Raw genomic sequence first — 121,896 nt, 5'->3', positions numbered from 1 at the left:
AATGTAGTCTCTAGCTTTTGCTTCTGTAAAAGTAAGGTTCTATTAGTAAGGAAAAATAAACTGGAAATTGGGTAGGGCTGTAGAAGCTTTTGTCTGAGGAGGAAAGAAAGTGCAAGGATTTACAGATGTAGATACATTTTTTTGATGCAAGAAAAGGAAATTGAATTGGTTAATGCTGAATATATTGGGGATTTCTGTGAATGTCTGCAGCAAGGTCATCATCAGAGAAAGAGGGTATCCACAGAGACCCTGAGAAGAATGGTGGACAATTTATAGTAGTTTTAGAGGAAAATGAAGGGAACAGCAGCTGACCAGACTAGCATATAAAAGAATGTTGAACAGTGTTAAGGGCTTAGCAGGAGTTGGAGATCATTAATTTCTCCTGGCATAAAATTGAATAGCTGTGGGATTTTCTGTTGCAGTGTTCAGCAAATAGGATACAGGAGCATGGTGAAATTCATTTCATGTTGTATGGGTGCTGGGTATGGGGGTTGCATAAGCTAGAAAAACTTGAGGGAAGGGAAAATTATGTTGGCAGAAATGGACACAGAAGGGCTAGAGGAGGTGTGGGACTTTTATTAAGATCTCAAAATGCAGGCAGGAGTCTATTGGGAGGGAAAGGAATATTAAGCAGAAGAATGACACAGGAGATAGGAAGAGGTGGGAATGGACAAGACATGTTAGGAGACACAGTAAAGCAATGTGGTTGAGTGGGAGGGCTACAGGAAGGCCGTCATGGAAGGAGGGTATGGAAAGGGCACATCTGATAAAAATCAGGTAAAATACAAATTCTTTAGCCTCAAATTCCAAGTCATATCCTCCAGGTGGTGGAGATCTGATGAAGGTTATTGTGCAGGAGAGTAATTTAAGAAGATAATCATGGTAGCAGTTTGTTCCAAGGATGGGAGGGAGATTGGCTGAAGGAAAGAAAACTGGTCTAGGAGGCTAGCAAAGTAATCTGACATTCAGTAAACTATAAGAGAGGAAAGAGGGATAGAGTCAAAGGACAGAAAGTCACACTCTCCTCTGGGCTCCCAGCCCTTCTCACACTAAGGAATTTTTGCTCTAAGTTGTGAATACTTGCATAATGTTGCTCTCACCCCAGTGGGACTCCAATGGGGTATCTCTTTTTTCTTTTCTTTCTTCTTTCCTCCCACCCTCCCTTCTTTTCTTCCTTCCTTTTGTTTTCTTCTTTCTTTCCCTCCCTTCTTCCTTCCCTTTCCCCTTCTGTTTCTTTGTCCTTCCTCTTCTTCTTTCTTTCTTCTTCTTTCTTTCTTTCTTTCTTTCTTCTTTCTTCTTTCTTTCTTTCTTTTTTTCTTTCTCAAATACTTGCATAGTATTTACTGTTTACATACTGGATGCTGTACAAGGCACTGAAGATTCAGAGAAGGAAACATGATTCTCATGGGGAAAAGCACAGAAGTAAGAGAACCAAGTGGAATTCAACAGTTCAACCAAGTAGAAGTGTGTGTCAGGTTTTGGGGGTACACAGAGTAGGAGACTCTATTCTATTGTGGGAGAGAGGTATCAATGGAATCCAGCCTGAGAAAATCACAAGGAAATCATGATGGGGGGAGGGAGTAGAGAAAGGGGGAAATAAAAGTGCAGGAAAGAGGGCTTCAGGAGCTAGCTGCTTGGGGAACCTGCATCACAGGGTTTGAGTGCAACAGTGAAGGGCCATGAAGTTGGAGAAGTAAACAAGAATTGTCCCGTTTGTGTGTGTCCTGCTAAAGAATTTAGGCTTTATTCCAAACACATTAGAGGGTCCAGAAGGATTTTACACAGAAGAATGACATTAGCTTCTTTTTGGAGTCATCAAAAGTGAGAAGTTACAATCTCAGGGTTTGGAAACAGATGGAGACCAGGATGTTATTAATGGTGCAGTCACTGGTGGCTATGGGAGCTTGGGAAAGTTACCTAATCTCCCTAAGCCTCAGTTTCTTCTTTGAAATTGAAAAACAACCATCACCACTACCACAGCAACAACAAACTACCTTTCTCATAGGTATTATTGTTTTATTTTCTGAGAATTAAATGAATACCATTTGTCACATTCTTAGCACAGTGCCTGGTACATAGAAAGCCCTCTAAACCTGATAGCTGCTTTTTACTAGCACACATATCACCTCTAGCATTATTACTATTGTAAAAATTGCTCTGGGAGTTGTATGCAGGTGAGTCAGAGGTAGGGGACAAGCTGGAGTAAGGGACACTGCTTAGGATACCTTTGGAATAATCTAAGGAAGAATATTCTATTTTTATTATTTGTTTTTGGTCCAGTACCCAGCTGTCATTCAGAAGGAATAAAAAAACGTTTATGGAATAAATGAAAAGGAAGACTGAGCAGAATTTAGTGATTGATTAGCTTAGAGAAACCAGGGGGACAGTAAAAGATGACTTCAAGGCTTCATGCTTGGGGGGCTGCAGAGTTCTGGTTCTGTTGACACAAGGAAAACACCCCTGGCTCTGCTTTCTCAGACCATTGCTCACCTGACATCTTTGGATGGTCAGCCGCTCTTCCAATTTCATTCATTAGCTCAGTGACTGTGTGTGCACATCTGCCACTTTGTCTTTTTCCAGAATGCCTTGTCATAACCATAATGGAGGCATATTCAAATTTAAAAACTTCAAATTTTTGAAGTCTCAAATGCCACTTACAAATTGGTTCTAAATACCTCTTTCTGGTTGTTTCCAAATCTCGTTTTATTTGTGGGTCATGCAGATGTCTCTGGAAAGACTATAGCATCCTATGCCTCTGTTTAGGGGCATTGATAGAATCCTTCACTTTTACGATTAATGTTGTGTTTGAAACCAAACATTCTTATGGCTTCTCAATATTATGTAATTGCCACTTTCTCTTCTTTTTATATACAGAATAATATTTTGGGTCTCATATCACAAACAGACAACCAAAACTGGCTCAGCTTTTGGCTTTTCTTTTCCTGCTAAAATGGTACTTCTACTTTAACTCTGAAGACAGAGAAACCTGGGAATGTGACCTGAGATCTTGTTCTTAACCAAGTGATCTGTCCACCATGAATGCCTGATTTTAGTACAAGCCTAGAGCAGATGGAGCTGAAACCATGGTTCCCTGTTGTTGTTTTCCTTTTTTCTTGAGTTTGATTATTCTGATTACTAAAAATGCCTTGCTGTTTGACAAAGAACAGGAATTTGGAGATTGCTCTGGGGCTAGGTTAGCCAGGTTCAAGGCTCTGCCAACATTTAGAGAGATTGTTTTTTAGAATGGAACTTTTTAAAAAATGTTTATTTATTTATTTTTGAGAGAGAGAGAGAGAGAGAGAGAGAGAGAGAACAAGCAGAGGAGGGGCAGAGAGAGAGAGGGAGACACAGAATCTGAAGCAGGCTCCAGGCTCTGAGCTGTCAGGTCAGAGCCTGATGCAGAACTCAAACCCACAAATTGTGAGATCATGACCTGAGCCCAAGTCGGACGCTTATCCCACTGAGCCACCCAGGCACCCCTAGAGTGTACCTTTTTAATAAGTGCCTTATATGAAAACAAGTGACACATCATAAATGAGTTGAGAGTGCTCTCTACTAGTGAAAATGGCGGAGGGTTGATCCATTCAAACTCTTTGCCCAGTTGTACTTGGGATCCAGGGCACATATCTGTGAGACGGCTCTCCCAGATAAGGGGAAGTAGAGCAAACCCCACTGCCTGTCAGGATGGCTGTCCTGATCTCAGCTTCACTAGCTCCTGAGGTCCTGCCAAAGAATTTAGTAAGAACTCATGTAGACCTGGAGGCCAAAGTTGAACAGAAAGAGCCCCTGCAGTAGCACACATGTGGCCCTTCTTCTCCTTCTCTCTCCTTGTCCCCTAGTCTGTGTGTATGTGTGTGTGTGTTTCAGAAATAGTACATAAGAGATGGGAAATTAAATGTCTCTGTGGGAAAAACCAGTGTTTCAGGTTCTCAGCATTTTAGTCAGCTGCTGTCATATTTTTCCAGACTGTAAATGTATTTTGAAGCTATTAAAATCTATTCATAGTGATGAAAAAAGGTAGGAACTCAATGGTTCTTTCCCAATTGCTATTTGTCCAATAACAAATACCTAAACACTTTAATTAGCCTTTTTATTTCCCCTATGGCGACAAAATAATCCTCCTCATCTATGTGGGGGAAACAAATCTGTGCTGGGAACATAGCAAGACAAAAACCTCCCTGGGCTAGTCCTGTTTGTCCAAGAGTATGGATTTTGGCAGCTGCTTTAAGAGTTGGGCTCCCTGATGAGGGCGCTGGTTTCCTTTTGGGTGTGGGAAAGGAGAGGTAGAGAGGCCGGGAATCTCTTTAAATCACAGACGAAAGGAAACCAGGAAGTAAGGAGAAATTATTTCAGTCTGCTCATAGCTCAGGATGTTAAAGGCAGTAACCTCAGCTGGTTGGTTAATCATTAGCAAAAAGGAAAGAGCAGCGGAGGTCAGGACTGGCCAAACCACAGAGACGGACTTGAAGCAGGGAGAGAGCTCCTGGAAGAGGCAAGATGTGATCTTACCTGGTGTTAACCTCTTTCTCGTATTAACTTTTCCTTGGGACGTAAAGCAAGATGACTCTTTTCTGTTCCCAGACATTTGTCTAAATAAAGCCCTCTTAATTTTGTTTTTGCTGTGGGATTCCTAAGCAGACCAGAAGAAAAGGCATCTTCCCTGAGCGGCTGCCCAGCTCCTGCTCAGTTTTGCTCTAGGGCAGCCGCTCTGGCCACAAAAAAGCAAGCAGGTGAGGTGTCCCCAACGCGGGCTCGCCGCAGGCAGATCTGCCCATTGTTGTGAAACAGGGCTTTGCACGCTCTCCGAAGCCAGGGGAATTGGTGCTGACTTCCAAGTTGCCCGGTGGAAGAAGAGAGTGGATCTGCAGAGACTGAAAGGAGAGGGAGAAGCCCCTCTCCTCTCCTCCCTCCCAGGGCACCATGGGCAACATTTGTGTGAGGTTCTTGACGTACTTGAAGCCCTGTCTCCCATGCCTGTTCCAGGAGGCCGACAAGCCGGTGGTGATTGAGAACCCAGTGGCCCGCTGCTCCCCTGATGCTTGCAGGTCACAGAGTCAGGAGCTCAGGAGAAGTCGTGGTCACTACTTTGTGGCTCTGTTTGATTACCAGGCTCGGACTGCAGAGGACCTGAGCTTCCTCGCGGGCGACAAGCTCCAAGTCCTGGACACTTCCCAGGAGGGCTGGTGGTTCGCCAGGCACTTGGAGAAAAGGGTAGATAGCTCTGGCCAGCTGCTGCAGGGCTATATTCCTTCTAACTATGTGGCTGAGGACAGGAGCCTGCAGGCAGAGCTGTGAGTAGTACAAACCCATACTTTATTTCTCAACTCTCTGAGGGCGGGTAATGAGTTTTCCTTCTTATCTGCAACCCCGTAATTTCCAAAGAGCTACCCAGAAAGTATGAGGAAGTACTGGCAAGAACCTTTTAATTGAAACACACCTCTACTGTTAAGAGTGAAACTGGCAGGTAATTGTTGTTGAAATGACTTCTATTACCATATGTATACCCGTGGGCCCTGGGTGTTCATCAACATTAACAAATGGTGCATCTAATACTCTACCTTTTTTTGGCTGTAAAATATGTCTCACTTTAAAAAGAGAACTGCATTTCATTTGCAGGTATATCATATATAAATCACACCTTCAAATCTAAAGTTCAGCTCTCTCTCTTTTAAAACTTTTGAAGCATCAACGCCCAACCCTAACTCTAATTTTAATCCCTTTTCATCCTGTTAGACACACACAGAGCCAATTAACATCAGGGTAGCATTTAGAAGATGCTAATTTTTCACTGCATTTTCCCAGTGAAATAATGACTAGACATTTTTCTTCGAATTCCAGATATGGACTTGGGCTACCCAAATTGTGATAGTTTGGGGTTTTATTATGATTAGAAACTGACCAGCTATAGATATTTAGTAAGTTTTAACAACAACCAAAAAAATATAATGGCTGTATTTCCCCAGAGGAGGAGATAATGACTAATCTGATATTTGGAAAAAAATTCTATGATTATGGTGGACCCACAGAGGAAAATTTTATATACACCCATCCATCCATCCATGCAAGTGCCAGGCACAGCAGAGGCATGGTAAGTGGAGGAGGGGTAGGTTATGCTAGTGGTGGTTGAACATAAAGTAGATAAAGCACAGTCTTGACAATGGATACTTGAGGTTTGGTGGGTTGAGAAGCAATTGGGGACTATTACTGGCCCTAGCTTTGTTACTGCCTGGTTCCAGTGAAACCCAAGACTGGGAATGTCTCCCAGGACTTATTTTATGGAATGTATCTTGGTAGAGGAACCACTGAGGATTCACTTATTTTCTCATATGTTTCTCTTTTTTATGAGAATTGCAGCATCCTTTACTGGCCTAAGGAATAAAATGGCAAGGAAGTGCCAATCAGGCAGTATTGCTGCATTCCAAACTCAAATACAAATACAAAAGGAAGGTTGGTAATTTTTGAGATTCTTTCCAACACTAGGAACCTATATGTGTTAAAAAAAAAAGGGGGGGGTCTTATTTTATGCCTAAATAGAAATGAATTGAAATCTAGACTTTTGATGAATGGAATTGATCAATTCTCAAATGAGAAAATCATCTGTTTGAACATGTATTTTCTGTGATAATCTATAGGAAATATCTTTATTCATTCACCAAATGCTTGCTTATGTGCATTTATGTTTTCACTACTATATGATTTATGGATATGGTATGATAATGTATGGTATTATGTATGTTTTAAATTCAGCAAAGCATATGCATACTAGACAAATAAATACTAGAATATTAATACTAGAGCCTTGAATTCATAATCTAATATTTTTATCATTCTATTTATTTATTTTTTTCATCATGATAAGCGGACTCTTTAATTCCCATCTCCTATTTCCCCCATCTCCCCATCCACCTCCCCTCTGGTAACAACCAGTTTGTTCTCTATAGTTAAGAGTCTGTTTCTTGGTTTGTCTCTCTCTTTTTTTCTGTGCTTTTCTCTTCTGTTTCATAAATTTCATATGAATGAGATCATATGGTACCTGTCTTCCTCTGACTGATTGCACTTACATTATACTCTCTAGCTCTATCCATGCCATGTTGCAATGGCAAGATTTCATTCTTTTCATGGCTGTGAATAATATTCCATTATATAAATGTATGAGATATATGTATATATATACATATGTACATGTAATACATGTATATGTATATATATGCTATACATGTATATGTATATATATGTATATATATACATATATCTCAGATACATATATCATATCTTTATCCATTCATTTATTGATGGATACTTGGGCTGCTTCCATAGTTTGGCTATATAAATAATGCTGCAATAAATAAAGGAGTGCATGTATCCCTTTGAATTAGTGTTTTTGTATTTTTGGGTAAGTACACAGTAGTATGATTACTACATTTTAGGATAGTTTTATTTTTAGTTATTTGAGGAAGCTCCATACTGTTTTCCACAGTGGCTTCACCAGTTTGCATTCCCACCAGCTCTGCAAGAGGGTTCCTTTTTCTCTACAACTAGGCCAACATTTGTTGTTTCTTGAGTTTTTTGGTTTTATCCATTCTGACAGGTATGAGGTAATATCTTATTGTAGTTTGATTTGCATTTTCCTGATGATGAGTGATGTTGAGCATCTTTTCATGTGTCTGTGGGCCATCTGTGTGTCTTTTTTGGAGAAATGTCGTTCATGTTTTCTACCCACTTTTAATTGAATGATTTTTTTGGGGGGGTACTGAGTTGTATCAATTCTTTGTATATTTTGGATACTAACCTTTTATCAGATATGTCATTTGCAAATATCTTCTCCCATTCACTAAGTTGCCTTTTAGTTTTGTCGATTTTTTCCTTTGCTGTGCAGAAACTTTTATTTGATGTAGTCCTAATAGGTTATTTTTGCTTTTATTTCCCTTGCTTCAGGACACATATCTAGAAAAATGTTGCTAGGGCCAGTGTCAGAGAGATAACTACCTGTGGTCTTTTCTAGGATTTTTATGGTTTCAGGTCTCACATTTTGGTCTTTAATCCATTTTGAATTTATTTTTGTGTATGGTGAAAGAAAGTGGTCCAGTTTCATTCTTTTGCATGTGGCTGTCTAGTTTTTCCAACAATATTTGTTGAAGAGACTGTCTTTTTCCCATTGTATCTTCATTTCTCCTTTGTCAAAGATTAATTGACCATATAAATGTGGGTTTATTTTTGGGTTTTCTATTTGATTCCAATGATTTATGTATCTGCTTTTTGCCAGTACCATATTGTTTTAATTTTTGTTTTTCTTTTTTAAGACTGCTTTGGCTATTCGAGGTCTTTTTGGTTCCATACAAATTTGAGGGTTGCTTGTTCTAGTTCTGTGAAAAATGCTGTTGGTATTTTGATAGGGGTTGCATTGAATGTGTAGACTGCTTTGGGTAGTAGAGATATTTTAACAACATTTGTTCTTCCAACCCATGAGCGTGGAATGCCTTTTCATTTCTTCATGTCATCTTGAATTTCTTTTATCAGTGTTTTATAGTTTTATGTTTGCAAATGACATGATACTATATATAGAAAGCTCTAAAGACTCCACCAAAAAAACCCACTAGAACTGATAAATGAATTCAGTAAAGTCGCAGGATACAAAATCAATGCACAGAAATCTGTTGCATTCCTATACACTAATAATGAAGCAGCAGAAAGTGAAATTAAGAAGACAATCCCATTTACAATTGCACCAAAAACAATATATATCTAGGAATAAACTTAACCAAAGAGGTGAGAGACCCGTTCTCTGAAAACCATAATGTACTAATTTTACATACATTCAATTCATATTACTGCTTAGGATCTCTCTTTGCTCTCTGTTAAGGTCCCCTGATTTCACACAGATCTCTGGATTCTCTGATTGTCTGGAAACATGAGCTTTTTTTTTTTTTGTTTTTTTGTGGAACATGAGCTCTTAATGTTCCATATGTAGTGGTTTAGCTACATACTTGACAGACAATGCTGAGGAAAGCAAGTAAACTGAAATAAAATAAGCAATTCAAAAGTGATAACTTTCTGGGTAACAGGCTCAAGCACAGTGTCCTTGCTTATTGGATTCTATTTGCTAACAAACACAAAATAAGACAACTAAAATTTGTGACTATTTTTTATTCTTATGGGCTATCTGTAACCAAGAATACTTTTCTTTGATGCACATAATTCCTGACCTCATTCCTCTTGGAATTTGTTCTCAGCAGTGTTCCAATGTGTCACTACCAACCTATATTCTTGGGATCTTCATCCACTGGAATAAAACTTGTTGCCCAGATGTTGCCACTGGGCCTCCTGGTTTAGTTCAGGCCATTTCTTTTCTTTCAAGTGTACACCATGGCCTTCATCTATGATCCTAGGTTGTTAATGAGGGTGCTTGCCACCAAAAGGCTAAATTCCTTCAATACTTTTAGTGCAGGGAGCTGTCACCTCTAGAATTCTAGTCCATTTCAGGTAGTGGTGATTTTAACTTAACAATTAAGCAGTTAACAGTCTTATGGTGAAAGTGTCCGAGTGGCCCACACAGTGCCTTAATACTTGGGGAGTTACACAAGATGTCTTTTAATGTCTTTTTTCATTGAGTTTTTCAAAGTATATACTCATTTTTACTTTCAAATACTGTGGAAGTTAATGTAGGTTTTTTTTTTTTTTTTTTTTTACGATGAGCTCAGAATATAGTATTAAGATTATTATTTACATTTACATATGTGAGATTAGAGGCAATGGGAAAACCAGTGAGAATTAAGTCATCTAATTTCTAATTAGATTAGTTAAACACAATGCCTATTAGTATTCATTTGTTTGTGTCTTATTCTTGAGTTGTCATAATAAGAAAACAATGCAAATACTTTTGGAGTTATTAGTGTCAGGGCAAACCAGTTGAAGTTTTAGCATTTGGCTTTTTTTTTTTTTTTAATACTAAGAAGTAGAGATGTTAAAAAAGAACTATAGTATGTTAAAAGATAAACCAATTTAATACTGGTTGTATTCAACTTTGAAGTGCTTTACCTTTTCTGAATATCTTACGTTAAGTGATATAATAAACCCGTTCTTAATGACTTATTTTGTCTCTAGGAAGAATCATTGTATTACCTCATCTTCAATTTGACTTCCTAGATTCTTTCATAGATGAGTGTTTTTTCTTCCAACATTTCAACATGGAATTTCTCAAAACCTTACTCTTAGTGTCTGATTACTCAGAACTCCCTTTATATTTTTTATTCGCAGTGTTTTTAGAGATATAAAGTTCATCCAGAAAATAATGGTATGGAAATACACATAAATCTTCAAGCCAAGAACAATGGCTTTAAGTTCTATGAGTTTATTGTAAAAAGTTTAACTAATGCAATATAGTGATGAAAAGCAAAATAATCAGCAATTGTGTAATTTACACGTAGCATCATTTATCTACAGGGGGTTTAAAAAGTTGTTTGCCTGATTGTTAAGTGTGTATAAAGTGTGGGAAAGCATTTAGTGAAAAGTTTCTTCTCCTTCTATTATTGCCATGTAAAGGCAGATTATTTCCAGTTCCTCTCCTATTCATCATGTATGAACTGCTTTGAAAAAAATATTTGTAATTTATAATTTTGTTGGTAGTTTATGCTATGAAATAAACGTGTTAGAATTTATGAAGTATAAAGGTAAGAGAACTTCTTTCTATCCATTTAGGACATATTTTCCTAATTGTGCTCCTTTTTAATGTGTCAACTAGAGTTATGTCAAAATTTCATCTAACTTACGGTCATTGCCATTGTTTGGCTTGCAGAAAATACTAAGAAATAAATGGTATGTTCTTAGGAAGAGAATTCTTTTACCCCCACCATTTAAAAATAGAATTGGAGCCTCATTATTTGGTTATTTGAATACTGCTAAATTTAATAACTATCCAATACAAGTTGTACATAGCGTTCCTAGTTATTTTCAAACTAGGTATCCGTCGACTTCTTTTCTCAGCTGAGAAATGAAGCCACCTTTTGATCTTGTTAGTTCAAGGTAGAGTAACAATGTGGTTTTAAAAATTAAAATTATTATAAATAAATAAATACATACATACATACGTACGTACATACATACAGGCATCAGAATATATAGATTTTGAGTATAATTTGGCATACAATGTAACATTAGTTGCAGGGTACAAGATAGTGATTGGACAAGTTATATATTACGTTCTGTTGACTACAAGTGTAGCTACCATCTGTCCCCATATGTCCCATTTTAATACCATTTACTATATTTTTATGCTGTGTCTTTTATCCCCGTTATTTATTCATTTCATAACCAGAAACCTGTATCTCCCACTCCCCCTGCACCCATTTTGCCCAACCCCTATCTTCCTCCCCTCTGGCAGCCATCAGTGTGTTTTCTGTACTTATAGGTCTGATTCTGTTTTTTTATTTTTTTCATTGTTTTTCATTTTGTTTAGATTTCATTTATGAGTGAAATCATGTGGTATTTGTCTGCTTAGTCTGACTTATTTCACTTAGCATAATACCTTCTAGGTCCATCCATGTTGTCTCAGATGGCAGGATCTCATCTTTTTATGAATGCATAATATTTCATTATATATATACACACACACACACACACACACACCCCATCATTCTTCTCTGTTCATCTATTGATGGACACTTAGATTGCTTCCATATCTGGTTATTATAAATAATACTGCAATCAACATAGGGATGCATATCTTTTCAAATTAGTGTTTTCATTTTCTTTGGGTAAATACCCATTAGTGGAATTTTTTGATAATACAATATTTATATTTTAATTTTTGAGGAACTTCCATACTATTTTCCACAGGGCTATACCAAAGCATCGTAATATTCACAAACCAATCTGACATATCTACTTTAAGTAGTTTAAATCACTAGAAAATCACCGACAGGCAATTCATCCTATAATTGTTCTTTATCCAGATCATTTATTTCTTTCCCTTTGTGATAGTTTTCAGGGAAAGACTAAATGGATATATGTGGAAAATGAAAATTATTCATTTTCAGTTTCTCCCCACTAAGACAAAATATATTTAAATACCATCCTTTTAGAAGCTAAGTGAAAAGAGGTTTCCTATAAAAGTAAAATGTATTATAAGAATACATATAGCTGTTTATCAAAGTAAATGTTTCAGATAAATCCAAAATAAGAATTTTAGGACAAATAATTTAAGTTAATTAGAAAAATGTATTACTAAGTGACTGTATTACCAATAGAATTATGATGTTTCTCTCCTAATCCTTTATTGTGAAATAACAATATGGTGCCAAAATAATTAATTTATAAAACATTACATCTCAGATATAATATGGTTTTTCATGTTAGTATAACTATTATGTTTATGTTTAACATAACTGTGTTTCTCATAATTTGTTATATAACGAATTTTTATGTACATTGTCACCGTTTTGGGACGAATGATAGGTAACTGCTAAATTAAAATAAATTTTATAAGAATAATGGCAAAGTTATTGAAGTGAGGAAAGAGGATCCAACTAAACTGCATTAAAATCACAAAATTTAAGTGTAATTAATAGTTTAAAGTAATTGATAGATAGTAATATTTGATTACAGTATTTCAAGTTATCTTTGAGAAGTAATCAAGTGACATGGTATGGAATCATTAAAGTTAATAGGAATAATTCTTAATCTTTTAGTTTCTTTTAATTTATTTTATTTATTATTATTATTATTTTTTTTTCAAGTAGGCTTTTGCCCAGCCTGGAGCCCAGTGTGGGGCTTAGACTCATGACCCTGAGATCAAGACCTGAAACTAAGATTGAGTTGGAGGCTTAACTAACTGAGCCACCTAGGCACCCAATTCTTAATCTTTTCTTTTATATGATATATATATTAAAATTTTTTTAATGTTTATTCATTTTTGAGAGACAGAGAGACAGAGTGCAAGCGGGGGGGAGGGGCAGAGAGAGAGGGAGACACAGAGTCCAAAGCAGGCTCCAGGCTCTGAGCTGTTAGCACAGAGCCCCATGTGAGGCTTGAACCCACGAACCATGAGATCTTTACCCGAACAGAAGTCGGACCCTTAACCTACTGAGCCACCCAGGCACTTCTTAATCTTTTCTAAGAAAATTGATAATACTTTGAAAGTTTCAACTGCAATATGCCATTCAAACTCTTTTCTAGTAACAGTATAGATTTTTCTTTTCAGGTTTTCAACAAGTTAATGATGGAAAAAATTTATGTGAGTGAAATAACGCATAAGCTGCTATGCTTCAATCCTAAAGATTAGAACCTAGATTTCAACTTAATCAAATTCATTTTTTGAAAGAAAAATATTCTGTTGGTTTTTCAAATTGGTTTTTGTTCAAGAGAATTTCTTCAAATGTATAATTTGTCTCTGTAGATACATCCTGATGTTGTTTTTATTTTATTTTATTTTTAATGTTTATTTACTTTTGAGAGAGGGAGAGAGAGAGAGATGAGAGATGAGAGGGAGAGAGAGGCAGAGAGAGAAGGAGACACAGAATCCAAAGCAGGCTCTGAGTTGTCATCACAGAGCCTGATGTGGGGCTCAAACCCACGAACCAGGAGATCATGACCTGAGCTGAAGTAGGGTGTTTAACCAACTGAGCCACTTAGGCGCCCTTCCTGGTATATTTTTTTGATAAATGAAGGTCAAGCTCTCACCAATTGACATTGTCAAGTAGATATAAACTTCTATATAGTAAAGTAGGGCTAACTTTTGTTAAGCTGCTATTATGTCTGTCCTCTAGGTCTTGGAGCTCCCAAGAGAAAACAAACAAACAAATAAACAAACAAGGTTTTACTTCAACTAACTGCCTGATTATCAGCTCAGAAAATTCCCTTTGGGTTTCCAACTCTCAGTACCACAATGAGATACCACTATGTCACAAATAAAAATCAGAGCAATCTTTGGACTTTTCTGCTGGATATTTTAACTAGGTCCAAATGTTAGTGGCACAGAGTTTCAACTGAAATATAATGTTAATTGCCCTTTTTATGTGCTTAAGAACACAGGCTGTGCAACCAGTTGATCTAGATTGGAGTTTGGCTCTGTCATGACTTGAGCAAATTATTTGACCCCTCTGCCTCAGATTTGTAAAATAGGAATGAAAATGACATCTATCTTGTAAGGTCATTATGTAACATAAAATGAGATTATTTATGCAAAAAGCATACACCACAGAGAACCTGACATATAATAAGGGCTTCATAAATGTTACCTATTATCGAATTGCATGGCTCCCCATTTACTTCTGTCTAAATAGATCATACTTTGTGCATCTCCACTCTAGCCTCAGCTCACAATATTCTTTCCCTAGAACAGGTTTCATACGCTGAACATCTTTTAGTCTTTTTTCCATACTTTCTATCACCTGTAGTCTTGGGCTTCATCCACATGGTCAGACTTGTCCTGCCTGCAAACCTCTCCCTCCTCTTGTCCTGAGCAACTTTCACGCATCTTCAGTCTCACTGTTTGTTCTCTCCCTGAAGCCTTTCTTGACGTGTTGAACTAGGTTTGGTGTTCCTGCTTAGAGCCTTTAACATTTATCATCATTGCTTATCCATTTTCTGTGAGACTATGCACTTTGGGTGTGGGAGGTGGAGAAAGGAGCCATTGCCCTGGGTCCCAGAGCTTAGTGTGGTACCTGTGCACAATAAGCACTCATGAACATTGGCTGGGTAAATGAATAATTAAATGAATGTTGCTTATCTATAAATCTCAGATCTTTAAAGAGCAGCTGACAAAGCCAACTTTTTTTCTTAACAGTTGCTCTCTGAGTTGTTTTTTTACCTACCAGAAATATCTAATGAGTTTCCTCACTCATGCATTTTGCATTCTTTTCTCAATGAATTGTTCAGGTCTCAATTTTTGGTTAGACTCGTAGTCATAAGAGTATAATTTCCAGGTCCCAGAAATTAATGACTCTAATCTACTTCTGGGGGAAAAATACTTAGGGGTCACAAATTGATTTGAATATTGTCCATAGTGTAGAATGACCATCAAACCAGAAACAGATTATGAATCTCATTGAAATGGTATTTCAAAATCACAGACATGCATATTAAACTATACTGTGGTTATATTTAGAGTAAAGGAATTATTGGCCTGAGCTCTTAAATGGATAGAAAACCAAAACCCAATTTACAAAATTAATGTTGTAGGGCCAGACTTATAATTTCAGTTTTTATGCTTAACATACTAATTTCAAATTATTATGTATATGAAATATTTTTCAGTTTGTGCATGCTGAAAGTTTGATGCTTTTACTGAATATTAATAGATTTTCTCTGTCACATTCTAAAACATTATCAAACGCAATAATTATATGTTCTTTTTACTGGTTTTCTTACTAATTAACTGCTGATTTCTCTGCAGCATTTTCTGATTCCTTTTTTAATGGGAGTCTTAACACTTGTTAGTACTGGAAAGATTGGACCAATTTTTCTGGGGGAAGATAGTTATGCAGATTGACAGTAGCTTGAATGCTATTTTAGACCTCCTTATGGAGCTATTTTCCTGAAGCCCATAACTTTAGTATTAGTTTATGTGGATTTTTTTTTTGAAGACCAACCTAACAAGAATTTTGCTAAACTTATAGATATAAATGTAGATCATGTGATCTGTATTATACCCCTTCTTGCTTTTTTGACTAATTTCAGATTCCATATGGACTGTCTCTTGTGTGTGATCTTGTTGTCATGATTTCATTTTTTTCTCCAAAGGTTCTCAATTAGATTTATTTGCTATTTAAAAATTGAATAATTTTAGTGTTAGATTATTTAGTGTTTTTAAAAATATTTATTTATTTTAAGACACAGAGAGAGTCAAGCGAGGGAGGGGCAGAGAGAAGGGGGGAGAGAAAATCCCAAGCAGGCTCCATGTTGTCAGCACAGAGCCCCTTGTGGGGCTTGATCTCACAAACCGTGAGATTATGACCTGAGCGGAAATCAAGAGTTTGACACTTAACTGACTGAGCCACCCAGATGCCCCAAATTCTTTAATGTTTTTACTTATGTCTCCTTTTTTATTTATACGGAATATTTTGTAGTACCTTTAAATTCAAACTAAATTTCTCAGTTGGAGATTTTTTTATGACTTATTTGCTTTTTGAAGGGTAAATGAGAATGCAATTCAAGAAGTGCTATAACTAAAAACTTTTGTAATTCAAGAAATGCTAATACTAAGAGCTTTTTAAACTTTATATTAGGTATCTATTTTGAAAGGCATTTAAAATCTTATATCAAAATAAATATTTCCATTAACACAAATGTTGCATACCACATTGGCAGCATGATTTGGGCGATTCAGAAGAATCCCATATGGTTCCTATGGAAAGCCAGTATTGTTGGTAGATTTAAGTGACTTAGGGGCGCCTGGGTGGCGCAGTCGGTTAAGCGTCCGACTTCAGCCAGGTCACGATCTCGCGGTCCGTGAGTTCGAGCCCCGCGTCGGGCTCTGGGCTGATGGCTCAGAGCCTGGAGCCTGTTTCCGATTCTGTGTCTCCCTCTCTCTCTGCCCCTCCCCCGTTCATGCTCTGTCTCTCTCTGTCCCAAAAATAAATAAACGTTGAAAAAAAAATTAAAAAAAAAAAATAAAGTGACTTTAATGCTCTTCCAATCTCACATATATCTTTTTTCTATTTATGAATATTAATCAATTACAACATACCAAGATTCTCATTGCAAGAGGGACATCATCTTGCAAGCTCCAGAATTGTCCTGCTTGCAAAGTCGCTTCCAGGAAGTCATCTCTGGGGGATGCCTGTCATTTCTGTGAAGTAGGACTCAGAACATTTTCTCCAAAATCTTCTCAGCATTTCTAGTGATTGAGAAAGATGGAGTCTATGGGAGTCATGTATCCATTCACAAAATATAAACATTTTGTGTATATTTATTTTATTAAAGGCATTCTTTTTATACAGTGGGAGATACCAAAATGGATAAGACAGTGCTCATTCTCCACAGAATTTTAACAGTCTCTGGAGGTAAGACAAATAAATCAAGAATGTATAGTGCCCGTCAGCCAAAGACCACCAGGAATACACCTGTACTGGTTTATTACTCATTGCAGGGAAGGAGAACACAGCATGGACACCAGTGGAGCATCTCAGTAAGAGCATGTTAGGAAGGATACATTATAGAGTTTGGGGTGTAATTTTGGAGAGAGTTTAAAGAAGCAGGGCTTTGCTCTGGATTGACTGCTGTCAGGAGGTAAGGATAACTATATGATTGGGTATTTTAATAAATTTTGTTGAGAAGGAGGGAGACTAGTTCAAGATTAAGGCTACAATTGGTAAAGAAACAATAGTCATTTGTATTAGCCAAGATAGGTAGATATTTGGTCATTTTTGTGGTTGGACAATGTCCATGCTTTTGTGGGTATTCAGATGTGATTAAGAGTGATCTGATCTTGTTTTTGACTTGATCCATCATGGTCACAGGGTGGCCTCGTCTGATGTTGATGTTCTGTGAGACTGTTTATGTTCAACAGAAGAACACCAAGGCCTAGTTATAAGTGCCAGGCCGGCTCTTGGATGTCAGGGGGGTTTTATTTCTCCTTCTCAGCTAGTATAAGACAGATGCTGATACATGCCATAAGGGCAGCACAGACTGTCATGTAGCTTGCACTTCAAAAAAATAATTATTTAATGGAATGAAGAAGCAAATACGTGGATCAGTACTGCTTTGGGAAAAAAAATCACACCATTCTTTTAGGGTTTAGCTGATAAGACCCTTTCCTAATTTTTCCTACCTTCATGGGAAGAATTCATAATTTGTTCTTCCTATAATTTTGTATTTCTTGTTAGTAGAATAATGGATGTAAAGATGGAATTTTGCAGGCATTATAAGAGGTGTTATAGATGTGACAGGAATAAGAATCGCAGAGTATTATAGACTTCACAAGGGTTATAAGAACCATACAGTGAGAATCTAACAGGAGAAGGGGCTGAAGATCAATTCTTTAGAAATGCTCATGGTTTTGGTAAGTTCAGTGAGTGTATAGATTACAGTAATGGTTCCATTTGTTCACACCCTCTTGCATCCACATTCTTGGGAAGTCTCCTCCCACACAAACTCTCAATTTGGCCAATTAACTTGTTTTGGTCAATAGAACAATAGGAAATGTGACAAAAACAGAGATTGAAAAGTGCTTGCATGTTGGGACTTGTTTTCTTATTGCCCTTGGAGTTCTGCAGCTACCTTGAGAAAATCCCAGGCAAAAACCCTGGAGGGTGAGAGACCAGGTGAAGAGAGGTCTTATTTGTCCCACCTGACTTTCTAACTGACTGGAGACTCATGGTCAAGCCTAGCTAAGATCAGCCGAGCCTGTTCCAAATCACTCCCAAATTAGATTTGTGAGTTAACTATATAGTTGTTTTGAAGCAAAACCTAACTAATCCAAGATAGAAGAGCCCCTGAAAGAAGCAGTCAAGAATTCATGAAAGTAGAAAAAAAACAAAGGGCATATTTTTCAAAACAGGGAGATAGAATGTCAAGAAAGAGATTTGCGGCCAAATGCTAAAGAAAGATCAGAGTAACAAGAAAGGGGTAAAAACTATTAGAATTGCTTGGAGATTACTGATAACACTAACACGAAGTTTTATAAAGTAATTATGGATGATGTCATGAGATAAAGAGAGTTTAATGAGGAACTTCATGTTCTGTCTAGGACTCTGCTCTGGGAGGGTTAGGCTGGGCTGAGCCATAGGAAAGAGTATTATATTATATGGCTCTACACACGTGACTTGGGTACATCCTGAAATTCAGCGAAGGGAAAGCAAAATGAAAAGAGGCAGTGGAACCCAGCTGCCTACATCTCTGAACAGAGCATGTATGGTCCTAAGGACTGTGTCTGTTTGGCTGGGACTTACCAAAGGTTTCACCCTCCATAGGGCATCAAAGTTAGTGGTAGCTTTTCAACATCCTCTGGTGGGTTTGGATATTTGGCATTTGGAGGGTGGGGTAGAGTGGGCATAGGCTGAGGGTTCATCTTTAGTGTGGTCGGTTTGGCCTTCTCAAAATTGTTGGAAAAATTAATGAGTTTTTCTCTTTGGTGCCACACACCTAAAATTTTGGGTCATGTGGGAAGATTGAACTAATTCTAGGTCTTAAAGTAGAGGCAGCAGGGCGCCTGGGTGGCTCAGTCGGTTAAGCGTCCGACTTCAGCTCAGGTCATGATCTCGCGGTCCGTGAGTTGGAGCCCCGCGTTGGGCTCTGGGCTGATGGCTCAGAGCCTGGAGCCTGCTTCCGATTCTGTGTCTCCCTCTCTCTCTGCCCCTCCCCCATTCATGCTCTGTCTCTCTCTGTCTCAAAAATAAATAAAACCTTACAAAAAAATTAAAAAAAAATAAAGTAGAGGCAGCAAATATATGTAACTTTTAAAGAAGTTTGTGAAGGAAAGGAGAGATACAGAATAGTGTGTTAAGGAGGCCTAATGAGAAGAACCTACTTGGAAATACTGAGTCAATTTAACAGCACCTTAAAAATGCTTCAATACTTAATTATATACCTTACATCTACATTTTTATTTTATTTTTGCATCTACATTTTTAATACTTTCTATGGCATAGTAGTAGTACTATTTTACAAAATAAAAAGAGTGCACTCAGATCCATTTATTCCAGTAATGTTTTATATACAAAAAGCAATACATGGTCCTCTTTGCATTTTTCTAGAAGACAGATGGGGATTGTGTTAGGTAAGCCCTGACTGTTTTCTATTGTATATTACAGTTGTAGGATAGTCCTCTGTTTAGCTTCAGGCTATTATAGTACAGTGAATACAGTGATGTTTCAGATAAAAGCAATACAAAAGTGACTCAATGTCTTTTATCTGTAGTATGCAATGGTTTATAGGAAAACCGGTAGATACTGGGTTTGCTGCTGAATCACTTTGAACTCTGTGCTCTCTCTCATCACAATCCTAACTTAAAGGGTGCCTGGGTGGTCAGTTGGTTGAGCGGCCGACTTGGGCTCAGATCATGATCTCATAGTCCGTGAGTTTGAGCCCCGCGTTGGGTTCTGTGCTGGCAGCTCAGAGCCTGGAGGCTGCTTTGGATTCTGTGTCTTCTTCTCTCTCTGACCCTCCCCCATTTGTGCTCTGTCTCTATTTTGAGAGAGACAGAGAGACAGAGCACAACTAGAGGGGCAAATAGAGAGGGAACACAGAATCCAAAGCAGGTTCCAGGCTCTGAGCTGTCAGCACAGAGCCTGATGCAGGGCTTGAACCCACCAACCTTGAGATCATGACCTGAGCTGAAGTTGGACGCTTTACCTACTGACTGAGCCACCAATGTGCTCCTAAATGCCTATTAATAAGAGGGGATAATTTGTGGTTTATTTATTCAGTAGAGTATTAGACAATAGTGAAAATAATGAATTAAGTGGCATGTAACAGCATGGATGAATTTTGGAAGCATAATGTTGAGTGAAAAGAAAATTTCAAGAGATTGCATATAATAAGATTCTATTTTATAAAGTCTACAAATAAGGAAAAACAAATAATACATTGTTTGGGTAGGCATGCAGGTTAGTAAAGCATAAAATAAAGTAAGGGAATGATAAACAGTAGCTATCGGATTTTCTCATCTGAGTATTATAAATTCCATACTTCTGCAAAACACTTAAATGCTTAGAAGTCACTTAGGTCATGAGACATAAAGGGTAGCAAATATGCTGGCCAAAAGGCCACATACAAATATTATGATTGAACATATATAGTTCATGATTTACCTTCCTCATAAAACTACTTTCACTGAATTATCCTTTAATATTACCCACCTAACATAAATAAGAAAGATATAAAAACATATAGCTTTTGCAATTTCTGTTGTCATTATACACTATGATTTTGAAGATACTCTTCCCTCAAATTTCAATGACAAGAATCCTTAACTTGTAGACCATAGACTCTTAGAGATAGGCTTAAGACAATCATGAATCCTCTGAAACGCTGTGTAATATTTGTGTGATGTAGGAGCACTTGGATGGCTCAGTTGGTTAAGCATCCAACTCTTGATTTCGGCTTAGGTCATGATCTCAGTGTCATGAGATCAATCCTTCATTGGGCTCCACATTGGTCATGGAGACTCCTTAAGATTCTTTCTCTCCCTCTCCCTTTGGCCCTCCCCCTGTTCACGATCTCTCTCTGTCTTAAAAAGAAAAGAAATTTATGTGACGTATATTTGTACATTTTTTAGGATAAGGGGTTATAGGTTTTATAATGTTCTAATGGGGACCATGTTAAAAAAGCATACAAATCTGTATTATAAAGTTAGCAAAGGCACAGTTTGTTTCTCTTGAAAAATTGATTTACTTCCTTATAGCAGATAAGAATTTTATTACATATCACATTTTTTTTTAATTAAGTACCATGAAGCTCAGAGTCCAGTTAAATGCTTGTTCACAATAACCGTATTTGACCTTAAGTCTGGTTTATTTTCTTCCTTCTTTTTCTCTCTCTCCTTTTTTTTTAGAATCCTTTTGGTTCTTAAACTATAGAACAAGTACTGAGTTTTGTAGGGGTCTGTTATTATAACCTACTTTATTACATAAATAATAATTATCATTCTAGACATGTTTTATATTTTAAAACCTTAACTTATAAAGAAAAAGTAATTTTGTATCTTTATATACTAATTAAGAATACATTTTTAAATGGTCTTTCTGAGTTTAGTTGAGAGACTAATTCTAAAGCAGCATGACAGGTTGTTGGGTAGATTACAATGAAAAACTATTGGCCGAAACTCTACCTAGCCACTCCTTTATCTTGCTCCCAATTTTTTCCCCCTCATTCTAACACTAGTTGGTGGTGTCTCTCCTGCCTCTTACCTTGTTTGTTTCCTTCTCTGTTTCAACCAGGCATACATCTTTGTTTGCTGGAGAATTTCACACAATTTCCCCGCCCTTTCTACTTGTTTCCAGAATTGTAGTCAATGTGTGTTTGTGCACGTGTAATTCAATCTGGTTATCTCTTGATCTGCAGAGTGAAGCAGGAAATTGCCCTCAGTAGGGGCTTCAAACCTGTGTGAGACCCACATGTATTTGAGGAGAAACACACAAGGAACAAAGAGAAGAATTGAAACAAAGGGAAGGAGGGGACTCAGTGGTTTAAAATGTGGGTAAAAAGAGCAGATGAATTTTTAATAAACATCGCAAAAGAAGATGTAAGGAACAAACAGAAGATCCCATGAGCAAAAATGAGCAAAGATAAACACCAGTATAAAGCTGGTGTTTAAGGAAATTAGGTGAAGTGAGACTGTGAGAAAGTAGGAGAAAGGAAATTGGTGAGCAGGTCGATAATAGCATGGCCTGGTTTGTAGTTGAGGGAAGACTAGATACAGATACCTTGCTGAGAATGGAAATAAGTTGGGCAAATGTGGGCACGTAGGAAAGTTCATGATTCTAGGCTTATGTTATTTTAACTGTGTTTAAAAAATTATCCCTGTGCTTTTACATTTGTGTTACATAAACATTTATACTGAGGAGACTATATAACAAGATGAGGTTTTTCAACTCAGGCTTTACTTTTGGGTCCACGGTGAGAAAAATAAAATGCCAATTACTGTCAACCAAAGTGACTTAAACCCTTTTCTTCATTCTACCCTCTTTTTGCCATCCAGTGATATAGTACACTTCAGTGTTGATTATCTTTCACAAGGCAAAAAGAAAACAACTGACAAAAATGCATACATTTATTGTACAAAAAATAAAACCAAGTACATGACTACTGGGACCTAAAAATGAATTGACCTCCTGTACTGTGGACAAATTGGGTTAAAGCAACTTCACAGTGATATAAGAAGGCTTTAACATTCAGTAATGGAAAATTGACTGTATAGGCAAGGTGGTGAAACAAGGCTTTTGTAGGGAATTAAAAGAAGTTAATAGACTTCCTTGGCCCCCAGTGATTTAGACGGTCTCACAAAGAAAAGTACTGACACATTTGGGTGTGTCTGACATTCCCCCTTAGGGAAACCTGAAGGCTTGCTTTGTTATTTGCTGATTTAGTAGTTTTTAAAAAATGCTGTGTTCATAATAATAAAAACAACTTTTTTTTTTTCTGATGACGTGTTCACAGGCAGAATATGAAATTGCTTTTGAGGAGCTAAAAAAAATAAATAGGTGAACACATACTGAGAAGGCTTACATAAACTCCTGCAGAGTTCCCGTGATGACTTTTCCTAGGACAGAGCTCACTTTATTTTGTTCACCTTATCTATACATTTACATTTACAGTTAAGTAGACTGGTATTTATCTAGTGAAACTATTTCATTTATTTAATGGACAAAGTACCGTTTAAAAAAATCTTTTTCAAAGGAATATTTTCAGTTTGTTTGATTTTTGAAAGTAATTTGACAAAAATTAATCTTCAAATGCAAAGAAGGAGTATCTCCCAGGAATCTTTGCTCAATGGTTCTGGGAATATAAAATATGTCAATAAGCATTTTGGTTTAACCTTTTAAACACATTGTCATACCTGACAGAGATCAGTCAGCACACTTCACGATTCAGTTTAGTGCAGTGGGTATTATGAGAAAAATGATCTCAACCTGTTTTTGAAACCTATGTTTTTATCCATTTGACATTAATTTTAGCAACTTTTGGTTGCTATAATTTTGTGCCATTGTAGAGAAGTACGAGTGTAAGTAATGAATGGTTTAGTTTGATCCAGCAGAAAGTAAGTATATTTGCAGAGGGCAACCCAAGGAATTGGCAAGGTTCACTGCATTCCTGGAGCTTACCTTATCTAATGGGATCTCAGCCACTGTTGAAAGAGGGAAGAAAACGATCCCTGTTCCTCAAGGATTTGTCATGGAAAGAGGCTTTGTCCCAGCAAAAAAGGAAACTTTGTTATTTCTTCTTAAATTGCTGATCTATTTTCAGAAACTCAGTATTTGTTCAGACAAACTTATTAAAAAAGAGCAGATAGATCTCCTGCATGTTCCTTTTCTATCCAGACACTTCCTAGAATGGAAAACTGAAATGTAATCATGTGTAATGAAACTTAGAGGTAATGATCCTTGAGAAAGAGAGCCAGAAAAAAGGAAAGAGAATAGTTCAATTGAGGACAAGATGGAGAAAACTAAGGATATGAATAAGGGAGGAGAAGACAATATTTAAATTTCTATTACAAAGCAAAGTAACAAGTGTCAAAGATCAATGTGAATGTTCTCTACTGTAAACAGAAACCATAGAAACAGATATTCACCTGCTCACTATTTATTCACTAGTTGTTGCAACACAAAAACTCAGTACCTGTTAGCTTAACCACCAATATTGGAAAAAAATAATCAGTAGAGTGGAGAATTAAGGAAAACACTTAACAATAATTCTATTTAAAGGTCGGTGAGTCAGAAAATTTGATTTTAAGGAGTAGCTACATGAATTATATGACAGTTTTCCTTGTTTCTTCCTTTTTTTGATTTAGACATTTGTTACATTTAATTCAAGTTTATTAACTATTATGCACAATAGTTTGCTAATAAAATGTTATCAGATTATAACTTTGAAGCAGAATTTTCAATCAATATTATTAGGTAGAAGTTTTTTGTAAGTTCTTTTGATGGGTGTGTAGGACTGAGTAATGACTGTGGTCATATTAGAAAAGAATGAAAAAACATTAGCAAGTGTAGAACATGCCTGATTCTTCTTTTTTGTTTTGTTTTTGTTTTTTATTTTTATTTATTTTTATTTCAAAAGACTCATTTTTTTAAAGTTTTAACTTTTTTTTGTTAATTTAATTTTTTAAAATTTACATCTAAATTAGCATATAATGCAACAATGATTTCAGGAGTAGATTCCTTAATGCCCCTTACCCATTTAGCCCATCCCCCCTCCCACACCCCCTCCAGTAGCCCTCTGTTTGTTTTCCATATTTATGAGTCTCTTATGCTTTGTCCCCCTCCCCCTTTTTATATTATTATTGTTTCCCTTCCCTTATGTTCATCTGTTTTGTCTCCTAAAGTCCTCATATGAGTGAAGTCATATGATTTTTGTCTTTCTCTGACTAATTTCACTTAGCAGAATACCCTCCAGTTCCATCCACGTAGTTGCAAATGGCAAGATTTCATTCCTTTTGATTGCCGAGGAATACCCCATTGTATATATATATATACCACATCCTCTTTATCCATTCATCCATCGGTGGACATTTGGGCTCTTCCCATACTTTGGCTATTGTCGATAGTGTTGCTATAAACGTGGGGGTGCATGTGTCCCTTCGAAACAGCACACCTGTATCCCTTGGATAAATACCTAGTAGTGCAATTGCTGGGTCATAGGGTAGTTCTATTTTTATTTTTTTGAGGACCCTCCATACTGTTTTCCAGAGTGGCTGCACCAGCTTGCATTCCCAAGAACGTGCCTGATTCTTTTTTTTTTTCCCTAGGTTTTTTTAAATTTTTTTATTTTTATTTTTTATTTTTTTTCAACATATGAAATTTATTGTCAAATTGGTTTCCATACAACACCCAGTGCTCATCCCAAAAGGTGCCCTCCTCAATACCCATCACCCACCCTCCCCTCCCTCCCACCCCCCATCAACCCTCAGTTTGTTCTCAGTTTTTAAGAGTCTCTTATGCTTTGGCCCTCTCCCACTCTAACCTCTTTTTTTTTTTTTCCTTCCCCTCCCCCATGGGTTTCTGTTAAGTTTCTCAGGATCCACATAAGAGTGAAAACATATGGTATCTGTCTTTCTCTGTATGGCTTATTTCACTTAGCATCACACTCTCCAGTTCCATCCACGTTGCTACAAAGGGCCATATTTCATTCTTTCTCATTGCCACGTAGTACTCCATTGTGTATATAAACCACAATTTCTTTATCCATACATCAGTTGATGGACATTTAGGCTCTTTCCATAATTTGGCTATTTTTGAGAGTGCTGCTATAAACATTGGGGTACAAGTGCCCCTGTGCATCAGTACTCCTGTATCCCTTGGGTAAATTCTAGCAGTGCTACTGCTGGGTCATAGTGTAGGTCTATTTTTAATTTTTTGAGGAACCTCCACACTGTTTCCAGAGTGGCTGCACCAGTTTTCATTCCCACCAACAGTGCAAGAGGGTTCCCGTTTCTCCACATCCTCTCCAGCATCTATAGTCTCCTGATTTGTTCATTTTGGCCACTCTGACTGGCGTGAGGTCATATCTGAGTGTGGTTTTGATTTGTATTTCCCTGATGAGTAGTGACGTTGAGCATCTTTTCATGTGCCTGTTGACCATCCAGATGTCTTCTTTAGAGAAGTGTCTATTCATGTTTTCTGCCCATTTCTTCACTGGGTTATTTGTTTTTTGGGTGTGGAGTTTGGTGAGCTCTTTATAGATTTTGGATACTAGCCCTTTGTCCAATATGTCATTTGCAAATATCTTTTCCCATTCCATTGGTTGCCTTTTAGTTTTGTTGGTTATTTCCTTTGCTGTGCAGAAGCTTTTTATCTTCATAAGGTCCCAGTAAGAACGTGCCTGATTCTTAAGCATGCTGTGGGTTCAACTGAAATTGAATAACGGGTATTGATTTCTTATAAAAATTATTGACCTCTTTTAAATTCACCAATATAACTTAAATTCTAGTTAGTAAAGAATTAAATGATTTCTTCTTGGAAAGCTATGTAGCAGCAAACAAAATTAACATTCTTAACTCCTGAAAACAACTTAAAAATTTTTTTTTAACTTTTTAAAAACTTTTTAATGTTATTTTTGAGAGAGAGAGAGAGAGGCAGAGAGAGAGGGAGACACAGAATCCAAAGCAGGCTCCAGGCTCTGAGCTGTTAGCACAGAGGCCTACGCAGGGCTTGAACCCACAAATTGCTAGATCATGACCTGAGCCAAAGTCAGACGCTTAACTGACTGAGCCATCCAGGTGCCCCAAAACAATGCTTAACTCCTCTTCCACTCTGGCTGTTGTACTTTAATCTCTTCTGTACAGCCGACCTTTGAAAAAAGTTGCCTGTACTTAGGTCTCTTTTTTTCTTTTCTCTATCTCCCATTTTTAATTTTTTTTTAATTAAAAAAATTTTTAGTGTTTATTCATTTTTGAGAGATGGAGGGAGACAGAGTGGTGGAGGGGCAGAGAGAGAGGGAGACACAGAATCAGAAGCAGGCTCCAGGCTCTGAGCTATCAACACAGAGCCCAAATCGGGGCTGGAACTCATGAACCATGAGATCATGACCTGAGCCAAAGTCGGACACCTAAGCAACTGAACCACCCAGGTGCCCCTTTAATGTTTTTACTATGAAAATTTTCAAACATTTACAGAAGTATAAAAAAACAGTATCCCCTTCCCCTCTTCCCACCCATGTCTCATCACTCAGCTTCAGCAATTACCAACACATGGCAGTTTTATCTCATCCTTATATTCCTTTTTCCTACCCCTACTCCCACCCCACCACTGGGTCGTTTTGAAGCAAATCCTAAACATCATATAGTTCTTTCTATAAATTCTTCTTGTAGATACCTGTAAATACCTGAAAAACTCTTAACAAATGAACCTAATTACAATATAATGATCACTCCTAAAAAAAAAAATCCTAATATCATCAAATATTCAGTCACTGTGAAATTTCCCTTACTCTTATAAACCTTTTTTGATCCTTTGTTTGACTCTAAATTTTTGTGGATTTATTTTATGGTTTGTTTATGAATCCAAACAACATCCATCCATTATAGTTGGTTAATTTGTCTTACTTAATCTCTTTTAACATGGATCCCTCCTCTGTGTTTATTTCCTTGAAATTTATTTCCTTTGCCTGTAGAGTTCCCCACAATCTGAATTTTGCTGACCATCTCTTGAACTGACTGCAATTAGACTTTTACTCTTTCCACTCTGGGAAGCTGCTCTTATCAAAGAGCTCAACTGAAACATTTCTGCTGGTTCCTTCTCTTCTCCCTGAACACTAAGAGTGCCAAGTCCTCTAACCTTTACTCCTCTTCCCTGTCTGTCCTGACTTTCTTGGTCATCTCATTCAATTTGAGAGACATGCATTCAATGGTCTAGTTGATATCACTATATCTAAATGTAACTCTCCAAATTCTAGCCATTTCTAACACCTCCAAGACTGAGCTCCTTCATTCCATTGATGAACCTGCCCCATAAAGCCTTCCCCTGCTCTGTCAGTTGCCTCCATTTGCTCAGGCCAAATATCTTGGATTTACCCTGACCCCCATTTTCCCTTCATACTTCACTTCTAGTCAATCTGCACATCATTTTGTCTCTACTTTTAATATATATCCATGAATCAACCATCTCTCACCAACTCTTGCCACCACGTAGTCCAACCCACCTTAATCTTTCAATCTGGGTTAGTGTGAGAGTCTTCTAACTGGCCTTTCTGATTTGACTATTGCTCTAAATATAGTCTGTGCTCAACCCAGCAGGCAAATGCTGCATTTTGTTTAAATGCCAAAATATTAAAATTACTTCTCTGCTCAAAATTCTCCAGCAGCTTCCTATCTCGTTGAGAGGGATCCCCTATTTCCATTATTACTTTAATGATTTCATTCCTCAATTGTCTCTCCTTGGCTTCTACTTCTGCCACAGAACTTTTTAAAAATATTTTCACTTAGAGTTTGGAATTGAAAAGTAGCCTTTTAATTAGCTTGTGTTGATGTTTCATCTGTGTTTGGCATTTCAAACGCATTGTCATTAGTAAGTGGTAGCCTGTGTTCCATTGCATGGTCTTGAGAACGTAGTCTTTCTTGCTCAAGGATGTTGAGTGCAAGAAGGGAAAATCTGCGAGTTGAACAAAATAGCCTCTGGTACTTCTAATAACATCAACAAAAGTCTGTATTATTAATAGACAGGTATCTAGATTTCAGTTCTAGACATTTCAAAATCCTTGACATTGCATTTATGTTTCTTTTATTTATATTTTTAAAGAATATTTTTCTTAATGAATTCAATGAAGTATATGCACATCTAAAAATAGCTCTAAACACACACACGCACAAATGAGTTAACTCTGTATTGTCATCGTGTAAAATTACCCTCTGCACCTCAAATGTTTCCCCCTCCCCTAAGAAATTAAACACAGGCGTGAAATATAAATGAATATGTGTTTGCTGTAATGCTACTTGACATTTTAGTTGTGATTAACAGGATTTCTAATATTAACCAACATTAATTAACAATGTAAAGTGCTTAAACATGGGATGTAATAACAATGCTGAGTAGGTTCTGCATATTCATCAATACACCTTATGCCTATTAAAGATTTCTTTTTGAATGCCGCATCATTAAACAAGTTTATTATGCCTACTGCCATGAATTTCGAGTTTTCTGCTGTACTTGTTCTGTAGATACTAGTTCTTCCTTAAAATGTGGTGGTATTGAGAATTGGCTCCATGGTCTGAGTCAGCAGGATTGAGACAGTACTACCCCAGGGAGAGAGGTTGATTGGAGATGTGGTTCTGGGAGAAGCAAAACTGCCTTCTGGTTTTTGGGATTTTGTTTTGTTTTGTTTTTGTTTGTTTTGTTTTTTGCCTTCTGTTTTTTGTTTGGTTATGTTAGTATTGTTTTTTTTTTTTTCAAAATGGACATAGGTTTACTTTTTTTCTGATTGTGGGATTTTTTTTCTCCTATGGGAACTAATAAATGCTCACTGCAAAATATTTCAGACAATAATGAAAAATGTGAAGAAAAATTTCCTCTCATCTAAACATCCAGAGATAGTAACTCTCCACATTTTTGATGTGGATCTTCTTTTAGAAATTTTTCCTTTGTTCCATATCAGTCTTTTAGGAATTCTCTCTCTTCTTTCTCTCTCTCTCTAGCTATATTCTATGTCTGTATATATCTATACAAATCCACTTGCTACATTACATCTCCTCTTAACCAGTACAGCTAGATGTGATTTTTCTCTTCTTGGAAATTCTCCTAAGGATTTTTGGCACTTAATCATATTTTGTCTTATGCTGGTAATCTTGAATATTATTAAAAACATTTGCCAAGTGATATACATATATAACAAATATCAAAATATCTTTTAAGTTTTCATATGCACAGGTCTTTTGTTTTTAAAAGTAATCAGTGTATATATTCTGCTTTTTTAGTACTATGCATTTTAAGGTACTATTTAGTCTTCATATTAATTTTTCAAATTTCTGTAATATTCTTGTCAATGAATGTACCATAATTTATTTAATTCTTCTCTTTTTAAAAAGATTTTTTTTAATGTTTATTTATTTTTTTAGAGAGAGGCAGAGTGTGAAGCGGGGGAGGGGCAGAGAGAGAGGGAGACACAGAATCTGAAGCAGGCTCTGAGCTCTGAGCTGTCAGCAGGGAGCCTGATGCAGGGCTCAAACTCACAAAACATGGGATCATGACCTGAGCCAAAGTCAGATGCCCAACTGACTGAGCCACCCAGGCACCCCAATTTAACTCTTCTCTTAATAGCACTTAGGTTTTGTTCCATTTTAAATTTTTATAGTGTTTTGAATAGCATAGCAATAAGTATTTTTCTATATAAAGGTTTTTCCAGATTTTGTGTCATTTCTTTTGGATAGATTCCCAGAATCAAATCATGGAGCCAAAGGTAATGAACAGTTTTAAGACTGTTCATGTTTACTACCAAATTTCTTTCAAAAGGATTCAAAGGATTCCACGGACACAACACAGAATGCTTATACTCTCTTAAAACCATAGTCACTACTTAGTGTCATCTTTTCTAGTAACCAGAAATCACAATTCAAAAAAATTTTTTTCTACAGTAACAAATTTTTATTTTATTTTTATGAATTATATTTTCCTCATGAATTTTCAGTCCTTTGACCATTTAAAAATTGGATCTCTTTTGTTTTCCTTGACATAGTGTACGGGCTCTGTCAGAAGAAAACGTTAATTCAGTGTATTCGCTTGCTAGGGCTGCTGTGACCAAGTACCTCCAAGTGGTTGGTTTAACCAGCAGAAATGTAGTATTGTCTCACAGTTCTCAAGACTGAGATGGATATCTTGGCAGGTTGGTTCCTTCTGACAGTTATCAGGGAGAGTATGTTTTATGCCCCTCTCCTAGCTTTTGGGGGCTTGCTGGTGATCTTTGGTTTGACTTGTAGAATCATCACCCCCATCTCTATCTTCATATTCATATGGTATTCTCCCTGTGTGTGTGTCTGAGTCTCCACATTTTCATTTTTTTTATAAAAACAATAGTCTTATCAGATTGGGGTTAACAGGATTTCTAATATTAACCAACATCATCCTGCTCCATATGACATTTTAATTATATCAGAAATGACCCTGTTTGCAAATAAAGTCACATTCTGAGGTACAGGCAATTAGGACTTCAACATATGAAAGTTAGGGGGATAGGATTCAACTCATAACATTCAGTAATTCACTTATCAATATATTTATTGATAGTATTTATTGATAATTTAGGCAAGTGTGTTTATGTAGTGATTCCTGCTATGTTAAGCCTTAGGCTAATCATTGCAAGTAGAGATGAAAGATATAGTTCCTGCCCTCATGGAACTGAAAGTTTAGATGTGGACCCTACTACTGTCTGTTTCACTGACTTTGCAATGGTCTCCTGCATGTTTTGGGGCACATTGGGCATGTTCCTTCCTTAGGGACTTTGCATTTTCTTTTTCCTCTGCCTGGAATATTCTTTGACTGGATGTCTGTTAAGCTTGCTCCTTCCCTTCCTTCAATTCTCTGCTCAAATGTCACCAGCTCTGTGGGGTCTTCTCTGACTATCCTATTTAAAGTGGTGACACCATGCATTTCACATGACTTATCGTCATGAGACTTATTGCCTCTCATCTTCTCTTTCTTTTTTTACTTTGCCAATATATGTTATTTTTGCTTGCTATTCAGATTATGTTCCTTGAGATTAGGAGGAGCTCAGTTACAACTAATAATTTGATTAATTTTAATTTCTTGTTTTTAAATGTTTATTTATTTATTAAAAAAATTTTTTTTAATGTTTATTTTTGAGAGAGAGAGAGAGGCAGAATGTGAGCAGGGGAGGGGCAGAGAGAGAGGGAGACACAGAATCCAAGGCAGGCTCCAGGCTCTGAGCTGTCAGCACAGAGCCTGACACAGGTCTCAAAGTCATGGACGTTGAGATCATGACCTGAGCTGAAGTCAGAAGCTCAACCGGCTGAGCCACACAGGTGTCCCTGATTACTTTTAAATAAGCCACAATTGACATTTTGGCATCTGGTGCCATACTAATTTGTAATCGCTACAACCATTAATGCTTGCAGCATAGATAAAATAAACCTAATTTCTTCTTTCTTCCTCTTTTATTTCTCAAACAAAAAAGCACATTGAAATATAATCAAGTGGGATAACTGATTTCCACTCTGAGTTTTAAGAGAGTGAGCAATTTGTAGACATTAGTGCCTTTTTTAAAATTAAACTTTTAATTATGAGATAATGGTAGATTCACATGCAGTTGATAGAAATAATACAGAAAGTTTTGGTATACCCTTTACCCTTTTGCCTTATGCTAACATATTTTAAAACTATCCTGCAATATCAGAACCAGTATGTTATTCTTTTTTTTTTTTAATTTTTTTTTAACGTTTATTTATTTTTGAGACAGAGAGAGACAGAGAATGAACAGGGGAGGGTCAGAGAGAGAGGAAGACACAGAATCCGAAGCAGGCTCCAGGCTCTGAGCTGTCAGCACAGAGCCCGACGCGGGGCTCGAACTTACGGACCGTGAGATCATGACCTGAGTCGAAGTTAGACGCTTAACCGACCGAGCCACCCAGGTGCCCCCAAGTATGTTATTCTTAATAGTAAAGATACTGTAGGCAGTCTATTACCACAAGGATCTCTCTTTTTACTTTTTTTCCCTTTTACTCTTTTATAGTTAACCACCACCCTGCTTCTCACCACCCCATTACCCCAACCCCTCCAGTCCTGGCCCTGACCCCTGACAATTACTAATTGCTACTTTAATTTTTTTTTTACAAGAACCTTATATAGAACGTTCTATACAGAAACGTTCTAAATAGAATCAGACATTTCGGGATTATTTTTTCCCCCCCACTCAGTATAATTAATTTCCCGGCAATTCATTAAAATTGTGCATGTATCAATATGTTCCTTTTTATTGTTATTGCTGTTTATTTATTTCATGGAGTAGTATTCCATGATATGGATTACACAATTTTTTGACCATTTTCCCCTTGAAGAGCCTCTGAGTCATTTCCATATTTTTGGCTATTACAAATAAAACTTCTGTGAACATTCTTATACAGGTTTTTGTGTCAATCTAAATTTTCATTTCTCTGAGATGAATGCCCAAGAGTGCAACTGCCGAGCATATGGTAGCTGCACGTTTAGTTTTATAAATCTGCCAAACTGTTCTCCAGAGTGGCTACACCATTTTATATTCCTACCAGCAATGTATGAGCAATCCAGCTTCTCTGCATCCTCACCAACATTTGGTTTTGACCTTCTTTTTTATTTTAGCCATTCTGATAAGTGGTAATAATATCTCATGATTTTCATTTGCATTTCCCTAAATGGCTCATGATGTTGAACATCTTTTCATGTGTTTCTTTATCCTTTGCATATCCTCTGCCCTGAAATTTCTTTATGTATTTTGCCCATTTTATATTTTTTTTAAGTTGATTTATTTTGAGAGAGAGCAGGAGCAGGAGAAGGGCTGAGAGAGAGGGAGAGAGAGAATCTCACGCAGTTTCCATGCTGTCAGCACAGAGCCCAATGCAGGGCTCGATCTCGCAATTCATGAGATCATGACCTGGGCAGAAATCAAGAATCAAAAGCTTAATCGGGTTCTTTGCTGCTAGCCTGGAGCCTGCTTTAGATTTTGTTTCTCCCTCTCTCTCTCCCCCTCCCCCACTCACACTTTGTCTCTCTCAAAAATAATTAAAACTATTAAAATAAAATAAAAAAAAAGAATCAGATGCTTAACCAACTGAGCCACCCAGGCACCCTTGCCCATTTCCTTAATGGATTTGTTTTTCTACTGTTGACTTTTGAAAATTCTTTATTTATTTAGACAACAGCCCTACATATGTGGTTTCCAGATACTTGAAGTATTTTTCTCTGTCTGTAGATTGCTTTTGTGTCCTCTTATTGTGTCCTCTTAATAGGATTTTTCACAGAGCACAAGTTTTGAATTTTGCTGATGTTCAGTTTATCATGTTTTCCTATTATGAATCATACTTTTGGTAAAAAGTTTAGATTTCTTTGCCTAGCTCTAGATCCTGAAGATTTTCTCCTTGTTTTTTTTTTTTTACAATAGTGCATTTTACTTAGGAATTGCTTGCTGCACACTTCTCAACTGAAATCAGTTGTCTTCATTCCAAAGTTAAAAACTATCTAAATGAATACATGGATGAATTAGCCATAGTCTCAATAGCTGGGATCTTTAAAAAGTATTTTTGATGGCTCTAGCATTATAGAAAAGCACAAAGTGCCTCTTCTGTAGGTACTTTCACGAAGGAAGGCAGAGCATGGAAAGATAGGACTCCTGTTCTCCATGCCTTGGAGAGTTATTGGTAGATTACTAGAATGAGGGACATCCAACAGAAATGTCAAGGAGGAAATGGAGGCCAGAGGTCTTGTGACATGTGAAACATACTCATGTACAGTGAATAATTGGCATACTTTGGAGTCAAGTATAAACAGAACTGTAGCTTATTCTCATAAGAGTGTTTACCATCCTGGATGGAACCAATGGTAGATGACTCATATTAACAAAGGATTATAACACATGAAAGGTTAGTAATAAGTGAGGACACTTTTGAGAAATAGACAATAATAAGGAAAGATGTAACCACATACCTTGGGTATTGGGGTCTTCTAATGAGTCTGGTCTTTTTAAAGGTCAAACTTATAAGTTAAAGTTAATTATAAGTTAAATTTACGTAATGTATTGCAGATTAGATGTTTACATTCTCTACTCCAGGCTTTGAGCTTTAGCTAGTCATCTGAAAATTATGTCAGTCTATATCTTTTTAAAAAAATGAAGCAGTGGCAGTCTGTGTGGTATCATTTGACAGATGTTCCGGGGCCTCACTAACTTCAATTTCTCCTGTAAAATTTTTGCTGTCCTTCGAGTGAAAGTCTTCTCTTCAGAAGATCTTTCTAAAGAGGTAAATATCTTACTGGGAAGCAAATATTCATATCCTCAGGTGACTCACATTTCCACACCCACTCCTTAAGTGAGAATAGGACCTAAAGGAAGCAGTTATATTCAAATGCAGTAGTCTAATAACGGGGGAAAGGATTGGAGGACATTTTCAGGTGCCCCCTGACAGCACAGACACAAACTTTATGAAAGGAAGATTTCTGAGGTTAGATCTTCCAATTGAATGTTTTTTGCAAATGCCAACCTAGTTATTTTCAAGTCTAACTAAGGAGATAGTGGGGCTATAAAAGCCACATAGTATAGTTTTTTAAAAATTAATTTTATGAAGTACAGTTTACATACTGTAAAATACACAGATCTTAAGCTTACATTTTGATGACATTTGATAAATATTTATGCCCATATATTGAACACAGCAATTAAGATGTAGAACGTTCCATCACCTCAGAAAGTTCCCTCATAGTCCCTTTCCAGACACTCCCCCTTTTCCTGCCCCTGGACTGTAGCTTTGCCTATCCTGACACTTAATATAAATGCAGTCTTACAACATTTACTTTTCTGTCTTGCTGCTTTTGCTCAATGTAATGGTTTTGAGATTTAGCTTTGTTGTTCAGTGTTATCATTAGTTTGCCCTTTAGCGCTGAGTACCAGTTTATTTTATGACCATACCAAAATTTGTTTTTGCATCTTCTTGATAGGCATTTGGGCTGTTTGATGTTTTTGCCCATTATGAGTAAAGCTGCTATCAACATTTTTGTGCGAGTCTATTTGTGGACATATGTTTTCATTTTTCTTAAGTAAATACCCGAGAGTGGAATTGTTTTGTCATAGGGTTAATGTGTGTTTAACTGTGTAAAATATTGCCACATAGTTCTCCAAAGGGTTTGTACTATCTTGCACTCTTACAACAACATACGAGAGAAGCTTTACAACTTGTCAATGCTTAATGTTCTCAGTCTTTTATTTTAGTTATTCTCTTAGGAATGATATATCTCACTGTAATTTTAATTTGTACTTCCTTAATGACTGATGATGTTCAGCCCCTTTTCCTGTGCATATTGGCCAATCCTAGGTCTCTTTTTGTGAAGTGTTTGCTCAAGTCTTCTGCCCATTTTAAAAATCCAACATCTGGGCCTATTTGGAGTTACTTTCTATTGACTGTATTTTTTCTTGGGTTTGGGTCATACCTCCCTGCTTCTTTGCAATACTGCTAATTTTTGGTTGTGTGCAGGGCATTGTTGTAGCTATCCTCAATTCTATTACATTCTTCTGAGAATTACTGGCTTTCTGTTTTTGTAGATAGTTTAGTAGATAGTAGCCTAGAGTCTAAAAGCAAACTTTGTCTCCTTTAGGATATATAACTGCTAGTTATCTTTGTTCTATTTTTATTTTGCCTCTGAGTGTGACTTTAGGTGAAGGTTTTTCATTGTTGCGCTTTTTCAGATTGAGGAAGTTTTTCTTCTACTGCAAACTTGCTAAGTGTTTTTGTTTTTAATAGCAAATAGATGTTGATTTTTTCAAGAGCATTTTTTGCATCTATTGATTTGATCATGTAGTTTTTATTTTTGATCTATTAACATGGTTAATTACATTCATTTTAAAATATAAATCAACTTTCTTCCTAGGATAAACATCATTTGGTTAGGATATATTTTTTATTTTATGGATCCTTAGATTTGATTTACAATACATTTTAAGGATTTTTGTATCAGTGTTCATGAGAGATATTCATCTGTAGTTTTCTTGAAATGTCTTTGCTTTTGATACCAGAGTAACTCTGGCCTAATATAAATTAGAACATATTCTTTTTCTTGAATTTTCTGGGAAAGCTTGGGTGTAAGATTGATATTTTTTTTTTCCTTAAAAGTTGGTAGAATTCATCTATGAAGCACAGAGATGTGAGGTTTTCTTTCTGGGAAGGTTTTAAATAGTGGATACAATTTCTTCAACAACCTTCTTTAAGGTTATTAAGATTTCCTATTTCTCCTTGTGTTAGTTTGTGTAAGACGTATTTATCAAGGGACATGTCTATTTCATCCAAGTTGTCAAAATTATTGGCATATAGTTTTTAACAACATTCCTTTATTGTTACTTTAATGTCTATGAGAATCTGTGATGGTCCCCTCTTTAATTGAAGATATTGATCACTTGTTTTTTTTTTTTCCTTAAATAATGTTGCTAGAGGCTTATACCTTTTATTAATCTTTTCAAAAAATCAATTTTTTGTCCTTGTGGAATTTTTCTATTTTTTGTTTTTTATTTGAGCGATTTCCACTGTTGTTTTTATTGTTTGTTTTCTTCATGTCTTTTAGGTTTAATTTGTTCTTTTTTTTTTCTATCCTCTTAAAGGGAATTGCTTTGGAAAGCAATAGGAAGATTTGCATTATTGTATACAGATTCTGCAATCTTAGTTTTATTATGAAGGGAGTTTTTTAAAAAAAAGTTAAATGACAATTGTTGTAAATTTAATCTCAATTAATTACATATAAGGGGCATGAAGATTGAGTCAGCATAGAGAAATCATGAGGCAGAAAATCCTTTAGCACTTTAATGTGGAGCATAGTTAAATATTTCAGGTAATTACACTGCATAGGCCTTTTTTTCATAGTTTCTGCCTTATCAGACATTATATGTGAAAGTTTGTCTGCACCATTGACATATTGATCATAATGTCAATTATAAAACATTTCCTCACGTTTCTTTTAAAATATGTTTCTTCAGTTGTCTGACATCAAAATGATGTATGGTAGGGATAGGTAGCTTATATTTTTTGACTTTTGGCTTTTTTTCTTTTTGTATTAGCCTATATGTGTGTTTTTCCAATTTTAATATAAACTTTAATCAAATAGTCTTTTTTTGTTATTATTCCTATGGCTTATTGTAGACTTCAATAAATGTTTATTTTAGTGTTTTCCCTTTTAGGTGTGATGTTTGTCAACATTTGAAACATTTTAAAATCCATCCTTTTAATTTCTAAAGAATGAGGATCTGAGGTTAAAAATTAATTGAACAAAAAAACTGAGCATAAAGTATTTTAAAAAACGAACATGAAACTAGTCGTTATTTTTTTTTTCACTCCACCTTTCCAACTAAATTTTGGAAATCATTTGAATTCTGACCAGTTAAATATATACTAAGAAATAAGATCAGAAAAATGTGGATAATTACTGAAGTTGAGTGTGTGTTGCACACAAGTTGGTCATTATGCTATTCTCTCCACTTTGGAATATGAATGGAAAGTTTCAACATGTCTATTGCGAGTGCACATATTGAAACTCAAGGAGATGGAAAAATTGTGTCTGATTGAGGTTTTCTAAGAAAATATTTCTAAACGTGGATGGATCTAGGTTTCATGAGTCTACAGCTAATATGGTTTGGAGGAGAAGGTTCTCTTTAAGAAAATAAGTACAAAACTATATGGACAGAATTGGTAAGAAAGGGGATACTTAGAACAGAAGAAGAAATCATTAACAATTATTTAAGCAAGGTGACAAAAAATAAACACAATTGTGAAATATTGAAGAACTAGCTTTTATAATTTGTCCCCTATATTTCTGACTCATTTTCTTTGATTGGCTCCCCATGTGACACTGATTTAGTAACACCATTGTCTGTAGAAAGAATAAATGATAATTTGATCTACTTTTGAAATGTCTGATCACATTTTTTTGTTGCAGTTTAGAAAAACTACTTTAAGCTTCATAATTCATTATTTGTAATATCATCTACAACTCTAGGATTGTTTTACTTATTTAAATATTTATTTGAATCTTATTTTGCTTTTAATTTTCAAATTTTGATCCTTATGCAACTAAGCCTATATCTAAATAACAAACAGTAACTAGTGTTTAACTTCATAAAAGTATATTTTGTTTTTCTATGGAACAGCTTTAGAAACAAATTAGGCTCTTACTATGTATTGAAAGCGATCCATCCTTTGTGTTTTACATAAAATCTTTTCAGACAAAATGCTAAAAAGAATAAAGGCAAATCTTCTGTGTGATTTTTTTTTCATGAAAATCAATGAAGTTGAAGAGAAATTTAAAAATAAGAAATGAAAATATATGACTTGTTACACTAGTGCAAACCAATGGTTTACTCTGTTTAGCATTCTCTCTGAGAGATATTATAAAAGAGAGCTTATCTACTCACAGTGAAAGGGGTATGCCCCCCAAATCCTATTTTTTTATTATGGTCACATTGTGGGGTGGTTTCTATGAAGTTAGGTGAAACTATTTTTGATACCTGTTTATAATGTTTTCACCCTGGTGTTCCTTTTTCTGCAATGGTTTCTTTATATTTCTGACCCACTCTGTGGAGTGGAATTACAATGTGAGGACAAGTCCATACTTCCCACTGCATATTCTGCACAATTTTAGAGATGTCACACGTAACTGCTTTACACATTTGCACACTGGCACTGCTTATTCTGTTCTCTCAGCTCTAGTTTCTAACTCCACAGAATGGAGATATTGAAGCACCTGCTCTGATTGCCTTAAGATTTGCCATGAGAATGAGTGCCGTAATGTAGATGATGACCCTGTGAATTATAAAGTGGAATCCAAATGTTATTCTCACTGTGATTGTTATTGTTACTTACCTTATAGGACTGTGATCGTTTGATTGGCTATGAGTATATTCATGACTGATAAAATCTGACTTATTCTTTTGCTCTGTTTCAAACCTTCAGATGATTCTCTTTACATTCTTGTCCTATTTTTTGAAGTTATTTGGTCAGCCTTAATGTTTAAGACTCCCATCCCCAAGCAATCATTTGTTCATTTATTCATGCATTCATTCAAGGGTATTTGTTGAGAGCATATTAATACCAGGTACCGTACTAGACTCTGAGAATTACGGTAATGAGCAAAAAGATAGGGTTTTGCTCTCTTGGGGCTTGCAAATATAGTGGGAAAGTAGGAATTAATCAAATAATACCAAAAATAGGAAACCAAGGAAAGAGATGTGAAGGAAACGAATGGGGTGTTCATCTCACCTGTTATGCAGACCAGGATTTCCTGGCACAAGACTTTTTGTTTAATGTTTATTTTTATTTTTGAGAGAAAGAGAGAGAGAGAGAGACAGACAGACAGACAGAAAGCTAGTGGGGGAGGGGCCGAGAGAGGGAGACACAGAATTGGAAGCAGCTCCAGGCCCTGCGCTGACAGCACAGAACCCAACGATGGGCTCGAACCCACAAACCGTGAGATCATGATGTGAGCTGAAGTCAGATACTCAAAAGACTGAGCCACCCAGGTGACTCTAGGGTGTTCCTGTCCTGGGCTCTCATTCCAAAAGCAGTCTTTTCAAATCTATAAGATTTAAAAAAATCTCTGAGTCACAACTTGACAGGTCAGAATTTACTATACTCTATGTATTTCATTGAGTTCTTTCTTCAGAAAATCCCAGGCTTTTGTGCTTTCGGAACTGGATAATTTTTTGTATCACCAAAATTATGGAACAAAACCTTACTTAATTGCAATTTGCTAATTAGTAAGGTGGCCATCTGGGCAGGACTTACTTCAGTTTCTTTGAACACAAATTTGCATACAAATAGTTTGTGTGCTATTTACAAATGATATTTACCTTGTATATCATTAGAGTTTATCCTCTTACGAAGACACTTTGAGAGAGCAAATATTTCAACCTAGTTCAAGAAATTCATAATTTTAATAAAACTGCATTCTTTTTTTAAAAAAATTTTAATGTTTTTTATTTATTTTTGAGAGAGAGAGAGAGAGAGAGAGAGAGAGACAGAGCATGAGCAGGGGAGGGGCAGAGAGAGAGGGGGACACAGAATCCGAAGCAGGCTCCAGGCTCTGAGCTGTCAGCACAGAGCCCGACGCGGGGCTCAAACTCACAGACCGTGAGATCATGACCTGAGCCGAAGTCGGACGCTTAACTGACTGAGCCACCCAGGTGCCCCAAAACTGCATTCTTTAAAACATAAATATAACTGAAAAAAAAAAAAAAAGAAAAAGCTCTGCCCCTTCACCCTTATCCTCAGATGTGTACTTGTTCTTGACAGCAAGAATATGTGTAATTTCTTTTGCTACCCTCTGCTGTGGGGAGTGGTTTGAGAGGTGCTCTGCCTAAGGATTTAATTTGCTAGAGAAAATTTTATTTTCAAAGCTCTGGTTGTTTGTGCTGTTGAGAATCAGGACTTGGAGTGGATGGGCCTTTATGGAGCAGAACAATTTAATGTCTGTTAGAGTATATGCACAGAAGGATGCTGAGAATGCTAGTTTGGAGTCTGAGTGGGATAAGGAACTCAATTGCTTTGCATATAAAACCAGGGATGTTTTGTTGTAAAAGCCTGGTCCAAAGGAGAGAGGAAGGGAAAGTAGACTTGGCAACAACCACAGGGAGCTCTGGACCTGAGGGTAAAGAAGGTTTGGGGAAATTCCCTCTTCAGGGTAAGTGATACTAAATTTCTAGGAAGAGAGATTTTTGATGTTTTTGAGCTTGTTTTCCACTCTAAACTGTACTGAAAGCTTTATACTTCACAAATTTTACACAAAGTTTGGACTGAATTTATAATATTTTGGTCAGGTTGAAAATAAGAGAGTGGGGTCCAGTGTGGGGCAGAAGGGACCAGAGAGAACAAAGGTTTTGGGTGGGAGACATGGCAGACATGAGAGAATGTCTTTCCTTTCAAAGAAGAGCTGTGCTTTTCAAACGCAGTACCAGGTTCCCAGAGAATTGTGAGGCACTTGAAAAGCTACAGCACCCAGAGCTCCACCTCAGACCTGAGAGCATTGCCTCATATGCACTCTTCCTGTGCTTTCTTAACAAAGTTTGAGAAACAGGCCCCAGAGGAGGTTGAGAAGTGATGGGATGTGTGTGACAGGGTGGGTGGGGAGGGACTGTTTCCTTTCTCTTGGGCAGCCTTTCCCCATTGTACTTCTGAGGAGTGGGGGATGTACTTGGGCAATTGCTTTCCTCTAATTTTAAGTAAAAACAAGTCGGAAACTAATTTTTAGGTTTCAGAAAAATCCACCAGTACTGGCAGAGCCTTCCGTTTGTTTCCTGACAAATAGCTTGTTGACACTGAAAACAAAAGGTGTATTTTTCTGGCACCATTTCTGGCTCTCCTTTTGTTAAGAACAAGCCGCTTTGTGGATATGTTCAGCTTCTACCATTTCTAAGTCCACTGGGTGGCATTTATGTGGCTTATAAACAACCTTCAGTTATTAATACCAGGGTTATTATTGGTAATTATTAATGATAGCAAAGTTTAGTTGGTAGCTGGGTGCACAGGATTAAATTATTAAAAAGAAAAGGAAAGAAAAAGAAAATGTGTGTGCCCATTCTGATCTTTGTGGACCCTGTCCCACCTCTTGTCTGTCTTGGGACACCTGCTTCATTTAAACCCCTAAAAAGTCAGTGGGACTAGTGCACATCTGTGATTGTAGCTGTGGACACACACACACACACACACACACACACACACACACACACACCCATACCCATACATCCTCATCCACATATATGTGTATGTCTCTGTGCTATGTATGGGTTAAGACAATAGAGACTTTGTTTTTCATTGTACGTTTGCCAAACGTGGAAGACAATTTCATTTAAGCATTTTGATTTTTGTATGGACTTAAGAGATATCTAGAAAGAAATCCTACCTCAACTATTCCTTTATAATCAGAAATATTATTTCTATTCTATGTATAGTTATTTTTTAGAAAAGAATGCTCTTCCCGTTAAACAGATTGCTCACTTTTCTTTGGCTAAAGAGCCATCACGCCCAAGGAGAGCCTTGGAGGATACTTGTAGCTTCTGGTGTTTTGCATTTCCATGAACATCAGTGATAATCAGTGAAATTGATGGATATTGTTTATTTCTTAACTAGAAAAAAATGCTAATAGATATTGGCCAAGCTGCAGTTGGGAAATCTGAATATTGTCTCAATCCTAGAGTGGATTACCATCCTCACTTGTCTACTCCTTTCAAAGATTCTATCCAATTTTTCTCCACAGCTGAATCTATTCTGGTAACTTTGACTTTAGGAACACACAGAAAAACCCTCTGGAATTCCCCCTGCCACATATTGCTGCTGACTAAGAGTGAGTTTTAAAATATAGTCTCTTTTCTTCTTACTTTGTTTCATTTTTTTTCTCTTTTGCACTTATCACCTTCAAACACACTGTATAATTATGCATGTTTTTAATTCGTTGTCTATGTTTCCCCATTAGTATCTGAGCTCCATAAAAACAGGACTTTTTGTTTGTTCCATTCACTGCTATATTTCTACTAACTGGAACCATGCCTGGCACATAGTAAGTGCTCAGTAAATAATTGTTGAATGAAAAATGAATGAGTGGAGGGATTTTACAGTGGTAGGCTGTGGTTATAGCTTTGTTACCAGCTCTTTCGTGAACCAGCAAAAAAACCACTTAGCCTTATTGAAGGAGATGGGTAGTTTCTGTCACAGGCGTCACTGAGAATTTAATGAAACACGACTCTTCCCAGAGAATGCACATGCTCAGTAAAACACATTTACAATAAGTTTCAGAGGCTTACCCAGGGACCCTCATAAAAATTTATTTCTAGCTCTAAAATTCTGATCACCTCTCTTGTGTTCCTCCCATAGAATAATTCTTTCTTGCTCTCCCTTCCTCACCTTCCACATTTTCACCTCTTAAATTTGTTCACTAAACAATTTTTTAAAGAAGAGGTCAGATTTTCCTGTCATTTTTGCAGGTGTGCCCAGAACTCAAAATTCTTTACTGTTAAATCTTCGATGGAATATCTTATCTTGCTGAAGATATAATTCCCACATAGAGTTGGTTGTTTCTACATGGAATTGCCTATAAACATTAAAGAACTGGTTTTGTTTCTTCTTCATTTAATTGACCCTCCTCCCCCTCATTGCCCTTCAAGCCAATCTACTCAGGAACACGTTGCTGGTTCTTCACCTGTGACATACCCTTGCCCTTCATTTCTTTGGATTTCTCATCTTTTCTGAATTCTTATTTTCTTTAAGATGTCTTCCATTATTGACACACTGTTGGTTGTTTATTTCTTGGATTGTAGTTCCCTTAGCTCTTAAATGCTTTTGTTTCTGTCACTTTCTTTTTTATTTATTACTCAGTTGAAATGATCTTTTATCCCTCCCTTGATACTCTAAAATTTTCAAAGGAAAAGAAATATACCCTTCTTTTGTTCTTATGATTCTTCATCTGTTCTCCATACAGTTAGTATGAAATGAATGTTAATGACATATTTTAGCATATGAAACATTTAGAAAACTATATTAATATCACTTTGTAGGGTAATAAGAAGGTTAAGATACCTTCAAGATGTTTACTATCTTATTTAGAGTAAAGGGTTAAATGGGAGTACATGATGATATAGAGTATATAATTTTTTTAATTTTAATTTTATTTTTTAATTTACATCTAAATTAGTTACCATATAGTGCAAAAATGATTTCAGGATCATTTATTCCTGAATGCCCCTTAATGTCCCTTACCCATTTAGCCTATCCCCCCTCCCACAACCCCTCCAGTAACCCTCTGTTCTCCATATTTAAGAGTCTCTTATGTTTTGTCCCCATCCATGTTTTTATATTATTTTTGCTTCTCTTCCCTTGTGTTCATCTCTTCTGTGTCTTAAAGTCCTATGAGTGAAGGGGCGCCTGGGTGGCTCAGTCGGTTAAGCGTCTGACTTCGGCTCAGGTCATGATCTCACAGTCTGTGAGTTCGAGCCCCGAGTCGGGCTCTGTGCTGACAGCTCAGAGCCTGGAGCCTGCTTCAGATTCTGTGTCTCCCTCTCTCTCTGACCCTCCCCTGTTCATGCTCTGTCTCTATCTCAAAAATAAATAAAACATTAAAAAAATTAAAATAAATAAATAAATAAATAAATAAATAAATAAATAAAGTCCTATGAGTGAAGTCATAAGATATTTGTCCTTCTCTGACTAATTTCACTTAGCATAATACCCTCTAGTTCCTAGGGTATATCATTATTAACCAATCATGAACAAAGTAGGCACATGAACTATTGGCTTACTAGACTCAACATTTGATCTTGTTTATTTTATGAAAAATCCCAAAGAGCAAGTTATTTTATAGATCTTTATTTTTTATTTTTTAAAATAAGCGCTATGCCCAACGTGGGCTTGAAAACACTACCCCAAGATCAAGAGTCACATACGGTACTGGCATGTGAACCAGCCAGGTGCCCCATATTTTGTAGACCTGTCAAGAATACTCAGTGGTTTAAATGAAGTGGGATGAGAGAATATCATTCATGACACTGGGAAATAAATTCTTTAAAATTAAGTGAATTAAAAAGTTCCTTTCATTTTTTTTTATCTTGGAAGTGAGAAAGGAAGTGTTTCATGAGAGGAGATAACTAGTGGGTTTTTTTCTGGTAGGAAACTAAGTGGAGCAGTCACCTCTGAAATTAGTCCGCCCTGTAACTATTCAAAAGTCATACTCCTACCCAAAAGCTTATTCAAATAAAGAATTGCAGTGAACATTTGTGGTGTTTTGTGAAGTAAGGCATTTTCCTAAGCATTATAAAATCAATTGCATTTACTTCCTTTGGATGTGACAAAGATGGAAACTTCTTAATGATTAATGCTTTTTTTTTGAAGTTTATTTATTTATTTTGAGAGAGACAGAGAAAGAGAGAGAGAAAAAAGAGAAAAAATCCCAAGCAGGCTCTGTGCTGTCAGCACGGAGCCTGACACGGGGCTTGAACTCACCAACCAGGAGATCATGACCTGAACTGAATTCAGGAGTCAGACACTTAACCAAGTGAGCCACCCAGGTGCCCCATGACTAATGTTTTTTTTGACTCTAATCCATATTTCTCTAGTTTCTAGGACAAACTATCACAAATGTTGTACAAAAACAAAGCAGACGGGTTAAAATTTACACTTACATTTCAGGCTTGATGATTGGAAATATCGTTATATATGCCCACACTTTATTTTTTATTTTAAAAGAGAAATCAATGTCAGCTTCCATTTCCTTTCACACAAACAGAAGACAGTTGTGAAACCAAAGCAGTACCTTGAGATTGACTCCCTATTTGAACTTTGTTATGTTCTCTATAAAAATTCAAGTGAGTCATTAAAAGTTTTTGATTACTAGTACTGGGAAGTGGGTTCAGGTTATAATCATATCCTTACAAACACATAGCACTACACTTTCCCCACTGGTGAAAGTACCAATTAGTTCATCTTACTTCCTCTCTAAAGAGTTCCTTCAAAATTCCCCTTTGATGATGACTACACAGGTGAACAATAGCAACAACAACAACAACAAAGCTTTATCATATGATCCACGCAAGGAGCTTCCTGGTTTCCATGTGACCACAAGTCCTACCTCAGATATTGGGGGCGGCATTATCACTTTGTCACGCATTCTTTACATGTGTGCAGCCCTGATAGGCTTGTGTTCTGGAGGACAGAAAAATAAGCTTCATTTTCGATCTTTAGGTTCATAGGCAAATGTTTTCTTTTGGAGAAGACTGTGATCAGATTGGAATTTGTGGTGTGTGGCCAATTAACATTCGAATCTGGCCCAGAGCAGATAAGGCTTCTCCCCTAAGCACTTAACACACCAGAACTATGTGGCAAGCACAAATAAAAGATTACATGAATACACAGGCTTTATCTAGTTCAACATTCAGTATAAACCGAAAGACATATAAAATCCCCACATCGAGGTACAATGTATTAATTGTTTCATCAACAGGCATTTATTTAACTATTCTAAAAGGCGTATGTGATGTTCTCAGTTAGGCTTTGTGCCCAGGAGGTCGTCAGCCTCAAGTGAACACAGAATAATCTTAAAAAAAAAAAAAAAAAAAAAGGAGCTATAGCTTTTGTATGCTACATGCAAAACCACCAGAAGGGTAGTCAGTGAACACTGTGGGGATTCTGGGCAGGCAAATTTAAGTGATGCCAGTACAAATAACCGTAAGAGTAGAAGTTTAGCTAGATCTAAAGAATTGATGGTGGGGAAGATACTGTGCAGGAAATGGCTGGTGTCCTGATGACAGACTGAAATTCCAAATCAGTAAGGATTTTATTCCAGAAGCAAAGGGAACCCTTAAAGCTTATTATTTTTTTTTAATTTTTAAAATTTATTTATTCTGAGAGAAAGAGAGAGAGAACACACCTGCATGTGCACGTTGGGGAGGGACAGAGAGAGAGGAGGGAGAGGGAATCCCAAGCAGGCTCTGCGCTGTGAGTGTGGAGCCCAATACAGGGCTCGAACCCACAAACCATGAGACCATGACCCCCCCGCCCCAACAACTTATTAATGTGTATGCATTGGTGAAATGTACCAGGTCATATTATCAAATGATTAATCTAGTGGTGGGGGCGTGAGCAAGGGGGAAGAGTCTGAGATAATGCATGCAACACTGTAGCAGCAGTTCCTGGCTCCCTGTACCTGATCAATAAGCAAAAGCTGTTAATATGAAAGAGAACAAATAGTAAAATATTGCCGTAATCTAAGTGGTGATGACAAATTGGACAAAGGTTGTGATGAGGGAAATGAAAAGGAAGGAATGAATAACAAAATACATATGAGCATTATTTATGTTTTTCTTTGCCCTTCTCATGCTTGTGAGTGGGAAGAGAGTGTCAGGGCTCACTTGCTGTGAGCCAAGCGGGATGCTGAGCCTAAGGAAGGGGAGGGATGTGACTACCTGGAGAGGAAGGAACCGCACAGAGGCTTTCCTGGCAGTGTTGCTGAAACCCACATAGATGCAGGTGAGTCCTATGGAACTGCCATAACTCAAGGGACCATGGATCCAAGCCTTACGTTTAGACACAATAAATGAATAAATGTGATTATGATTATACCCTGCAAACTGTAGGTGTTTTGCAAAAATGTTAGTGTCACTGATGTCCCCCAAGCCACACTGGTGAAGATGATTGGTGGTTTTCTCCATTGTCACATGTGTAACTGTGAGGACAACAAAAAGACAGACCTAACCGCGAGTTCCCACCTGGGCAGTCCTTCCAGGTGACTTTCCTCATGGGTGGATAGGCCAAGCTGATCTACCCATTTCCCTTTCTGCAGTTTCTGGGAGGATACCAGTAGTGGTCTGGGGATGGTTTTACAAACTTGTTTTTTTCAGGGTCTGTTTACTGTGGTGTAAGGCCACCTGTCTTGGCTGTAAGGGAGGCATTGGGAAAAGAAATTATATGTTAAATTTTGTAAATGTTAGCCAGCAGTTATTGGGAATAGGTTTTCTCTTTTTCCAAATATAGGAAGAGTGGTGCCTGACTGGCTGAGACTGTAGAGTATGTGACTGTGGATCTTGGGGTCATGATTTCAAGCCCCACACTGGGCATAGAGCTTACTTAAAAAAATGTAGGAGGAAACTATCACCATTTGACTGGAATTATGAGCGTGCTAGATACCTACTTTGTGCTAGTCACTAAGGCAGCAGAGTGGACAGAATAAGACTATTAGAGGAAATGAAGAAATATTGACGGAGGCACCACATCTGTTTACATGTTGATTTTCTTAAATTTTGATTGACATCTACATTATCTAATATGTTGATATTAGGTAACAATGCATAAATTCTGTTTTTTTAAGCCTAATTTTGTCTTTTTTTTTGTAAAATAAAGAACCTCCAGTTATCACACTATAGCTTTAGCATTTTTGACTTAGTAAAATGGCCTACTGCCACCTGGTGGCAGCGTGTCCTAGTCCAGAGAGGACAGGCAGGACAGAAAAATCACTTGGGAGGAAACTTCCGATACAAACACATCTAGAGAAGTGAGATCACGTTCCCATATTTACTCATGTTTCATCATGACCTCAAACCTAACATGTCTAAAGCCAAATAAATAATTTCTCCCTTAAATTAGTTTTCTTAAAATAGGTGCTGTTTATCAGGCAAGAATGCGTCCAGGCATCAAACAGTCTACATACATCGTTTTTCTTACGTTCAAAACAAACCTACAGGGCAGTTACTATTATTCTCACTAACAAATGACGAAATCCAGGCACAGGGAAGTTAACGTTCCCAGTGAGATGCTGTAGCTCTTAATCATTATCGTCTTGTGCCTTTAATGTGTTGCTGGGCGCATTGTTCTTCAGCCATCCATGTTTGGAACCCTGGGGTCATGTTTGCTCCTCCGTTGGTCTCACTGTTCATCCGTAAGCACTTGTCTCATACTGATTTGAGATTTTTCTGCTATCAGTTCTAACTGCCAAAGTTTCTGCTTCAGATCTTTTATAGTATGTAGTTTTTATAGCATGTTCCTGAATGACTTTCTTAATATTTTTAAGTGAATTACAAAATAATATAAAACAATATATTATTGTAAATATCCAAATTATGGAGAAGAATGCAGAGTAAAAAGTGAAAGTTTTTTTCTTTTTTTTTTTTGCCATCACTTTTGTTATTGTTCACTCATCTCCAGAGCAGTAAGCACATGTAATTTTTGGTTTTTAAGATATAAATAAAATTAATATTTTGATTACTCTGCAGCTTACCCTTTTTCACCCAGTAGTATGCCTTGCAGATCTTTCTGTGTCTGAGCTACAGAATTTACACACCATAGACACTGGATAAATGTTTACAAAATAAACCTTAGACTTCAATCACATACTCCTTTCATCCAAAATAGACATCATGCTTTTCGCTCCATTTTCATCTTGTTGAAGCATTTCCTTCCCCTTTTTGGTTATTCTTAATCAAGATCTCTTTCATGCAAGTATGGCATAGCAATACAGGTTAGTTGCATTAAAGATCAATGAAATGTGTGTGCCTGACTGTGTGTAGTGTCATTTTATTGGGTAATTTTTCCCATGTAAACCAAACTCTAACTTATTATTTTCAGCTGTCTCATATAAATTTTTAATTTTTTTTTACTATTCCTATAACTCAGTAGTTCTCAAATTTTACTGTGCATCAGCTGCACCTGGGGATCTATTAAAACCCAGATTGCTGGGCAACATCCCACAGTCTCTGAATCAGTAGATATGGGACGTGCTTGCAAATTTCCTTTTCTAACAAGTTTGCATGCTGATGCTCCCGATCCAGGGACCACACTTGGAGGATCGCTGATTTGTAAGACTCTCCCTGATCAGTCCTAGGATATCCTGATCCCTTCTCTGCACTCACTGTTTACTGCACACAAGAACTACAGCTGAAAGTGCTGAAAGTGGCTGTGGCGGACACGCAGGGCTGGGGTGTGCGTGACCTTCCAGGATGGGGCCAACAGGGACTCTAATGTGCAGAACGGAGAATGACAGTTCTGCCATGGGCTCAAACCACAAATTAAGGAACAATTCTCCCATGTGCAGATGGTGGAAAGAACTATCGTTTTCCCATTAGTCTGTGCTGCAGCACATGCTCTTACGATCCAGTTTATAGTGGTTGCGTCACCACTGAGTATGAAAGATGGCATTGTAATGCAACTACATGCAGAAAACAATTGTTTTATTTATATTCACTTCCTGATGGTAGCCGGCCAAATAAAATTCCAGGTATTAACTGAGTTGATGGATCCAATCAAATATTTACATGCATTTCATTGTTACTGTGGATTCAGTGCTGGTGTGATTTGCCTTGTAAAATGAGTGTACCAAACTATTATTCAAGAATCTAAAATTGGTGACATATAAAAGGATTTTTCAAAAAAAATTACTGCAGAGTTCCTTTCTATAAATGGTGTAAAATTACTATATCTTTAACCATTTGATTTACAAAAACTGCTTATTTGTACATTTATTTTTTATTTTTTAAAATTTACATCCAAATTAGTTAGCATATAGTGAAACTGGTTTCAGGACTAGATTCCTTATGTTTATACATATATTGGGCAGAGAAAATACATCATTTACAGAATTATCCAAAATACAAATGTAATGTATGTATCTAAAACATATAATGGAATATTTATTCTTGAAAATAATGAGATATATGAGACATAATCCTACTTCTAAGAATTTAATCTGCTAGATAAATTATAATTCTTGTAAAGGTTTAAATATTTACATTTAGAGCAAACATTTTAATGTTGATGCCATAATTAATGCACTCAGAATCAGGAAAATGCATTGGGGTTGATCAGTATATTTGACCCATGTTGCTAATGTGCATAAGATATTTGTGCGAAGAAACGTCGCCATTTCTGGAAATGGACTAAAAAAATACTATTACTTATTAACTATTCGCTTTCATTAAGCATTCAACTGTCCATAAAAATATGTAGTGTTTTTTATGTGTTGACTTAAACTTTATGTAAATGGCATTGTAAGAGTACGTATCATTCTTCAACTCCCTTTTGTCCCTGAACAATTTACTTGTTTTAATTACTGTGTGGTATTCTGTCTTATATCTATAACCAAGTTTGTTTATCTATTCCCTTACAGTGGACATTTAGATTGTTTCCGATTTTTCAATGCTAGAATTCTTCAGTGAATGCTGTCACGATTTATTTCCTTGAGCACATATGGTGTGTAATCTAGAAGTGAAATTGAATAGTATACGAATATGTAGCCTTATTAGATATTGTCAAATTGCTCTCTGGAGTAGTTGTACCAGATGATATTGCATCTAGTACTGTATGAAGGTTCTTGCTTCACATTTTTTTCCAATACCTGAATGTAAAAGTTTTAAATTTTGTCCAGCTCGAAGTGTGACATTTCATTGTTTTAATATTTAATATTCCTAATATTCCTAATTATTGGCACCGATAGAGACTGTGCTTCTTTTCTTATTTTTATTAGTAATTGGGTTTTCCTTTTCTGTGAACTGTACAATTATGCTATGCCAATTTTTCTACTGTTTTGTCTCTTTTTAAAAAAATATTGATTGTAAGTCTCTATGTAATCTGACCACTATCCCTGTTCTTGGTTATATACTTTGCAAATATTTTCTCCAGGTCTGTGGCTTGTATTTTAATTTTGTTTCCCGGTAATCTTGCAGTTGTTGAAGTTTTTGTAGTGTAAGAAATATTATCAATCTTTTCCCTTAAGGTTTTTATGTCTTTTTCTTTTTCTCTTATCTAAGAAAACTTCCTTAGTCTGGTGTCCTCAGAAAGTTTTAAAGATTGCTTTTTGCACTAGGTCTTTATGTAGGACTATGTTGTATGTTGTAGGTAGCATCAATTAATTTTTTCCATATGGATTATTTGTGGCACTGGCATTTGTTATTGAATAATCCATTCTTAAAAAAATTTTTTTTAATGTTTATTTTAATTTTTGAGAGAGAGACACTGCGAGCCAGGAAGGGTCAGAGAGAGAGGAAGACACAGAATCCAAAAAGGCTCCAGTCTCTGAGCTGTCAGCACATAGCTCGACGTGGGGCTTGAACTCATGAGTGGTGAGATCATGACCTGAGCCGAAGTCGGACGCTTAGCCGACTGAGCCACCCAGGTGCCCCTGAATTATCCATTCTTTTACCTCTAATTTGTGTGTTTGGGTCTGTTCAAATTTTTTAAAATTAATTAATTAATTAATTTTGTTGTTGTTGTCCCATTATTCTATTGACTTATTTCTGCAGTTGTAGAAAAGCATGCATTTTTAAATTTTTCTATGAATTCGTTACATAGCCCCTTGGAATGTTTCCATGCCTTCTATAATTTCAGTCAGGTAAACAATAGTCTGTGGACATCAATTTGGTCCTTGCTGTTGAATCAGTGTGGCAGTCATTAGTGTAGTCTACCAAATGATTCCAGCTCTCTTGCCTTCTGGGAAACAGTGGGATTGCATTTCCTACTCTCTTTGCATTTGGGCACAAACATATGACTTATTTGCAATGGCTTCATTCTTATGTAGAAGCTTTAAATAGAAGCTCCAGGAACCAGCCTGTGATTTGCCACATGTTTTATCTCCTGCCTCAGCAATCGTGGAAGCATGGAGATGGAAATGCCCTGGTAGACATAGAGATAGACGCAGAGTAGAGCCCCAAGTGACCTTTGGTAGACATGCAGCTGAATGAAAAACAGATCTTTGTCATCTTAAGCCATGGAGATTTTTTGGCATTGTTCATTACTCCTATGAAACCCGGCATATCCTGAATGGTATAATTAATACTGTGTAATTAGAAACTTGATTAGCAAAATGGTAAACAAATACCTTGGCTTTGTCAGGTAATGATTATAGTTTAAGGTCTCTCTTTTCACTTCCTTTCCCCTCTTCCTTCCAATTGTATCACCCTCAGTGCACTCATACTCCCCAATATCCATGACATGTCAAACCAATTGGAGCCAATTTCTGATGGCCTATATATCCTCTAACAGCCTACAGTTCCTCACACAGCCTGTATTTCTTCCTTCAAGCCTATATTTTCTCTCTTTGAGTGTCTACATTTTAGAAGATGGTACCTGAAGGGGTGCCCGGGTGGCTTAGTCGGTTGGGTGTCCGGTTTTGGCTCAGGTCATGATCTCACAGTTTGTGGGTTTGAGCCCTGCCTCGGGGTCTGTGCTGACAGCTCAGAGCCTGGAGCCTGCTTCGGATTCTGTGTCTCTCTTTCTGCTCCTCCCCCACTTTCACTCTGTCTCTCTCTCTCTCAAAAATAAACATTAACAAAAATAAGAAGATGATACCTGAACAGATAAATGTTTTGTCTAAAATCTTAGATGATAAAGTTCAACTTTTTGACCCTAGAGTGGGAGGTCATTAGTGAAAAGCATATTTTCTCAGCTTCCTCTTAGTATCACCTTGGTGTCTACCGACTTGATATACATCTTAGACTGGCTGTCATGTTAAAATCCATAATTCTTTGCCAGGGTTGCTCACATTCACACATTTGTGTGTTCAGTATCTGACTCATATTTCTGGAATGTTCAGGATAGGAGGGTAAAGATAAGAAGTGGGGGTGGCACTAAGAAGACACTTCCCAGATGGAAGTATCTTTTTCACATAATCTCTCCACCAATGAAAATTTCCTTTATATTTGATAAATTCCTCCTAAACATGCAAAATCATTGCATCTTATGGTAGGTTTAGGTAGTAATGGATGAGGGGAGGGAATTAATGTCCAGAAAACTACGTTTTTAATTGTCTACACTTTAATGTGAAATGTATGAATCCTTTGATTGGAATGTTTGCCCCCTAACACCTAGAAAGTGTTGGGTGAGGCAGCGAACAGTTTGATGGTGATGATGAGTAATTGTAGAGCATGGAACCCAGCGGGCTCAAATGGCAGGCCCACCCTGGAGGCTTTGGATTTGACAGAAGGAGGACACATGACCTCTCAGACAGAATGCAGATGTGAGAAGGGACGTGGTAGCAGGCATCAGCCAAATTCCTACTTTATCATTTTTAAAAGAGTCCTGGTGAGGGTTACAGACATCCAGAAAAATCATCTCAAGTATCAAAAGCTACCATTTATACCTGTGATAGTTTCACTAAAGAATACTAAACATTTCTGATGTTAGAATACTTCTTGCCAAACTTCCTGTTCTTTAAAAAGTAATGGTTGATTGGTTAACTAAAGTTTACATCTGTTTCTTTTTAGGTGGTTCTTTGGAGCAATCAAGAGAACAGATGCAGAAAAACAACTATTATATTCAGAAAACCAGACTGGTGCCTTTCTAATCAGAGAGAGTGAAAGCCAGAAAGGAGATTTCGCCCTTTCAGGTATGGGCATTGTTTGTGTGATCTAAATATGGGTTTGAGAGTCTGTAGTCATGAACCTGCTGTGTGAACATGGACAGGTTAATTTGAAATTTGCCTTATTTCTTATTTTCATAGTACCAAAATTAAATCTGAACTACCCAAGAGTAATATAGAAATTAACAAACAGTTTCTAACTATGGATAGAAGTTTCCATATGAAATGAAGATTAAATAGGTCTGGCTGTATTTTCTCACTTTTGTATTATCTAGGGGTTTCTCCTTCTAGGGAAATGATAAGCAAAAAGTAGAAACTACATTGTTGTCAAATTTGATCTTTCCACAATACAGTTTCAATTTTTGCATTTCATTTGTCTTTGCCTGGTCGATAGAAAATGAATTGAAATGTTGGATACAAATGCATTTGGTTAATCCCATGACTTGTAAAATTTGGTCAAATGTAGTTTTTCAGCTAAAGAGTCAAATACATGTTGACTTTACATTGTCTTAGGAAGGAGGAAAGGCCTGAGAATTATCTTTAATAGTTACAGGTGCTAATATGCATGTTTCTGCTTTCATGAATCTGTCTCTCAGTGTAGGTTGCAAAGGTATTGAATGTCCTTTCTTAAAGACCATTTAGACTCATCTGTCACGTGAGACTTTTTCTCTCCTTGCTGTGCTCTGACCTCTGTATTGTCCGGGCCCATTGTATGTTATTATGTCCTTTAAAGTGTGTACTCTGTTTCTCCAACTAGACATAAACCTTTTGGCAGAAGAGATTTTGCCTTCCTTTATCCTGTTGGCCCTGTGGTAAATGTTTATCATATCTTATTGTGTCTGCCTGGCTCACTGAGCTGGAAGTCAGCATGGCCTTCATGGTGCAGTAGTGAAGCAGGCCCTGAGCCCACGTGTCCTAGGAACTTTGATTGGACCTGAACTCAGGCCAGACTATATGTGTTTGGTCCCCAGTTTTCTTCCTCACACCAGGAAGTCCCAAATATTAGGGCAGATGTATTGGAGCTGGAAAGGATTAAGGACAGTGGTGTTGAGGCAGTTTTTTTTTTCAGAAGCTCCATCCTTCAGCCCCTGCCTATTCCAGCATCAAGTTAATATGGTGTTCTCAAATTGTTTGGTTCCAGCTCCACCCCTACTTAGTTAGAGGATGCTCTTCTGGTTACTATTTTTGAAATGTACCCAAGTAGGATGAGCCTCTGACCTTTCCAATCTTGCTTATATCTAAGGTCATAATCAAAGAATTTAATGACTGGTATAGGTTGGGCATTAGCCACTCAGAATTGATGCCCTATCAGCCTGTGACTTCATACCAGTGCACACCTATATATACCCAGGTGACATAAGTGAGTATTTTATTAGGTATAATAACTTTTTTCTGATTATGAAAGCAGTATAAACACTTTTATATGAACTATCTAAAATAATCTAAGATATCATAATCTAAAATATCACCTTCTGAAGATATATTTTTAATATTTGAATAGCTTTTCTGGCAAGCTTTTTTCTGTGCTTAACCTTTAAACATATTTATTTAAACAAACACACACACTCATATTCAGAAAATAAATTGAGATCATCTTGTACAGAAAAATATGTATAAATATAAATATGTGTGTGTATATACACACCTATTTGTATGTGTACAAACGCACACAATGGTTCTAGGCTCCATTTTTCTTATTCTTTCAGTATCCTTGAATATTTTTTGCATGTCCTTTAATATTTGTCTATATCATTATTTTTAGAAACCCTGAAATCTTCCATCGAATGGGTATCTATTGAATGGGTATTAATCTATTTCATATTTTGTATATTTTCATTATTTTTAGTTATTTTGCTGTTATGAAATACGATATAGTGGACATCCTTATAGATAAATATTTGAAAATTTCCATGAGAATATTTACTCAGAGGAAGAAAAACATGTCTTTTGGAAATCTCCATGCTTAATGATAAGAAGAGATATAAGAGGATTTCTCATTTAAATGTATCCATGTTTGTTTATTTGGCTTTCCCAATACTTATATGTAAAATTAGGTAATCATTATTTGGCTAAAAGCGAGATTAAATGCTTTAGATTAGCATTAAACACAGAGAAGAATATTTCTATGAGGAAAACAAACTAAAAGTAGAATTGCTTGAGTCATATCTTTGAATAATGCCCAGACTACAGTGACTATTCTGAACACTTTCTAAGTAGAATATTATGGAACAAAACAGCTTTACGGGCTTAGAACAAAATTACAAGGATATTGGCTGTTATGTGCTGAGAATACTCTAGCGCTTGCTTATGGATCTAGGAAGCTTTGTAGGCCTTGCTCGGGAACCAGCATATCATTATGGATTCTTTTTGAATGAAGTCAAACAATTTAGAGTCTTTCAAATGAATTATCTGATTGCTGTGTATTCACTGGGGGACAAAGTAAATGCAGGCCATTATATTCTACTGAAAGGAAGATTTTCTTATTAGCCGGAAGGAGGGCTATCCAAGAGAAAAATGGAAAGAAAAGGTCTTCAATATGTCTACATTAAAACAAACAAACAAACAAACAACCCAACTACTGACTGTTGATTACCACTAAGGACCTTCAGATATACCCGTCATAGATTTATTTTCTAGTGCAGTTGTCCCCTTAATCAGCCTGAATTGATGGTCTTCAATTTTGCTGACTGCTATGCTGCCAAAGGAGGGCCAATAATACCCCTTTTCTATCTCTGTCTTTCCTACGTGAGTTTTCCTTAGAAGTATTGTCTTTATTCCTTGGGCGGCAATGGCTTGCAGCTGTCAGAGAAGAGCTTCATGAAGAAGCATGATTTATTGATGCTGGGGCGGGCTCGAAGCAGCGGCCCAAGGTTGGGGTGGGTGCTAATTGGTTTGTTGTGATCCTTGCATGGCTGTCGGCTCTGATGAGGTCTGAGTAGATCTGGAAAGAGAGTTAGGGCCATGACACTTCTCCTAACAGCAAGGCACTAATTAGCTGTGAATTACAGCTGCACTTTTGGATATTACATATTATATGTGGTAGCCAGAGAATCTGTCTTCATTAGATGCATGACAGGTAGTTTTAGTAGCCCTACTGTTATTTGTCATTGGTAGTGAATTGTTTTTCTGATGAAAAATATAAAATTTCGATTGCATGTCAACTTGTTGGGCTATCTTTTGACTTCAATCAAGTACTTCAGAGGAAATATTATTGTTATTACCATTAATATTAATTTGCTGTTTGGAGTTCTGTAAGCATTTATAGTACTGTTTAAAGTACACTTTAAGGAAAATACACTTTGAAGGCTAAAATTGAGCTGTAGGTGGGTTTTTCAGAAGAGATTCTGCATTGCACATTGTAATTTTACCTTAGGCAACTCTGCATATAAAAACCTCTAAAGTTGTAGAGAGAATTCCAGATTCATTGTCAATGAAACCCTTTTAAGAGCAAACGATAATAGATTGGAGATAGTTGAAAAATGACTACATTGAGGACACGAGGCAAAAAAAGCTCATCAGCAATATTAAGGGAGATGCATTTAGAAGTTGATATCATTTATGTATACATTTGCTTATTTCTTCAACAACATTCGAGTGCCTACCATGTGCCAGGCCTCTGCTAGGTGAAGGGCAGCAAAGGCAGCAAGGCACAGTCCCTGGACCCAGTCTTCAGGAAGGTACAGCTGTCTAGTGAGAGGAGTGGAGGCAGGGGCCCAGTCTCTGAGGGGGAGCAAGAAGGTTTCACAGAGGAGGAAGCATTTGTGTTCTGGACCAATGATTGTTACCAGGTAGCAGTGTGGGAATGATTATTTCTGGCAAGGCAAGTGAATGGAGTTGTATGTCTGGTGTGTGTGTGTGTGTGTGTGTGTGTGTGTGTGTGTGTAGCAGGGATGGAGAAGAGGAGAGAAAGAATGGCAGAAAATGAACCTGGAAAGCAAGGTTGGAGCTAGACTGTTCAGGGCCTTGTAGACCACGTGAGGAATTTGGATCTTGTTCTACAGAGGGAAATTTTAGACAGAAAGTGACCTGGTCTGACCTTTCAGAGTATATGGAGAAGGGATGAGTTTTGCAGGTGATAGTCTGAGGAGTGTTAGGACAAATACGGTGGCATCCCTTGCAGCTGTTTGCAATCACAGGTGCAAGGCAGCAGAGTTCATCAGCATTCTGCACAGAGGACCAATGGGACCCAAGCTCAGCTGGTCACACCAAGGTTCTGCCCTGGCACAGGGTATCCCCAGAAACCACAGGGCCCCTCTGTTGCTCTCCTTTTCTTATGAGGCAAGTGTGGGAATCACTGAGGACTCACAACAGCAGTCTTTGCTTTGGTGCTAAGCAATCTGAGTGTGGGTATCAACTACTTGCAGGGCTATTTGGAAATCCCAGCACGTATGGGCTTTGGGCACTGTGGGAAACTGCAGCTCATTTTTTGTCTGAGGAAACCATGGGGCCTGTTGCAAGTTGTGGTCGGGTGCAGTCCCTCTTGCTGGCCATAGGGGGTGATAGTGAAACCGGCTCAGTGGGCCCTCAACACACAATCAAGAAACAGCTTCTAGGGTTCTTTACTAGAGAGTCCTGCTTATCTCCAATGATGACAGCCTGAAGCGGGGCAGAGGTATGGGAATGGAGAGTAGGAAACGGAAGTGAGAAATATTCAGAAGATGGAACTGACGGGAGTTGGTAGTTGATCAGAAGTAGGGTACAATCAGGATGCAGAAAAATTAGGATGACTCTTGTACCTCTGACTTGAGTGATGGGGGAACAATGTGACTTTAGTCAAAATGAGGTATATAGGAGGAGATGGCTTACAGGGAGAGAGGGGAGAAGACCAAGGGAAGAAAGCTTAGAGATGTTTGAAGCAATGGACATATGGTGGACATACAAGTAGCCACCACCTCTTTTTTGACTTGTTTTTGAATTTGAGCAGAGTGCTTCTAGGATAAATTTCCATTACAGTGAACATGTAGGTCCCACGGAATATGCATGACTTTTATGATACTTTGTGATTACTATGAAGTCCCTTCTTCAGAATATAAAACAGGCCTCTGTAGGGACATATTTTTAATTTAATTTATTTATTTAAAGTTTTATTTATTTGTTTTGAGAGAGAGAGAGAGAGAGAGAGAAAATATCCCAAGCAGGCTCTGCACTGTCAGTGTGGAGCCCGACACAGGGTTCAAACTCACGAACTGGGAGATCGTGACCTGAGCTGAAATCAAGAGTCTGACTCTCAACTGACTGAGTCACCCAGGCACCCTGGGATATATTTTAATTTTAAAGTAAATATACTGAAATACTTAGACCAAGTACATGTTTTGCCTTTCAAAGTAATACATTTTTTAGAATTTATTTATTTATTTTGAGACAGAGAGAGAGAGAGAGAGAGCAAGATAGGGGCAGAGAGAGAAAGAATCTTCAGCAGGCTCTGCATTGTCAGTGCAGAGCCCGATGGGAGTCTTGAACTCATGAACGGTCAGATTCTGACCTGAGTGGAGATCAACAGTCAGAGGCTTAACCAGCTAAGCCACCCAGGTGCCCCACTCTTCAAAGTAATAGAATGCCATTGCTTAAAGTATTGCACAGATGGTAAAAGTGTCTTACAGAAAGGATATCACTTTTGTTAAAGGCCCTTAGCTGGGGCAACTCTGTGTTCATTCACTGAGGGCAACTTTGATACTTGAAAGTGGCCAGAATTATCTCAAGCAACTTTCTGAATAATATGGATGAGTAACCTGAGTGATACCATGGATACAAAGTGCTGTAACTTTTTCAATATTTCTGCATGTCTTATAAATTAATTCTGATGGTAATTCAAAAGGTAATGAGAACAACAGTGGCATCATTAGGGAAGATGCGCACCCTTTCATGTTGACCTTGTGTGTATCCTTCACATTGAACTTACGTATTCAAAGATTCATCTATATTTATGAGTAACTCTTTCACTGTAGGTAAATATGTGCTTCTCACACTAGATTATAAACTCGTTGGGCAGAAGACAGACACTTTTTTTTCTGGTACATTCTTCTCCTCTATCTCCATAGTTGCCATATACTTTGTAAAGCCAGTAGAGGCTCAAATACTTACCTCTTTACCCTATAGTCTACCAGGAACAAAGACAAGCAAGACCATTGTCACTTTCTTAAACTTCTAAAATCTGGACCACGCAAGATCACAAATAATCCTCTTATTTGCTGTGCTTCAGGCTTATTTTAGACAGACTATTTCTAACCTTGACAGGTTAGTTGTTTCCAGGTAATAAGACTTTTGTAGAGCAGACAAAATTGGAAAAGGACATCACTTCTATTGTGGCCTCTGTCTCTCTGCTGGCATAGGGGTCAGACCCAAACTCACTTCCGTTGACCACTGAGATGCCATTATTGCACCCAAACTTTTTGATATCTGCTGACTCGTTCTAATGTGTTGCTGGCCCAATGGCAAAAGGCTGTGTGTTTTGTTACCAGTCCCCTGAGCTATCCATTCATTCTTCACTTAAAATTAATGTGGACATAGTGGCCACAAGAGTGTGTCAACAGTTCTATTACTATTAACCATGAATGTAAATACAATTGTATCTCCCAAGTAGGAGCCCATATTAAATGGTTAGAAAAGATTGCTCCTTGAATTTATTATGCAATGAAACTTCTATGGATTCTGGGAGCATTTTGATATTGGTTAAAGATGTTTTGCTTTTTAAAAAGTGCACATGCTGCAGAAAGAAATTTTTATGTTAATAACTCCAGTATCTCATATAAAATATATTAAATTTTAAACATGTTGGTGCCATCTTAGAAAATGCCTTTTAATTAAAGTCATAATTTAGTTGTATCCAGCTTAATTGCAAATATCATTGCCTGTAGTAGCAAGTGGCTTTTTTTGTGAGTTATGATATTTCTTAACATTTCCTTTTCTTAACACTACTACTGATAAATTATATTTCAAATGTTTTAAATACTCTATAAAGTTAAATTAACATTTTATTATCTAGTGCATATATCTGTGTTTATGTCTGTACATATACAGACACAAAGAGATGCATAGACAAAGAAGCTTTTCTCTAGAGCACTGGCTTATGGAAAAATATTCTCTATTGAAAATCTATGACTAACATTTCTAGAAGTCACAGTTCTTTAGCGTTCTTCTTTCACTTGTCTGTGAATACTACATACTAACTTATCTACACTTTCTTTTCTGGTTTTGCTTACCTTGTTTTATTTATTAAAAAAAAACCCCTCTCTGTATGAATATTTTGAGCTATTTGGAGGAAAACACAATAAAAGAAATGATGCATATTATTGCTTTTTGAATGTAACCTTATAATAATACATTTCAGATATTAAATAAATAAGTAGGAAGTTGATAAGTCATGTGGAGGTCGGTGAAATTGTTTCCTTTTTGTAATTCATGAAGTCTTCCATTCCGTTATTTTTTTTTTTCATTTTATTAGTTGCCACATTAGGTGTATTCTTATTTATATTTTGTCCCATTTTTATACTTCTAGATGGAGGTAGTGGCTAGGTAAGAATTATTTGAGTTAGCATCCTCCTGTTTTCTATTCAAGAACATACATAAGCCAGAATCAGAGCGGCTCTGGAAACTGAGTCTATCAATCGATAATTTGTCAGACTCTGGGTGGATATTCTCCCGACTTCAGTGTGACTGTAGATGATCTGACATAAGTGGCAGGAGCAGATTTTGACTTTCACATCAGATCAGGGCTAGCGACGAAGGAGGAGGGGGGATGATTTGACCTGTGTGACATCAGTGTGTGTTTCTGTCTTAGAGAGCCAGGACATGCAGCTACCAGGAAACCAGGCAGCCATTGCCCTCCTGAGTAGAATGACAGGGGATTCGGGCTGTCCCTTGGCAACCATGTGTAGTCCCCTCCTTTTCTGCATCCAAATGGGACAGCTGCTTGCAGCACAGCAAATGCTGTACAGATGGAAGATGACAGACAATGATAGTGTGTTGCAAACTGGGTGAATTTAACCTCATAGAAAGAAAGGAACGAGAACTTTGCTCTCTTGTGATTGTGTTTTTCACCCATTCTTCTGGTTAAACAAACAACTCAGCATTACTGTCTTAGTCGGTTTTGTGTGCTATCACAAATTACCATAGACTGGGTGGTTTAAAACAGCAAGCACTGATTTCTCACAGTTGTGGAGGCTGGACGTCCAAGGTCAGGCTGCCAGCAGATTCGATGTCTGATGAGTGTTCCTGGTTTGTAGCCGGCTGCTTTCTTGCTATATTCTTACATGGTGGGGAGAGAGAAAGAGAGAGAGGCTTTGCACGTGAGCTCTCGTCTCTTCCTCTCCTTTATAAGGGCGCTATCCCTTCATGAGGATTCTACCTTCATGGCCTCACCTATACCTAATCACCTCTCAAAGGCCCATTTCCTAATACCACCACAATTGGGGATTAGGGCTCCAATGTACGAATTTGAGGAGGAGACAGGCATCAGTCCGTAACGATCACAAAGGACTGAATTCTGTTCTTTGTCAGCAGGAATGCCAAGGGGGCAAGAGAAGATCCACCTTTCTTCCAGCAAAGCCACGGGGGCTGAACAATTGCTAAACACTGGCAATATGTTCAGAGGCTTGGTGCTTTAGCAGCCTTCCTGTGTGTGCTCTAAGAGAAAGAAATGTACACTCATTGAATTGGATGGAGAGGAAGACCAGTGCATATGTTTTCTTCTGAAATGCCAAGCTTTTTTTTCTTTCAACGATGAGTATAATGGGAAAAATAAATAGAAGTAATGAGATTCTGTATATGCAATAACAACCTTTCCCAACTTATGTTCCAGAATGTGGTCTTTGATAGGCCAGAAGTGGTCCATAGAACAGAAGATTTAGGAGTTAAATGCATTTGAAAAACATTCCCTCAGCCCTGACTCGACAAAGCACATAAAAGTCTTAGAAGCCCTACAGCAAAGAAATTTAACTTTTCAACCCGGAGTTTCCAAAAATCACTTGATTAGAGAACCATTGCTTTTTCTATAAAACATGGTTTAGGAAAAAATGATAGTATAAGAGATGATAAACAATAATCAGAAGATGTAGAGAAAACTCATACTCATGAGATATTCACTAAAAGGAACAGAAAATTTTTTTGAAAGCATGATTTGCAGTTATAAAATTCAAGCAAATAAAAATTCCATGAAATTAGCCATAAAAAGCAGCATGAAAAGGTAATAGATCGGAGATAGCAAACAACAAAATTGCCACTTTAGGAATGTAAGGAGAAAGTTGAGGCGCTCTTGGACAGAGAAGAAAAACAGATGAAAATTTGTGAGGGACGATAATGCACAAACTGGAGACATTTCTTGAAATTTATAAGGATAATGAAATGCAAGCAACAGTTAAATATGTGGTAGAAGAAAATTTTCCTGAGGTGAAAAAAAAAAATCTGTGCTTGTAAATTAAGAAGACTCACATTGTTGCCTACCTAGTGTATCTTTTCAAAATAATTTAGTATCAAAGATAAACAAAGAATTCTGCCAGCATCCAGGAAAAAAATAATTTCAAAAGAATGAAAATTGAGTTAAGAATTCTTTCTCTACACTAAAAATCAACATAAAAATTAAAAAGAAAAAAAGAAACAAAATTTAACCACTGATAAAAGACCAAAAAAAAAGAAAGAAAGAAAGAAAGAAATACAGAAAGAAAAAGAAAACCCCCACCATATAAAGTATTCCTTCTTTCCCCCGCCAACTTTACTAATAAAGTTGAAAAGATAACTGTGTACATTTACCTAAATTCACCAGTTTTAATATTTTGTGACATTTATTTTCTCTCCCATCATTCATATCCCTCTTTTTCTTTTTAAATGTTTATTTATTTTTGAGAGAGAAAAGAGAGAGAGAGAGGATCTAAAGCGGGTTCTGCATGGATAGCAGAGAGCCCAATGTGGGGCTCGAACTCATGAACCATGAGATCATGACCTGAGCTGAAGTTGGACACTTAACCAACTGAGCCACCCAGGCACGCATTCATATGTCTCTTTATATAGACATATATATAGAAATTACAGAGATCATATCCCTTCCCTTTAAAAACTTTAGTATCAATATGTATGTCTTAGGAATAAGGACACTCTTTTACATTACTATAATACCATTAAACTTGAGAAATTTCACAGTGATAGAACAATATCATCTATTATAGTGTATATACTCAAATCTCTCCAAATGTCCTTGCTACGTCTTTATTTATTTGCGTTTTGATGCAATAAAGGATTATGCATTGCATTTGGTTATTGTATCTCATTAGTTTCTTTTATCTAGCAGAGTCAAAGCCTTTGATAACTCTCCTTTGCATACCCCATAAATTCTTATCTACCTTGACATTTCAGCCCTTCATAGTACTGCTCAAGGCTGTCTCCCAGCCTAATCTTTCATACTCTTCTTAGTCAAACTGTGCTTCCTGCAAGATGAACACCAGCTATTACATGACCATGCCTTGCACTTCCTCTCTTCCTAACCCTTTTTTTTTAACTTTCTGTAAGCAGGGTACTCGGACTTAGCATAGTGTCTTGCATGTAGAAAATTTTTTTTGATAAATGTTTACTAAAGGTTGAATTGTTGTAACAGTTTGCTACTAATTTTTTTCTCACCTCACCTTTTCTTTATGTAGAAAAGCAAATTTAAAAAATATTGGGAGGAATATTTTGAATTTTTAAAAATCATTTATTCATTGATTCATTCATCATAAAACTTTAATTTGTGTATGCTATGTGGCATAATTGTACAGACAGCTAGCTCACGCTATCACAAGCATTTGATTATTATGCATAGAAAGCAGTTATATGCAAAATACTTTTAGAACCGAGAGAAGAGAACAGTTATTTCCTGGATTAATAAAGGAGGGCAGGGACGCCTGGGTGGCTCAGTTGGTTGAATGTCCAACTCTTGATTTCGGCTCAGGTCATGATCCTGTGGTTGAGGGATCAAACCCTGAGTCAGGGCTCCATGCAGAATGTGGAGCCTGCTTGAGATTCTCTCCCTCTCTCCCTGCCCCACTCCTGCTCGTACATGCACTCACTCGCTCTCTCTCTCTCATAAATAAATAAATAAATAAATAAATAAATAAAATAAGGGAGGGCATTACAGGGAAATGAGACAACAGTGAACACTACCCAATAGTGAGTAGAAGTAAATGGAAAATACTATGCACAAAATTAATTTTTTTGTTCAGATAATGCGCATTGTTAAGAACCTTCCTACTCTGAAAAAAAATTAGATTATGCTCATTAGATTGAGATAGGAATTATTTTGAACCCTTTGACAAAAAAGGTAGAGATCTGTAAATTATTCATCCATTACTACCCATATGCTTGAATAACTATCAAGGTAGTAGACTGTATATATTATACATTTGATCATGATAAATTCAATATGAGTTTTATTTTTGAATAGCATGATAGTGCCAGAACTGAGATTTGAACCTAGGTCTCTCTGGATCTTGGGCCCAGATAACATACAAACTTAATGATCTCAAAGAGGGAAAAAGAGGAAAGATTAAAAGAAAAGTTGAGCAGTGGAAGACAGCAGGAAGCAAAGAGAAGAACATTTGAGAAGAGATGGTGTTGAGTTCTGGATTGAATAGGAAATGAATCTTGGCTTTGGAAATGAGTCTGTGACCCACAGGCCTTCTAATTCTTTCTCTTTTCCACTTGTCTTGAGCATTTTCTTCCAGTTTATACTTCAGGGAAATAATAACTAAATAAATGTTTGCATCTCAAGGCTTCCTGATTCCTTTTTTTTTTTTTTTTCAACGTTTATTTATTTTTGGGACAGAGAGAGACAGAACATGAACAGGGGAGGGGCAGAGAGAGAGGGAGACACAGAATCGGAAGCAGGCTCCAGGCTCTGAGCCATCAGCCCAGAGCCCGACGCGGGGCTCGAACTCACGGACTGCGAGATCGTGACCTGGCTGAAGTCGGACGCTTAACCGACTGCGCCACCCAGGCGCCCCAAGGCTGCCTGATTCTTAAATCAAATTAAGCATGTAATCAATTTCTTTTAAGTGACAAAAAAGTATTTGAAAAAATCCTGTAGAATTAAGCCCAACCAATGTATTTCATATGGTGTTTATACAAACAAAGACTTTTGTCTACAGTGCTGAATGCTATACCTCTGCCTTTATTTTAAAACCAAAACACGATGCCGGCTTCTATTGTCTGCTTATACTGTTTACAACATTGGGCCATTGGAGGGCTTTCGGTCAAAGCCCCTTGCTTTGGGGCTTTGCTCCCTCTTGTGGCACATCAGGAAATAACATGTCATTTTTGTTTTGTTTTTAGTTTTCAAGACTCATTAATTTATAGGATGGGAAAGAATACCTGATTTTAGTTGAAAACAAGTTTACAGTTTTAAAATATCTTTAGCAATCTATGCTATAAATGAAAACACCCCCGACTGGCAGTAATTTTACTTTATTAATTTCAAAAAATTGACCAAGGTTTAAATTTTCTTAATGATTCAGGTATCTAGTTACTGTGTGGTGATAGTTACACAAAATGTGTTCATGATGTAATAAGTGAATGAAATAAATACAATCCAATTTAATAAGTTAGTAGCTTTGATTTTAAACTACATATTTAAAATGATATATGTATTTTAGCTACTTTATAACTATTTATCAGCATCACATCAATCATGAAGTCATTTCTAATGCATTTTAGAAACGTGCTTTGCATTAAGTTGTTAGAAATTTTGGCACAGGAGCTACAATCTGAGAAAGTATTCTGTTGTCTTAAAAGCCTATGCATGGCAGGTACTAAATTTATTTTCCTATTTGTGTTAGTGGGGCAGAGACTTTCTTAAATCCCTTCTCTCTGCAGAGTTAGCTCCTTATCACCTGTAGATGCTGTTAAAAATATTTTTCTGGAAGTTAAATATGGAACAGGCAAAAATGTAAAGGGAGAAAAACAAAAATTATATTCCTATTATTATATAATTTTAGTAAGCATCATTTTCTGTATATCTCTTCTGTGTATAATTCTGAACAAAATGATGACCCAGGCCTTCAGGAACTTTTCATTCATTCATTCATTCATTCACTCATTCATTCAATACTTATTTAATGCCCACTGTGTGCATTTAGTATTCAGAAGGCTGAGCTACAATGGCAAACAAGATTGTCTCTGCCCTCATGAAGCATACATTCTAGTTGGCAGTGGAAGGGAGATGCGGAAAGATATCTATATATTTGTTGTGTTACTCTGGTTTCTATAAGAGGAAGCAAACAGTTGAAATCAAGGAAAACACTTTGTTTTCCTATACAGAATAATGATGGATTGGAGTAGAAATGAAAATTGCCTTCTAACACTGACAATTTGAAAGAAATATGGAAGCATCATTTTACACTAAGAATATCTAGGCTGGGAAGATGAGGTCATCAGAGCTTCAGTTGGATTCTCCCATTAAAGGTATTACGGTTTATGATTATGAGCTCTGTAGCCTGGTTGTTTGGTTTGGGTTCTTCCTCTTATACCGGGTGGCTTTTGGCAAATCACTCAGCCTCTCTGTGCCTCTGTTCCTTGTTCAGCAAAATGGAAATTAAAAATAGCATCTACCTCTTGGTGGTGTCCTTTGGATTAGATGAGTTACTACAATACACGTAAGGTACTTAAGACACTGCCTGGTACCAGGCAGGCAATATATATATCTGCCATTGTTGTTAGCATTCAAACCTAAGCAATAATGAGCCTTCAGACTATTTAGCATGTTGTGATATAACAACAGGACCATGAAAGTATGCTAATTGCTAGGTGGGATGGACCTAAGAAGACACTAGTTTTGTTCTCATCTCTTTGAAATTTGCAGTGTAGTTTCAGCATTTTGTTTTGTTAGCTTTGGTAATTTAGGTTGTAAAAAGCAAGGATTAGGTGTGATAATGGAGCTGCTATCAGGGTGGGAGGGATGCCCAGTGAACAGGGCAGAGTCTCAAAAGTCAAGCACATTTATCATCACATATGACCACGTATAACCCACCATGTTGCCCTGAATGGGCCTTTGTCACAATGATCAACCTCCAGAATTCTTAGGTTCCATCTGTTTAAATTTGGGTTTTAGTTTTTCTCTTTCAGAAGGAAGAAATCATCATTTTTCTCCACCACATTCCAATGTTGTGATGACTGTATGTATTTCTATAAAGTCCCTTGCTAGAATAGTAGAGTTAGAATTTGGACAGGAAAGGATTTTCAGATCATCCAGTCAAAATACGCATTGTACAATTGAAGGGATTAGAGGACAGATAGGGTAAGTTACTTGTCCAAGGTAACACAAGTTGGTGTGAGGGTGGCTAGCTGCAAAATTGGATCTTTTGACATCTTTTAAATATTGTTCAGAAATCATGCTGCTTTCTTTAAAATGTCTTCTGTTAGTCAGTTTTTGTCCCTCAACTCAGTGGTTTACTCATTTGCGGGAGGGTTGTTGGTTGGTGAGGCTCTGTCAGAGGTACCAGACCTGGGTTCAACTCCATGTATCTTTCATTCTGGGACTCAGGCCGAGGGAGCAGGGGCAGTCTGGGTATGGCACTCTCAGGGTGGAGAGCAGAAGATGGGGTGGAGCAAAGAAGAGGAGGGCAAACTATTCAGACTGTTTAAAGCTTCTGCTAGGAAGTGCCATACGTTGTGTTTGCCCCCACTCCAAAGGAATCACATAGCCGCATCCTAAGCCAGTGTGATGGGGAGGTATGTTGCACCTATTGGAAGCCATTGCAAGGGCCAAGAGAGAATGATTCATTGACATGCCTCGTATCAATAAATGCAGCCTAAAGGCTCAAGATCCAGTAGAAGAGGTACAGTGTAAATATTGAAGGCATTCAGGACAGCTTCCCTCCCCCTCACTGAGTGTGCCACTTTGGCATATGGATTATTTGAGCTGAAGGCACTTTAGACCCTGTGGGCTCAAGAGAAACTTTTGTCCCTCCTTTAAGCATACAGAAGAATCTAAATTAGGGCCTTTCCAGAATACGGGTTATTAACAAAGATACATTTTTTTTTTAATTTTTTTTAATTTATTTTTTTATTTTTTATTTTTTTCAACGTTTATTTATTTTTGGGACAGAGAGAGACAGAGCATGAACGGGGGAGGGGCAGAGAGAGAGAGGGAGACACAGAATCAGAAACAGGTTCCAGGCTCTGCCATCAGCCCAGAGCCTGACGCGGGGCTCGAACTCACGGACCGCGAGATCGTGACCTGGCTGAAGTCGGACGCTTAACCGACTGGGCCACCCAGGCGCCCCAACAAAGATACATTTTATCTGAGTGACCCATCTGTATGGCAGGGCAAACATCTAATTACCAAACATCTGCTCTTCTTATCACCCTGTCAAATGCATTTCTTTCCTCTGCAATCCCAGACCCCAATCCCCTTCTCTTCAGTTCAGAATGACGTATGTACTTGATTTTGCTTGACTGTCTTTGGAATTTCCCTGTCTGTGTGGATTCCCCTCCCCATATGCACGCTTATTTTAAATTTGATTTTTCTCCTGTTAATCTGTCTCATGTCAACTTGATTCTTAGTCCAGCTAGAAGGACATTTGAGGGGACAGGAATTCTTGCTCCCCAACAATATATAGGAACAATAGTGTGGAATGAATTCAATAACAGAAGTGAGATACAAAGGACCAAGGGAGCTGCTCTGCTTGCTTAGGCCAGAGGCTTAACGGAGTAGGAGATGCCTGGGCAGGGCCTTGAAACATGAATTTAGCTCTAATATATAAATAGAATAGCATTCTAGTTGGAGTTAACAGTTTGTGCAAATGCACAGACAGGAGCCAGCATGGTTGGAGGGGGACAGGGAGGAAACAAAAAGCAAAAACAAAGGAACCAGCATGGTTGGGGAGGGTGGGGAGGAAAAAAAAGGAAACAGTATGGTGCATTCAGGAAACTATAGATAGGTATTTAAACCTTGAAGGTAGAGTGCAGCAGAAAGCTCTCCTCAGGCATTTGAACTTAGCAATAGGAAACACTTGAAGAGCTTTAAAAAGTAGAATGGCAAGTTCAGATTCAGGTTTTAGAAGGCTACTCGGGTGACTGTGGCAGATGGACAGTGAGGCTGGAGACAGGGAAAGCAGTGTTGGAGCTTGCTCCAGTAGTCCAGGAGAGAGAAATGGAGGGGCAGTCCACGAGGTGGTGGTGGTGGGTGCAATGCTCAGTCAGAGATGAGAAGTCAGGAAGAGAGGGGGTACACGGGTAACCCCCACATCTCTAGTTTAACCATCTGGGTTTCAGGATGGCAGTACCATTCACTGAGAGTATTCAAGCTGGGGTGGAAACTTGGGAAGCAAGATAATGGGAGTTAAAATTTTGACTTGGTACATTTGAGGTGCCTGAGGGATCTAGAAGGCAAGAGTGAAGGCAGCATTGCAGAGAGAGACTGGGAGTCACCGCATATTCATTATAGTCATTGGAAGCCGAATGTCTGCAGTAACATCAAGAACAAGTTGTGACAGATTATGCGATGTCCTGGGTCAGAGCAAAGCCAAAGGAGCAGATGGAGGGGCAGAAGCCTGAGAAGCAGTAAAAATGAGAAACAATCATGGTATTAGATGGAGTGCAATGTTTCAAGGAGGGAATGTTCAAGCTATGTTTCCCTTTAAAAGATGTCAATTGCAGAAATAGGCCTTATCTGCAGCATTATCATCATCTCATGATTAAGAAGTAGCAACAGGGGCGCCTGGGTGGCGCAGTCGGTTAGGCGTCCGACTTCAGCCAGGTCACGATCTCGCGGTCCGTGAGTTCGAGCCCCGCGTCGGGCTCTGGGCTGATGGCTCAGAGCCTGGAGCCTGTTTCCGATTCTGTGTCTCCCTCTCTCTCTGCCCCTCCCCCGTTCATGCTCTGTCTCTCTCTGTCCCAAAAATAAATAAACGTTGAAAAAAAAAAAAAAAAAAAAAGAAGTAGCAACAAATTCATGTGCTTCCAGAGCAAGTAAAGTGAGCGTTGCCTTTCGAGAGCTGCCTGGCCATCAAGGGAGACAGTTGGTGTAAGGATCAGTTGGTGTAAGAGTGTGGCGTTCAGGGTTTTATCACCTGCTCATGGCACTAATATTTACCTGCTTTGTATCCAGGGGCAAATTACTTAATCTCTTCGTACACTTTAGTTTCTCCTCAGTAATGTGATGAAAATGATATCCATATCCCACAGGGTTGTTAGGAGGATTAAATAAAATATTACATAAAAAAAGCACTGAGCACACTGCTTGCTTAAGGCAGATGCTCAATAAAAATCCAATTGCTCTTTTTATTGTGCACAAAAAGCGCTGCGTTTTGCACGGAAAGATGGAGGCGTTGGCGCACCTGGCCCTGGATCATGCGCTTTGAACTTTTTCTGGGAGTAGCGATGGATCATGCTGAGTGTTCACAGTTGTTCACCTGCTTCACCCTTGAGCTGGTGAGTCATTAGGAAGATGATTGACCAGCCTTCCAAGTGCAGCCTGTGACTAGGGGATGGTGTGTCTGTATTGTGGAGTGTTTACCTGAACGTGACCTGTAGTACGTATGCACCGAAGGATGACAAGTGCAATGTAACCAGACAGATCCTTGTGTAACTATCATCAAATACTTATCTGAAGTGCACAGCAGGCACATATCCTATATCCTGGGTCCTCATTCAATATGAAGAAATTTCCAAGAATGAGAGCTATTGTCTCTTGGAAATGTGAAGGAATAATGAGCAAATTACCAGTAGTTGTCATGCATATGTAAGCAGCATGAAAAAAGTGGAAGGAGGTCATATTCTGCTATGAGAATAAATAAATCAGCTAATACACAAGAAGTCCTTCCCATTTTCACAAGAAGATAAAAATTGATTTCAGGGTATTTTAATTATCATTCACTACATTCCACAGTGACTTAGATGTTCACTCAGATTAATATGTCTGCTACTTACTGAAAGCAGGGAGAAGAGGAGTTCTCCAGCATGGGGAAAGCTTCCTGAGGGTTTTGAGAGAATTTTTACAAGGAAGGGAAAGAAAGATACCATTCAGAAACCTTTGAGATCTAAAACATTCTCCTGAGAAATTAGTAAATTACTACTCTGTTAAACAAACAAGCCAGGAAACAGGAAGTAAGTGGTTGAAAGCTTTGCTGTTCTACTGTCATTTGCTGACACCCCAGATGACTAGACTTGGCTTCCAGCCCTGCAAACAAGTAGGGATTTTATTTTGGAACCTTGGACTTTGCCCAATCAGTACAAGAGAGATTTAGACTAAATCAATTTTAAAATGTCTTGTCTTTCCCATATCACATTCTCTTTTTGTTGACAGACTACTAGAATTTGCAAAGACTAGTCTAATATTGTTCTTTCTGAGGAATCTTTTATTATTTATTTATTTAAATTTAGTCTTGAGAGAGAGAGAAAGAGACAGAGTGCGTGTGGGGGAGGGGCAGAGAGAGGGGGAGAGGCAGAATCCAAAGCAGGCTCCGAGCTGTCAGCGCAGAGCCCCACGTGGGGCTTGAACCCATGAGCTGTGAGATCATGACCTGAGCTGAAGTCGGATGCTTAACCACTTAACCGACTGAGGTGCCCCTGAGGAGTTTTTTATAATTTGTAAAGGAGCTTCCAACTTCCCATGATCAGAAAGCTAGAGAATTAGCCTATTCCATTGTTGGACAGTTTTTTTCCATTAGAAGTTCCTTCTTATGTTTAGTAGATGCACCATTTCATTTGATTATCATTTCATTTGTGCATGTTTGCTTCCTTCTACAAAAGGTTTTAAGTTGGCTTACACTACCAAAACACAGTGTCAAACACAGCAAAACATAAAAAAGACAAAACCAATGAAAAAGAACAGAGAAATAGAATTTGCTGAGCCTCTAATGGGAGATAATTATCACAGTTTAGAAGTCAGTTTAGCCACGGGTTTTCTGGCAGATAAGGCAAAAAGGGGAACACATTGTGTTTCTCACTGGCTTAATGTAGGAAGAGATGCATTATGATTTTAAGCATTAAGTTCAAAGAGAAATGAATTCACGGGGGTCTTTATATAAAGACTATCAAGTATCAGAATAGACAGTCTTGAGCTAAATGTGTGAACATTGTCTTACATGGTTAATTCTTATATTGCCTCTCTAAAAAAGCTGGAAACATTATGTATGCATTTTTATTTTAAAGTCACTGTACCTTTATTTCCGTTGGTTTGGAAAACAGAGGGTGTAAAATACTCACAAATCTGGCAATCTTTTCATGTTGGCAAATTTAATCATCTTTTCCCATATGCAATTATGGTTTTCACAGGGACCTCAGTAGGGTTCCTTTAGCGCTAAAGGCCCCAGGATATGTAAGCTGCCAGATGTATCCTCATGTTTGCAATTGTACTATTCTCTTAATTTTGTACCCCTCTTATTTCCTTCGCACATTATGTTTCTTCTTGTTCCTTCATAATTTTTGTGATTATATTTTTAACTCTCAATTTTCAGAGCTATTACAATTTAGTAGTCATTTAGTGCTATAAACATGGTGCAGTGAGCATCCTTATACATATAGCTTTTCCTATTTTGGATGATTAACTGCATTTAGTTTCCCATATAAATGCTTTCATTGAATTTCAGGTTGAAAATGGACCCACATTAATGGACACTGTCAGAGCCACCCCTTTGCAATGTGTTGGTGTATTTATATTAAGAATGCTGCTGCTGTTGTTACTCATGACAGTTTCTGTGTTTTGTTTGTTTATTTGTTTGTTTTGTTTTGTTTGTCTGTTTTTTTCATTTTCTGTGTTTTCTTTGTGAGGACCAAATGAGAAATTTCTCATTTCGATTCCAGGAATGGTTGTGGTTTTTTTGGCTTTGTTTTTCTGTTTTTGTTTTTGAGTAACAGTTACTATTTTCTTCAGGGAATCAGGTAACTGAATTGTTTCCCTCATGGCTGTGAGCTGCCAGAAACGCAGAGTTGAATCTTTGGTGCGTATCTAGCAAACATGGATTGGAATGTAAAAAGTACCTCTTACATAAAGCATACCAACCTTGTTCCTAGAGTATCGTCCCTTCCTTCACCTTTTGTCCTATTTCCTTCATCCACTTATTCTAAATTTATTTTATTTTGATAATTTATGCAAGCCTTTGAGTCCTTCTGGAACAAAGCAGGGATACAGTTAAATACATGCATGTCAATATTTGGATTATTTCCTTAGGGTAAGTTTTGAAAAGTGGAAGCACTGGCTCACATGTCATATTAAATCTTAACCCAGTGAAAGATTTTCTGTAGGAAACTGAGATAATATAATCCGAGCATGTAAATTCCTGGTGATTTATTGCAGATATAATATTGAGTGAGACATTAGAGTCCCGAGAGGAATAAAGAGTCAAGTTGTTTCCTGGAGACTTTCTCTGCAATATCAGATGCTGCAAAAAGCCATTTTCACGTGAAACTGTGGGAGATACTTCCCAGTCATCTGGCAACATATCCAATGTTACAATTATGTACTACTAATTTAAAGAGATACTCATCTTTTTTAAATTTTTATTTTAGTTAGTTAGTTAGGTTTTTTTTTTTTATTTTTTTTTTCAACGTTTATTTATTTTTGGGACAGAGAGAGACAGAGCATGAACGGGGGAGGGGCAGAGAGAGAGGGAGACACAGACTCAGAAACAGGCTCCAGGCTCTGAGCCATCAGCCCAGAGCCCGACGCGGGGCTCGAACTCACGGACCGCGAGATCGTGACCCGGGCTGAAGTCGGACACTTAACCGACTGAGCCACCCAGGCGCCCCTATGTACTACTAATTTAAAGAGATACTCATCTTTTTTTAATTTTTTATTTTAGTTAGTTAGTTAGTTAGGTTTTTAAAGTAGGCTCCACACACAATGTGGGGCTTGAACACACAACCCTGAGCTCGAGAGCCATATGCTCTACCAACTGAGCCAGCCAGGTGCCCCCAGATATTCATCTTCTTAAGATGTGTAAACAATAAAATTAGTGTTCTCTTCTGAAAATTTAAGAGCCAGCTTTGAAAGGGAGTTTGGCTTACTTTTAGAAGGATCATAAGGGTCTTGTGGATAAGACCAACATTTTCCTCAAAAATGTCATAAGTATTTGGACAGACATACAGTTTAGGGTAACGGATTATGTAGTCTTTGACTTACAAAGGTACCTAGTATTGGGGTGTATCTTCAAATAGCACTTGTAGTAAATTTTTCTGAGTCGGCTAATGAAGACATTTTCTTCATGGGTCTTCACTTAGCTCAACCTACCAGTTTAATAGACTTACTGACCAATGTCCACAGCACTCTGAAATATGCCTGGCTGGAAGGCAAAAGTCCTTGGGGATGCACTAGTTGAGTCATATGCGTAAAAAGTAGTTCCATTTATTCCCTTTGGTTGTATTGTGTGTGTTTTATTTTCCGAGAAAAGAAGATAACAACTCTTCTGCATGATACTTTTTAAAATCTTTTAAGATAGATGTACTTTCTGCTTTCAAAACTGTTCATACTGGGATCCTACTGTATCTGCTGTAGAACAAAATAGAGTGCACAATGAGTGTGTGTCTTGAATTCTGTTTTAATAGGGATACGATATAATAAGTCAATTGAATGTTATTTACTTATTGGTGTAGACCAATGTCAGCATGATTTCTGAGGCAATGGTATAGGAGGAGTTATTGTGATTATCTTCATAATAGTTTTGAAAAGTACTAATAAGCAGGAGTTTGCAAGTACGGGAGCTCTCTCACACAGATTTAATAACAATTTCTTCACTTAATGTTTGGTGGTCACTGTGTAACATAATCATTATTGTGCAAGGAGTGGAAAATTTTACTTTCTAAGTGGCTCTCTTTTGTTGACAAAGCTATTTGATAGTACTGATATTCTAATATAGTGCTCACACATTGCACATTTAGATGGATCTATCATCCCTTGTGAATAATGACACTCAAACGGTCCCTGTGGGGGTCTATAGATAAGATCATTATTCTCATTTTCTAGATAAGGAAACTGAAATGAAATTCCTTGCCTAAGGTCAAAGAACAAATCACTGGTGGAATAAGATTAGGGCAGTGAGTTCTTGATTTTCAATCCTTTGTTCAATCAACTAAGTCATATTGTTTTACTCAGTATGGGAACAGATTATTATCAGTCAAGAGGAATAAAGCTGTGCCCAGATGATGCCAGAAGATCAGCTGAAAAATGAAAATCTGCTCAATCAACCATTTGTTTGCCTGTAAGATGCCAGACTACTCATTTTACTGGCATTTTTCACTGGGCTTCTAGGTTGTCTTCGTGTGTTGCAGACAGTCTCTAACTTCACATTCATATTGCATTCTGAAGTTCATTTCTGGAGGTTGCGTCTTTTAAAAAACCTAATTTTGGAATATCTTGGATTTCATAATGATGTAATATGTACTGAATCATGTGTTAGTGGTGTGGTAGAACGGGGACAGAACTCCTTGAAAGTGCTTTTAGATGAAAGCTTGCAGCACTGCTTTGTGTAGCAGCAAACACTTTTCTACCATCAGAGACCATATCAACTAGGATCTCGCCATTAGGAGAAAGCTGGACTTCTGTATCTGCCATCCACCACTTAGAAAAGCATTTTAGGGCGCTTGGGTGACTCAGCTGGTTAAGCATCGCTCTTGATTTCAGCTCAGGCCATGATCTCACGGTTTGTTAGTTCGAGCCCCACATCCAGCTCTGCACTGACAGCACAGAACCTGCTTGCGATTCTTTCTCCTCTCTCTCTGCCCCTCCCCCAGTGGTTTTCTCTTTCTCTCTCTCTCTCTCCTTCTCTCTCTCTCTCAAAGTAAATAATCTTAAAAAAAAAAAAAGAAAAGAAAAGCATTTGAGTCTGGCAAATAGGACTGAAATCATAAGATTCCATCTATATCACACATATTCCCCCACAATTAGTTACTCTGGATGTGAAGGTAGCCAAATAATCACGTGACCTATGCCACAGTCCTTACAGAAGTTAGTGGGAAGAAAGAGTTGAATTCTTTCAACAGTCAACAATCCTTTAGTCTGCTCCTTCTACATGCTTACCTACATCTCTGCAATATATCCTAATTCTTGGACATGTTCTGGTAGATTAATCTGTTGACAGGTGAAACATTTTCCCCTAGGTCAAACAGCGTACATGAGAGTCAAGATGTAAACTCAGGATGCCTGGCCTTTTAGCTAAATTCATTCAGTCATGATGCTCCTGAGTTTGTTGATTGATGGCTTCATTATATTTTATAGTTAGCCTTATGGTTTTTGCAGATGAACTACTTAGAATGCTTAACTAGTCTGAACTCCGTCATTCACAGTAAGAATGGCACAAACATTATCATTCACTTATAGTCTCTGGAATTTGAAATAGGTTTGGCTCAATAATAAAGATCACAGAAAACCAGAAAAAGAATAGAAAATTCATTTCTCCCTAGTTCTGAGACCCTGTGAATTCAATCTTTATTAGAAATGATGACTTGGGGCTCACCTAACACATTAAAACCACTTTTAAAAAACAATCATATATTTCGGATTTGATTACTCAAAAATACAATATGAAAAGTGCCTTCATCCAGACTAAAATATATTGAATTTTTCTGATGTAGCTTCTGTGGTCTAATTTGTAAATCATGTATATTGTATATATATTCATAACCATATATATATATGTGTGTGTATATATATATATATATATATATATATAGTCTCTTAGTCTTGTTTAGGTTGAAAACTTGAATGAACCTTATATAAATATCCATTCTGGATATGGGGATGGAGTAGTTATTTCTGTGTTATGTACAAAAAAAAATGGATATAAATATGAATGTCTGTCATCTAACAGTATGTATATTCTGGGGCCAAGCGTGTTTTCCTCCCTTTAAAAAGAAAATTCCAGGGAAGTCTTATCTTGAAATATTTGTATAATTACCTATTTAATTTTGCAGCAGACATTTCAGAAGCTTATATTTCACTTCAAATTCAAGAGTTAGTGAATCATTGTTCGTTCATTTAGCAGATGTTTATGTTAGTTGTTACTCTGTGCCAAGCTCTGGTTAGGTTTTGGATCAAAATGGCAGAGTCCCTGCCATCATGGATCCATTCTAAATAAATACTATCACGATTAAACAAGGTGATAAGAGGGATCTGGGAGAGGTACATTCAATAGGGTCGGGGGACAAAGGTGGTTTTGAGGATTTAAACTGAGATCTGAAGGAAGAGGCAGGCTACAAGAAGATTAGTAGGAAAAGCATCCAAGGTGGTGTTAAGGGCTCTGAGGTGAGAATTACTTGTTTTATCAAAGGGCTACAAAAAGTAATGGGAATTCAAGGAGAGAAATCAACCGTCAGACATGTTTGATCACTAAGGTGGAAACAATTGGAAATTTGGAGATTTCTTAAAGCCAGCTTTTTTATTTTAATGATGGAAAAACCGAGGCCAGGTAAGATTGAGGTGTTTTTGGTCATTTTCAAGTTCAATTGTGACCTGGGTCTCCCATCTCCCAATTTATTGCTTTTTCTTTTTTCTTTTTAAAAATATTTTTATTTTATTATTTTTTTAATTAATTTATTTTTTACATTTATTTATTTTTGAGAAACAGAGTGAGACAAAGCGTGAGCAGGGGAGGGGCAGAGAGAGAAGGAGACACAGAATCAGAAGCAGCCTCCAGGCTCTGAGCAAGCCGTCAGCACAGAGCCTGATGAGGGGCTCAAACCCACAAACTGTGAGATCATGACCTGAGCCGAAGTCGGACGCTCAACCGACTGAGTCACCCAGGTGCCCCAAAATATTTTTTAAAGTTTATTTATTTTTGAGAGAGAGAGAGAGAGAGAGATAATAGGAGAGGGGCAGAGAGAGAGGGAGACAGATTATCTGAAGCAGGCTCTGTGCTGATAGCAGAGAGCCCGACATGGTTCTTGAACTCCTGAACCATGAGATCATGACCTGAGTTGAAGTCGGATGCTTAACTAACTAAGCCACCCAGGCGCCCCTCTATTGCTTTTTCTATTAAACAAAATTACTTTTGTTGTGTTGGATCTCTCAAGTATTGGCTTTTACAGCTTCGAGTTGAAACCTTTACAGAGTTGGCAAACATTTATTTAGGCTTTCTTTATAATCAATAACAATTGCCAAACACATATCAATCGTTGTGATTTGCATCCTTATTAAGAAAATCACAAGGAGTACTTTAACTCTTCAGTCATTTATTGATTTTAGCCTCTAGCTTGGAGATCTTTTAGATTTTTTGTTGTGCATTAAGAAAAAATTCCTGTTTATGTTTAATTTCCACATAGTCCATTTCAGTTTGAAACTAGATATTGTCTGTCTTGTTCAGAAGAGGGGAATTTTTTTATTGCTTCCAATCATTTCCTGTTATAGACCTATTGGCTTGCTAGAGGTCTCAGCTATAATTTGTGTACTTTTCTTTTTGATAAATGGCAAAGCTTGAATTTTTGAGGCCAATCATTTATATAAATTTCAGGTATGCTTTATATTTAGCTACCCTTCTACTTCTAATATTTTTATTACTTTGTGGAGAAATGAATTGGACTAATATTGTTGACAGCTCTCTTTGAGTTTTTTTGTTAACCTTTTAATCCATTAATAAGAATTGTTATGAGCCTTGCTCTATATCCTAATAAAACCCTTCTACTTGGTGATGATTATACAGGGCAACTAACATTGTCCCAAGAGTCATGTTCAGTGGGAATGGTAACTTGACACAAGGGTACAAGAATGTGTCGCAGAAACTTCAAAAATTGAAATGGAAGAAAACTTACGTGGCTTTGGGAGGACCTAAATGTACTCTGTATTATATAAAAAAAACTAAAACTACAAGATTTTTGTATATGCAGATGACAGGTTTCTTTTTTCAGTTTTATTGAAGAAAAATTGACAAAACTGTAAGATATTTATTAAAGTGAACAATATGATGATTTGATATACATACACTTTGTGAAAGGATTACTCCCACTGAGTTAATTAATACATCCATCACCTCACATATTTACTTTTTCTGTTTTTGTAAGAGAACGTTGAAGTTCTACTGTCTCAGCAAATTTCAATTACACAATGCAGTGTTATCAATTATACTGACCACGTTATACTTTGGATCCTCACACTTTATTTATCTTATAACTAAAAGTCTGTACCCTTTACCAACCTCTTCCCTATTTCTCCCTGTCCCCCAGTTCCTGGCAACCATTTTTCTCCTCTTTGTTTCTATGAGTTCAACTTTTAAAAAAAAATTCCACATGTTAAGTGTGACCATTCAGTATTTGTCTTTCTCTGTTTGGCTTATTTCACTTAGCACATGGCCTCCAGGTTCATCCATGTTGTTGCAAATGACAGGATTTCCTTCTTTTTTAATGCTGTATACATTTTCTTTATCCATTCATTTGTCAATGCATTTAGGTTGTTTCCATACCTTGTCTATTGTGAATAATGCTGCAGTGAACATTGAGATAATGATTGTGTTTCTTTTGGATATATACCCAGAAGTGGGATTGATGGATCATAGGCTAGTTCTATTTTTAATTTCTTGAGGAAACTCCATAGTGGCTGCACCATTTAACATTCCCACCAACAGTGCACAACACAAGAGTTCTCTTTCTCCATACCCCCCAGTGTTTATTATCTCTTATCTTTTTGATAGTAGCATTCTAACAGGTGAGAGGTGATGTCTCATTGTCATTTTGATCTGTATTTTCCTGATGATTCATGATGCTGAACACCTTTTCTGGTACCTGTTGGCCATTTGTTTGCCTTTTTTTTTTTTAAATAGTTTTTTTTTTTTTAAATGTTTGTTTATTTTTGAGAGAGACAGAGAGACAGAATGCAAGCAAGGGAGGTGCAGAGAGAGAGGGAGACACAGAATCTGAAGCAGGCTCCATGCTCTGAGCTGCCAGCGCAGAGCCTGATGCAGGGCTCGAACTTGTGGACCACGAGATCATGACCTGAGCTAAAGTCAGAGGCTTAACCAACTGAGCCACCCAGGGACCCCTGTTTGTCTTTTTTTTTTTTTTTTTTTTTTGGATAAATGTCTGTGCAGGTCCTTTGCCCATTTTTAAACTGGCTTTGTTTTGTTTTGATGTGGCTTTGTAAGAATTCATTATTCATTCTGAATATGTAGTTTGCAAATATTTTTCCTGTTTTATAGGCTACCTTTTAATTTTGTTATTAATTTCCTTTTCTCTACAGCTTTTTAGTTTGATATAGTCCCACTTGTTTATTTATGCTTTTGTTGCCTTGCTTTTGGTGACAAATCCAAAAAATCATCACCAAGGCTGATGCCAACAAGGCTACCCTGTATGTTTTCATCTAGTTTTATGGTATCTGGTCTTATATTCAAGTCTTTCAGCCATTTTTGAATTAATTTTTGCTATGGTGTAAGGTAGGGGTCCAGTTTCATTCTTTGCATGTGCCTGTTCATTTTCCTAGCATCATTTATTAAAGAGAACTTTCCTCATTGTATATTTTTGGCTTCTTTGTCTGTCATAAGCTAGATGACCATTTCTGCATGGGTTTACTTCTGGGCTCTCTTTTCTGTTTCATGGATCCTTGTGTCTATTTTTATGCAAATGCCATACTGTTTTGATTGCCATAGCCTTGTAGTATAGTTAGAAATCAGGAAGTGTGCTCCAGTGTCCATGGAATGTTCTCCAGAATAGACCATATACTGGGACACAAATCAGCCCTAAGTAAGTACAAAAAGATTGAGATCCTACCGTGCGTATTTTCAGACCACAACGCTATGAAACTCAAAATCAGCCACAAGAAAAAATTTGGAAAGGTAACAAATACTTGGAGATTGAAGAACATCCTACTAAAGGATGAATGGGCTAACCAAGCAGTTAAAGAGGAAATTAAAAAGTATATGGAAGTCAATGAAAATGGTAACATCACAACCCAAAACCTCTGGGATACAGCAAAGGTGGTCATAAGAGGAAAGTATATAGCAATCCAGGCCTTCCTAAAGAAGGAAGAAAGATCTCAGATACACAACCTAACCTTACGCCTTAAGGAGCTGGAAAAAGAACAGCAAATGAAATCCAAAACCAGCAGAAGACAGGAAATAATAAAGATTAGAGCAGAAATTAATGCTATTGAAACCAAAAACAAAACAAAACAAAACAAAAAAACAATAGAACAGATCAATGAAACCAGAAGCTGGTTCTTTGAAAGAATTAACAAAATTGATAAACCCCTAGTCCGTTTGATCAAAAAGAAAAAGTTAAGGACCCAAATAAATAAAATCAAGAATGAAAGAGGAGAGATCACAACCAACACAGCAGAAATACAAACAATAATAAGAGAATGTTATGAGCAATTATATGCCCATAAAATGGGCAATCTGGAAGAAATGGACAAATTCCTAGAAACATATACACTACCAAAACTGAAACAGGAAGAAATAGAAAATTTGAACAGACCCATAACCAGTAAGGAAATCAAATTAGTAATCAACAATCTGCCAAAAAACAGGAGTCCAGGACCAGATGGCTTTCCAGGGGAATTCTACCAAACATTTAAGAAAGCGTTCACACCTATTCTCTCGAAGGTGTTCCAAAAAACAGAAATGGAAGGAAAACTTCCAAACTCTTTCTATGAAGCCAGCATTACCTTGATTCCAAAACCAGACAGAGACCCCACTAAAAAGAACTATAGGGGCGCCTGGTTGGCTCAGTCGGTTAAGCGTCTGACTTCAGCTCAGGTCATGATCTCATGGTTTGTGAGTTTGAGCCCCGCGTCGGGCTCTGTGCTGACAGCTCAGAGCCTGGAGCCTGCCTCGGATTCTGTATCTCCCTCTCTCTCTGCTCCTCCCCTGTTCATGCTCTGGCTCTCTCTCTCTCAAAAACAAATAAACATTAAAAAAAAAAAAAAAAAGGAAAACTATAGACCAATTTCCCTGATGAGCATGGATGCAAAAATCCTCAACAAGATATTAGCCAACCAGCTCCAACAATACATTAAAAAATTATTCACCACGACCAAGTGGGATTTATACCTGGGATGCAGGGCTGGCTCAATATCCGCAAAACAATTAACGTGATTCATCACATCAATAAAAGAAAGGACAAGAACCAAATGATCCTCTCAATACATGCAGAGAAAGCATTTGACAAAATACAGCATCCTTTCTTGGTAAAACCCTCAAGAAAGTAGGGATAGGAGGATCATACCTTGAGATCATAAAAGCCATATATGAACGACCCAATGCTAATATCATCCTCAATGGGGAGAAACTGAGAGCTTTCCCCCTAAGGTCAGGAACAAGACAGGGATGTCCACTCTTGCCACTGTTATTCAACAGAGTATTGGAAGTCTTAGCCTCTGCAATCAGACAACACAAAGAAATAAAAGGCATCCAAATCGGCCAGAAGGAGGTCAAACTTTCACTCTTCAAAGATGACATGATACTCTATATGGAAAACCCAAAAGATTCCACCAAAAAACTGCTAGAACTGATTCATGAATTCAGCAAAGTTGCAGGATATAAAATCAATGCACAGAAATCGGTTGCATTCCTATACACCAACAATGAAGCGACAGAAAGAGAAATCAAGGAATCGATCCCATTTACAGTTGCACCCAAACCCATCAAATACCTAGGAATAAATCTAACCAAAGAGGTGAAAAATCTATATGCTGAAAACTATAGAACGCTTATGAAAGAAATTGAAGAAGACACACAAAAAAATGGAAAAAGGTTCCATGCTCCTGGATAGGAAGAACAAATATTGTTAAAATGTCGATACTACCCAGGGTGCCTGGGTGGCTCACTCAGTTGGTTGGGTGTCCAGCTTTGGCTCAGGTCATGATCTCGTGGTTCGTGGGTTCCAGCCCCATATAGGGCTCAGTGCTGGCAGCTCAGAGCCTGGAGCCTGCTTCAGATTCTGTGTCTCCCTCTCTCTCTGTCCCTTCCCTGCTCATGCTCTGTCTCTCTCTGTCGCAAAAATAAAAGATTTTTAAAAAAATGTCGATACTACCCAAAGCAATCTACATATATTCAATGCAATCCCTATCAAAATAACACCAGCATTCTTCACAGAGCTAGAACAAATAATCCTAAAATTTGTATGGAAACAGAAAAGACCCCGAAAAGCCAAAGCAATCTTGAAAAAGAAAACCAAAGCAGGCGGCATCATAATCCCAGACTTCAAGCTATACTACAAAGCTGTAATCATTAGGACAGTATGGTGCTGGCACAAGAACAGACACTCAGATCAATGGAACAGAATAGAGAACCCAGAAGTGGACCCACAAACGTATGGCCAACTAATCTTTGACAAAGCAGGAAAGAATATCCAATCGAATAAAGACAGTCTCTTCAGCAAGTGGTGCTGGCAAAACTGGACAGTGACATGCAGAAGAATGAACCTGGGCCACTTTCTTACACCAGACACAAAAATAAACTCAAAATGGATGAAAGAAGCCATCGAAATCCTCGAGGAGAAAGCAGGCAAAAACCTCTTTGATCTTGGCCACAGCAAATTCTTACTCAACACGTCTCCGAAGGCAAGGGAAACAAAAGCAAAAATGAACTACTATTTTACTCATCAAAATAAAAAGCTTCTGCACAGCGAGGGAAACAATCAGCAAAACTAAAAGGTGACCGACAGAATGGGAGAAGATATTTGCAAATGACATATCAGATTAAGGGTTAGTATCCAAAATCTATAAAGAATTTATCAAACTCAACACCCAAAAAACAAATAATCCAGTGAAGAAATGGGCAAAAGACACGAATAGACACTTCTCCAAAAAAGACATCCAGGTGGCCAACTGACACATGAAAAAATGCTTAACTTCACTCATCATCAGGGAAATACAAATCAAAACCATAATGAGATACCACCTTACACCTGTCAGAATGGCTAACATTAACAACTCAAGCAACAACAGATGTTGGTGAGAATGCGGAGAAAGAGGATCTCTTTTGCATTGTTGGTGGGAATCCAAACTGGTGCAGCCACTCTGGAAAACAGTATGGAGGTTCTTCAAAAAATTAGAAATAGAACTACCCTACGGCCCAGCAATTGTACTACTAGGCATTTATCCAAGGAATACAGGTGTGCTGTTTCGAAGGGACACATGCACCCCCATGTTTATAGCAGCACTGTCAACAAAAGCCAAAGTATGCAAAGAGCCCAAATGTCCATCGATAGATGAATGGATAAAGAAGAAGTGGTATATATATACAATGGAGTATTAGTCGGCAATCAAAAAGAATGAAATCTTGCCATTTGCAACTATGTGGATGGAACTGGAGGGTATTATGCTAAGTGAAATTAGTCAGTCAGAGAAAGACAAAAATCATTTGACTTCACTCATATGAGGACTTTAAGAGACAAAACAGATTAACATAAGGGAAGGGAAACAAAAATAATATAAAAACAGGGAGGGGAACAAAACTGAAGAGACTCATAAATATGGAGAACAAACTGAGGGTTACTGGAGGGGTTGTGGGAGGGCTAAATGGGCTAAATGTGTAAGGGGCACTAAGGAATCTACTCCTGAAATCATTGTTGCACTATATGCTAACTAACTTGGATGTAAATTTTAAAAAATAAAAAATAAAATAAAATAAAAAAGAATGTTATATTAAAAAAAAAGAAATCAGGAAGTGTGATGAGTCCAGCTTTGTTCTTTCTCAATTGCTTCGGCTATTCAGGGTCTTTTATGGTTCCCTACAAATTTTAGGATTGTGTGTTCTATTTCTGAAAAATGCAGCTGGAATTTTGATAGGGATTGCATTGAATCTGTGGAAGACTTTGGGTGGTATGGACATTTTAATAGTATTAATTCTTCCAATCCATGAGCATGGAATATCCTTCCACTTATGTGTATGTTCAAATTTCGTCATCAATATTTTATAGTTTTTGGAGTACAGACCTTTCACCTTCTTGGTTAAATTTATTTCTAAGTAGTTTATTCTTGCTGATGCCGTTGTAAATGGGATTTTTATTTTATGTTATTTATTTATTAACATTTATTTATTGTTGAGAGACAGAGAGAAACAGAGTGCAAGCGGGGAAGGGGCAGAGAGAGAGGGACACAGAATCCAAAGCAGGCTCCAGGCTCTGAGCTGTCAGCACAGAGTCCAAAGCGGGGCTCGAACCCATGAACTGTGAGATCATGGACCTGAGCTGAAGTTGGACACTTAACCAAGTGAACTACCGAGGTGCCCCAAGGGATTTTTATTTTAATTTCTCTTTTTGATAGTTTATTATCAGTGTATCGAAAAACAACAGGTTTTTTTTATATTGACTTGTATTTTGCAACTGTACTATAGTTGTTCATTAGTTCTAACAATTTTTTGGTGGAGTCTTTAGATTTGTTATACGTAATACTAACATAACAGATGACATGATTTTATGGTCATGAACTGGATGTGTCTTATTTGACAACTAGATCTACTATCTGAAACTCTCCAGTTATAAGGAATCTTAGAATCACAAGTCCCCATGTTTGAATCCTGGCAATATCACTACTTGCTTTTACGAGTTACAAAACAGGCCTATTAATGTCTACCTTGTATGGCTATTATGAGGATAAAAAGAGATAATGTACTATAGTGCTTAGCATAGAATTTGGTTCAATGAGTGTGAGTATTACAGAATGTTAGATGGAATTTTTGACTATAGCTGTGAAGATACAATGGAAGTAAAATCCAATGCCAAATCATCGTACCCAGAGTTTACCAGGAAATTGGTCAAAGACAGGTATTGCAGCTCTTGGATCCTTCAGCTTGTTAGTGATCTTAAAAGGGTGCTAATAGTAAGAGGGAGGAATGCTTTGATCAAGGCATTTTGCTTTTGGAAAAAGGTGTGAGTCCCTCTGATCTTCCCAGGGAGATGAGTGGAACCCCAAACCTAGTGAGAAGTCCACTGTGAGAGTTTATTCTCTGCTCTCTCCAGTTGGTCAGATGCAACACTCGAGCCTGACTCCAATGGCTGAGTAGGCTAAAGCAGCCTGTAGCAGTAGGATGGAGGTGCCACATGGCATCAGTCAGTCCCCAGCAACTGTCGGGGTAAAGGATGTGTGAGTGTTATCTTAGACCATAAGTGGACCTTGTCCATGAGCAAAAGTGCCAGGGAGCTGTAGATAAATCGTCTGGAGGAGTTTTGGGTTCTGCTCAAGAGGACTTCTGCCAGAAAATGAGGGGGGACCTGTAAGCACTGGAGTGGAGGGTAAACTGCTAAAGAAACAGAAGCTGAAAAGCAATTAGGGCAGAGGTGGCCTAGCAGACACCTGCATCTTAGGAGGGAGGGGGCTACAGAAGTGTTCTTGACAGAAGAATCAGCTTGAACGTCTGCCAGGCTGAGGGTTGAAGCTGATTTAGACTCTGCCAGTCCAATAAGAACTTCCTCATTCTTTATCTCCTCCTCTCTATGCTCTTACCCTAGATACTCAAATCCTGGCTGGCAAGGCCATGAGGAAAGAACACCTCTAGGCAGAGAAAGAAAGACAGCCACCCACACCTACCTTTCCCACTGCTGCCTTTCAGCCTGATGTACACCTGAACAGACAGATTAGCTATTAAACTGAATAGCAGAGTGTTTTGATTAATATCTTGGACTGGGCAATCTAAGCTTGAGTTGAGACTGCATTTGTGATTTTAAGTGAAAGCTGAACCTATAATTAAGTGTGATCAGAAAAGCTCTGTTGGAGCTTTCATCTAGGTGCAGGGAACTGTCTTTCTTATTCAATATTATTCAAAAAGCATTGAACAAAAGATGTTATTACATTATTAGTTGTGCTTGTGTGGTGTGTTGGTTACATTATTAGTATTGTTGATGTAATAGAAAGGCTACCTTCAAATTCAGCATCACGCACTCAAAAAAATTTTCATTTATGTTTGATATTCCTCTGTATTTTTCTGGCTTATAACCTATATTCTTATATCAAAAATTAACTCAGTTATTTAGGAGGACATTTTGTAACCAGGTTTTTCACAATGCTTATCAGAAAGTTATTTTGCTTAAAATTAGTGTTCTTTGAATACTTTACTGAGAAAATTTGATATCCAAAATGAGAATTAGGTAGCATTTACCTTAAAAACTTTCTAGACTGAAATAATTCAGCATGTGCCATGATGTAGCACTTTAGGGACTTGATGTTCTATTTGTCCATGAACTAGAGCAAATAACCATTAAAAAATTCTTTAAAAAATTTTTTTGTGTTTATTCATTTTTGAGAGAGAGAGAGAGAGAGCAAGAGAGCGCATGAGTGGGGGAGGAGCAGAAAGAGAGGAAGACAATCTGAAGCAAGCTCCAGGCTCTGGGCTGTCAGCACAGAGCCCGATGTGGGGCTTGAACTCACGAACTGTGAGATCATGACCTGAGCCAAAGTCAGACACTTAACCGACTGAGCCACCCAGGTGCCCCTAAAAAATTCTTTTAAATCGATGTATGACATGTGTAATAAAAATACACAATTTATAAAAGTTTGGTTTGATGAGCATTTATGAGGTGAACACATGCATGTAAACCAGCATCCAGTCAAGAAAGAGAATCTTACCAACATTCCAGTCTGACTCCTAATATCAATAATTTTGCTAGTTTTTAAATAAGGGAACTATATTTTTGTGTTTGTGAGATTCATTCACATAGATGCGTGTATTTATGGTTTGTTTATTTACAAATCTGCATAGGATTCCCTAGACAAACATAAAATAATTTATTAGTCTATTCTATGGTTGATGGACATTTGGATTGTTTCCAGGTTTAGACTCTTACAAATAATACTGCTAAAAGCATTCTTATACATGTGTTTTGGTGTATATATTGTACATTTTGTTGGTTATATGTTGGAGTGGAATTACTAAACTATAGGTATGACTGTGTTCAGTTTTAGTAGAGCATGACGGTTTTCTAAAGTGATTGTAAAAATTACACTTCTATCATCTGTGTGTGAGAGTTCCATTTACTCTACCTCCTTGGCAACGTGTGATATTGTCTGTTTTTTATTTGAGCTATTGTGATGTGCGCCAATTCTCTTGTGAGGAAAACTTTGCCCTAGTCATTGGCATGCCCTCAGTAAACTTCCAAACTAGAATTGAGCTGTTTTCTTAGTCTTCTTTTCTTTCAAGAGAGCATTGCTCTAGCAAGACCCATTATTAAAGTATAATTTTTTTTTTTTAATTTTTTTTTTCAACGTTTATTTATTTTTGGGACAGAGAGAGACAGAGCATGAACGGGGGAGGGACAGAGAGAGAGGGAGACACAGAATCGGAAACAGGCTCCAGGCTCTGAGCCATCAGCCCAGAGCCCGACGCGGGGCTCGAACTCACGGACCGCGAGATCGTGACCTGGCTGAAGTCGGACGCTTAACCGACTGCGCCACCCAGGCGCCCCTAAAGTATAATTTTTATATTTAGCAAGGAATTAAGAATATCTGTATCCTGGTAAATGCTGCTCAATACTTACCAATAACTTGGCTAAGTGAAAGAATAGCTTATGAAATGTATTAGTCAATATTTTTGAATGCAAGTGCAAAAACTAGTTTAAGTAAAAAAGTTTTAAGTAAAGTTTAAGTAAAAAAGTTACTAGTTTAAGTAAAAAAGGTGACTGATTCTTCAAGCTGAAAAGCCAGTGTGATTGGCTCCAGGGTCTAAGCTTCACTTTCCATATCAAGGAAAGAACTTCCCAGGCAAAGCTTTCTCCCTGCCTAGGGCAAGATTTTGCCTGTAGGTCCAATCTCCTAGCAGTTAAACAGAAACAAAACCAAAACAACAATCATAACAACTGCTTTCTGTTTTCCTGCAGCTCTGTAGCACAAGTCCTGGAATTGAGTCTTCTTGGCTCTGATTGTGCATTCCTTGGCTCAGGGTTGGCAATGATAATCTCTGGACCACATGCTCTCAGAGGAGCAATGATTCTCTGAAAAAAATTGGGGTGCTATTACAAGAAGAAGGGAGAATTGTTGGTGGCAGGCAAAAGCAAGAAATCTGCTATAGTCAGATGATTTGAAAAAGGGTATGCAATCCGTTCATTCCACTGGCTGTTACGAGATCAAGCAATAGTGCTGGGATGTTGTATACATGGATTGCATTATTTTGGGCCCTGTAGAATAGCGTTTATTGAACTGTGCTTGGACATTCTGTTATCACCCTGCATTAAGAGACAGAATAATAAGCGGACCTGCAGAATTCCTGATGTTATTGTCGGATAGTCCTGAGGACACCGTTTTATTCTATTTCAGTGTCCCCTTCATAGGATCTCATGGGAGAAAATTCTCCCTGGTCTCTGTGCCAGGAAGAGTTGAACTATTTTTAAACAACTTTTGTGATTTTATCTTATGAACGCTGTGATTTCTGAAACTGATAATATTTCCCTCTTTGCATTGCCAGAATGATAGAGTCAAATTTTTTTTTATAAGTGGGACTTGAACTCACGACCTCAAGATCAGGAAACACATGCTCTACTGACCGAGTCAGGCAGGAACCCGTAGAATGATAGAGTCAATTTTATGGCTTGTTTTAATCAAGTTCAATAGGCCTCAAAGCCTAGATTTTTAGTGGTGACCTCACTCTGTTATTTTTATCTTCTATTTCCTTTAATGTGGTTTCCCATTTCTTTTCCCTTTTTATTTTGCTATATATCCTTTATAAACTTTCTGAAGTCTTTTCTGAAACAAAGTTGAGAAATGAACAGAATTTATGAAAATTTTATTCCATGCATTGAAACTATCACCACAAAATAAGTAGATTTGCTTGGTTTTGGCAAGAAGTATGTTAATAGGACTTATTTTGGGTTCCAGTTTTAGATGAAGGGATTGTGAAACACTACAGGATCAGAAGACTGGATGAAGGGGGGTTTTTCCTTACCCAGAGAAGAATCTTTTCAACACTGAATGAATTTGTGGGCCATTACACCAAGACAAGGGATGGCCTGTGTGTCCAGCTGGGAAAACCATGCTTAAAGGTAAAATGCTTTCAAGCTGTGTTGATTTTGAGGTTAACTCTTTCCCTTCAGATACTGGAGTATTAGTCATGTGATATGTCTGTTCAGGAAAAAAAAAAAACTCATTTGATTACCTATGGCATGGATAGAGAAACCATGGCCTATGAGCCAATACTGTCCCACACTTACATTTTGAATATTAAGTTTTATTGGAACATAAGCATGCTTATTTATTTAAAAATTCCCTTTGATTTTTCTCTGTATGAACAGCATTTAATAGTGGCAACAGAAACCTTATGGCCCACAAAGACCTAAATATTTACTATCTCATTCTTTTCAGAAAAAGTTTGCCAACTCCTGACCTTAGGCACTCATTGAAGCCAGAAAATATTCATCCTTTGCTCCAAGAAATTAATCTGGTATCTTGACACTGGAGCACTTACTCATATGGCTGGAGGGAAAAAAAAGTGCTGGAATATAATTCTTATTTAGCTCTGTATTCAAGGATATCAATATGAAATTGCTAGGCTCATTATCTGGCTGAAATATCTATACAGAAATATCATTTAAGTAACTGTTATAATAGTTTGGCCAGGCCAAACAACATTTATAGAGTTTATTAAATCTATCAGTATTCAATTGTTGCATGTTTTACCTAGGTTGATTTAAAGTTATGTAGTGGACTTACATGGTAGTGGGGCAAAACCTCAGCTCCTCGTCTTGAGTTCAGGTCTCATGTACTGTCCATGGGACAGCCAGCCCTATGGTTTATGCCTGGATGACCACTGAAAGCTTCCTGGTGATGCCTGACCAAAATATTATGGACAATTAGAAGCTGAAGACTTTTGTCCAATATGTAGGGAATTCATTGACTTAAATCCTGCCCAGTGAACATGCAACTTTGGTGTAAGTATTATATGTTGGATGGAATAGGTATGAATGACCCCACAAGAATGGTTAAGCTCATGCTAAGAATAGCTTACCTGTGGCTTAGAAAATACTCTGTTTAACCAATATTGTTGAAAAGTGTTCACTAAGAAGCATAAATGATCTTCTGTGTACTCAAAATGCTAATGACTTGGCGGAGGGGCTAAGAATTTCCTCTGGTAGATAGTAAACTAGATTATGAACTCTCGGAGGGCAGGGGTCTTGCCTACTTTGTTTACAGAATGGCACTTTGTTGGTGCTTGAAAAATTATTATTTATTAAATGAACAAGTACATGAATGAATGAACAAATAAATAAATAAATTCAAAATAAGATGAAAAATTTAATTATGCAAAAATATATGATACATATAGTAAACGCTATAGGCCAAAGAATTTGGGAAGTAATTGTGGATGAGGTGGAACTTCAAATGGGTCTTAACATTGGGAGATTTAGCTTGGCAGAGGAAGGCAAAGAGGCAGAGGAAGACCATGCCAGACCCAGGCAGGGATGGCATTGGGTGTGGGGTGGGGCAGATGGACAGCAAGGTGCCTCATGTAGCAAGATTTAGGGAGGAGATCAGCTCAAAGAGGTAATGATACAGATTCTGCCATAATTGCTTTCCATTTTAAAGTAATTAGAATAAAATTTACAATATTTTGGTTTTAAAAATGGTTTCTCTTTTTAAAAGTACCTAGGCTATTATTTTCAACCAAAAAATTGTTAAATCTTTTTCTTATAGTTTTTCTAATTATTCTGTGAAACAGGTACAAGTACCAGCGCCTTTTGATTTGTCTTACAAAACCGTGGACCAGTGGGAGATAGACCGCAACTCCATACAGCTTCTGAAGCGATTAGGATCTGGTCAGTTTGGTGAAGTATGGGAAGGCCTATGGAACAACACCACTCCAGTAGCAGTAAAAACATTGAAACCAGGTATGAGAATGAGAATGTCAAAGGTTAAATGGCATATGTTAATTAAAAAAATTATTTTGAAGTTTATTCATTTTGAGAGAGACAGAGACAGTGTGAGTGGGGGAGAGAGAATCCCAAGCAGGCTCTGTGCTAACAGCACAGAGCCTGATGTGAGGTTCGAACTCACAAACTGTGAGATCATGACCTGAGCTGAAACCAAGAGTCAGATGCTTAACCGACTAAGCTACCCAGATGCCCCAGCATTTGTTAATTTTTATAAGCTCAACTTGCCACTGTAAATGTCTGCAAGGTCACAGGACAGCCAATGCAGGCACCAAGCAAGTACAGTAATCATGTTTTCTGGCCCAGGTGACCATAAAGGATAACATGCTTCAGATTCTAAAGGCAAGAGCATGTGCCTGGAATCAGCTAAGTCTTAAAATATCCCCAATGCAAGATTTCAACCAGGCATCTCTTCTCTGGAGTTAGGATTGTCCCTCTCCACATTTTTTCCTAGCCTTCGTTAAAAATGCTAACTTTAGGGGTGCCTGAGTGCCTCAGTCGCTTAAGTGTCCAACTCTTGATTTTAGCTCAGGTCATGATCTCACGGTTCTTGAGCCCCACATCGGGCTTTCTCGAGCCCCACATCGGGCTTCATGCTGACAGTGCAGAACCTGCTTAAAATTCTCTCTCCCTCTCTCTCTGCCCCTCCCCCACATATACACGTGTTTCTCTCTCTCTCTCTCTCTTAAAATAAATAAAATAAACTCTTAAAAAGGTGACTTTACTGGAAGTACTTAAAACAATACTTAAATCAATAGAACCTTGGAGATCTTCAGGGAGAAACAATTTTATTAAATACTAATTGTTTATGGTTAAAAGGTAAAACGGTCCATCTAAAAGACCTCATATTTGGAAATGTAGGAACTATTTTTTCTTCCATCTTCCTTTTTCCTATCATGGAAATTAAAAGTGGGTGTACTAAAATAATATTTATTCAGGCAGGCATTATCTCTTCCATTTTAAAAGTGAGATAAGAAAATTTAAAAAGATTAAGTAACTTTCCTGAAATGTACTAGTCATATGATCTTGAGTAAGTTTTAAACTACTCTGTGCCTCAGTTCTATCATTTGCAAAAAAGAGATACTAATAAGGCCAACCCAGCAGGATTATTACGAAGATTAAACTGGGTCATTAGTGGAAATGCTTTGAATAATGTCTGGTTCATAGTAAGTGACCAAGAAAAACTGTTTTTATTTTAATTATTATTATTACTGTTATTATTATTATTATAAGGTCAGTAAATGGAAGAGCTAGGATCTGAACTCACATCTATCACTATTGCATCACACCCCAGGGGAGACAGTCTATGAAAGTACAGCGTTACTGTAGTCGCCTCATATCTACATCTAATAACATAGGTAAGAATAATAACTAGAGGCTAGAAATTAGTTCTCTAGGGGACCTTCATTCTTTACTTAACCAGAATTCTTAAGGGTTTTGAAAGCCTCCTGATGGCAGAACTTGAGCACCTGGGTGCTGCTGGATAGCACCATTCCTTTGGTGACATCATATCTTTGTGAAACTGGGTTTTTGGTGGTGACTGGGATCACATTCAAGAGCCACACAAAAATTTCTCTGTATTACTTTTTTAAATGGGTATTAAGTTGTTAGAACACAAATACTTTTAAAGTTGCTTTGATTTAACCAAATAATCAATAGAACTCTTAGGTATTCATTTTGGCTTAAGGGCATATCATGAAAAAAGTTACTGAGACAATGAGGATGCCATGAACCAAGAAAGTCTGGGCCCCTCTGGTGTTATAGTAAGAGCATAAAGTTTAGTATAAAATAGAACTGAGTTCAACCTTGCCTCTGCCCTCTGGGACACTGGACAATGTATTAATCTTTTGAATCTCCTCATCTGGAAGTGGGGATTATAATAGTTCCTACTTCATAGAGTTTTATGAGGACAAATTGAGTCAACGTACATAAAATATATGCAGTGAGTTCTTAATAAATGTTAGCTTCAATGGGGATGCTGCAGATGTCCACGGAAGTGCAGATTCGCTAGTGCAGGACGTCTGTCAGGCATTTACACCTGCCTCATGAAGTGATGGAGAAGCACTTTGAAGTGGCTGATGCTGTGTGAGCACTCCAGGTGAGAATGATCTATTCCAGCACCCGAGATTTTCACAATCACTGCATATATATTATTTTGAATCGTAATCTCGTTGACACTTGAGCCTAAACTTTATTGTTCAATCTAATCATTCTTTTCTCAAAACGAAGTAGCTAGCTATTCATCCTAACACTGCTCTCCAAGGAAGGCCTTCTGGAGGTCAAAAAAGAACAAAAAAAAAAAAAAAATCACTTTTCTTATATTAAAAAAAAGCGCCACGATAGTTTTCTCTCCAACAGGAATAATTATTATTGATTTACAGTGTAATAGCAGCAAACAGCTTTGGTGATTGGTTAAATGTCTTCACTTCACTGGGGCCATTAATCAATCTTAGCAGCTATTTATTGCTTAGCAGACTACCACGCAATAAAGACGAGCCTGAAATCAACTCCCATAGTAGCTTTGACAGGCAAAAATTAATATTTAATGCTGCATTACTAGCTGACTTGAAATTGGGTCTCTGCTGTGTAGCTGGTCAGCTGCAACCAGTGTAGCCATGGAGTGCTCTAAGCAGCCTTCACCTGCAGAGGCTCCTGATGTACCGTGGTTTTTCAGGTCTTGTGGGTAGTCTGATTTGCCAATGATTCGAGTGTCCTGCATTTCACAAATCTGATGGCTACCAAAGCATTAGAGTAGAAACATATTGTGTATATAAATTGCCTGAATGGTGACTATTATCACTGGAAACTTAATGAATCAGATTATGTTGAGGGTGTGGTGGGAAGAATCCCACTATATCCATATTTGACCATAGGCCAAACTAAATTTAACAAGAAGAAAGTCCTTCATTATGGTTTGGGTGCCTCTTTTATTCTCAGCTCCATTTTGCCACTATGACTCGAAATTTTAATCCTCTTTGATTATGTAGATAATTCCAATTCCAATGGTAGGGATGGAATTGAGGAAGTACAGAAGATCATGATGGAAATGAGAATAGGTCATTTTTCTCTATTTTTCCTCAGTAAGTCCTTGCCCCTTCCTCTCCTCAGTCTGTGAAAAAAATACAGTTGGGGGCGCCTGGGTGGCGCAGTCGGTTAAGCGTCCGACTTCAGCCAGGTCACGATCTCGCGGTCCGTGAGTTCGAGCCCCGCGTCGGGCTCTGGGCTGATGGCTCAGAGCCTGGAGCCTGTTTCCGGTTCTGTGTCTCCCTCTCTCTCTGCCCCTCCCCCATTCATGCTCTGTCTCTCTCTGTCCCAAAAATAAATAAACGTTGAAAAAAAAATTAAAAAAAAAAATACAGTTGATCTGTTTGGTTTTTCCTAGAATATGCTTATTAATAATAATACAAATAATGGCCTACAGTCATTGAACATATATGTTCCTGTTATTGCAATTTCCTGATAATGATATTATGGTATCAGTAGGGTTATTAGCCATGTTATACAGATGAAGAAGTGAAGTTTGGAGATGTTTGGTAACTCGCTGAAGATTACCCAGTGAGCTAGGATTTGACCAGAATCTGGAGTTTAATCAAGCCTGTGTTCTGAACTTCTAGACTCTCAAGGGAATACCAAAGGCTAGACTGCCTAAATGGTTTATGTGAAATGATCTGCAAGTCACATGGAACTCGTCTTGACTTCATATTAATAAATAAGTCAGACTGCTATTTTAGAATGTCAAAGCTTATCCATGCCTGGGTTCAAATATCAGTTGTGAAGTCTTCATCATGAGATACTGATGAATGGGACAGTCTCTTTGAGCATCAGTGGAAATGATATTTGCACTATCCATAGTGAATATTGAGATATGAAATGACAGTATTCCTTCAATTACAGCAATGCCTCTGATACATCATATCTTTAAAAATAATGAAAGATTTTTGAAAATTACCGGTAAAGTGTAAACTCCAGGTATCCTTCCTCTTCTTAGATTTTGTTATTAACTACGTGGCACTTTGCAAGGTAAGAGTTGAACCATTAAAATACAATGTAATTGTAGGTGAGTCTTCAAAATAGGTCCCAATACTTCTCCCTTATCATTTGGTTAATCTGTTAAGAGTCTGACTTATGGAAGTATTAACATAGGAGAAAATGTTGAAGATCAATTTCAAGTTAGACATAAAAGACTAGTGCAAAAAGACACTCAGTTTTGGGTGTAGCCCCCGAATATTTTCTGTTTGGCCTATACCATATGTCCCTACAGAGTTAAGGACATAAATATGGCAGAATGTCATGGCTTCAGGATTGTTATCCAGCTGTTCCCACAGTGGGTACCAAGGACAGGGCAGCTATCAGTCTTCCCTGGATCCTGGACCAAAAAGCTCTGGCTGCAGTAATTAAACATTCAGTGTCCTCCAGCATTCATGTTAACAGAATGCCTTCTTTTCGTGCTCTTAATTTGCTTGCCTTGTTTTATCAGTTAGACTGCCAGTCTCTCCTTTTTCCTTCATTTCTCATATGGACCTGAATCAACCTCTCCTCACCTACAGGTCATAACACATAAATTACACACCCTTGATGCACCAACACATCAGTTATTAGGTTGCCCTGGGTGGACTGATTCTCTTCTTTGATAAATCTGAAGATTTGTGACACCAATGCTCTTATTTTACTGAGAAGCAGGAAGCAATCTTGGTGATTCCCACCAGACTGCTGTGAGGATAGGAATGCCTCAATAACAGAAAGTGATTTCCTCCTCTTCTTGTTTCAGGTTCAATGGATCCAAATGACTTCCTGAGGGAGGCACAGATAATGAAGAACCTAAGACATCCAAAGCTTATCCAGCTTTATGCTGTTTGCACTTTAGAAGATCCAATTTATATTATTACAGAGTTGATGAGACATGGAAGTCTGCAAGAATATCTCCAAAGTAAGCTAAAGACTTAATAAAAGGAAGAAAGGAGGGATTTAGTTTAACTAGTCCTATAAATGTCAATTTAGCAAGCCTTCTATAACCCAAAGGATATTTACTATGTGTATATCTGTGAGAATGAATGGCTCAACTAGTTTTTAATAGGATATATACCGTGTGCTCAAAGGGAGGGAAAATATTTATGTAGTGAAGAACAAATTGTTCGCAGCAGACATATCAGAGTACGTAAATGTAATGTAGAAAATTGAAGAATAGGTGTTTTGCGTGATGCTTTGTTTTCTGCTGTAACTAATGGAACATTATCAGTCACGGGCCAATTTGTTCTATGGCTCAGAATTAGGGAACATGGGATACTTTGGGGGAAAGAGAGGGAGAGGTACCCTCATTCTTTTTCCTTTGCCAGTGTGAACATCATACTCGTTGGTGTTTAATATTCTTCCACTGCTAGGCAGCATTAGAATTTTCAGACTAAAAAGCAGAAATATACAATTGCTTTATTTCTACATCTGCTTCCTGTAGTCGGAGAAGACTTAAGGGCATTGTGAAATTTTGATGTTTGTTGCAAATGAATAATTTAATAAGCAACAATATAATGAGTATTAAAATGAGATGTTCAAAGTAGTGGAGATCAAGTACTGAGAGAATAATTCATGCTTAAAAAAGAGACTTTTTCTATTGCTTTCCTGAAATGTCAGAGTGGGATTGATAGAACGTGCAGAGGTAAAGGGAGGTGAGAATAATGGAACAAAGATATTAGAAAGATAAGAGTATTCTCTGATTTCAGGGTGACTTGTGAAGCTGGCGGTATTAAATTGCAAAACTGGGGAAGAACAAAGGACCTGGGCCTGTTAAATGCTGTTAAAAATTATGCCTAGCTCCTTTGCATGAGGATTTCAAATTTAACAGTATCAGAATATGTTAGCCACCGTGGAAAAACTAACCTCAGCCATTGCCCCCTTTGCCTTATTCCCTGGGACAAAAGTACAGTCATTATCTTGGGTCCATCTTTCACAAAAATGATTTGTCAAGGGCACAGTTTCAAGTCTAATACTCAATTCTCAGTCTTCAGACCTGTTAGCATTTATTTCAATGGACACTCTTTCCCTTTGGAAATACCTCTTCATTTGGCCTCCAGGACACTTCACTCAATGGCTTTTCCTCCTGTCTTTTTTGTTGGTTCTTCTCCCATCTGTGTGATTTCTCTTATCTCTCAGACCTCTTGGAATTTTGTAACATCACCAGTTACTTGCTAAGCACAGTCAGTTTCAATGTTAAATAATATTTATGTATCAAAGACTCCTGAAACTACATCCCTCCATTACTTCAGAATCATAAATCCAACTGCTTTCTTGACTACTCTACTTGAACCGTTCTCTGGATAACATAGGTATGATGCAGCAACACTCCCCTCTCCCAAATCCCAGAGGCACTTATTTCTTGCTCATGCTATGTGTGCAAAATAGATTGGTTGGTCGCTCAGGTGTTTTGATCACCTTGGCAGGGAAAGGGATGGGACTAATCTCATTCTGGCTCTTCGAGTTCCAACCAGGAGATGCAGAGATAACTTCTGTGCCCTTTTTCATTTGGTCGAATCAAGTCAAAAGGAATAGGGAAGTACAATTCTTTAAAGTGGTTGCAAGGAGAAAAAAAATGTTTGTGAACAGCTGGAATTTTCTACTCCAGGTGTCTATTAAAAAGTCTCAAAACAGCCATGTCCAAAACTGATCTTATGTATCCCCAGTAATCTGCTACTCTTGTGGTCTTCCCGTCTTTGACAATGTCAACACTCAGGCCTAATCTCTTGATCATCTCTACTTCTCACAGTTTCTATCTAACTAATCTGAAAACCTCATTGGCTTCTTTCCAAATATATCCGGGATTTTGTCACCTCTCAGCACTCCTACCCTGGTCTAAGCTGACATCATCTCCTTCCTGGATTAGGCAAGCAACAGTCTCTTAAATGGTCTCCCTTGTTTAGTTCTTGCTCCCTTCAGTCTCCACTCAACACAGGAGGTGGAGAGAGCCTGTTAAAAGGTAAATCAGATTGTGTTCCCCCCTCAGCTCAAAGCCTTCTGTGACTCACTGGTTTTCTCTATATAACCCATAAAGTCCTACATGGCCCAGCTTTCCATTACCTCACTGACCACATCTCTCCCAGTGTCTCCCTTGTTCAGTCTGTGTCAGCTGCACTGTCCTTTGCTGCTCTTCATATCTTCCAGGTGCGCTTTGCTTCAGGCCCTTTGTGCTTTTTCCATCCTCTATCTGAATTCCACCCCCCTCCCATTACTTACCCATGTACTCATTTCCTCACTTCTGAAAAGTCTTTCCTCAGGCATTCCCATTACAGTGAGTCTTTCAATGGTCAACCTCTGAATTCTAAAATTTAATCTCCCTCTCCTGTCTCTTTGTATTCCTCTTTTCCGCTTTTTTGTTTTTCTTTTTCGTAGCTGTTAATCATCATATAGTGCATTGCTTTTTTTTTTTTTTTTAATTTTTTTTCAACGTTTTTTATTTATTTTTGGGACAGAGAGAGACAGAGCATGAACAGGGGAGGGGCAGAGAGAGAGGGAGACACAGAACCGGAAACAGGCTCCAGGCTCCGAGCCATCAGCCCAGAGCCTGACGCGGGGCTCGAACTCACGGACCGCGAGATCGTGACCTGGCTGAAGTCGGACGCTTAACCGACTGCGCCACCCAGGCGCCCCGTGCATTGCTTTTTTAAAGATGTTTATTTATTTACTTTGAGAGAGAGAGAAACAGTGCACGAGTTGGGGAGGGGCAGAGAGAGAGAGAGGGAGAGAAAGAGAATCCCAAGTAGGCTCTTCACTGCCAGCGTAGAGCATAATGTGGGGTTTGAACTCACAAACTGTGAGATCATGACCTAAGCCGAAGTCAAGAGCCAGATGATTGGGGCACCTGGGTGGCTCAGTTGATTAAGCATCCAACTTCAGCTCAGGTCATGATCTCACAATTCATGGGTTTGAGCCTCACATCGGGCTCTGCACTGCAGAGTGTGCTTGGGATTTTCTTTCTCCTCCTCTCTCTCAAAATAAATAAACTTGAAAAAAAAAAAAAAAAAAAAGAGCCAGATGCTGAACTGAGTCACCCAGGCATCCCAATGCATGACTTTTTAATATGGCTTATTGTTAGCATCTTCTCAAATACAACTCCCTGAGGACAGAGATTTTTCTTTATTTTAATGATAGAAGAGTGTCAGGCACATAGAAAGTGTGCTCTGATTATGTGTTGACCGAATAAATGAAAAAAAATTAATGGATAGATTAACTGGGGCTATTCTAAACCTAATATGATCAGGACTTGGGGTTGAGCTTGTCTTGAGACTCTTGGTGTCAGCTTGACAAGATCCACTTATTAATTACGAACTCCTCTGGCACTGAGAATTTTTGTGGTTTGTTAATGTGTTTTACTCAGGGGTGATCACAAACCCTGTCATATTGTGGATTGGGCTATCAGGGTCAAGTTTACCAAGGCCTTCATTTGCTAAGATACTTAGTAGCTATGAGAAATAATGAAGAGATGCTCATTACAGACGATCCCTTCCCAATCAAGAGGGCTTAAATTCAACAAAGTGATCTTAAAATGAATCTGCCACGTTTAAACAGCCCATCATGATACACATTATAAGCTGAAAGACTCAAATGATGGAACATAGTTGAAAATATTTTCTTGTTGCGGATGTAAATTGTCACAGAATTGTGAACCTTTGTATCAGTTTTGACAACTGACTGTTGCATTAGAAGTGTGTTCTGAGGTTCCCCTGGGCAGTTCCTAGGCCATTCTACTCTTTCAGGGTAGAAAATATGTTAGTACTCGATGTCCTTCACTATTGTGCCGGTCAGTGAAAACTTTATATCCACTGTAATAGAATTAGATGTTGAATTTGATAGTTGAAATGACATACATAGTTTTCTATGGAACCACCTTTGTAGACCCTAAGCTTGGCTGAATATTTTTTTTTGTAATAAATTTCTCCAAAATAGAAGAGGCTTACCAAAAAACTTCAGCATTGAGGGTAATTGATGTCCAGTATTTCCTGCTGAAATTTAAACAGAATAAATATCTGCATTTTTTTTTTGCATATATACATACTGTTTAAAATAAATCAAGCTCCAGCATGTTGTTCATCATTCTCATGGACCGTTCACTAAAGTGGACTGAGGTAGACAGGAGCGTTTTTACTAAGATACCCTTCAGCTGGCTACAACTGTAGCCCCAACATTCAGGTCCTCAGGAATCATGTGTAATGTAGGTTTTAGGGAGGAGTATAGAATAGTTTTTAAGAGCATGAGATTTCAACCTCAAACATGCCTGAACTTGAATCGCCACTCTACAACTTATTACCTGTTCTTCTAAGTAGCAGAAACACCTATGAAAGGGGGCAAATAGTAATAACACTTACTTCATGTAGCTGTGAGTATAAAATGAGGTGATGTACCAAAAAACCAAATGAGATAGTGGTAGGAGAGGTGCATATATTTACAATTTATTTTTCTAAAAAAAAACCACACTGTATAGTACTTACTATATGCCAGGCATTTTTGTAAATGTTGTACAAATATTAACTTAGTTCTTTCCTCTAACGACCTGATGAAATGAGTATTATTATTATTATCATTTCTATTTGATAGTGGAAGAAACTGAAGGATGGACAAGTTTATAACTTATCCAAGGTAGTTGAACCAGAATTCAAACCCAGGAAATCTGGCTCCGTAGTCCATGCTTTTAACCGTGTGCATAGCACTGACATTATTTTCTTAACATGAACCTGTATTCGTTATCTATCGTGCACAAAAAATTACCCAAAACTTAGTGGCTTAAGTCAGCAAGCATTTATTATCTTACATTTTCTGTGGTCAGGAATCCAGGTGCAGCTGAGCTAGGTCTTCTACCTCAGGGTTTCTCACAAGGCTGCAGTCAAGGTCTTGGCAGGTGCTTCAGTTATCTGAAGGCTCTAGGGGAAGTTGATCTATTTCCAAGCTCACTCAGGTGATTGTTGGCAGGAGTTGGCTTCTCCAGGGCTGTTGGATTGAGGAAGTCAGTTCCTTGCTGGTTGTTGGCAGGAAGCTGCCCTATGTTCCTTGGTACATGGACCTCTCCATAGGGCAACTTTCGCCATGACAGTTGGCTTCATCAGACTGAGCAAGTGAGAGAGCAAGAGAGAGGAGAGTTCTTGCAAGATGAAGCCATAGTCTTTTATAACTTATCTTGGAAGCGATACCCCATCATTTTGGTCATATTTTATTTGTTAAAAGTGAGTCAGTAGTCCAGACCACATTAAACAGAAGGGAATGTCACAGAAGCCCAAATACCAGGAGGCAGAGAATATTAGGGGCCATTTTAGAAACTGTCTACCGCTTGGCCTAGGACTAGTCACCAGTTTATCTTGGCTTTTTCACATTTCTTTTCGTATCGAGTTAATTTGATATCAAAAGGCATAGCTATTTTGACTGTCATGGCAGCAATGCTTTGCCATTATGCTGCACACTAAGTTATGTTTTGTCGTTTTGCTTACATCTCATTTTACACTGAAGAATCAATGTTAGCTGCTATAACATACAATTCAAAAAATTTAGTGATGTGACAAAGATATGCATTTAAAAAAATTTAAATCCAAGTTGGTAAAAATATAGTATAATAATGGTTTCAGGAATAGAATTCAGGGATGCATCATTTACATATAACACCCAGCGTTCATATCAACAAGTGGCCTCTTTAATGCCCATTACCCATTTAGCCCATCCCCCTACCCAACACCCCGCCAGCAACCCTGTTTGTTCTCTTATGGTTTGTCTCCCTCTCTGTTTGTATCTTGTTTTTGCTTCCCTTCCCCTGTGTTCATCTGTTTTGTTTCTTAAATTCCACATGAGTGAAATCCTATAATTGTCTTTCTCTGACTTGCTTAGCGTAATACCCTCTAGTTCCATCCACATCATTGCAAATGGCAAGATTTCATTCTTTTTGATCACCAACTAATATTTCATCGTGTATATATATATATATATATATATATATATATGCCACATCTTCTTTATCCATTCATCAGTCAATGGACATTTGGGCTCTCCCTGTAATTTGGCTATTGTTGATAGTGCTGCTATACACATGGGGGTGCATGTGTCCCTTCGAAACAGCACACCTGTATCCCTTGGATAAATGCCTAGTAGTGCAATTGCTGGGTCATAGGGTAGTTCTATTTTTAATTTTTTGAGGAACGTCCATACTGTTTTCCAGAGTGGCTCCACCAGTTTACATTCTCACCAGCAGTGCAAAAGGGTTCCTCTTTCTCTGCATCCTCACCAGCATCTGTTGTTTCTTGAGTTGTTAATTTTAGCCATCCTGACAGGTGTGAGGTGGTATCTCATTGTGGTTTAGATTTGTATTTCCCTGATGATGAGTGATGTTGAGCATTTTTTCATATGTCAGTTGGCCATCTGAATGTCTTCTTTGGAAAAGTGTCTATTCATCTCTTTTGTCCATTTTTACACTGCACTATTTGTTTTTTTGGGTGTTGAGCTTGGTAAGTTCTTTACAGATTTCGGATACTAGCCCTTAATCTGATATGTCATTTGCAAATATCTTCTCCCATTCCGTTGGTTGCCTTTTAGTTTTGCTGATTGTTTCCTTTGCTGTGTAGAATTTTTTTATCTTGATGAGGTCCCAATAGTTCATTTTTTTGTTTCCCTTGCCTCTGGAGACACGTCAAGTAAGAAGTTGCTGTGGCTGAGATCAAGGAGGTTGTTGCCTGTTTTGTCCTCTAGGATTTAAAAAATAAAAATTTTTTTTTTCTTTTTTTGAGAGAGACAAAAAGTGACAGAGCATACATGGGGGGAGGGACAGAGAGAGAGGGAGACACAGAATCTGAAGCAGGCTCCAGGCTCTGAGCTGTCAGCACAGAACCTGACGCAGGGCTTGAACCCACGAACCATGAGATCATGACTTGAACTAAAGTCAGACACTAAACTGATGGAGCCACCCAGGCACCCTTCTCCTCTAGGATTTTGATGGCTTCCTGTCTTATGGTTAGGTCTTTCATCCATTTTGAGTTTATTTTTGTGTGCAGTGTAAGAAAGTGGTCCAGGTTCATTCTGCACATTGCTGTAAAAATATGCATTTTTGATATGCATCACACTGCTCTTCTGAGTGGCACGCCTTAGATGGTGACGTAGGGATTTAGACTCCTTTCATCGTGTGGCTCTGCCATTTCAAAATTTATTTCTTCTAGCTACAAAACTGCGGGAGATTTTAAGGATTAGGCCTGTAAGTGACGGACATCCTCTCTTGCACGCATTGCAGTGCACGGAACTAGTGGCATGATCCAATTTAACTGCTAGGGAAGATGGGGAATATAGTCCTCTGTGTTTGCCCAGGAAGAAGAGGACAAATGGATCAGTGAGAAGTTAGTTTCACCGCATATCCTATTTAAATATACTGCTTGCAGGGGTGCCTGGGTGGCTCATTTATTTAAGCATCTGACTCTTGATTTCAGCCCAGGTCATGATCTCATGGTTGTGGAATTGAGCCCCACGTTGGGCTCCATGCTGAGTGTGGAGCCTGCTTAAGATTCTCTCTCTGTCTTTCTCTGCCCCTCTCTCTCATTTGCACATGCTCTCTCTCTCTCTCTCTCTCTCTAAAATAAAATAAAATAAAAATAAATAAATAAATAAATATGCTGCTTGCATTAAAAAATAAATATGTATTTACCGACACATACACATACACACACTGTGCTTAGGTCTTCACCGTTAAAAAAAAATCTCCTCAACTCTGTTTATTTCATTTTTTATTGAAAAGATAGCATACATTATAGAAAGAGCACACATCATAGAGCATAATTTATCATTACTTAAGAGTGAGCAAGTAAATAATGGTATAGCCACTGCACAAATCAAGAGTGAGAGCATGGCTAGCACACCAGAAACTCCCTAAGTCCCATATCATTGACAGCCCCTCACAGTCATGAATTTCTTGATCATCACTTTCCCATGGTTCACACTTTCCTCTGCCAACTGCCAACTCTTTTGTTGTCTTCCTTTCTTGACTAGGGTTTGGAAATTGACATCTCCTCCTGCTGTCTCCATGTCCTCAGCTTCTGTTCTGCCCTCAACCCCTTGTCCCCCATCTCCAGTGAAGTTGTTCATCCTGCCACTAAGGCATTCAGTTCTTACCTTGCTGGACTTACTTGTGGAATTTGGCAATGTGGTGACCTTCTCAAAACCTTTGACTGTTAGGGTGTTCTCTTCTGGTTCTTCTTTCATTCTTTTAACTGATTCCTCTCAGTTTTCGTGCAGATTTATCTTCCTCTGCCCACCCTAAATGTTGATGTTTCTCATGATTCTGTCACTTCCCAGCAGTCTCGCCCACTTTTAATGTTTAACTCCTACTCATCAACTGTGATTGTTAAGTTGACATCTTTAGCTGCGTGCTCTCTCCTGAGCTCCAGACCCTTGTGCATGTCTTCATTTAGACATTTCCGTTTGAGTAATGTGTATGTATCTCTACCATGACAAAGCTTAAACTGTTTAATTCCATTTAGGCAGCAGCAATGAGAATAAAAACAGGTAGGGTTTACCTGGTTCTTTCTAGGTGCCAGGCTCTGCTTTAAGTGCCTTACATGTATTAACTCATTTTAACAACCAATACCATAAGGTAATTACAATTACCACAATATAGATGGAAACACTGAGGCACAGGAGTGTTAAGTGGCTTACCTAAGGTTAGGAAGAAATGTGAGCCCTGTGAAAGCCCTGATCCAGATTCTGGTACTCTAACTTCAAGCCAGTTTTCCAACACCTGAGCTATAGTTGCCTCTCAAGTCAGAAGTTGTGCCTAAGACTCTTGACCATGAATCCAACACACTTTTGGTGATATTTGGCTTATTCGGTCAGGGATGATGATAGTTTGGATTTATATGAGACCTTTTAATTCTCCAGAAATCTGAAGACATCTACTAACCGGTATAGCAGCTAAACAGTATCCAGGATGGCTGACCGCATTGCACAAAGTCCCCACATAGTAAAACTAACCTCTCTACTAATGGCCAAACTGACTTTCCTGCATAATTTTCTGATTATGAGTAGTGGGAGAAACTGTGTCTATCAAAGGCATGTCCATGCCTGGAAAGATGAGCAAACCATCTCTAGGATTAACAGGCTTAAAAAGGGAAATGAAAAAAGTGCATCAAGTTTAATGAAGTACAAGTGTAACACACACATTTTATAACTACTGATAGAGTCTTCATTTTTGTTACTGAACTAATTTCTAAGAACAATATGATGGAAGAATGAGAAATTTTCATTGGCTCAGCCATGCAAATTAGTATTATTTTATAGCGTCAAGGACTAAAACAAACTGTGCAATGTTTGAAGGAAATCTAGAGGCAACCAAGTAAATAATTTCCATGAAGAGATGAGTCAGTGGTGCGTGCTATGGAAAATGACAATACCTGGACTCTTTCAGGTATTTATAGCTGTGTTTGAATGATGTGATACTGCTGTTTCTTTCTCAGTGTAATGTTCCTTTAGGGGAGGAAGGGCCACAGCCTTGGAATGTGTTTGGACTCTGAAAATTGTTGCCCTTCACAGGAAATGAATAGTTTGTATTATGTTTCTTGCTCAACAGATCGGTGCTATGGCACTTAAGCCCACTGGTAGCTCATTCATCGTAATTCTCAGAATTCACTTTAATAATTCAAATGTTCTCCAAAGTAAACCTTTGACTTTCTCTTATTGCTCAGATGATGCTGGAACAAAAATCCACCTGATGCAGCAGGTAGACATGGCAGCACAGGTTGCCTCTGGAATGGCTTATTTGGAGTCCCAGAACTACATCCATAGAGATCTGGCTGCCAGAAATGTCCTTGTTGGTGAACATAATATCTACAAAGTTGCAGATTTTGGACTTGCAAGGGTTTTTAAGGTGAATTTTGTTTTGTTCTATTTAGGTTTTGTCATGGGTTAAAAGACTAACATACTAGTAGTCTAATAGATTTGCTGTTATTCTTCAAAATAATCTTTGTCCAAGTTGTGTGGTCCACAATCTTTGTCCGCAGTTGTGTGGTAGCCTAAAGCCTTACAGATAAACTACCTCCTGTTTCTATTTCTTCACCAAGGAGAAAAAAACAGAGAAAATGATGCCCACACAGATGGGAAAGTATGTGATTAAGTTTGTGGTTGAATTAATGATCCATTTTTCAGTACCAGGAAGCCTCTGGTTGTCTGTCTCTGTTTTCCTTACAAAAGGCATCACATTTTCTATAGTTACCCCATCCCCCTTTGCTTACTTTATGCCAACTAAAATTTCATGCCGCCAGAATTCTTCAGTAATCATTGGCTTTTTAATTCCGGCCCTCCCCTCATTTCATGACATCAGGCCAAAAGAAACTTATATAAGAGATATAGTATTAGGTGTTTTTCTCCTCATTTTCAATTTCTACATTGTGCCCTAAAAATATGGATGTGGAACATGAAACACAACATATAAGTGATTCTTTTTTGATCTTCATGAATTCATCATCTCTTTTCTTGATAAATTAATTAGAACCCCAGTGAGTTGATATATTAATTTAAATCATTTGGATCCTACTTTTCAGTATTTAAAAAGTGGTAATGTGGTAATTATTAAACTCGGTGGCTCTTCAAAACCAGCAGTAAGTTTGAAAACAGACAGGCTTTGCTTTCATTATTTTTTTGTTGTTCTTTTTGCTAAAGACCGGTTGCTAAATACCATCTCACATGAATTCTCTCATATGTAGTAGAGTGCTCCTGCCAATGCTATTTTTAGCACATAGTAGGCCCTTATATGACATTGCATTAATGACTTCTCATAGATTTCTCAGTCTTATAAGCCAGATTTGGAATTTGCTACTGTAATCATCAATTGACCTAAGCTCATTTTGAATCTTTTCCCTCTAAATTTTAATGTGAAGCAGGTTACAGATGAATGAGGGTAGAAAAAAAAATATATATATATATCACTGGAACGTGGCTTGATTCCTTAATGCATTAACAGGTAGATAATGAAGACATCTATGAATCCAAACACGAAGTAAAGCTGCCAGTGAAGTGGACTGCACCTGAAGCCATTCGTGCTAATAAATTCAGCATTAAGTCCGATGTGTGGTCATTTGGAATCCTTCTTTATGAAATCATTACTTATGGCAAAATACCTTATAGTGGTGAGTAATTAATCCTGAAATGGGCCTTTCTGCTGCAGGTCACTTACTTAGGTGTGACTTTAACTGCTTTGCCCAGGCTTAGAGGACAGAGTTATGAGGCTGACCACACCATGTGCCTGTGGGAGCATAATAGATAAAATTTGATGACGATGATTTGCATTAATGAGGTGGTTTATTGCCTCTGTATCCTTTGCTCTTAAATTGCAGTCTTATAGACATTATTTGCTGCAAGATTTAGTTTAATCTCTGCAGTCTGGGAAGGGGATGGTAGACCTCATAGTCTCACCAAGGAAATCAGTTTGCTTTGTAATCTGGAGTATAATTATCTATTAATTTAAGACCCTGATCTTTAACTTGTTTTTTGTTGGTCCCATTCTGTATTATTTAGGCATGACAGGTGCTCAGGTAATCCAGTTGTTGGGTCAAAACTACAGACTCCCTCAACCACCTAACTGTCCACAAGAATTCTACAACATCATGTTGGAATGCTGGAATGGAGAGCCTAAAGAACGGCCAACCTTTGAGACACTGCACTGGAAACTTGAAGACTATTATGAAACAGAATTTTCATATTCAGAGGCAAATAACTTCATCAGATGAACACGGAAAGGAACATTAAATAATGAAGTAGCAAAAAAGTTCAATAATCAGTCCAGAAATAAAGCTTATTAATCAACTGTGAAAAGAGCTTACCTTGACACATTCAAGTGATAGGGTCAACTTGGCCATGTATTATGAAAAAGATTATATGTTCATTTTATCGACTGGCCCACACTGCTGGACAGTCTATGATGATATTTTATCACTGTCTGGCAAAATCAAGCACACTAAATCCAGTTATTTTTCTTTTTTAAAAGTACTTATATTTGTATTTATTGTTTGAATCACCTATCAAGAGGATCAACAGATGATAGTCAATTTTTACTCAGTGACTGTTGTAGCATTTTCCTGTTTACTGATTAAAGTGGTTATTCATTATTCCTCGGTTTGCTGAATCCCATCAGGATGTTATTATGAAGGAATCTGATTGCTTTGCTGCACAGCAGGACCTGTGCTTTGAGATTTTTTTTTTTCTCTTTTAAAATATCCTGTAACTACAATGATGGTAAAGCCATGTTAAATGACTTGATTGTACTTGGAGTAATTGCACATATTTTTTTTTCCTATGCATAAAATAATGAAGCAGCTGTTGAGAAAAAGAATTAAAATTTCTTTCATTTTGTAGAAGGAAATCATGGGATTTTTCTTTACCTCAGTATGTGTCATCTGAGAATCATCTACGTTAGTTTTAATCTCCTAATGTTAAGAATCAGATTGCAAGGCAGATGAGTTATTATCTCTGGAAATATGTGAGAAACATCTAATAGCCCACGAAATCGAGAAATAAGTATAAAATAGTTTAGGAAAATGAGAAGAGAGTAGTAGGATTGCTATAGCTTGGGTTTCTGAATAATTTTTTAAAAATGGGCCTTTGACATATAGGCTGGAGTTTTAAATTGACTACAATATAGGTCAAGCTTGGTCTTAGATCTAGAGGCTAGAAATAATGTCTGACCTTGGTTATGAAACTGTATTTTTGTCTGGTAAGACAAAAGGGTTTTTACTCATCTTAAATGGCATTAACCTTTGTAAGAATGTTACTGTCTTCTTAAGCAATGGGTGTATCAAATTTTTGTGCTTCATTAGATGATGAGGGAGGGTTCTCAAAGGTAGTTTCAAAATCAAGGAGATATACAAAGATCTTCTGCCATAAAGTAATATGAATGAAACAAGCCATGAGGAAACAGAAGATTTTGAGTATATTTTCTCATCTTTAAAGCAGAAGAGGAGCATATTTAAACCATCACAGAAACCCACATTCAAAGTGGATGAAGCACTATGTGTGAGCTCCAACTGGAAGGCTGGAGGTAGAGAGGGCTCTAGGTACCTGACCTCTAGCACTTTAGCGATGTTGACAGGACTCATGTTATTCCCATCCTCTCCTGTGTCACCAGCGTTGTCCTCATTCTCATAGTCACAGATGGCTTGGTAGCAGCTGGGGCTCCCTGCTCTTTTCTCCTCATCCAGAAAATGGGAAATATCTCTCTATGCATTTTTCGCGTGCATAAAAACCATTCTTTTTATGTTCAGGCAAATCGGGGTCATATGCCCTTCCCTGGATGAATGATAGACTTAACGTAAATGTTATGTGCTGATTGGCGTGGCAGAAGTTGTGCCACTCAAGCTGGGAATGTGACCATTTTTTCTGGAGACAAGTTGGGAGATTGACTTATCTGAATAAAATTAGATGCTGGGTAGGTATCCATTAAGGAGAAAATCCCCTGAGATTTAAGTAGGTGTATATACAGACACTCAAACTTCTCTGAAACTAAAATGGGTCATGTAGAGCTAACAATAATAGAGACTTTTGACTTTTTTATAAATAGAAAATAGTTGTAAGCTAAGGTCAGCACTAATTATTTAAATCAATTGACTATGTATAAGACAACTTTATTTAAAGTCAGAGTCTAATTGTGAAAATTCAACTACTATATAATTTGTCTTATATAAATTTCTAAGTAAGATCTGATTTTGAAACATATAAAGAAGGTTATCCTCTCTTGTTTTAATAACACCTGAAACCCATTTTACTTACTACATTTGATTCTTAGAGACATTTATGTTCAAGGTTCTGTCAAAGCAATCTATTCTTGTTTTTGCCTGATGGATCATAGAGAAAAATAATGGATTCAGTTATGAGAAGCAGTAATAGATTTTTTTTAAGCTGACATAAATTTCTTTTCCTGTATAGAATAAAAAGATCAGGAAAAGATAAGTTGAATTTTCCTACAATGAGCCAGTTCTTGTTAAATTTACCTCCCATAAATTGTAGCAAAGCACTTTCTATGTAATGTTTTATTTATGTAATTCAGTTATTTGGAGGTGGTGGTGAGGGATGTGAGTACATCATTTCATGTGGTATTTCAAATCTCCTTTGACAAAAGCCTAAGAATTTTTGCAATAGGAAAAATTCAAAATTCCATTAAACGTCTTTTAAGAAGGTTAGAAAGGAAATAGGTTTACATTACCTAAGGTCAAAAGAGGCACAGAATGGATTCCTAATAGTTGTGGAACCTGAATATTGTATCATCAAAAAAAAGTAAAATCAAAGTGACCAGCAATCTACAAACTGGGCTGTGGGGGAGTCTTAAAGGACACTGAAGAACAAGTGTGGGGAAGTTATCAGGCTAGGCCAACTCACAACATGTACTCACAACACATGTCTGCATGGGACTACATGGGTCAACTCAATCACAAGGGGCCTACACTCTTTTGATTCTCTGATGGCCCAGAGGGAACCCTTGCCCTTGGAAGGATGCCATAATGTCACACAGCTGGAGCTTCCTTGAGGAAGCAGGGCCCAGCTGGTGATCCGTGGCTTTGTCAAGCATATGCCCTATCTGCAATAAGGCTTCTCATAGTCTGGTTGGGCATATGGTTTCTGGACCAAAAGCCTATCTTACAGTGTTTGTGATGACTTTTTAGGACTCTTTGCAAAGACACATTATGTGAACTGGAATGGTGATAATGTAGGTACTTACTCAAATTGTGTTATTGTGTTCTCCCATTGGAAAAGTCCACTCTTAAAAAAAATAATAAATGAGGTTTATACCTGGATATTGGAATTGCCTGTGGGCTCATCTGGAGATGTTTTTGTATTTCCTTGGCATCATTATGGAGAAGTTTCGGTCTATAGTCTCCAACATGATCCAAAATTTTAGTGTTGTAGGATTAAAAAAAAAAAAAAAGCTGGTGGGAAGCTTGGTGAAGAGAGAATACTTATAAATCTTTTAAATCCGTGGCTCCAGCAATATTTTAATTTTCATAGTGTCATCTTTTTACTGCCTACACTGCCCCATTAAACTCCTTAAGATTCTTCCTTTTTTATATTAAGGAAGTGGTGGTAAATCTCTTAAATTATTTATTGTATTTAGACATAAATTGAAGAATAAAAATAGCACACAAATTCTGAATATCAGAGCCTGTTACAAGTTTAACTTCAGTCTGCACTCAGATGGTACTGTCTACATAGGAGTTATAAGATTAAGTTATAAGGAAAGAAACACCCAATTATTTCCATTTTCTCTTCTTGCCTGGGTAGTTTATCTGTTAGTCATCTGAAGTAACAGACTTCAATGTAACATCTTTTTCATCCTTATGGAAAATAATTGGCTCTTCCAGAAAAGGGTAACAAATCTCAAACATACGTTAAGGATCTAGTTATGTATATTTCTGTGCAGGGGATTCAAGTCATATAACATAATAGCCCTGAAATCATATGTTAGGGAAAAATGGTTAAAAGCAACTAAAATTGCTTGGCTTGGAAGAAGCTAAACGTTGTCTTGTAATAATTCTCTGAGATTTTAGAATAGAGCTTATGTTGTACTATATGTGAAAGGTAAAATTGTTTGATATTAACCAAATCGCATTTAACTTTTATGGTCCACACAATTTCAGAGCAAAGGATATTATGGCTTTTAATTGTTTTTCAAAATCTGCATTTAATAATAGATTCAGAAAGTGGGAAACAAAGCCGATTAGCCCTATTCTATACTTTGAAGGTGCCACTGTGAGGTATTTGTCTCTAAAGAAATGAGTATTTCTATATTATACCCTTTAATCATACTTATATTGCACAATTACATGTGAGTGTATTTATACATGATTCATTTATGTATGCAACAAGAAGGATAAAAAAGACTTCTTTTAGCAGTGCCTGACTGGTTGAGTCAGTAGAGCATGCAACTGTTGACCTCAGGGTCATGAGTTCAAGCCCCACATTGGGCATGGAACCTATTTAAAAAGAAAAGAAAAATTAAAAAAAAAACAACCTTATTTTAATTGTGCCACTTGTTACAATGCCGTTACTTATCTTGATTCAGATGCAACTAATTTTTTTAAAATTTCTATTTCTGTGTTCTTTAAAATATTAAGGCAAAGGCTTTTCTTGAAAATATATTTTATTTTTTTTTTTTAATTTTTTTTTTTTCAACGTTTATTTATTTTTGGGACAGAGAGAGACAGAGCATGAACGGGGGAGGGGCAGAGAGAGGGAGACACAGAATCGGAAACAGGCTCCAGGCTCTGAGCCATCAGCCCAGAGCCTGACGCGGGGCTCGAACTCATGGACCGCGAGATCGTGACCTGGCTGAAGTCGGACGCTTAACCGACTGCGCCACCCAGGCGCCCCGAAAATATATTTTAATCTAAGTGTTCTATCTTTATTTACACTGGAAATGACTATTATTTTTTTTAAATGTTTATTTTATTTCTTTTGAGAGAGAGAGAGAGTGTGAGCGGAAAGGACAGAGAGAGAGGGTGAGAGAGAATCCCAAGCAGGCTCTAGGCTGTCAGTGCAGAGCCTCACGTGGGGCTTGAACTCAAGACCCAAGCCAAAATGGAAAGTGGGAAGCTTACCAACTGAACCACCCACGCACCCCTGTAACTGATTATTTTTAACTTGACTTTTAAAAATTGACTTCACTGTTTCAGAGGTCAAGCTGGTTGTGGACCCATGACATAAATTTAATGTGTTTTATAGTATTTAAAATGTTTCCTCAGTCGGCTGCATTAAAAGAGCTTACGTTTATATGATGGGGAAAGTAAGTCTATGAATCTAGGAAATAGACCTTGCTTATGCCACATACTCACTGCAGGTCAGCTGCTTCATGTGACCTTTGTCAGAGACTCAGGCTGACGGAGAGGCCCCCAGCTCTGACGTTGTCAGCTGTACTGGCAGTGGAAATGAGAGCCCTGGTGGGTCTCGTGTTGGCAATCGAATCCTTGTACCCAGAAGATACACTTGTCACTTCTGTTCACAACTAACTCATTGACCATAATCGCATGGCTTCACCGAGACACAGGGCATATTGGATGTGTCATCCTACCATGTATCCAGAGACAGAACACCAGAAATACTCAGTAAGCAACACTAATCACTGTCATACCACAAAAGAACATCAAGCAAATTTTACATGGTACTGAGTGGTAAAAGGCCATGTATTCTTATTTACCCATTCCCTTAATTATTTTATTCATTCAGTAAGCAAATGTAGATTGCCAATGAGTAACAGACATTGGGCTGCATAACTGAATAAAACTGAACAAGAGAGAAATAGACCCTGCTTTCTCTAAGGTTACAATCTATCAGGGGAGACAGATTGAAGTATGTGACTCTCAGCTCACAAATCTATGTGCACAATTTACCTTCCTATTTTCTCCCTGAGAATAAACTTATTGTCTGAAAGCTCCTATCCCATATCCATTCTCTCGCTGCTCCTTAATAGAAGAACCTGTTTTCTTGGAGGCCAGCTAAAAGATTACATTTCTTAGACTTTTCTGTAGCTAAGGGTTACCAAGGAGATGTAAGAGAAAATTGCTCAGAAGGACTTCTAGGAAGAGTCCATAAGAAGTGGAGAGACAACTGGCATGAGCTCTTTCTTGTCTTTCCCTCTTTTGACCACTTTTGGCCTAAAATTCAGTAACCATGAAGAAACCTTATAGTTGGGTGTGAGTAGGGTCTGGGTTCTTGATAAGAGTGCAGCTGCCATACCTGCCTTGGATGGCTGACCTCAGAAATTCTACTAGAGGAGAGAAAAATAAGCCAACATTATGCTGTTTAAGCAATTCTTATTTCCAATTTCTCTCTCTAGATATTGAGACAGCCAATTTCTGAATGGCACATTGTCTACTGAAAACCTCCATTCTACCAGGTATTCTACCAGGAAAATAACTTCTTTTTTTTTTTTTTTAATTTTTTTACTGTTTTATTTATTTTTGACAGAGAGAGAGAGAGAGAGAGAGAGAGAGAGAATGAGTGGGGGAGGGGCAGAGAGAGAGGGAGACACAGAATCTAAAGCAGGCTCAAGGCTCTGAGCTGTCAGCACAGAGTCCGATGTGGGACTCAAACTCACAGACCACGAGATCATGACCTTAGCTGAAGTCGGATGCTCAACTGATTGAGCCACCCTGGCGTCCCAAGGAAAATAACTTCTTAGTCCGTTCTTTCTTTCTTTCTTAAGTTTATTTATTTATTTTGGGGGGTGGGGGAGAGAGAGAGTGCAAGTAGGGAAGGGGCAGAGAAAGAGGGAAAGAGAGAATCCCAAGCAGGCTCTGCACTGTCAGTGCAGAGCCCGAGGAGGGGGCTCGATCCCACAAACTGTGAGATCATGACCTAACCAAAATCAAGAGTCAGATGCTTAACCAACTGAGCCATCCATGTGCCCATCCTGCTATTTCTAGGAGTTTTTCCTAAGTACTGGGTGCTTATGATATGTTAAGGTTTTGGAGGAGTTGGAATTGTCTAGTGCTGGTATCAGGTTATCTCTTGTCTACGTGGCCATCCCCTGTAATGTCTTTCCTCTCATCTGGAGTGATGTCTTGGTCTTAGCTCTTTCTAATCTATTTTCATGTTCTTCCTGGGTCCAAAAGAAGCATTTGGCCCATCTTTCCATTTGCTTCCACCTCCGGGAGCTGTTCTCTCCTGCACCAAGACACGTGTCAGGAAGTACTCCAACGCTTTCCTCCTTTCTGGGCTCTACTTGGGAATACTTCTCCCGGATTCCCCCTCCTCACATATCAGAATAGGGTCCTACAAACCTCACGTATATCGTACATCCCTTTGGCTCCATTCTTCCCCTGTCCTTGGAATCTTTTGTCTTTTAAGGTAGTAGAGTTGGATGGGGTGGACCAGAAGGCCGATTGCTTTCAAAAGCCTTGGATTTTAAAAGAAAAGAATTTGAGCTTGTTTTCCACGGTAATAATCTTTTTCTTAGATAATAAGTGCCTCATGGTCTAGTTGCCTGATATGGGAGGACCAAAATATAATAGAAAGGGGCGCCTGGGTGGCTCAGTCGGTTGAGCGTCCGACTTTGGCTCAGGTCATGATCTCGGGGTTCGCGGGTTCAGGCCCCGCCTCGGGCTCTGCTGACAGCTCAGAGCCTGGAGACTGCTTCAGATTTTGTGTCTTCCTCTCTCTCTGCCCCTTCTTCCCTCATACTCTGTCTGTCTGTCTCTCTCAAAAATAAATAAACATTAAAAAAGTATATAAATAAAAGAAAATACCTGGGAAAAACATCCATTAATATCTTAAAGTAGTATCCTGCCACACATGGAAATTCAACAAAAATTACACAAGTAATTACTTAACTGTGGTTGTGCTGAGTATCATTAAGGAGAAATGTGGGGTGCTGTGGCAGTGAATAAAACACATCCCCATCACTAGGTCTGGGGGGGAATGCAGAACATGATGTTTTACTGCGGTCTCAAAGACGAGAAGGTGTTTGCTAGCTCCAGGGGAAAGGTAGGCACAGCAAAGAAAAAGAGCACAGGACAACTGAAGAACTAAAAGAAATCAAGTTTGCCTGGAGTATGTGGAATGAGGGGGAAAGATGCAATTTACGGCTGGCCTGGAAAGTTCAGTTCCAATAATGGGGGCTGTGTAGTCCAAGTTAATAATATTATTATTAATCCTAATGGGCAGACGTTGAAACTTTTAAATTGACAGCATGACCTAATTTTGATTTTTAAAATATTCTTTTCACCAGCATATGGAGAATGGATATGAGGGGACAATTTAGGAGGTCCGATTGTACAGGAGAGAGACGATAGTGAGTCAGATGAGCGGATGGCAGGAGATCTAGAAAAGTGAACACATGGGAGACGTTTGGAGGTTGAGCCAACAGTTCCTTATAACTGGTTATGCGGGTGAAGAATAATTGGGTCTCAAGGATGACCTCATGTGTCCTCTAGGAGCAACTATATATGGAACAGTGGAAAAGAAGCAGTTTAGGGGAACAATGATCATAGAAGCTGGTGAGCTGATGAGTTGTCATGAAGCACCCAACTTGAGATATTAATTGAAGAGTTGAATATTTGTACCTGGAGCTCAGAAGTGACGTATGAAGCCAAATGTAAGTTGAAGACGACTTGTTACAAGGAATCCATGCAAAGGTAGGGAACCACTCAGGAAGAGAGCAGAGCATGAGAACAAAAGAGGACTAGTTCTGAGGAGATGGGGCATTTAAATTTGGGTGGAGGGCACCTGGGTGGCTCAGGTGGTTGGGCGACCGACTCTTGATTTCTGCTCAGGTCATGATCTCGAGATTCGTGGGATCGAGTGCTGTGTGGGGCTCTGCACTTACAGCACGAGGCCTGCTTGGGATTCTCTCTCTCCCTCTCTCTCTCTGCGCCTCCCCTCTCTAAAAATAAATAAATAAACATAAAAAAAAATTTGGGCAAAGAAAAAGGAACCAGAGAAGTGGATGGGAAATCAGGAGTGTTTTATCACAGAAAGTCAAGAATTAAGGAGTGCCAGTCTACTGAATGTTTATGAGAGCTCGGAGAAGAGAGAAAGTGAAAGTTTCCATTAGGTTTTAGAAACACAGTTGTCCTTAGAAAGTGTAGTTTCACTGGAGAAGTGGTATCAAAAGTGAGACTGTAGTGGGCTGAGGCACAAGCATGAGATGGGTGAGGACATTTAGGGCCTGGATGGTTTTTCTCCATAGGGGAGTGTGCATACAGGATTCAGAGGCGGGTGTGTGCAATTCCAAAAGTCAGCTCTAGAGACTAGATCTTATTTGAATGCTGTTAGGATGGTTTTTGGAGGTTATTTTAGGAGTAGGAGTATGTAGGAGCAGGAGTAGGGTAGTACGTAGTGTGGGAACATGTTGCAACTCAAATAATTCTGAAAGAATAACTCTGGCCTTGCTCACTGAATTTGTGTGCATTATATAATATGGATATTTAGTTGTTAAGCTAAATATCTTTACCTTAAGGGAATTAAGTTCTGGAATGTAGTAAAAATATTTTTGAATGGATACATCTCTTATGCCAGAACCACTTAACTTTGTTTTCATGAAGATTTCATAATGAAATTTTCTTACTTGTTTCCCCAAGATTGATTTAGTTTGCTAATATTCTGTGAGTAGATAGAAGGCTTTTCTTTGGAAACATAAGTTTTAACTGGATTAGAGAAACAAAAGAAAGAAAGAAAGAAAGAAAGAAAGAAAGAAAGAAAGAAAGAAAGAAAGAAAAATTCAAGTAATCCCAAGTAAAATATCTATTCATTTTCCTTGAATATGAATGTTTGGTCTAATTGTTCAAAATGAAACACTATGGCTCATTGCAAATGAATTAGGAAATCCATTTCAGAGCACGGTACAATAATGTCAAGGAGGTGATAAGAAGCTGGAGTTTTAATATTTCAGGGGGAGGACATTTGAACCACCCCAAAGAATATAATCATAAGAAAGAATAAAAGGGAAACGTGAAAGAAAAATAAAATAAAGGAAGCCAAGGCTGTTTTAAGAAAACATCCCATCAAAATCTTAAGAGAAATGTTTCTTCATTTATCTTGCTAATCAGCTTATGAATAATGCAGAAATGTACTTATTTGGCTTTAAAATATCCTTAGTTCAAACCCTAAGTTTTGGGACTTGAGTCAGACAGATGTGATTTTGCAATAAAATCTTTTTTAGGCATTATCTTCATCAACCTATTTTCATAAAACTGCAGAATTTTAGAGCTGGTAGGCACCTTGGAGATCATATAGCTGGTCTCGCAGGAGTTCTTTCCTTCTTTTGAAATGAAAACTCAGAAGCAAAAATAATAAAAAGCAAGGGGTATTTAATCATTCGAGAGATAGTTTTCTTCAAATGAAACTGCTTCTTAGACTCTTTAAATCCTTGCAGAATTATTTGCAAATCTTCAAGAAAAGACTTGGCATAAATAAAATTGCCTCAAGTTAATTGCCTTTCCCCTGTATTTTAGAGAAACTTATAGCTCTGAATTTAGAGAAAAACCAAAGATAAAATTCAAGATCTGATTTTGTGGCTGCATATTAAAAATATTTTAAAGCTTGCAAGATGTGCAATGTTGCACAAATGGGAATGGGTGCCAACATCAAGTAATAGCAGAAATCAAAGCAACAGGATAAATGAAATACACAAGTTCTCAAGCTGACCAGCAGATGGGGGCCCAGCTTGCTGCCGAAGAGCTATGATTGGGGAGGAAGGGGAAGAAAAGAGAAGAACCTTAAAAATAATCTAAATTCTCATCTAATATTTAATTTGTATGAAAAAAATAGTAGAGGTAGCTCACTTGATCATAGGTACCTAGGCTCAGACCTGCAATGAAGACATTGACTATGGATTATAACACAGTGCCCCACAGTTTCAGAGAACTGCACAATTATGCAGTTCACTCCTCCCCAAACTGCTAATTATCAAAATAACTTTGCTCACCAAAGTAGACTTAATAGCAAAGTAAAGAGCCCTCATGAATGCTCCTTTTTTGATATATAGATTTTGATATTTCAGTTCTTGTTTTTATATGTATTTTTATGGTATACCCTGAATATCTTCCCACATGCCCAATTATATTCCAAAAGCATTGACATACTCTTTACATGTCATTGCTTGCTTTCTTTGCTTATTCACTCTTGTGACAAAGAAGTATGAATAGACTTCTGTGAAATTAATTTTAAAAAATTATAGGCATATTGTTACTAATACGAAAAGTAAAACATTTTCAATACTACCTTGCAAAACTGACAACGAATCATAGTTCATTTTTTGTTCAATCATAAGAGAGTTAAGTGATTATTATGCAAGTGAAAAATTGCACATTTTCCCCCCACTGTGTTTTAGAACTTTTAGTTTAGGAAACAGTGAAAATGATATGTTGTTTGTGGCATTAACTCCACTTAATTTGGAAACTTAGAATAATTTTATTTCTTCCATTAAATCTTTAATGCACTTTCAGCATAACATTTAAATATATTACTATGTCAAATATTGATTTTGTGTTAACATTTTAAGGCTACGTAAATCACATTGACACTTTTTGGTGGATCTGAAAGCCAGTTGATGTGTACTTTATTATCTGCTCAATATTATGATTTTAAGTTAATTTGTTGACTAAAGAAGAATTACATCTTTCAGGTTCATTCTATTATGATAATCAGATTTCTAATACTGTGAAGAAGACTTAGAAAGAATCATGTACTTTTTCTGCAAAAATGATACAATTATATTTTCTTTTTCATTTTTTTAAACAAGATTCTTTTTTTTTAAATGTTTATTTATTTTTGAGAGGGGAGCAGGGGCAGAGAAAAAGGGAGACACAAAATCTGAAGCAGGCTCCAGGCTCTGAGCTGTCAGCACGGAGCCCGATGCGGGACTCGGAACTCATGAACTGAATGGTGACATCATGACCTGAGCTGAAGTCAGATGCTCAACTGACTGAGCCACTCAGGATCCCCTTCTTTTTCATTTTGACATTACTTAGTTAAACTCTGGTGGTCTCTTATGTGGTGAGAAGGTTTTAGGAAAGGAAAGCATTACTCTATTAATGCTGCA

The 121,896-nt window shown here is 37.7% G+C and overlaps 1 protein-coding gene across 1 annotated transcript; it reads left to right on the top strand.

Annotated features, from left to right (window-relative positions):
• The first annotated feature begins 4,227 nt into the window (after positions 1-4,227).
• Positions 4,228-111,183, top strand: FRK (fyn related Src family tyrosine kinase). The gene is made up of 8 exons (XM_030316196.1): positions 4,228-5,291; positions 54,547-54,668; positions 91,327-91,490; positions 93,164-93,332; positions 98,143-98,301; positions 108,059-108,240; positions 109,333-109,498; positions 109,887-111,183. The coding sequence occupies exons 1-8, from the start codon at positions 4,921-4,923 to the stop codon at positions 110,096-110,098; spliced, it is 1,545 nt and encodes a 514-aa protein (XP_030172056.1). The 5' UTR covers positions 4,228-4,920; the 3' UTR covers positions 110,099-111,183.
• Positions 111,184-121,896: the final 10,713 nt, after the last annotated feature.

This window comes from Lynx canadensis, chromosome B2 (genome assembly GCF_007474595.2).
Source record: "Lynx canadensis isolate LIC74 chromosome B2, mLynCan4.pri.v2, whole genome shotgun sequence".
Taxonomy (NCBI): Eukaryota; Metazoa; Chordata; class Mammalia; order Carnivora; family Felidae; genus Lynx; species Lynx canadensis.
This window is presented reverse-complemented; position numbering and strand designations above follow the sequence as displayed.

Coding starts and splice junctions, on each gene's coding strand:
- FRK (XM_030316196.1), top strand. CDS start 4,921: ATGGGCAACATTTGTGTGAGGTTCTTGACGTACTTGAAGCCCTGTCTC. Junction 91,491..93,163: donor TGGGAAAACCATGCTTAAAG/GTAAAATGCTTT, acceptor TCTGTGAAACAG/GTACAAGTACCAGCGCCTTT. Junction 108,241..109,332: donor GACTTGCAAGGGTTTTTAAG/GTGAATTTTGTT, acceptor ATGCATTAACAG/GTAGATAATGAAGACATCTA.